The sequence below is a fragment of the Malus domestica genome, chromosome 08, assembly GCF_042453785.1.
Source record: "Malus domestica chromosome 08, GDT2T_hap1".
Lineage (NCBI taxonomy): Eukaryota > Viridiplantae > Streptophyta > Magnoliopsida > Rosales > Rosaceae > Malus > Malus domestica.
Genome location: NC_091668.1, coordinates 20,237,284 through 20,381,462, shown reverse-complemented (window position 1 = coordinate 20,381,462; position 144,179 = coordinate 20,237,284). Strand labels below are relative to the sequence as shown.

At 36.3% G+C, this 144,179-nt stretch overlaps 5 protein-coding genes, 3 long non-coding RNA genes, 3 other non-coding genes and 2 pseudogenes across 63 annotated transcripts; 5 read left to right on the top strand and 8 right to left on the bottom strand.

Moving 5' to 3' along the window:
• Window positions 1-9,542: 9,542 nt before the first annotated feature.
• On the bottom strand, window positions 9,543-11,626 carry LOC103402453 (protein MEI2-like 6). Its single transcript, XM_017337050.3, has 4 exons — window positions 10,930-11,626; window positions 10,440-10,559; window positions 10,177-10,336; window positions 9,543-10,075 (listed from the first exon to the last, which is right to left on the bottom strand). Exons 1-4 carry the CDS (start codon window positions 11,382-11,384, stop codon window positions 9,893-9,895), a joined length of 918 nt encoding a protein of 305 aa, XP_017192539.3. The 5' UTR covers window positions 11,385-11,626; the 3' UTR covers window positions 9,543-9,892.
• A 10,808-nt stretch (window positions 11,627-22,434) lies between these two features.
• LOC139198182 (uncharacterized) lies at window positions 22,435-25,536 on the top strand. Its single transcript, XR_011583441.1, has 4 exons — window positions 22,435-22,637; window positions 22,734-22,846; window positions 23,487-23,553; window positions 25,465-25,536. It is a non-coding gene; the product is annotated as an uncharacterized lncRNA (long non-coding RNA).
• A 13,272-nt stretch (window positions 25,537-38,808) lies between these two features.
• LOC103411680 (protein terminal ear1-like) lies at window positions 38,809-40,565 on the bottom strand. The gene is made up of 4 exons (XM_008350313.4): window positions 40,087-40,565; window positions 39,629-39,748; window positions 39,352-39,511; window positions 38,809-39,226 (listed from the first exon to the last, which is right to left on the bottom strand). The coding sequence occupies exons 1-4, from the start codon at window positions 40,563-40,565 to the stop codon at window positions 39,065-39,067; spliced, it is 921 nt and encodes a 306-aa protein (XP_008348535.3). The 3' UTR covers window positions 38,809-39,064.
• Window positions 40,566-44,861: 4,296 nt separating this feature from the next.
• LOC139197978 (uncharacterized) lies at window positions 44,862-45,453 on the bottom strand. Its single transcript, XR_011583418.1, has 2 exons — window positions 45,173-45,453; window positions 44,862-45,061 (listed from the first exon to the last, which is right to left on the bottom strand). It is a non-coding gene; the product is annotated as an uncharacterized lncRNA (long non-coding RNA).
• Window positions 45,454-48,293: 2,840 nt separating this feature from the next.
• LOC108172425 (heat stress transcription factor B-2a-like) lies at window positions 48,294-52,645 on the bottom strand (annotated as a pseudogene).
• A 1,963-nt stretch (window positions 52,646-54,608) lies between these two features.
• Window positions 54,609-55,954, top strand: LOC139198086 (uncharacterized mitochondrial protein AtMg00810-like). Its single transcript, XM_070826345.1, has 2 exons — window positions 54,609-54,917; window positions 55,379-55,954. Exons 1-2 carry the CDS (start codon window positions 54,609-54,611, stop codon window positions 55,952-55,954), a joined length of 885 nt encoding a protein of 294 aa, XP_070682446.1.
• Window positions 55,955-59,025: 3,071 nt separating this feature from the next.
• LOC108170503 (uncharacterized) lies at window positions 59,026-60,336 on the top strand. 4 transcript variants are annotated; one of them, XM_070827196.1, is made up of 5 exons: window positions 59,026-59,160; window positions 59,243-59,353; window positions 59,432-59,469; window positions 59,560-59,681; window positions 59,790-60,336. In XM_070827196.1, the coding sequence occupies exons 2-5, from the start codon at window positions 59,250-59,252 to the stop codon at window positions 59,856-59,858; spliced, it is 333 nt and encodes a 110-aa protein (XP_070683297.1). In that variant the 5' UTR covers window positions 59,026-59,160; window positions 59,243-59,249; the 3' UTR covers window positions 59,859-60,336. The 4 variants fall into 4 exon arrangements, 1 of the variants encoding a protein (XP_070683297.1); XR_011583962.1 differs by lacking the exon at window positions 59,432-59,469 and having other exon boundaries at window positions 59,627-59,681; XR_011583963.1 differs by lacking the exon at window positions 59,432-59,469.
• Window positions 60,337-61,121: 785 nt separating this feature from the next.
• LOC114826710 (small nucleolar RNA snoR135) lies at window positions 61,122-61,270 on the top strand. Its single transcript, XR_003775766.2, has one exon. It is a non-coding gene; the product is annotated as a small nucleolar RNA snoR135 (small nucleolar RNA).
• Window positions 61,271-63,923: 2,653 nt separating this feature from the next.
• LOC114826709 (small nucleolar RNA snoR134) lies at window positions 63,924-64,069 on the bottom strand. Its single transcript, XR_003775765.2, has one exon. It is a non-coding gene; the product is annotated as a small nucleolar RNA snoR134 (small nucleolar RNA).
• A 2,007-nt stretch (window positions 64,070-66,076) lies between these two features.
• On the top strand, window positions 66,077-73,061 carry LOC139198435 (uncharacterized). Its single transcript, XR_011583960.1, has 3 exons — window positions 66,077-66,215; window positions 66,658-70,868; window positions 70,899-73,061. It is a non-coding gene; the product is annotated as an uncharacterized lncRNA (long non-coding RNA).
• A 3,689-nt stretch (window positions 73,062-76,750) lies between these two features.
• LOC103428513 (uncharacterized) lies at window positions 76,751-97,659 on the bottom strand. 50 transcript variants are annotated; one of them, XR_011583912.1, is made up of 8 exons: window positions 97,128-97,622; window positions 96,882-96,989; window positions 96,026-96,099; window positions 95,426-95,503; window positions 94,507-94,592; window positions 93,516-93,596; window positions 79,090-79,168; window positions 77,327-77,654 (listed from the first exon to the last, which is right to left on the bottom strand). XR_011583912.1 is itself a non-coding variant. In XM_070827195.1 (4 exons), the coding sequence occupies exons 1-4, from the start codon at window positions 92,423-92,425 to the stop codon at window positions 76,826-76,828; spliced, it is 354 nt and encodes a 117-aa protein (XP_070683296.1). In that variant the 5' UTR covers window positions 92,426-92,566; the 3' UTR covers window positions 76,751-76,825. The 50 variants fall into 50 exon arrangements, 1 of the variants encoding a protein (XP_070683296.1); XR_011583919.1 differs by lacking the exon at window positions 77,327-77,654 and adding an exon at window positions 79,359-79,607 and having other exon boundaries at window positions 78,902-79,168; XR_011583921.1 differs by lacking the exon at window positions 77,327-77,654 and adding an exon at window positions 79,359-79,577 and having other exon boundaries at window positions 78,902-79,168.
• Window positions 97,660-108,308: 10,649 nt separating this feature from the next.
• Window positions 108,309-116,501, bottom strand: LOC114826288 (fluoride export protein 1-like; annotated as a pseudogene).
• Window positions 116,502-117,881: 1,380 nt separating this feature from the next.
• LOC114826708 (small nucleolar RNA snoR134) lies at window positions 117,882-118,027 on the bottom strand. Its single transcript, XR_003775764.1, has one exon. It is a non-coding gene; the product is annotated as a small nucleolar RNA snoR134 (small nucleolar RNA).
• Between the last annotated feature and the right edge of the window lie 26,152 nt (window positions 118,028-144,179).

Sequence of the window (144,179 nt, the reverse complement as noted above, 5' to 3'; positions counted from 1 at the left end):
TGCAGTCTATTACAAGTAGTCCAGTTACATATGTGGGTAAAGCTATCAAGTCTGACACTTAGCATCAAAGGTTGGGTCATCCTACTTATGAAATCATGAATTCCATGCTATAAAAGTCGAATATTGTAGCTAGTATAGATAATAAGCATAGTGTTTGTGTTCCTTGTATTTAGGGAAAAATGTCTAGAACCTCATTTCCAATTAGATCAGATATTTGTACCTATCCATTTGAAAAAGTGCATTCAGATATTTGGGGTCCTTCTCCTATGAAGTCCTTAAAAGGATATTGGTACTATGTAACTCTAATTGATGAATATAACATGTTGATGCATAAAACCGGAGGTCTTGGAACAACGTAAATCTGGCCGTGAATCTGCAAGAAATGTAAATAACACAAGATGTGTCGTGGTTCACCCCAAGGTTTGGGCTACGTCCACACTGATATTGTATTTCTCTGAGAGTATTGTGAGGGAAAGAGAGCTCTGAATGAGAGTGAGAGCTTTGAGAGAGCTTAGAGCTTAGGGGCTCTGAGAAGACTTAGGGTTTGTGAGGGTGAGAATGCCCTTTTATAGAATAAGGGCTCCTTCCCTTTTTACATATTTGCCCATCCATTTATTACATAATTACATTTGAGTCCCCCGAGTATTTATACGAGGTTTAAATACGGAAGCCCTAAGTATGGTATAAACAATAGTCCCCCAAGTCTTTAGTCAAGAGAGTCTTTTAGCTGGAGACTTGAAATTCAATCCATGTGTGGGCCGAAGTAACTAGATGTCGTCCAGAGCTGAATACTCGATATAAGGCGGCGCTCAATGTGAAATGAGGCTCAACTAGATGTAGCATATGTTGCGAGGCTGCTCGGCTTGTGGCTTATGTTGCCTTGGTTGGCTCGGCTTGTGGCTTATGTTGCCTTGGTTGGCTCAGCTTATGGCAGTTGAAGGTGAGGGAGTCCCTTTTATAGAATAAGGGTTTGCTCCTCAATACATAAATGATGGGCTAGAGCAGGCGGCGATGCTTTCTAATGATGGTGAGGGAGTCCCTTTTATAAACTAAGGGCTCGCTCCTCAATACATAAGTGATGGGTTATGAGTGATGCTAGCGGCGAGGCAGTTGCTCAGCAGGCGGCGATGCTCTCTAATGAAGGTGAGAGAGTCTCTTTTATAAACTAAGGGCTCGCTCCTCAATACATAAGTGATGGGTGTTCTTTAATGAAAGTGAGGTAGTCCCTTTTATAAACTAAGGGCTTGCTCCTCAATACATAAGTGATGGGTGCTCTCTAATGAAAGTGAGGGAGTCCTTTTTATAGACCAAATGCTCACTCCTCAATACATAAGTGATGGGCTAAGTCCCCCAAGTTTTTTTCATGAGGCCCAGTTGAGGCCCAATATGTGGTTCATAATGTAGTCCCCTAAGTCTTCGGTCAATAGAGTCTGTTGGCTGGAGACTTCAAATTGAATCCATGTATGGACCGAAGTGGCAGTTGTTCAGAGGCGGTATTTGTATACCCTGCACTGAAGCTTTGTAGGTGAAGCTTTGCAAGTAAAGCTTTGAAGCTAAAGCTCTGTAAATGAAGCTTTTGAAGCTAGAACTCTGTAAATGAAGCTTTTGAAGCTAGAGCTTTTGTAAATGAAGCTTTTGAAGCTTGAGCTATATAAATGAAGCTTTTGAAGCTAGAGCTCTGTAAATGAAGCTTTTGAAGTTATAGCTTTTGTAAATGAAGCTTTTGAAGCTAGAGCTCTGTAAATGAAGCTTTTGAAGCTAGAGCTTTGTAAATGAAGCTTTTGAAGCTGATTGACATGAGTGATGCTCATGAATGTTTATGTTGATTGACATGAGTGATGACATGAGTGATACTCGTGAATGGTGACATGAGTGATGCTCATGAATGTTTATGTATGATTGATATGAGTGATGCTCATGAATGTTTATGTATGATTGACATGAGTAGTGCTCATGTATAATTTTGAAGTACTGGGCGTACTTTTGATCACTTAGTTGGTGGTAATAGCAGCAGGCTGCTGAATAAATTTGGAGTACTGGGCGTACTTTTGATCACATGTTTGGTGGTAATAGCGGTAGGCTGTTGAATAAATTTGGAGCACTGGGTGTACTTTTGATCACCTGGTTAATGGTAATAGCGACAGGCTGTTGAATAAATTTGGAGTACTGGACGTACTTTTGATCACCTGGTTGGTGGTAATAGCAGCAGGCTGCCAATAATTGTGGAGTACTGGACGTAATTTTGATCACCTAGTTGGCGATAATAGCGGGCGGGGTGCCGAATTTTTTTTTGTAGTACTGGGCGTACTTTTGGTCACCTGGTTGGTGCTATTTTAGGCTTATGGGCCTTTGCCATCTACACAACATTCCAACCCATTTATTTTGGGCTTGACGTTCTTTTTTTTTTTTTTTTTTTTACACCCTCTGATGGGGTTATATAAATGTCTCCGGAAGATAAGAAAAATAAATTACATCATTCAAAAATAAATCCAATCCTCTGCTTAATGGGTCACGCCCATAATTCCCTTTTCTGCATGTCATCCTCACCACAATTATGTCTTTTTCTTTTTTTATTCTTTTCCTCCTCCCTTTTCTTTTTCTTTAACATGATGGTGTCGTCTATGAAGAGTGGGAACATGCATGATGAAAGTTGGTAGGCATCTTTTGCGCTGTCATCGTGCCAAATTGATTCCCATAACTCCCTTTTCTGCATGCCATCCTCACCACAATTATGTCTTTTTCTTTTTTTATTCTTTTCCTCCTCCTTTTTCTTTTTCTTTAACATCATGGTGTCGTCTGTGAAGAGTGGGAACATGCATGATGAAAGTTAGTGGGCATCTTCTACGCTGTCATCGTGCCAAGTTGATTCCCTTAATCAACTTGGAGCTTAGGCTGCTATGCATTAGTGGGTACCCATGCTTTCTGCTTTTTCTCTTTTTGCTTTTTGCAATTATCTCCGACCCAAAAGTTGATGCACAAAACAGAATCCTAACTCAGCATGAAGCAGGTAAGCTTGAACAGCCGAGTGACCAAAAGGGTCAATCTGCCAGCCAATTCGAGGAACCTGACCAAATTCTTTCCGAATAAATTGATGGCCTAAAATTGTCTGATCAATCAAGTCAATGTAATGCGGGGTGGCCTCGTCTGGTTGCTTTTTTTTTTCAAGGGTTGAGTCGCTGGCCCATGCTCGGAGTCGGAGGTTGGACGAGAGATCTGAACCATATCAACGTATAAAACGCATCAAACAGCTCCGGTGTCTTGTTCCACATAAAGTGCCGACTCACAGCCATACCCAACTCCCTTATCTTCTCGTGCTGCTACCAGTACTCGTGCCCCAACACGCGCTTCAGCTCCCTCACTACCCTTCCACTAGCTCTCACGAACACCGCGATCTTCTGCCACCTCAGCACGTCCGAGAACGGCAGGTCTGGGATCGGACGGTCCGTGATCACCACCGGCATACAATTGAAATGCAGCGCCTTCCCGTGATCACTCTGTGCTGTTTGGGTTGTAGATGAAGATCTTGAAGAATTTGAACATATTTTGGTAATTTGGGTGGATCGTGGCGGGTGAAAGGTAGGGGGAAGTGAAGGGTTTGGGGTGGGCGGCGAAGACGGAGGAAAGAGAGAATTGGAGGAGGAGGAGGTGGAGGAGGCGGAATATGGAGGTGGTGGACATTTTGGAACAGCCTTAAACTATGAAACCTCACTCTTTCTCACTGGTAAAGCGGGAGGTTGAAGACGAAGAAGAGATGTCTTTGCCTTTGTCAGAAGCATGGGATAGCATGTGCAGCTGCACATGCTACGGTTTGTTTGGAAAACAGTAGATGAAAATGGAGGTAGAATTCTGGGTTTTTGTAACTGTTTGTTTGGGTTTTTGCAGATTCACGGCGGAGGTGAAAATTTGAGAAAGAATCGACATCACTTTTCGTATCGATTCCCATAGACGGCGCCAAATGTTGATGCACAAAACTGAAGGTCTTGGAACAATGTAAATCCGGCCGTGAATCTGCAAGAAATGTAAATAACACAAGATGTATTGTGGTTCACCCCAAGGTTTGGGCTACGTCCACACTGATATTGTATTTCTCTGAGAGTATTATGAGGGAGAGAGAGCTCTGAATGAGAGTGAGAGCTTTGAGAGAGCTTAGAGCTTAGGGGATCTGAGGAGACTTAGGGTTTGTGAGGGTGAGGAGGCCTTTTTATAGAATAAGGGCTCCTCCCCTTTTTACACATTTGCCTCTCCATTTATTACATAATTACATTTGAGTCCCCTGAGTATTTATACGAGGTCTAAATACGGAAGCCCTAAGTATGGTATAAACATAACATATATGTGTGAATTTTTCCAATGAGTAATAAATTGGAAGTGTTTACAATTTTTGTACGATTTTACAATTTTGTACTTACTCAGTTTGGGATGCACATCAAGGGCTTGCAAATAGATGGGGGATGAGAGTATGTTAGTAAAAGTTTTACATCTTTTCTAGCTAGCAAAGGCATCACTCAATTCATTTCTTGTCTATACACTCCACAATAGAATGGAGTGACAGAATGGAAACATAGACATATAGTTGAAACTGCAATCACACTTCTCAATGCTGCTGGTTTAACTTCTGAGTTTTGGTACTTTGCATGTGCACACTCTGTCTTCTTGATTAACAAGACGCCATGTAAGACTCTTTCAATGTCTTATCCTTATCAATTGTTGTATAAGTACCTGATGTACAATCATTGAAGATTTTTGGCTCAGCTTTGTTTCCTTGGTTGAGACTATATGCTGCAAACAAATTACAAGCCAAGTCTGGTATGTGTGTGTTTCTGGGGTATTCCATGGGGTATAAAGGAGTTATATGTTTTAATATGCAAACTCAGAAATACATTATATCTCGACATGTAGTATTTAATGAATCTTGTTTTCCTAGTAAGTTAGCTAAGATACATAAAGCAGTTGGGCTACAAAGTCAAGAATCACAAAGTTGTACACCATTTATTATACCAGTTCCTATACATCACAGGGAGACTGCCAAAAGTTAGATTAATGAATCTCAATTAACTCCATCATCATTCTTAAGTCCACAAGCATCTGCCTCAGATAAGTCAAATGTCAATAGTCATCATTCAACAGGTGTCTCAGAAAATTGAGCTGCCTCAGTATCTGAGTCTCAAGATAATAACACAACATCAACAACTGGCTTTACTCTTTCCTCTCCAAAGGAGACCACTCATTTGCTTCATGTCATAGATCCTGCACAATTACATGTAGTTCTACCTTTTACTACTTCTTCTTCATCTATTGCATCATATACTAGTCCTATAAGGTTACATGGGATGCAAACTCGATTACAAACAGGTGCAATCACAGGGAAGAATTATGCTAGTTATCTGGCATTACTACCTGAGTTGTCCTCTTTACAACTAATGGATTTCAGTTCTGATAGTCAATGTCTAGATCAATATCAAGCTGGTTTTTCATTTTTATCTAATATATTTGATCATGAAGAACCAAAGACTTTCAAGGGTGCTACTAGTAAGAAAGAATGGCATAATGCAATGCAGAAGGAATTTGATGCTCTCAAAGCTCAAGGTACTTAGATCTTAGTCCCACCTCTATCAAATAAAACTGTTATTGGAAGTAAGTGGGTCTACAAGATAAAGAATAATCCATATGGGTCTATTTCAAGATTCAAAGCCAGATTGGTTGCACAAGGATTTACTTAAGAACATGGCCTTGACTACTTTGAAACTTTTAGTCTTATTGTTAGGCATACTACAATCAGAATTATACTTGCACTTGCTGCTCAGTTTGGTTGGTCTTTGAGACAATTGGATGTTAACAATGCATTCTTACATGGTGATTTAGAAGAGAAAGTATATATGAAGCAACCCTAAAGGTTTGTGGATGCTCAGAATCCAAGTCATGTTTGCAGATTAGTGAAATCTCTCTATGGTTTAAAACAGGCTCCTAGAGCTTGGAATTCCAAGTTTACTAGCTATCTTCCAGCACTCGGTTTTAAAACATCACATTCAAATACAAGTTTGTTTGTCAAGTCTGATAACGGAGACATTGTTTTGTTGCTGCTATATGTGGATGATTCATCATTACTGGTTCAAATCCAACTAAGGTGCAAGAAATAATCAACAACTTGGCAGAGGTGTTTGATCTCAAAGATATGGGCAGACTTAGTTATTTCTTGGGATTACATATCCAATATAATGATGATGGTTCTTTGTTCATAAACCAATTCAAGTATGCTAAAGAATTGTTGAAGAAAGCAGGCATGGAGTCTTGTAAGTCAACATCTACTCTGTCCAAGCCACACACTCATATTCTTGCTAGTGAAAGGACTTTGTTATCTAATCCAAGTCAACATCGTAGTATTGTCGATGCCCTTCAGTATTTAACCTTCACAAGAACAGATCTTGCCTATTTAGTGAATATGGTTTGTCAATTTATGACACAACCAACTGATGCACACTTACATTTGGTGAAATGAATACTCAAAAATGTTCAAGGGATTGTCAACTATGGTCTACACTATACAAAGGGTTCCAATGTTTAGATCCCTGCATATTCAGACTCAGATTAGGCCGCTGACATTAACACTAGAAGATCCATTTCTGGTTTTGTGGTCTATCTTAGATCCAATCCGATTTCATGACAATCGAATAAGCAATCTACAGTCTCCAAAAGCTCAACTGAAGCTGAGTACAAAGTCGTGGCACAGTGTGCAGCTGATGTCTTTTGGATTTGTTATGTGTTCAAAGATATTCATCAGTTTCTATCTAGACCTCATTCTCTTCATTGTGATAACTTGTATGCACTTGCATTAAGTTCTAATCTTGTGTTTCATTCCAATATCAAACATCTTGACACAGATTACCATTTTGTTCGAGAAAAAGTACAAAAGGTGATATCAGTGTCCATTATATTCCAACAGATGATCAGGTTGCTGATGTTTTCACCAAGAGGTTACACAGTCCAATTTTCTTCAAGCATTCCAGACATCTTAGTTTGGGTTTATCACCAGTTGTGCAGCAAACTAAGCTAGACAGCTCCACACTTAGTTTGAGGGGGGAGTAATAGTCATAATAGTTGGTTATGTAGTTTTGAGTTTGTTAGAAAGGATTGGAATATGAGAATGGTAGTATTGTAATTCTGTAATAGTTAGTTTCTCTACAAAAGCAAATCTTGTAAGGCAATGCCATTATCTTTTCTTCTCTCTAAATAAAGTCAATAAAATAATATTCTCTCTCTAGCTTCTCTCTCTGAAATTATTCAAGCAATTCTTTCATTCTTCCTAGTTAATAGCATTGTCCACAATAAAACTAGTCGTTGCTAATATTTTCTTTTTGGTTCCTTATTCTCGTTCCAATACTTGACGATGGAGAAGAAAAACCAAATTGATTATCTTCGTGCATAAGGATAACCTTTCCAAACAAAAGATATGAAGAATATGAAAATAAAACACAAATTTGACCCAACGGGGGATATAGGAAGTACCTGCAAGTCGAAGGGAATATAACGTTGCTCAACTTCAACAAGGGATAATTCTGAGAAGGTCACATATGTTTTCAAATTAATCTCCTCCTGATTCTAAAACATTCTTCCAACAAATCAAACAGCTCTCAACATTTTCAACTTAGAGATTGTTCATTGACCTATTTGATCGAGAGTTTGGTCTCGATCTCTAGCTTTTGCAATGGGTATGAGAAAGTCTTGCTCATGGAATTAGGGACAATGTGGGTTGAAATGCCTCGTGTGAAAACTGCTATGGCGCAGTGCACGGCAGACCAAATGTACAAGGGCAAATGTGCCCATCACGGCTACAAACTTTCTTTCCTTCCTCTCCATTATTCCGGTAGGATTCTCCCCTCGTATTACCATCATTTTCTATCCCCTCATCTCACTCTATTTTTGTCTTTTCTCTATAAAAAAAATTTCAAAACAAAATATAAACATAACATGATCATAATTGTTTAAAGAGGTATTCATCAATTTCCCCCCTGAAATTGTGACTATTGGCCAATTTCCCCCCTCAACTTTAATTTTGGTCAATTTCCCCCCTCAACTCTCATAATTAGTCAATTCCCCCCCTCAACTTTAATTTAGCCAATTTCCCCCCTCAACTCTCATAATTTGTCAATTTGCACCCTATTGTTAATATTTTAATTTGATCATAATTAAACAAGTGTGTGTAAGAAACTAAATAAGATGTATGTTAATCATTTTCCTATGTCTTTTATTACAAATAGATTAAAATTTAGAATTTTACAATTTATCATAGATAGTATTATTAGTCATAATAAATTAGTATGGAGTAATTTTATTTGATCATTTACTATACAAAATTGATAACGAAAATGATTGATGTGTACATTTTTTGTATGTGAATACAATTTTCTTTATAAAAGTGAAAGCTAAGTTCAAGTAAATTGCGGAGAATCGAGCTTTAGTGCAAAAATGGCTAGTCAATTCATAATTTTCGACTCCTTATTAAGAATAACCCATTTTATTGAAATAGGTCTGATCCATGAGTTTAGGATTATTATTTCTTCTTCTACATGCTTTAAACCCGATTCATAACTTTTTCTTATAATCAACCCATATCACATACTAATTGTATTATGTTTTTGTACATTTTACCCTATATTATGCATGTGAGTTTATGTTAATTTTAGTACTTTGTTGGAAGTTATTAGAAAGATTGAAAGAAAAAAAAGAAGAATAGATGGAAAATTAAAAAAATTTAACAGAAGGGGGCAAATTGACTAATTATGAGAGTTGAGGGGGGAAATTGGCCAAATTAAAGTTGAGGGGGGAAATTGACTAATTATAAGAGTTGAGGGGGGAAATTGGCCAAAATTAAAGTTGAAAGGGGAAATTGGCCAATGTTCACAAGTTTAGGGGGGAATTGATGAATACCTCTTGTTTAAATAAGAGATGAAGGAAGATGAGAGATATTAGGAAAATAAAAAAATCCTACTCTTCCGCCAAAAAAAATTTGCAACTGCATGCATATATGTATAATATAGCTCCGAAATCACTTTGTGGGAGTCCTATTTTAAATCGTACGGCCAACTTTCGTCAAGTATTATTTGTGTTTAATTTTAAATTAAAAATAATCAAAGAATTTATAATCATAAGATACATAATAAAATGTTAAGATGTGAGAATTCCTAATATCTTTTCAATTTGGATTCGAATGGGATCCAAATCCATATAGCTCCTAGTCACCGGAGTAGAGTGTGGTCAGGTTGGTCAGTAAAAGTCTTCATGTCAGTTCTTTTGCAGGTTTTTTATTTTATATTTTATAGTAAATTAGTAATTCTTGCAATAAGCTAAGGTCAAGCTTACCCAAATTTGCATTACTCCGGTTTGGGGCGCCATGTCTGACACTCCCTTTGCGTCCCATTACTAAGGAATGATAGCTCAACTTTATCTGATGGAAAATATGCATGCCATCGAAGGGAAGAAGGCTCAAATTTCAACCTACCCACCTCTCCTTTTTAATTGAATTTCTTAAGTTAATCCTTAAAATATGCTTGAAATTGAAAGGATATTAGATTAATAAAATTTAAGAAACTATTTAACTACATCAGCAGCAGTTGGCACCTATGGCACATAAAACATGAAAACTCAGAAAACCATAATTAAGCAAATCCGAGATTAACATTTCACATGCATGCTAATCAAAACTAGATTAAAAGAAAAAACCTACTAAACAAGACTAGTCATGATCTTAAACCCCTATGTTTCCACTTCACCCTAAGATATTGCAACTAAACCAAGTGCTGATTTTCGACCAAAGTAAAAATCAGAAGTGCTGATTAGACTACTCCAGCTAGGGAGAGAATGAAAACACAGGTCACCCCAGCCTCACGCACTGCCATCAGATCTCTCTCTTAACCTCTCTATAATCCACGAAGGGCAACCCTACACGTGTCCCAACCGGAGTGACTTTGGGCTGCCGCAGAACACCGTCACTCGGAGGTTCCACCACCGCAGGCAAATACTCCTCCGTGTGGCACCAAAACACTTTACTCTCAAAGTTCTTCTTCAGAGCTTCCAGCCCCTACAACATGTCAAAACCAAAAAGTAACCGGTCAAGTTCAAAATATCAATGAAAAAAATTCGAAACCAAATACCCGTCCAGTATAAGAGTAGAACCTTAACCTGAATCTTAGCGGAAGTAATTTCACATGTTTTCTTGTTGCTGCGTACCTTCCATTGTTCATTGTGGAACTTCTTGTAAAATCTGTACGCGCCGGTAAAACTGGTGAAATTAACAAAGGCATAGCCCAGATTGGCAGTCCTCTTGTGGTTCCAAAATTGCCTACACGGATCCAAAGAGAACATTAAATTGGACTCGATAAAATAACCTACATTAGCAATTTTTAGAATCTAATCTAAACAGTTTCTGAAAATTTTAAACTTACTTAAAATCCATTGGAAGATAAACAAAATCGAACTCAGATTTCGTGGAAACACCTTCTCTGCAAGCCCGTAGGTTCTCATCACGGCAGTGATTTCTCAGGACGGTCAGCAAATCACACCTCCTGCACATTTGACTATTAATTTTTCTGTATGAACAGATTTTATAAAAATAAAAAAATTAAAAAAAAAAGTAGATAAACTCGTATCTATGTTTCATGTTCCCTCAGAAAAATTAAAAAAATAAAATAAAATAAAAAAACTTATTTCTCGTTTCTAACACAAAGGGGGAATAGAGACAAAAGGGTTCAAAGAAGGGAAGACAAAACAGTTAATTCCTTTTTACAAGCTCTGTTAAAGTAAAAAATAAAAATAAAAAACAAAAAAACCTGAACCTTTATGTTAAATCCAAACCCTACAGTTATTGCATGTACGTAAAATAACCAAAGAACAGTAATATGCCAACAAAAAACCATGAACTGAGAGAGAGTATACTGAAATTGGTTTGGGATATTTTTTATCATGATCGTTGTAGGACCGGATCTATTTTCCAGATCAGGACTTGAAGGAAACGGAATAACACCACCACAGCCGCGCACAGAACCTTTCTTCATCTGCCGATAAGACGCCGCATACGTCGTCCCAGTCGGCAGATCTTTCTTGGTCACGCATGCGACAACCCTAGGAGCACCCACCACATGGGTCTCATCTCCAAGCTTCTTCAAAGGGTTTCTGGGCCTCTGTGAAGCTAAGCTCCTCTTTCCCTTAACACTCTTTCTCCGCCTCTTGTTTGTAGTTGGGCCAGGTTGTACCGGGTTCATTTGGCAAAAAAAGTACCTGGGTTGGTGAACGATTGAATAAGCGCACACAGGCCGAGCAGGAAAATAGGGTGTGTGAAAACGGTACAAGAAAAATGGCTCAGCCATAGGGTTTAGAGGTTTGGAACCCATTGACAAAAGGACTGAGAAATGTTGACTTGAGTGAGCCGAAAAACCGAGGAAAAACCGAGGAAGAAGGGGAGTTTATAAAATAAATGTGGAGATGAATCAAACAAACGGTCGAGGTATGGATACGGATCCCTGAAATGATGAAAATTGAAATTCGCGTTATACTCATCATGGCTTAAATCCGGTTATGCATTGGCGGCGTAACATGGAGAGAAATATCAGAGAGCCAGAGGGAAGAGAGAGAGTTTCATGATTTAGTGCTCGCAGAGGGTTGCTTTATCTCTGCAATAATCTCAAAGCACCTAGAAGGTAAAACGTTTGGAATCCTTGGGTGGCGTGCAGCTAACTATGGTGCCTATCTTGGCTAAAAGCGCTTGGGTTTTTATAAGGGACTTGGATTGTCTGCCCTCTAATTTTGGTGCTCTCCCCGTGCCCTTCTGTTTTTGTGGTCATGGTTAAGTCACGTCAACATTTTATATTACTATTTCTTTTTTTTTATTATTTTTATAAAAAAAAATAATATAAAATATTGACGTGGCTTAACCGTGACCACACAAAACAGGAGGGCACAGTGAAGGCACCGAAATGGGAGGGCAGACAATCCAAGTCTTTTTATAAGGGGGTCGAATATGAATATAAACCGAATCACACCCTCGTTTATTTTTTGGTAAATGCAAGGACTCATATTTTGGAACTAAACTTTTATATTTGAGTTCTAAAAAGGGAATTGTTATTAATACTTCAAAATTTTTATTTTACACTTTAAAATTTCTATATTATGAAAGAAAAATACACTTGTGAGGAGTGTATAATGAGATTTTTAGAGTGCTAATAACATTTCTCTCTAAAAAAAATAGTGAATTTATGTATCAACTTTCTTCTCCAATGTCTAAGAGTCATTTTGAATTTTAAAATTTAAGACATTGCATTAGAGGAGAAAATAATTTACTTAGAACTAAATCGAAACTCAAATTATATTTTTCTTCGTTGAATAAAACTCTTCATTATTGGCATGAGCTCCATGATCTCATAAAGAAAGCTGTATTTCGGGTCTCAATTTGCCTCAAAAACCAAATATAAGTGTGAATTAGAGATGATGTGTCTTATATTTAAACTCTTGTAAAATTTAAGTCCTTGTGTTAGGAGATGGTCTAAGTTCACTAAAACTCAGCGTTACTTATAAATTAGAACTCAGTTCTAAAAACCCAGTTCCTACAAAATCAGTCCATTAAAATTCAGTTTTAACTATGAATTAAAACTCTTTCCTACATGCTTCTTATAATTTATAGGTCACATCATTTCAAATTTATGGAAAAGATAGAATTGTTAATTTTTTTTAACAAATAATATTATTTACATTAAAAATGTAAGAGAGTGAAAACTACATCCCTTGACTATTTTCTGTTACAAATAATATTTTTAGATTTCATTTGTTGATCACTTCTATCTAACAGAGGGTTTTGCTTATATATGTCAGACTCAATTGTACTGGTAGAGTGGTGAGCAAAGTTGTCAGAATTAAGTCCAACTGCATTTTTTAAATTTTTTTTTACTAAGAGCGGGTGATAGTTATTTTGAGGTGCACATAATAACTTTAGAAGAATTTGTAGATTATCTTTTTGAACATGAATTTCTTTTCTAGAATTTTTATAATTGGCCAACTTCAATTTTAGCTGGCTACCACTTGAATTTTTATGATTAGCCAATTTCATTACGGGCTTTAGTTTTTGCAATTTTTCATCTATCTTGATCACATGCACGGTTTTATCTGTAGTGTGGATAACATATTGTTTCTTGTTGTTGTTCTTCTTTTCCACTAGTTCACTTCATACACTTTTATTTGAATTTTACCTTAATGTGGACAACTATGAATCTGCTACATGGTCTTGCTTTTTTCAGCAAATGATGGGGGTTGTGATGCCATTTCATCATCCTTCCTTGTGACTTAATTCACAATTCACATGACCGTCTCGATTCCCTATTTCAATTCAAGATCCAAATTCAAATAAGAAAAGTAAGTACTCATCTCAACACATTCATTACTATAATCCGTCCCTAATTTTATGATATTATAAATTTTTAAATGTGTGAATTGCCAAAAAAGCCCTAGAGGCAAGATTATTGACTTTCGTTGACCAGTATATAGTGAGATGTACGAAACATTCTTTTAGCGTCTTCTGATAGTAGTTGACGTTACGAACGTGTGGGCGCAAACGGAATCGAATTCGGAGTTACGACGAAGATTTTATGTGATTACGAAGGTGATGGGTAATCTAGTAAATTCACTATTTATGGATAAATTGTCCCTCATTATTTTATTAATTTTTGTTGAGATTTTTGTGATGCCAACAGGGCCCACACCCATTTCTCCCAAGCCACCACTCATTTTCTACCACCTCACCTACTCTCTCTAAGACTCTCATCTCTCAGCTCCCTCTCGTTTCTCTATTTACAAGTGCAGAGAAACCAGTGACTTCACCTTACCACCTTGCCACTCCGGCGAGCCCTCAATCAATGGAACCACCATTACTTTACCAGACCACCCATATATGTAAATCTTTATCTCTCTTCATGCATCTCTCCATCACCTCTCTTCCGTGTCTCACCTCTACAACAACAACGCTGACACTTGACCACCATCTCTCGACGTCGTCCCCGGCGAGCTCCACCAAGACACCACCTGGGTTCCCTCTCTCTTTCTTCTTCTTGTTAATTCCATCTCCTTATCTCTCTTGGCACTCAGTTTGGGAGCCGAGCTCCATTCGAATCTGAAAGGATTTCGGCGATGACATGACAAATTCGACCAAGGTAAGGGTCTGGACCACTCAATCTGGCTTCCCCATCTCATTTTGATGATGATTAAGTCGTTATACGTGTGTTTTGGTGACGTTTTGATGCAGATCAATTTGGGAGAAACTCTCTCTAGTTTTTCGGTGAGAACCCGACGACTTTCAAGCTGTTTTTTTGGTCAACTCCGACCATGGTAAGACCTATTGTTGGTATATTTCGATTCTTTGTTTCTTGGGCTTTAATTTGATATATTATGGTTGAGTTTTGAAGCTAATTGAAGCTGTGAAAGTTTTCCTGCCAAAGTTTCTAGAAATCGGCGACTGGACCCTCGACAAGGACCGGGTCAATCCGACCGAAAAAAAATAAAAAACCCAAACCCGGATCTGACTCGACCAGTTCCTAATTGGATTTTGAATATACTTAGAATATTCTTTAGAATATTCCTTGCGTTGAGTTTTTCATAATTTTCTCAAAAACTCTCCTAGACTAATTTCGAAGTTTTAACATATTTGACCACCGAGACGATTCCTTGACTTTTTGGTTGACCGTTGACTTTTTATAAAACTTGACGGGACCCTTCTTATCGTATTTTGAAGCCTTGATTACAAATCCAAACTTCGTTTTCTCCAATTTCAATCGTTTTAGTTGAGTTTTTACTAATGGGTTCTAATATTATGCTTAGGTGCGATTATTATCGGAAACTCCGGCTTTCCTAGCTTGAACGACTGCAAGCTCATAAGTATCTGTGAGTGGGTCTTTTTTTCTTTTTTATATATTACATATATTTGTTTAGTTTCTATATATACATCTAAATGAATTTTCTATGTGATTGCCATAATTAAATTAACATTGATAAGAAGGGTTGTAATGTTGAGAATTATGAAATTATTTTGAATCAAGCGGAATGGACAAGTATGCGTACTATTATGGGATGCCTTAATTATTTGCGGCCATGAATAGTGTTATGTTGATTAGAATTATAGATTTACCATTGCATGATCATATTTATGTTATTTGTTCATCGTTGCTACATCGGTGTTAGTACTGGCCCGAGGCCAGGGCCAGTCTTTCAGGTGTATGGTCACATCGCATCGTATGCTTACTTTGGATCCATTGTAGGTGCCAGTCCTATCCTAAATTGCTATAGGCAATTAGGACTCGTATGTGATGCGCATAGTGTCACTCTTCGTGTGATTGTAGTACTATAGCGTATATCATTATTATACCCAGTTCTGTTCATGTCAATATCCATGCATGAACTCGTGTGTCAACATACGTCGATGAGCACTTGATATGATATGTTTGTTTATGCGAGATTATGTGATTACCAGACGTTAGATGTTTATTTACGAAATATTGTGACGTATTGAATTCTTGTTGCAGGCTATGGTAAGTATTTTCATACTATACATAGTATGTATAATTTGAAAACTATACTTGTTTTACGGCGATGAGTTATTACGTTTTGAAAATGTTTTACAAAGCTTTATTTTTAGGCCCATTCATCCTTGTTTTTCACCCCTCTAGGTTTTAGTAGCAGAGCTTTCATGTCAACGAGGATTCTTGGCAAATCTTGGTATAGAAGGTTACCTTCGATGGTATAATTCTCAATATACTCTATTGTACTTTACTTATGCTCCGACATCACATGTGAAATGGGTTCATTCCCATTCACCAGCGCACTTTTACATTTAGGCACTTTTAGTTTTAAATTTACTCACATTTCCATATCACTACACTTTATGGCTTCGTTACCTTCCTAGTGTCAGTAGCAGAGCTCGATTCGGAAACCAGGTGGACATTCCGGGTCGGGTGTGTCATTTCAGAAGAACAATTAGCTAATTATAAATGTTTATCAAGGTAATCGGCTAAAACTAAAATTTAAGGGGGAAATTATCAATTAAAAAGGTTTAAGGAGTAAGTGGCTGAAACTAAAATTTAGAATATAAATTAACATCTCTGTATAAGTACGGGAGAAAATTCACAAATACCTCTTAATTCTATAATAAATATAAAAATAAAGCTTAGATGATTGTTAAAGTCAGTCTAGGTTTGACGGAAAAGCACACCCATGTGTTTTTCCTTGTAAAAGTGAGTCAGTGTAAGTAAACATATATATAGTAAAAAAGCACGTAATGAAAAATTATTTTGATGTGTTAATAATAATTTCTAAAATATAGTGTAGGAGTTAGTGTGATTAGGGCATCACCGATGGAGAGATGTAAACATTACATTTACATCTTTGGAAATGTAAATACGAGTGTCACTCCAATGAAGAGATGACAACTTGGAATTGGCTAGATTTATTTTTCTCTATTTGACAACCGGAACCCACCTTCTAAAATTGTAAAAAGAAGATACAAATAATCTTTTTTATTTGCAGCTTCCCTCGAAGATGGATAATTTACAATCTATCTTCCAGCAAAGAAAAATTGTAAAATGTTCATTTCGAGGCATTTTTCATCCAATTGGATATTGCTCTTAGTTTTGTGTGGTTGAATTATTTTAGAATAGAACAAATTCTATGATATTATAAACTTAAATCTCAATTTATTATCCCAAAAAATCTCAATTTATTTTATGTGGTACAAGGATGTTGTAAGATGATTCTATATAAGTTATCCCAAGTCTTGAGATTATGCTTGGCCGACAATAAAACTTGTTATGTATGACTATGATTATCTCTTGAAGAACAGTTCTCATTTGTTTGTTAATATGCATGAATTCATCTCCCATCGCCCCATCGTGTATACTACTTTTAGTACTCTACGTACTGGGGTAAGGGTTGACAGAAGAACTATACTCAGGCAAAGGGTGTATAAGTGTTGTTTTTTTATGACCAAATTTATTACTTTAGGGCATAAATAAGATCGATCTTTATTTAAAAATGCATCAACAACTTTCTCAATGATTGGGAAACAAAGTTGGCCAAGTAATTACTATGGCCTTCGTCGGGTACTTATAAACTGGAACATATTTGGCAAATTTGGTAGGAGAACTGCGACTCTGGATCTATCAAAGTCAAGTTGTTTCACTGTTCCATTTTGCTTTTTTCTTTTTTTTTTTTTTAATCTTAATATTTTTCCTGTTATAGGCAACTTATCAAAAGTGAGTATATTCCCATGACTATCAGAATTATTCCCTATATCAATGTCGTAATTAATTTGTATTTCTTCAATCTGCTGTTTGGTTTCTAAATTAACATGCATTGATGATCAAGTTGGTGAAGGTAAATTTGGTCCATTTAAACCTGCAGTAATCTCTCAAATGATTGATCAGGACTCAGGTGTGAACCGGGGCTAAGGTTACTTCAGTAGTTATGGTCGACCTTCAAGGATAGGGGAAATGTTATTTTTGGCTTTATTAGTTCAAAATTTTGGTTAAGAAAAATATGTTTCTTTTCAAAGTTTCATTCTATAGATCTTCCACCTAAAAAATGATAAATACACACTTTTTTAGCCTCATACACAAGCTTGTATACTATTCTCGTATGATTTATTCAATCTGGTGGTTAAAATAAAAAGAGAATATATGAAAAGTTCAAAATAATGTGTGAAAATCATCTCTATTGCATCTAATAATCCCCAGCCGGTCCCCTTTAAAACAAATCACCAAACATGTGGTTGTTATCAGGAAAATGCTAAAATATACATTATTTCTGATTTATATAGATTGCGTGTTCCCAAGTGTATATTTCCATCAACACTTCAGCTTTTCACTGCAAATCGTTCATGGATAAAACGGTTTACAAATGTAATATCATCAAATAAAAGGGGGGGGTGGGAAATTGGTCCGGGGAAACCTTTTGGTTATTTAATTTATTATTTAAATTATATTCCACGACTTGGCATTTCATCTATCGTAATTGTGCTTACGGACCATATACTTTTTGAAATTCAAGGGTTGTATATAACCGTTATAACCTACATGTAGGAAGGCGTCTACAACTTTAAGACAATAACAACACGCCTCTCTTGATATCATAAGCCAAATTATTGCTTATTCTTTTTACTATTTACTGCTTTGTTTATTGATACTAGTATTTGCCTATACACTTTGTGTGTATGAACACATTTTTTTAGAAAATGAGAAGAAGGGAGGGAGGGAGAGAGAGAGAGAGAGAGAGAGAGAACGAACGTGGGGGGGGGGGGAGTGGGAGGTTTTTGATTTTGGTTTTTTTTTTATATTTATTTATTTTAATATTGAAGGTATTTTAACATCATCTATATGTGAGACCTCAATAAAAAATAATAAAATTTGGACATGTGAAATTACATTATTGCTCATCATTTTTTGTGCGATAGAAAACTAATTTGTCTTTTCACCATCTTTTGATTGACAAAAAGAGTTTTATTAATTAGTAGAAATATATATATTTGATGCTTATTTATTGATATATATATATATATATATTATGCTTATGAGTTTATCTAATTGAATGTTTTTTCATGCGTAGTATGATGAGAATTATATATATTATCCTATAATACCTAAACAAAATATAAATGAATGTAAAATCATCAAACAATCACAATACTGCATGTGATAGTCACATGTAGTGCAAAAATCCTCAACTACAAAAATATATATAATTAAATATAAATATCGATGAACTAGTTTAAGAAAAAATTAAAAAAAACCACAATGTATTGAAATTCAGATTGTAAGGGGAAGGCTAATGTATTAGCTGGGAAGTTTCATAACTATAACCTAGCTAAGATTTGAGTCTGGTTGCAGAAAAGAAAGGGTCCGTAATTGACAGCTTTGAACCCAAAAGCAGAAGGGCACCTTAGAGAGACAGAGAGAGTGATTGAAAGCGATGGAGCTACATATAGCATTTAATGCATGTGTACGAGGGAAAGATGGGCCTTTCGTTTTTTTGCATGGGTTTTGACCAACTCCTAAATTTACAGTTGAAACAAAGCAATTGGCATCTGAGTTTCCACAGTGCGCAGCAAGCAAAACAAGAAGAATTTGCTGCACGCATCAGTTTTTACTACTTTTTAGCGCACAAATTGTTGGAGTTTTGAGCTCCTCTAAGTCCCACATCGGGGAAACTCAAGGAAATTTGAGATCCTTATATTAATTTAGTATGGGTTATAGAATTAGGTAATTGTATTCTGATAGAGCAGACGTTGTAGAACCACATTTGATTCAAATGACATAACTTCTGCGCTAGCCTTTACATTTGATTCATTCAAGTTAGTATCATTATAATTTCTGTATTTATTGTGTAATTTCATTCTGTTTTGTAAGTATTTTTTAGTAATAAAGTTTAAGAATTTAAGTTCTGTATTTCTGTAATTTTGTTTCTAAATTGTTCTCCAACACTGAGCGCTGCTGTAAAGATACAGAAGCTCCAAAATCTCTAAGGCTGCAATGGCTGTTTTGTAAACTTTACTTCAATGTATGCAAAACCAGAAAATAAGAGTTAATCTATATATTCTCTTTGTCTTTCTATAGCATCCCTCTTCTATATATCAAGCGTATTTGAAATTTCATTTGAATTTCATCAATGTTGATCGTTCGTCAACCACCGCAGGACGTCGGAACTACGTGCAAGTCCAAGGGCATATAACGTTGCTCAACTTCCCCAAGGATAATTCCAAGAAGGTCACACATGTTTTCAAATCAATCTCCTTCTGATCTAGCTATTTAGTATTACTGTTTAGTGATATTTCTCTTTACTTGTAAGTGAGAGGTCTTAAGTTCAATTCTCGTTAAAGTCGAATAATTTGAACTACATTATTATTAGCTCATTGTAAAATTTAACCTAAATATCGGTTGTTAGAAAGAAAAAAAAAACACAAAAAAACAAAAATCTCCTCCTGATCCTAAATTTTTTTTAACAATAGATCTAACAAATCAAACATGCCAACTTCCTCAACTTCGAGATCTGGTGATTGAACTATTTGATCGAGCTCGGTCTCGATCTCCAGTTTGGGCTTTTACCCATTCACCCGAAATAAAAGTATCGCATTGAAAAATAATATTATAGTATATTTTGAAAAATAATATTACAATTAGAATATTTCATGAATGTCATTTGCAATATTATTATTTTTCTTAAATCGTAAACATCATGTTGACATTAAAAACTATAAAACCAACGTGATGCACATGCCGAGAAATTAAAAAGCAACTACGTCATTCTGGTGAATGTGGACATGCCAACTTGCAACCAAGCTCAGTCGGCTAGTAAAATTGATGTGATGGTGGTGTTGAATGCGCTGTCAACTTCTGAATATGAGCAATCACGACCAAGGAAGGTCCTTGGGTTTTAAAACCTGAAGACAAGGTTGCTAGTCACTGCAAAGTTCAAGATCTTCTACACCAGATTCGGCTGCCACAATATATTCATGAAAAATATAGGTGCGCCAAATCAATATCAAGATGTAAGGACACAAATACTCAAGAGAGATAAACGTTTTGATGGTAAATGTTGTTTAGTCATTAGAATGCCAAACTCGTAAGTGCACCTAAGAGTAACCTAAGAGTAATCAATCAAGGACACCTCACTCGGCAGGGAAGCTAAATAAAGTGACTTCTTTCAGCAAAAGAATAAAAAATTTCTCACCGATTGAGACTTGGATAAATAATCAGTCAAGCTTGCAATAGTGTTGTTAATCTAAACTGAATATACTTCTCAATCGCCTGATTCTATGGCTCTAGTACTGTTAATCCAAGCTGAAAATGTCGCCAGTTACCAACACAGTAATGTTACTCCAAACTGAAGATATGTTTACGAAGTTAGGAGAGTAAGTGATTTCTCAGAAAATGAGAAGGGCTCGCGTAGAGTGAGTTTTTGTGCAGGGTGTTTGTGTGTTGAGTTAAAGGTTTTCTCTACGTAGCAAATCCCCATGTATTTATAGAGACGAATGCCTTGATACACAAGTCTGCCAAGTGGTAAAATTCTGATAATATTTCGATACCTCAGTATATTCTCTGAATATACTTGGATTATTCTCGGCTGAAACTCCATCATCAATCCTTGCCTATCATACAATTTAATTCAAACTCCATCTAGAAGCCAATCCTGATCTTCAAGCACTTTCAAGATAATTGTCAATAAGCCTTCAGATAATACTATAATTATCAAAATGTACAGTAATAATATCTAAAAAGGTGAGAAAATTATCTTGGCCTTCCTTTAATCTGACGACTCCAAACTTATGGGCCGAGTGCAAAACTTATGGGCCGAGTGCAAAATCGAGTAAAAACATTCCCCCCCCCCTGATTTCCTTGAGTTTCGGTCCACACATCCAATGGTTAAGGAAAGTAATCCTTTGACTGTTGGCTTCCTCAAGTTTCTCAGTCAAGAAGTACAAGACCAAATATAAGATATCGTCGAACTCAACTAGACAACGATATAAACCTTTTCGGCTGAACCTAGGTATGAACCTTCGGCTGAACTAATTAACCAGTCCACATGAAGGCCTACAAACTAAAATGGGTGGCCATTAAAATTGCATTTCTTTTGTGTTTTTTTTTTCTTTTGCAAACAGCGGCTTTTTGCTCCTTTATTTTCTCAAGCATCGGTTTAACAATTGAATGACTAAGAAAATAAAAATTATTTAAAAAACAAAAAAAAAATTGACCATAACGAGGAGGAGGCCAACAATGCTTTATTTTGAGTTGAGATATTTTTATATCATTGTCTTCCGATTGATTTTGATTCAGGCTTAAAAAAGTCTATCTCTGAATCTTTTTAATTCGTCTAAATATTGTCGATTCCCCACCGGCAAATGCTTTGAGTTATTATGCCCCTTGAGCATAATCACTTTGCCAACATTGGCTTTGACTCCAATTCATCTAAATTGCTTCATATCGATTTTATTTCCAATAATAATATTAATTGACATGGTTTTTTAATCTGAGACCGTGTTTTGGCCTTGTTACTCTTCTAACGAATCATCTTCTAAGTCAATTTTTGTATTAGGCTCAGAATGTTACAGCCCGTCCTAAATTAAGGTATATATTTTATCACCAAGCATGTAAAATAACAATAATGCCCTCGTGATTTAGTGACGTGGATGGACATATACAGTTTTAAATTATTCCCTCACTCGCAAAATTAAATGGTGCTCGACATCATGAGCACGTCGACATGAATTAATAATGAGTATGGGTGTAATTCTACTTTCGGGTTGGTTATTTCTTCTTTGGACCCATTTTTAGGGCCTTAACTCAATGGCCCAATTAAGGGCCGTATTACTCCCTCCACCAGTGCCTTTTTCCCCCTCATTCCAGAAAATTCCTTTTCTCCATCACACTCTTCTGCACCTCTCCTCCTCTCGGTGATCTCGTCCCAGACATCACACACATGCACTTACATATTTGCACCTACTACAACTATCAAAATCTCTCCCCTTCTTCCTCAAACCCCATACTCACCCTTTCTCACCCTTTGGAATTGTGTAGTTTTCGTATGGTAACTTCGTCGGAATCTCGAACCTTTTGACCAAGGTAAGTTTGGAATTTCCAACCTCAAGTCCTTCTCATGTTGAACTCCTAGTGATGTTTTTAATCTTAAATAGAAGGTTTGTGGGTGATTTAATACAGATTTCATCTCGGGGAAGAATTTTCCCAGATTTGTGGAAAGTGAACAGTGGTTGTTTGACCATTTTCAAACTAGATTTACAACCAACTTCGGTTCTCCGTTGGGTTTCTTAAGGGTATGATTCTCTTCTCTACATTTCTAACTTCAAAATGGCTTTTGAATCATCAAGTTTGATTTAGTATCGAACTAGAAACTAGCTAGGAAAGTTAGAAATTTTTTTCCAATTTTCTGAAATTCTTGGACCCGTGACCAACACCTTTAGACCACTCTTCCGGCGAACCCTGTCTATTTCACGAGCCCAAATGGGTATAGATCTATTTTCTACATTCCTAACTTTACTTAGGCTTTTGAATCAAGGATTTTGGTTGAGAATCGAGCTCGAAATGAGCTCTAGAAGTCTTGTGTTCCAAACTGCAAAAGTGCAGATTTTCGCAAGGAGGAAGAAGGAAAAAAAAAAAACACTAGAATCTATTGGGCCAGCCCAACCTTTAAACCATTTCAAATTGGACCTAAGCCATTGAATTGGTTTAGGCCTTATGTTCAAAATGGATTAAGTCCATTTAGTTTTAAGTTGGGTTTTACACTTAAACTAGATTAAGTCCAAAAATTATTCTAAAAATATGAGGATGCTCATGGGGTTGAGTAGGCCACGATGATATATTCAAACACCCCAATTGAGCGACGTATAAGAAATTGATCCTAGGTTTTGTATATGTGCTATTGAATTAACGTTAAATTAATTGTTTCACATATAGGTGAGACGTTTTCGGAGGACGAGTGTAGCCAGGCAAGACTTGGGGACTACGACCTAACTGTATACCAGTGAGTGGGCTTTTGGTTTATATATATATAGGGATAGGATCAAGGAACAAATATTTTTACACTTTTTAAGCCTTTTGATTACATGACATCAAATGGTTCTTATTTATTCATTAAATGACATGGATGCTTATGTGGATTTTAACTAATATTAAAGATAAATAAAACTGAACAAAATAAAATAAAATCTAGAAAATTAAAAATATAATTAAAAAAGAAAGATAATTTAACTAAAATTGGTTTTCCCATTCCCATTTCGATCAAGACTTGGATTCAGACTTTGAACCCTAATAAAAAAATCATGGAACTTCTTCTTTTCTGATGAGGAAGCTTGATAGAATCTCTTCTTTCATTTTATCAAAAATAAACCCTAATAATAACAAAACAAGATACTTTTTAAATTATAAAAATAAAAAAAATAAAAAAAAACGTGATACCAAGCATAGGTAATACCCAATGCAAACAAGGATTGAGTTTTTATTTTTATCAAAAATAAAACCTAATAATAACAAAACAACATACTCTTTTCCTTCCTTGGAGCTTTTATCGTATTTATCATCTTGTTTTTGAATTGGTGTGATAAAAACATGCTCGAGTTTATATTTATAGACGGTTTTTTAGACAAGTAATTTTGAAAAATAATCATTCAAATATTCAAGTACCTTCCAAGAAAACAAAACTGAATCCCCATCGTTCAACAACCGAAACACAATTCAAACTGAAATAACATGAACAAGGGTAATATATTCAACTTCATGTAATTGCCATAGGATCATGTATTACCCTTGACGAATAATTGTGCCTTGTATGACGAATATATGAAGTCGAAAGCTTCACTTAAACTGTTCATATTACCCTTGTATGACGAATATCTGATAATAATTGTGCCTTTTTTCATCAAGGGTAATATATTCAACTTCGTATCAATCTAGGGTTTCTTCCCCCTTTTAATTATATTTTTAATTTTTAAGATTTTTTTTTCCAGTTTTAGTTTATCTTTAATATTAGTTAAAATCCACATAAGCATCCATGTCATTTAATGAATAAATAAGAACCATTGGATGTCATATAATCAAAAGGTTTAAAAAGAATGTAAAAGTATTTGTAAAAATATTTGTCCCTTGATCCTATCCCATATATATATATATATATATATATATATATATACACACACTTGGTATTTTTCCCAGAAAACTTAATTAAATGGTTTTATATTTTGAATTGCCATGTCAAATGCTCTCTATGTTTGATTATGCATTAGTATGGTTATATATATTGTTGCTTGACGCTGCAGACACTTAGGTAAGCTTCAGATGAGTATATTGATGGTAGTGAGCTTAATTGTGTTGAGATGTATTTAGAGCTTATTATCTTGCACCTTGGTGTTAGTGCTCCGCCCGAGGATAAGGCCTAGCCTTCACGTGATCGTTCACCTCCCGCATCACATGCTCATCTTGGATCTAAGGCAGATGTCAGCCTGTCGTACAGACCACATTAGGTGGTTCCGACTCGTAGGTGACTTGCGATACTTTGCACAGCCTTCACGTGATCGTAGCACTTGAGCGTATTTATTTACACCTAGCCTGTCGTACAGACCACATTAGGTGGTGCTGACTCGTGTGCAAGATTTGATTGATAAGCTATGGTCCCAGCCGTACAGGTCACTTTAGGTGACTCCGACTGGCATACTATTTCATATTGGTTACATCTGGCCTACTTATTTCTTACTGAGATTTGACATGGTATATTTGTGGAATTGTTATTTCGAATATAGTTTTAAGATATAAATATGCATGCTATTTTCTGGGAAGTATATAGGTTTTACGGCAAGGGGTTATTATCTTTGATAATTGAAATTGTTTTTGAAAATCTTTGTTTTTTCCCACTCACACTTTCTGTTTTGCGCCCCTGCAGGTTTTAATTGCTGAAAGTTCGTATCAATGAGGATTCTTGGCAAATCTCAGGATAGATGGCTCTTCTGAGGGTATAATCATTATCCACTCTATTGTACTTACTTATGCTCTAATGTCACATGTGAAGTGGGTTCATTCCCGCTCACCATCGTACTTTGGTATTTAGGCACTCTTAGGTATAAATTTATTCATATTTTTCCACACCATCACACTTTATGGCTTCATCACCTTCCAGGTGTTTGTCACATCCCGGCCCGGGGTGGACCACTTCCCGGGCCCGCTCCACCACCGTAGCACGATATTGTCTGCTTTGGGCCCCGACCATGCCCTCACGGTTTTGTTTCTGGGAACTCACGAGCAACTTCCCAGTGGGTCACCCATCATGGGAGTGCTCTACCCCCTTTCTCGCTTAACTTCGGAGTTCTTACGGAACCCGAAGCCAGTGAGCTCCCAAAAAGCCTCATGCTAGGTAGGGATGGGAATATACATTTAATGATCACTCCCCTGGGCGATGTGGGATGTTACATGTTGGCCAGCACAGCTCAATTCGGAGTCCTAATGGACGTTCTGGGTCGGGGGTGTATCAGTTTGGTATCAGAGCATAAGTTGGGCAGTATTGCATCCATCACACGCGTGATGAAAGCATTCTATGTTCTTGAGTCTAATTTTCGAAATTGCCACCTCGTCGACTACGAAAAATGTGTTCGTTTTTCCTAAGTTTTTAGCAGTTTTGTCGACTTGTTGACATTTTAGAAGATTACTTTGGTGAACGCTTTTAGACTTAAAGCAAAGAACTTTTATGCCAAGGAAAGGTGGAGATTTGAGATTAGTTGAAGGCCTTAAAGCAGGGTTAAGGTATTGATATCGGGGTAACACTAGAGATCTATAAATCAATTTCATCATTATTCTTGAGCCATCATTATCAACCTTTTCGAGATAGAGAACCAGAACTAATTTTGATTCCTTGGCAGTACCCATTACTATACCATTTATTGGGATTTCTACGAAGTTTACTTCTTCAAGATTCCAAAATTGTCTTGTGTGACGGTAGGGTGCTAAAAGGATAGAACTTGACATAAGAACATGGGGAACAATCATTTTTGGTCCCCGATAGTACTAATCTCCTTAACCATTAGTTATTATTTCGGATCTTTAGGAGAAAGATCGATTTCCGTTTAAACTAGTTTTAAAGTAGAGTATTAGTAAATTTTCCTTTCTTTTGGTGATGTACTCATCATTTCGATGAGTATAGGCACCAGGGTGTGAGTTGTTGGGCCTATGAGTGGTGTAAAATCTTTGAGATAGTGAGTATTTTTTTTCCCTAAAATGATGGAACCATCTCATAAGATCAATTTCTTATCAGTCATCCAAAAACCACTATCTGAGCGGGCTCTAGTCTGTGTTTAGCCTCTAGCGACGCTACTAATTGACGATATTGTCCGATATCCATGAACTGTCAACCGGTATTCAGGCGGTATGATTTCTAATACTAGACACATGCTAGTATCTGGAAGTGATACTCTTGTGCCTTACCGCTGATTTACAGTACTAGGGTAGCGAACAATATTAAAATTATCGTATATGTGTCAATTAGCAGCACTACTAATAGATAGAATAACAGCGACGGTTGAAGCTGAAGAAACTAAACTTCAGAAAGTTAGGAACAAGCTTTGTATTAGGACAGTAAACTCATAGTTGTCTCTACCTTATCACCTATCTAGGTAAATAGAATCTCTTCAATTAGCCACCTTCTGGATCACTTCCATGGATAGATAGGAGAATTGAAGTACGAGTTAATTTCTCACTATTAGAGTGAGTTGAGTAATTAAAAAGCTGTGAGGATCTATTAGCACATGGCGTGGTGAAAGGAAATATTATGGTACATTTTGAGCACGTACATTCAGGCATCATATTCCAAAGCTTTACTTGAGATATTATCATCGATCTAATTTTTCATATTACACTAGTTTTCCTTGCGTCCATTAGAACAACTCCTACCATTTGGAAAAATTTAGTTATTAAAGCTTACCAATTAAGGAATTACCCAATCAAACATTTTATCTAGGATACTTCAAACCTAATTGCGACAGTGAAAGACTGAACCTTAGGTTTGTACCTAGACTTTAATAACTTTATCGGGTGACGATTAGAAACCATTTAAGTCCTACTACGAATGAATGGTCTTATCGGTGACTTTCTTAATTACCTCGACGGTGAGACCAAATTCTCTAAGCTCTGTTAGTCAGCTTATTACTAGATTTTTTTTATTAAAAACTTTGGGTAAATTGATACTCTTCTTGGGAGATGTGATATCAATGGACGAGATTATTTTCTTTTCCTAAAAAGTTTGTAACGAAAGAAAGTTGACATTATCACAAAGGGTTGTGAATTCGAGATATCCTTGATCTTGTTGATTTTATCGACAATTTATTAGTGATTTTCGCCTATAGTATCCTTCCTCACTTTTTGGTCAAGGAAAGTTAGTTTAGTTTCGAAAGTCGGGAATGAATAAAGTTTCTGACAACCGAATTGTTGTCTCATTTCATCATAGCTTTACACTCTTGGATGACGTTGATCTTTTGGAGATTCATGACAATGTATCTTTGAATGTTCAGCTGTGCAGAGGTAGCATGACGGATTATCACTTATATTTCCAATGTGTAGAATTGTTTGGAATGAGCCATCTTATCTTATCTATGACTTAGAGTTAACATTTATCATCTTTGCCTGAAAATCAAATGACATTTCTCTGTGGAGAACGTGTCCAAAATTCTTATCAACCTTAGAATTTCTTAAGTACTTTTACTCTTGGAATGAGCTAAGTTCCTAGCAGCGATAATAGAAGGACTAACTCAACATTTACGAGTGTATTATGGTGTATCAGTTTGGTTGAACAAAAAGGACATATCTATCCTTGAACACTTTCAGCTTATTCTATCCTATTTTAGTTGGAAAATTTGAGTATCGTTATGGTGTTACCTTTAACCTATCAAGAAATAGTTCGAATAATTATAATCCCTTTTGTTATATGAATGGAGTTGGGAAGTATCAGTATACGCTCTCAGTATGAGGTATTTTGTATGTGTAGAAAATGTGAAATTCAATAATCATGATGTTGAACCAATGCTATGCTTATGTGGTGTTCAATTGGTGGTAGCTTTACTTAAGTGGAAAGTCGTATTCTTCCAGCCTCAAAGTTTAAAGTGTTGACAATGATTTCATTCCTGAAAATGGGCGTTGAAATTTCAACAACAAAACACTTAGGAAGACAACTAAGATAGAAGTGGGACGTTGTTAACTTTTCCATGTGACGTGATCAAGAAGTTCTTGTTGTGACATGATCAAATGTGGAGGTAGGAAATGAATAAAATCGAGGCTCCCTTTGATATGTTTGAAGAGAATCATTTTTCTAGATACACCCCGCTTTTGATTAACGTTGAGAGGATATTGAGGATATGGAGTTCAAACTTCCTGGACAACCACAATTTTTTTTTAATTGTGTCCAGAGGATGATGGCATTATGAGGAGGCTACTTCTAGACTTCTATACAAGTTCAGGCAAACAGAAATCCGACAAGATTATCATCTTGGGGTATTTATATTTCATCTTGCTACATGTTTCACTTCCCAAGCCTTTGGAAGTCTTTATGAAGACTATGAGGATTAGATGTTGTTAGTATCACATTTCTACCCCTAGACGAACGATTAGCCTGAAACAAGTTACTCAGACCTTAGTGGACGAATTGCATCTTGTTCGTTCCACCATTAGCTTGGTTGCAACCAAGGAAGAAAATATCGGTGATATCGGAAATATCGGTAGTCCGAAAACACGGAAATATCGATGGAAATATTGGTAAAATATCGATATCGATAAAAATTACATGGAAACCACGGAAATTGTAAAAAAAACTTGGAAATTTTTATTGAAACTTTGTAGGATGTTTATTTAGTCAATTATCTATTAGTTTATCACAAAAAAATGGAAGGAAATGCATTGCATGATGGATTTAACATTATCAAGTTGATTATATAGCGATCTGACAAACATTATGAGTGTAGAAAATATGTAGTAATTAATGAAAGAAGTCTAAACACACCATAATCATTTATATATAATGAATTAGTACAATATTTTACACTTTAGTACCACATAGAGTTCCTATGAGGTTCAAATTTGTCACTATCGTCATCATCTCTATGTGTAGAATGAGTGTATTGTGAAGAGTAGTTATCAAATGATAAATCCCCAAAATAGTTTTGCATGTCACAAATTTGCATGTCCCTTAAATATGGAACCCTTTGTGTTCAAGCTTTGGAATGGATCTGGAATGGCTTTGAAAATGGTAAGGGAAATAAAATAATAAATAACATTAAACATATTAAAATTATCCTAGGGAATAATTATACAACATTACTTAATTACTTAAAAAAAATTAACATGTAATTGTTAACAATACTTAATTACTTACAAAAACTAACATGCAAGTATTAACATTACTTAATTACTTAAAAAAATTAACATGCAATTGTTAACATTACTTAATTACTTACAAAAACTAACATGCAAGTATTAACATTACTTAATTACTTACAAAAACTAACATGCAAGTATTAATTACTTAAAAAAAATTAACATGTAATTGTTAACATTACTTAATTACTTACAAAAACTAACATGCAAGTATTAACATTACTTAATTACTTAAAAAAATTAACATGCAATTGTTAACATTACTTAATTACTTACAAAAACTAACATGCAAGTATTAATTACTTAAAAAATTAACATACGAGTTCACACAAATTTTGTTGTTGTTGTATAAATTATAAGAATATAAATATAAGTTTGTAAACTTACTTTAAATATGGAACCCTTTGTGTTTAAGCTCTGGATCTGGAATAACTTTGAAAGGGGTAAGGGAAATAAAATAATCGAAAAGGCTCCTCTGATACTGATACTCCACCTCTTGAAATTTTTTCACAATGACAACTTTGAAAGAATAACACAATAACTCTGAAACTCCACCTTTTAAAACAATATTGGCACACGGTTTTGAATGAAACCACCGTCCATGGTTTGAAAAGACTACAAATTATAATGGTAAAAGCTGCATGAAATTGTCCAAATAATTGTTCGTGTTGTCGAGAATATGGAGTGAGTCATGTGTCCTCCTGACAGGAGGAACCCACACACACACACACAAATGACCACCATTCATGGTCTGAAAAGAATACAAATTATAATTGTCTCATGTCCAAATAATTGTAAAACTTGTCAGGGATTATTGAGTGAGTTGTATCCTCCTGACAGGAGGAACCCACACACTCAAAAGACACATCGCACGCACACACAACGCACGCACGCAGACAACCTCAGTCTCTCTCTCTCTCGATCCTTCTCGTTCTCTTTTCTCCCTTATCTTCTTCCACACACACACTCACACAGAGAGCTCCTCAGTCTCTCTCTCTCTCGATCATCCTTCTCGATCTCTCTTCTCCCTTCTCTTCTCCCACACACACACTCACACAGAGAGCTCCACAGGTTGACATCGGATCCAAGTCCAACACACGCACACACAGAGATCGGACTCACAGAGATCTCCGATCTCTCTTCTGCCAAACACACACACGCACACAGAGATCTCTCGATCTCTCTTCTCCATTCTCCAATCTCTCTTCTCCCTTCTCCGATCTCTCTTCTCCCAAACACCCACATACAAAGAGAGATCTCCGATCTCTCTTCTCCCAAACACACACACACACACACAGATCTCTCGATCTCTCTTCTCCCTTCGCCGTTGATCGTGGCTCAGGTGAAGTCAGAGGTGTGCCGCTGAGCAAGGATCGTTCGTCTTCGTCTTCGTCAGGTGAGATTTCATGAAACCCTAAACCCTAAACCGACTTCACCCTGCCTTGAATCGTTTATGCATGCGTGAAATCTGATGTATATATGTGAAATTGATGTTAAGATTCGTGTTTTTGCAAGGTTTTTGGGACGAAACCGGCCCGGGAATCGCCCCACCGTCTCCGGCGTTCTTCTCCGACGTCGCCTCGGATTCCGATTCCACCGTCCATGGATATTTCGCCGATATTTCCAAAATATCGCGATATTATCGATATTATCGATAATATCGCGATATTTGGCCGAAAAGCATTCGGATACCACTTTTAATATCGCCATCCCGAAAAACCGATAATATCGGCGATATTTCGCCGATATTATCGGCATTTTCTTCCATGGTTGCAACATACCATTATCTTTATTTTAGTTGCTTGTAACCACGGTTACTATTTTGGTTTAGCTATGGTACCATTGGAGTTGACATACAGAGACTTTATGCACAGTGCATATTTGATAGACGCTTACTTTTGTTAGAGTTATGGGTAACTACGGTTATATTCCTACTTAGGAGTATTTGAATGATTGAGATTGTGATGTAGAAATTTTATGTTATTGGCAATGTATGTGTAATTCCCAATAGGGGGCATGATGGTAATATTGCACCCTCGGGAATTGTTACTTGCTTATCGAGACAACAATGAGTTGTCAGTATTGCAGGCTGCAGACTATAATATCAATAACTTATTTGTTAGGTTTGTTAAGCAAGTAAACAAGTAGGTCATTCTACGTTAGTATTTGTATTTACTTATATAATTAGTTATTTATTGTTTGGGCTCGACCCAAAGATAATACATGCTTATTTTCGAAGTACGTTACGCTACGAGTGCGTTTGTGAAAAATATTTTATGTTCATTTTTTATTTCAGTACAACTATTTTAACTTTACTTCATTACATAAATATTCTGATGTTATGTTTTATACGTCTATTTTTGGACCCTATGTTTTAATAAAATATTATATTTTGGCATGATATTGAAGGAGAAAGAAAGTTGAGCTTGGAGGTATGAAAGAGGAATAATTGCAATCCGATTGCGACGGAATGACATTCTCTTGTATACATCCGCTCTAACTTGATATCTCCTTCACGTATTTATTTTTCTACTGCCTTTTCACTACTTTTGTCTAGTAAATGATTTTAAATTCCGGGGACGTAGGTTGTTATAGCCCGTCCTAAATCAAGGTATATATTTTATCACCGAGCATGTAAAATGACAATAATGCCCTCGTGATTTAGTGACGTGAATGGACATATATAGTTTTAAATTATCCCCTCGCTCGCGAAATTAAATGGTGCTCGACGTTACAAGCACGTCGACATGAATTAATAACGAGTATGAGTGTAATTCTATTATTTCGGGTTGGTTATTTCTTCTTTGAACCCATTTGTAGGGCCTTAACTCAATGGCCCAATTAAGGGCCTTATTACTCCCTCCACCCGTGCCTTTTTCCCCCTCATTCCGGAAAATTCCTTTTCTCCCTCACACTCTTTCGCACCTCTCCTCCTCTTGGTGATCTCATCCCCGACATCACACACACGCACATACATATTTGCACCTACGGCAACTATCAAAATTTCTCCCTTTCTTCCTCACACCCCATACTCACCCTTTCTCACCCTTTGAAATTGTGTAGTTTTCGTATGGTAACTTCGTCAGAATCTCGAACCTTTCGACCAAGGTAAGTTTGGAATTTCCAAGCTCAAATCCTTCTCATGTTGAACTCCTAGTGATGTTTTTAATCTTAAATAGAAGGTTTATAGGTGATTTAATACATATTTCATCTTGGGGAAGAATTTCCCCAGATTTGTGGAAAGTGAACAGTGGTCGTTTGACCGTTTTCAGACCAGATTTCCAACCAACTCCGGTTCTCCATTGGGTTTTTTAAAGGTATGATTCTCTTCTCTACATTTCTAACTTCAAAATGGCTTTTGAATCATCAAGTTTGGTTTAGTATTGAACTAGAAACTAGCTAGGAAAGTTAGGAAAAAAATTCCAGTTTTCTGGAATTCTTGGACCCGTGACCATTTGGCCACTTTTAGACCACTTTTCTGGCAAACCCTGTTTATATCATAACCCTAAATGGGTATAGATCTATTCTCTGAATTCCTAACTTTACTTAGGTTTTTGAATCATGGATTTTTGTTGAGAATTGAGCTCGAAATGAGCTCTAGAAGTCTTGCGTTCCAAACTGAAAAAGTCCAGATTTTCGCAAGGAGGAAGGAGGATAAATATATATATATATATGTATACAGGGAGCTTAAGGGGAGGGATCCCCATTTTTTCAAAAAAAATGGGGACACGCTCCCCACCGTTAGATTGACTTTAATGAAATTGTGTGGTTGAGATTAAAACACAGGCCATAGAATCGCAACCACAGGATTTCATTTAATTCAAATCCAACGGTGGGGAGCGTATCCCCATTTTTTTGAAAAAATGGGGATCCCTCCCCTTAAGCAATTCCTATATGTATATATATATATATATGTTGGGCCAGCCCAACCTTTAAACCATTTCAAATTGGACCTAAGCCATTGAATTGGTTTAGGCCTTATGTTCAAAATGGATTAAGTCCATTTAGTTTTAAGTTGGGTTTTACACTTAAATTAGATTAAGTCCAAAAATTATTTTAAAAATCTGAGGATGCTCGTGGGGGTTGAGTAGGCCACGATGGTATATTCAAACACCCTAATTGAGCGACGTATGAGAAATTAATCCTAGGTTTTGTATATGTGCTATCGAATTAACGTTAAATTAGTTGTTTCACATATAGGTGAGATGTTTCTAGAGGACGAGTGTAGCCATGCAAGACTTGGGGACTACGACCTAGATATATACCAGTGAATGGGCTTTTGGTTTTTAATATATATACACACACACACACTTGGTGTTTTTCCTAGAAAACTTAGTTAAATGGTTTTATATTTTGAAATGCCATGTCAAATGCTCTCTATGTTCGATTATGCATTAGTATGGTTATATATATTGTTGCTTGACGCTGTGGACGCTCAGGTAAGCTTCAGGTGAGTATATTGATGGTAGTGATGGTAGTGAGTATAATTGTGTTGAGATGTATTTAGAGCTTATTATCCTGCACCCCGATGTTAGTGCTCCGCCTGAGGACATGGCCTAGCCTTCACGTGATCGTTCACCTCCCGCATCACACTCTCATCTTGGATCCAAGGCAGGTGCTTGCCTATAGTACAGACCATATTAGGTGGTTCTGACTCGTAGGTGACTTGCGATACTTTGCACAACCTTCACGTGATCGTAGCATTTGAGCGTATTTATTTACACCTAACCTGTTGTACATACCATATTAGGTGGTTTCGACTCGTGTGCAGGATTTGATTGATGAGCTATGGTCTCAATTGTACAGGTCACTTTAGGTGACTCCGGCTAACATACTATTTCATATTGGTTTATTCCACCTGACTTACTTATTTCTTACTGAGATTTGACATGGTATATTTGTGGAATTGTTATTTCGAATATGGTTTTGAGATGTAAACATGCATGCTATTTTCTGGGAAGTATACAGGTTTTACGGCGAGGGGTTATTACCTTTGATAATTAAAATGGTTTTTGAAAAGCTTTGTTTTTACCCACTCACACTTTCCGTTTTGCGCCCCTCCAGGTTTTAATTGCTGAAAGTTCGTATCGACGAGGATTCTTGGCAAATCTCAGGATAGGTGGCTACTTCTGAGGGTATAATCCTTATTCACTCTACTGTACTTACTTATGCTCTAATGTCACGTGTGAAGTGGGTTCATTCCTACTCACCAGCGCACTCTGGTATTTAGGCACTCTTAGGTATAAATTTATTCACATTTTTCCACACCATCACACTTTATGGCTTCGTCACTTTCCAAGTGTCGGCTAGCACATCTCGATTCAGAATCTTAATGGATGTTCTGGGTTGGGGTGTGTCACAGAAACTTGAATATTTTTTTCCAGGCCAACCATATTTTCCCTTTAGGCAAACGAACAAGAGGCCTAACTTTTTCCTCAGCCAAATTGATAATCCATTTATTTGTATTCCAGATGTAAGGAAAAAGTTTTTCATCTAGCCAGGTATTAAATCGAGCCATGTCTTCGTTCACCCACTATTCTTGTAAGGCACTAGGAACTTTCATTTTGAAAATGTGAGCGAAGGATTTTCGCCTCTCTTCATGGGCATCAAGAATTTTTTTCGCTTCCTATGCTCCTTATTTTCCTCGCACTTTTCAATGTGTTTCTCTATTTGCCTAATATTAAATAACCTGGTAACACATCACTTCATCTAGAAGGCTAACGAGATGACTTCTTTTAGCGAGAGAATCAAAGACTCCTTGATGGCAAAGACTTGGATAGATAACCAACCAAACTTGAAGTAGTGTTGTTAATCCAAACTAAAGATACTTTTCGATCACCTGATTCTACAGCTCCAGTGCTGTTAATCCAAAATGAAGATGTTGCCGATTGTTAACAGAGTGCTGTTACTCCAAACTAAAGAGGTGATGGGCGGAGTTAGGTCAGTTAGTGATTTCTCAGAGTGTGAGAAGGGTTCCCGAAAAGCAAGGTTTTATGCAGAACTTTTGGTGTTAAGTTAAAAGTCTCTCTACGTTGCAAATATCCTTGTATTTATAGAGATGAATTCTTTGATACCCAAGTCTGCCGAATGGTAAAATACTAATAATATTCCAATTTCTCAACATATTCTCTAAATATATTCAAAATTATTCTCACACGAAGCTCCATCATCAAGCCTTGCATTTCTCGACTCAAGTTAGAATTATGAACCTAGTCCTATTATACAATTTAATTCAACCTCTATCCAGAAGCCAATCCTGGTCTTCAAGTACTTTCAAGATAATTATCAATAACCCTTCAGACAATACTATGATTATCAAAACCATAATAATATCTAAAAAAGTTATTGAAATCATCTTAACTTTCTTGTAATCTAACAACTCCAAACCTATAGGCCGAGTGCAAAATCGGGTTTAAACACATCATTTGCAGTAGAAATGTCTTGCGAATGGAATTAGAGGCCATATGGGTTGAAATGCCTCAAATATGATAACTGCTATATATGGTACAGTGCATGGCAGGCCAAATTTACAAGGACAATGGTGCTCATCACGGTTATGACATTGGATAAACATTCACAAGACACGTGTAAATTATACATGCATGCCACTGTAACACTTACTCGGAAAGAAAAGGAAATACTTGCTTCCTTCCTCCCCATTGTTCCCAATGCCCAAAAGACAGCATCTACGCATATATATGTATATATATATATGTATATATATATATATATCTATAGCTCCTAGTCGCCGGAGTAAAGTACGCGGTCAATTTCATGTCAGTTTTCTTTTGCAGGGTTTTTATTTTTGGGTAAAATACTGTTTACTACTCTCATGTTTTGTGGTTTTCAACATTTAGTACATCAATTTTTTTTCGTCTTAGATTCATACCTAAAGTGTAAATTTGGGACAGTCTCATACATCCGTTAGTCAAACTGTTAAATCTGCCGTTAATTGTAACGTGGCGCCCATGTGGACTATGATTGGGTGCCATGTGTCATCCACGTTTGTTTTTTTTTTCTTTTCTTCCTTCTTCTGCAACTTTTTTTTTCTTCATCTTTCTCCTTCTTCCTTCCTCCTCCTTCCTTCCCCTTCTTCTCCTTCTTCCTTTTTTTTCCTTCTTCTTCTTCTTCTTCCTCCGAATCTGGAGAAGTTTTTTTTTTTTTTTCTTCTTCTTCTTCCTTCTTCCTCCTTCCTCCTTCTTCTTTCTTCTTCTTCCTCCTTCTTCTTTCTTCTTCTTCCTCCGACTTTCTTCCTCCTTCTTCTCCTTATTCCTTCCTCCTTCCTTCCTCTTCTTCTCCTTATTCCTTCTTCTTCCTTCTTCTTCTTCCTCCGAATCTAGGGAAGATGAAGGTTTTTTTTTTTTTGGAGAAGGGGAAGGAAGAAGGGGAAGAAGGGGAAGGAAGAAGGAGGAAGGAAGAAGGAGAAGAAGAAGGAGGAAGAAAGAGGAAGAATAAGAAGGAAGAAAAAAAAAGTTGCAGTTGGAGGAAGAAGAAGAAGAAGGAAGAAGAAGGAGGAAGAAGAAGAAGAAAAAAAAAACCTTCATCTTCTCCAGATTTGGAGCAAGAAGAAGGAAGAAGGAGAAGAAGGAGAAAGAAGAAGAAGAAGAAGAAGGAAGAAGAAGGAAGAAGAAGGAGAAGAAGGAGGAAGAGAAAAAAAAAAACCTTCATCTTCCCCAGATTCGGAGGAAGAAGAAGGAGAAGGAAAAGGAAGAAAAAGGAAGAAGGAGAAGAAGGGGAAGGAAGAAGGAGGAAGGAAGAAGGAGAAGGAGGAAAAAAAAAAGGAGGAAGGAAGAAGGAGAAGGAAGAAAAAAAAAGTTGCAGAAGAAGAAGGAAGAAGAAGAAAGAAAAAAAAATGTGAATAACACGTAGCGTCCAATCATTGTCTACATGGGCGCCACGTCACAATTAACGGCAAATTTAACAGTTTGACTAACGGATGTATGAGACTGTTCTAAAATTTACACTTTAGGTATGAATCTGAGACGAAAAAAACTTAATGTACTAAATGTTGAAAACCACAAAACATGAGGGTAGTAAACAGTTTTTTATCCTTTATTTTTTGTCATATTGGTATTTCTTGCAACAAGCTCAAGGTCAAGCTTACCCAAATTTGCTTCACTCCAGTTTGGGGCGCCGTGTATGACGCTCTCCCTTGGCTTCACATTATACTAAGGAATGATAGCTCTCTCGTCTTCTGACCTTAATTTTTCTATGGGAAATATGCATGCCATCGAGGGAGAAGGCTCAAATTTCAACCTACCCTTCTCTCCTTTATAATTCAATTAATTTTATAACTTATTCCTTAAAATATGTTTGAAAAGACAAAGGTATTAAATATCGATGATATCGGAAATATCGGTAATCTAAAAACACGAAAATTTCAATGAAAATATCAGGATATTATTGATATCGATAAAAATTGAATAAAAATCACAAAAATTGTAAAAAAAACTTGAAATTTTTTATTGAAACTTTGCAAGATATTTATTTAATCAATTATTTATTAGTTTATCACAAAAAAAATTGAAAGGAAATGCATTGCATGATAAATATAACTGATTTAAGTTGATTATATAGCGAGCTGGCAAATATTGTAAGTATAGAAAATATGTAGTAATTAATGAAAGAAATTTAAACACACCATAATCATTTATATATAATGAATTAGTACAATATTTTACACTTTATACATTGCATGGTAATATACATGAATGACTTAGCAAGATCTAAAATATCGATGATATCGAAAATATCGGTAATCCAAAAACACGGAAATTTCGATGGAAATATAGGAATATTATGGATATTTTAGACTATGGAAAAAACGAGATTAAGAAAATTTAAGAAACTATTTAACTACATGAAACATAAAAACTTAGAAAAAATTATTAAGCAAATCCGAGATTAACATTACACATGCATGCTAATTAAAACTTAGCTTAAGAGAAGAAAATAAACTACTAAACAAGACTAGTCATGATCATAAACTCTATGTTTTCACTTCACCCTAGATATTGCAACAAAATCAGAAGTGCTAATTAGAGTACTCAAGCTAGGGAGAGTGAAAACACAGGTCATCCCATCTACTCTCTCCTCACACACTACCATCACATCTCTCACTTCTCACCCTATCAATAATCTACAAAGGGCAACCCTACACGTGTCCCCACCGAAGTGACTTTGGGCTGCTGCAGAACACCGTCACATGGAGGTTCCACCACCGCAGGCAAATACTCCTCCGAGTGGCACCTAAACACTTTACTCTCAAAGTTCTTCTTCAGTGCTTCGAGCCCCTACAACACGTCAAAACCAAAATGATCAAAGCTCAATAACATCAGTCGATTTCAAACCATCAAATAAAACATTCGAAACTATATATAAATAAAAAACCGGCCCAGTAAAAGAGTAGAACGTCAACCTGAACCTTAGCGCAAGTGATTTCACATGTTTTCTTGTTGCTGCGGACCTTCCATTGTTCATTGTGAAACTTCTTGTAAAATCTCTTTGCAGCAGTAAAACTGGTGAAATTAACAAAGGCATAGCCCAGATTGGCAGTCCTCTTGTGGTTCCAAAATTGCCTACAGGGATAAAAGGACACAGATTAGCAATTTTTTTACAATTTAATTAATTAAAACACAGTTTCTGAACATTTTAAACTTACATAAAATGACAGTTACTGAACATTTTAAACTTACTTAAAATCCATTGGAAGATAAACAAAATCGAACTCAGATTTCGTGGTAACACCTTCGGTGCAAGCCTGTAGGTTCTCATCACGGCAGTGATTTCTCAGGACGGTCAGCAAATCACACCTCCTGCACAGTATATATATTATTAACTTTTCTGTATGACCAGATTTACAAAATAAAAAAATAAAAAAACAGCATATAAACTTATATCTGTGTTTCATGTTCCCTCAGAAAAAAACTTGCGTCTTGCGTCTTGTTTCTAACACAAAAGGATTCAAGGATAGGAAGACAAAACAGTTACTTCCTGCTTACAAGCTATGATAAAGTAAAAAGAACCGAACCTTAACGTTAAATCCGAACACTAAAGTTACTGCTTGTACGGAAAATAACCAAAGAAAAATAAAAACAAAACCAAGAACAGTAATTTGACCAACCAAAAAACCAGGAACATAAAGAGTTTTTACTGAAATTGGTTTGGGATGTTTTTTATCATGATCGTGGTAGGACCGGAGCTAATTTCCAGATCAGGACTTGCAGGAAACGGAATTACACAACCACCGCCACTGCCACCGCCATCATCACAGCCGCGCACAGTATCTTTCTTTATCTTCCGATACGACGCTGTATACCTCTTCCCAGCCGGCAGATCTTTCTTGGGCACCCAGGCGAGAACCCTAGGAGCACCCACTACATGGTTCTCATCTTCAAGCTTCTTCAAAGGGTTTCTGGACCTTGGTGGAGCAAAATTCCTCTTACTCTCAACACTCTTTCTCGGCACCCTTTTTGTAGTTGGGTTGGGTTGGACCAAGTTCAGTTGGCAAAAAAAGGATCTAGGCTGATGAACGATTCGATATGCGCATACAGGCCAAGCAGGAAGATAAGGCGTCTGAAAACGGTTCAAGAAAAAAGGCTGAGCCTTAGGATTTAGAGCTTTCGAACCCATTGAAAAACTGAGAAGAGAGGAACGAGATTTTTTCGGATTTGAGTGAGCTGAAAATGGAGGAAGAGGGGGGTTGTATATAAAGTAGAAGTGAACTGATGAATTCAACGGTGGGGATTGAAGAAGAGATTAGGGTTTTGTTTTCACATATCTGGATATGGGATCTCCGAAATGATGAAAATTGAACCTCAGGTATACTAGTCATGGCTCATGCATTAAATGTTCTCGGCCAATGCAATAATACAAGACAAATCTCATTTGGCATTGGCGGCGTAACATTGAGACAGAGATATCAGACAGCCAGAGGGACGAGAGAGCCCTCTGAGACAGAGATATCAGAGAGCCAGAGGCCCAGAGGGAAGAGAGCCAGAGAGGGAGACAGAGAGACAGAGAGGGACTTTCTTGATTTTGTGCTTGCAGAGGGTTGCTTTTTATGTGCATTAGACTAAAGCACCGAGAAGGTAAAATGTTTGAAAATAATAAGAGTAATTATCATTTTATTATTTTAAATATTATAGTGAAATTTGCGTTTTAGAATGGCAACGGTTCAATTTAAAGACGAAAATATTATATCTATCTTCATAATCATAAAAATTAATCATATCTATAACTGTAAATTAACTATTAGATGTTATTCATAATCATATTCATCGGATAATGAATTTGTCATCGGTTAACGGTTATATTCATCTTCGTTAATATTAAAAATATATTCGTTTAATTGATGTATTACAATATAATAGATACTAATTTCGTCATTATAATATAATGAATATTAGGGGTGCAACTTGGGTTGGGCCAATCCGAACCCATCCATATCCAATCCGACTTTAAACCCGAACAAGCGGATTTTTTTTAGTTATAACTAGCTCGAACCCAACCCAATTTCAACTTGTTCATTGATTGGGTTGAGTTGGGTTTAACATTTGTCTGTCCATCCCCAATCCAACCTAACCCGACTAACCAAACCCAATTTAACCAGATTCTCCTTAAAGGAATATTAACTTTAATGGTAGAATCCTTATAGTAGAATCCCTAAATTTGAAGTTTTTATAGTTTTATGTGATAATTTGATTAGGTACACATTTTTTTACTTATGTTAACCTTTTTTTTAATTAATTCAATGCATGAAAATTAAAGAAATTAAAAGCAAAATCTTCAATCAGGATTGTGGGTCCCGTTTTTTACTAAAAGTGCACATTTTGTTGTTTATGTTAACCATTTTTTAATTAACTAAAAGTTATAATCAAGATTGTGGGCATGTTTTCCACTTAAGGTTGTTCTTATACAATTCCTATATGTGAGGACAAACATTATGTATTCGTTGAGTCTCTATACTTTAGGAACTTACTTTCCGATCCATTGGAGATTCATTTTGTCCCTATATTTGTTTTATACCCATTTTATACGGTGGTTGTCTATATTTAGGGACTACACTGGAGATGCTCTTAGTACTACGGTTTAGTGTCAAAGGAGAATTTAATTCATATTATTGTTAGCCTATTGTGAGGCTTAACACACTCCCTCATCATTTTAGTATAGATAATATTATTTGTTAAGGAAAAAAAAACTAAATTATGTATGGAAACTAAATATATAGAACCATTGGAACTGAGTTCAATTTTGTGTGTAAAATTAAGAGCATCTTCAATATAAGGACTCAGATTTGAAGCCTAAACTCTTATATTCAGTCTAAAAAGGGTAGTGGATTTATGTATTTTGGTTTTCTTTTCCAATGTAAAGACTTAAATTATAAAGTCGTCTACAGTAGACCCAAAAAAATGAGTGTAATACCAATATATTAAACTCATATAGGAATTACACTTCTATAGTTCAGAAAATTTGAGTGATATACCAATATATCAAACTCATGAGTGTGGTACTAATAAATTGAACTAACAATAGTGTAACAATAGTGTTATAGAAATCAACTCAGGATATTTGATTCCTATATGTAATAATCACACTCACTTGCACCGCTGTGGAAGGCCTTAGACTCATTTTGAGTTTTAAGATTTAAGGTTTTGCATTGGAAGAGAAAACAATGGACTCAATACTCAAATCCTAATTTTTTTAATAAATTTTTTTCTTGTTAGCATGGCTCCACTAACAACCCATCTCATATTGAAACTCAAATTTGGATATCACTTTGCCTCGAAACCAAATCTCATGTGCATCTGAGATACTTTACCTTATATTTGAACTCAAATATGAATTTTGAGTCATTGGATATGCTCTCAAGTAACAAGAATGGGTTCACTAAAACTCAGCATTACTTATAAATTAGATCTCAGTTCCTTAGAACATCAGTTCCTACAAAGTCAGTCCATTAAAAACTCAGCTCCTACATGTTTCTTGTAGTTTATAGGTCTCATCATGTCAAATATATGGAAAAGAAAGCAGAATTGTTATTAGAATATAACTACATATCCCTTGATTATTTTCTTTGACAAATAATATTGGAATTACATTTGTTGGTCACCTCTCCAATAGAGGTTTAGAGACTTGCGTTTTATTTATACAAGTGAGACTCAAATGTATTAATTAAGTGGTGTGCAAAGTGGTTAGAATTAAATCTAAACGGTATATCTTTATTTTTCACTAAAAAAGAGTGCATAATAACTATTTTGAAGTTTGCATAATAATTCTGTAATAAATATAAAAACGGGCTAATTCTTTTTACAAACCCTTTCTCATCTCATTGACACCTTTCTAGTTGTAACCGTTATAAACAATTCAAGTAAAATTAGCGGTCACAATTAATAAAGAATGTGCACGAAATAGAACATAGTACGTTGAAATTAGTATCCTATAAAAATGGGGCTTAGATGATATAGTTAAAGTCAATTTCGGTTTGATGGAAAAGCACACCCATGTGTTCATTATAAAAGTGAGCCATTATAAGTAAAATAAAGGCATGTAATTATAAACTATTTGATGGGGTAACAATAATTTCTTAAATATAGTGTAGTAGTCGGGATGATTAGGGCATTTCCAACAAAGAGATGTAAATTTGAGATGTAAAAATTATATTTACATTTTTGGAAATGTAATTTGAGTTTCACTTTAATGAAAGAGAAATTTTTTCAGTATGTTGAGAACATACTCTAATACACCAAGTGTTATAATACAAATAGTTGAATTTTTTTTATTAGGTATTCAACAATTTATATTAGGACACTTAGTGTGCCAGATCGTATTCCTGGCACATTGAAAATTTTCTTCCAATAAAAAGATGAAATTTGCAACTCATTTATTTTTATCTCTATTTGACTAGCAGAACCCACCTTCTAAAAATATATAATAAAAAAAGAGATAGAAATATACATTTTTATTTACAAATTCCATTGAAAATCGATAATTTACAATTCGTCGTAGCTTTTCAGCCAAGATAAAAAAATGTAAAATATTCTTTTAAATAAAATCTCAATTTATTTATGTAGTAAAAGAATATTACAAATGATTATATACCTTTCTTTTTTGGTTAAACGATTTATTTGTTAGATTAGGTGTTAGATTAGTGAGCCAACAGAGATTTAAACTCACACCGTGATGCAAAGGAAACACTTATTTTCATCACTGTGATAGAGAGTCACTTGCATAAATAATTATATATCGGTTATCCCAAATCTTCAGAATATGGTTAACCGACCAAAAAACTTGTCATGTATGAGTCCCTATAGTTATATCTTGAACAGTTCTCAATCGTTTTCTTTAATATGCATGAATTCATCTCACATCGCCCCATCGTGTATACTACTTGTAGTATCCTACTGGGGTAAGGGAGGGGTTGACGGAAAAACTGATCAGGCAAATTAAAGGGTGTACGTATATATTGTGTTTTTTAACAAACGATATTATTTATACTAAGGAGGAGGGGATCTTAGCCTCATAATTTGCTAGTAATTATATAGTTTAAATTTGCATTTGACAATAATCAAACCTAAAATCTCTTACTTATAAGCAAATAGAAATACTACGTAGTACTAAGTGACTGTGTTGTTTGTTATGACCAAGTCTATTACTTTAGGGCATACGATCGATCGTTATTTAAAACTGCATCAACCACTTTCTCAATGATTGGGAAACAAAGTTGGTAAAGTAATTCCTATGGCCTTCGTCGGGTTAAATTGTAAATGAACATATTTGGGAAAATTTGGTAGGAAAATTGCGACTCTGGATTTATTTCGCCCACCTCTTTTAAAAGTCTTGTTTAATTAATTGTTCCATTTTCCTCTTTTAGATCTTAATGTTTTTTTTCCTGTTACAGGCAACTAATCAAAAGGAAAACTAATGATAAGGGCTTGAAAACTTTGAATATTAACCAAAAATCATGTACTAACTTTATTTAATGGTTAGGACAAAATCCAATACTAAACCAGCCCAATTAAAATGACCTAAGCAATGGATTTTCTATTTTGCCCCTGACTGCAAGTTAATGTCCGTTTACCATCCATAACCTCAAATCTCCTTCAATCTTGGCAATTCCGATTCCAACTCTGAACCAGAAAAAGCAAAAGATTCAAAATCCAAATCCAAAATCGTTCAATCCCAACGGGACGAATAAGATAATTTTCAAGAAAGATTGAATAATCCATATTATTTGATACCTTCTTGATGAATTTGTGGGTGGGGTCTTGGAGTCCAAGACAGAGCATCTCCTGTGTTTAAAATCTCTCTCCGCTGTATCGTCGACCACCCGACTTGCAATTAGAAGGCTCTCTTCGTCCCAATTGGCCACCGCGGCCATGGATTTGAATCTGGAGTTGAATATAATAGCATTGCCGATGGTGCCTCTGATTTCGACTTCAACTGGGTTTGATTCTCTTTGCTGGTTTTTATCGAACTCTGTTGTGGCTCTTCTTTCCTCGCCAGTTTTCGTTTTCCGTTTTCAAAAAATACATAACGTATTAAATATCTTTTGTAAATTCGCAGGATGAATAAGTCTAGCAAGCTTGGAGGCGAGACCTACACAAAACATGGCAACATTTGTTCAATGATGTTGCTAGTTAATTGACACGTTTTCATGCATGTGTCGATTTCCTTAGATGATTATGCTGGCATGTTATTAACACAAATACCTTCACAAGCCTAGTCATTTACCCTACATTTATCGACATATTTACTTGGCTGCTAAGTACTTGGCTACTAAGCCTTAGTAGGTTTGTAGTCGACCTCCACATCTATAAATAGCGATCACCACTTCTCAAATTTTCATCTCTCTTCCTACCCGTCAGTCACAATGCAGGCATATGTTGTAGTAGTTGCATACATAATATTAGTATTATATCTATATAGAGATATTAAAAAAGAAAAGAAAAGAGTGCAAGTGTACACGGCGTTAGTTGTGATCAATTTCGTAGAGCTTGGAACTTAGATTGGAACAAAAAGTTAGGCTCTAGCTTCGGCGTTAGTTCTGAAACTAATACTACACTATTTCTTAAACTGATCATTGAACACGAGATTGTCACTTTCTTAAATTGTACACTAGTATTATCACTATTGTTAAAACTGAACACATGTATTATACTATTTCTAAAATTAAACATTGACTATTTCTGAAAAAAATGAACACTAGTACTACACTATTTCTTAAATCGACTAATTCTGAAATTGAATACGGATATTATTTCTGAAACTGAACGCAGTTCCTATTTCTGAAATTGACATGAGTACTACACTATTTCTTAAACCGACTATTTCTGAAACTAAATAGGGTACTATTTCTAAAACTGAACTCGATTACTATTTCTGAAACTGAACACAGTATTACACTATTTTGTAAATTGACTATTTCTGAAACTGAACACAGATTGGTGTGCGCCTTGCACGCTCATAAGCTTGTGGTTCCTAATTTCCTAATGGGTATTGTAACCGGAGCTGGAATCATGGTAATGAGATACACTCAAATGCTTGATAAGCTTCCTCTTCTCTTTCCCATCATGTATATCCTTCCTGGTAGTATCACAGTTCAATTTAAGAAATAGTCAATTTTTAATTTAAGAAATAGTCAAAATTTAGTTTACGAAATAGTCAATATTCAATTTATGAAATAGTGATAGTACCAGTGTTCAATTTAAGAAATAATGATAATACATGTGTTCAATTCTAGAAATAGTGGGCGTTCTGTTTAAAAAATAGTCAGAGTTCAGTTTAAGAAATAGTCGGTTCAGTTTACGAAATAGTCAATGTTTAGTTTACGAAATAGTCAATGTTTAGTTTACGAAATAGTCAGTATTCTGTTTACGAAATAGTGATAGTACAAGTGTTCAGTTTAAGAAATAATGATAATACTCGTGTTCAGTTATAGAAATAGTCAGTGTTCAGTTTAAGAAATAATCAGTGTTTAATTTAAGAAATAGTGATAGTATTAGTGTTCAATTTAAGAAATAGTCGAATCAGTTTATGAAATAGTCGATTCAGTTTACAAAATAGTCGATTCAGTTTACGAAATAGTCAATGTTCAGTTTACGAAATAGTCAATATTCAGTTTAAGAAATAGTGATAGTATCAGTATTCAGTTTAAGAAATAATGATAATACTCGTGTTCAGTTATAGAAATAGTCAGCTTTCAGTTTAAGAAATAATCAGTGTTTAATTTAAGAAATAGTGATAGTACTAGTGTTCACTTTAAGAAATAGTAAGTTCAGTTTAAGAAATAGTCGGTTCAGTTTACGAAATAGTCAATGTTCAGTTTACGAAATAGTTAATATTCAGTTTACGAAATAGTTAGTATTCAGTTTAAGAAATAGTGATAGTACAAGTGTTCAGTTTAAGAAATAATGATAATACTCGTGTTCAGTTATATAAATAGTCAGTGTTCAATTTAAGAAATAATCAGTGTTTAATTTAAGAAATAGTGATAGTACTGGTGTTCAATTTAAGAAATAGTCAATTCAGTTTACAAAATAGTCGATTCAATTTACGAAATAGTCAATGTTCAATTTACGAAATAGTCAGTATTCAGTTTAAGAAATAGTGATAGTACCAGTGTTCAGTTTAAGAAACAATGATAATACTCGTGTTCGGTTATAGAAATAGTCAGCGTTCAGTTTAAGAAATAATCAGTGTTTAATTTAAGAAATAGTGTTAGTACTAGTGTTCACTTTAAGAAATAGTCGGTTCAGTTTAAGAAATAGTCAATGTTTAGTTTACGAAATAATTAATATTCAGTTTACGAAATAGTTAGTATTCAGTTTAAGAAATAGTGATAGTACAAGTGTTCAGTTTAAGAAATAATGATAATAATCGTGTTCAGTTATAGAAATAGTCAATGAAAGGTTGAAAAATCAGGTGACACAAAAATAAAAGGATTTTATATTACCGATAAACACAAGAATTTTGAGCCGTTAAATCTTTCATATTGATTCGTTGCTTTGGATATGGTCTTTCCCAACTTTGATTTCTAGTAGATTTATTATTTCACCTTTTTCTTTTTCTGTCTTTGTGGGAAGTGGGGAACATTTGATCATATTCTATGTGGAATATCATGCAAAATCAAAAGGCAAAAGACAAAACAAAAGTGTTATTTCTAAAATTCATAAAGCAAAAAGAGAAGAAAGTCTAAGAAACTTCTTGAAGGGAATGGGCCCCCCTAGAGGTTGACGACGCACGTGAACCCATTTTTAACACGTGCCTCAATCCTGGTTCTTCCAAGTACAACTCCATCTAATATCTACCATTGCTTCTAACTGATGATCAATTACACACCCTCTGATTAGCCATGTGGCACTATTTCAGCCACGGCGTTTCCTTATGACCAATATCCAACGACTCTGATTTAACCTCGCTAGCGCTCGGTTGCTAAAGCCGCAAGTCGGTCTCATCGTTCTCTACGTTGTCGCCACCGGCCTCTCTCGCGCGCTTGGCCCCAATCACCACCCCGAAAAGCTTCGGACACGCCTCTTCCTCCTCTTCGTTCTCCTTCTTTCTGGAGAAACGTTTCTTGGGCATCAAATCGAGCAGTTTTAGCTCTGGGAAACCGCTCTCCGATTGGGCGCAAGCGTAATTCGATACCATGGTGAAGATGTTGTTGCAGAGGGACTTTACCTCCGCCAGCTCCTTAATGAGCTACATGTTCTCTTTCCTCAGCCTCTCGTTCTCGTCCATAATCTCCGACGATGCTCTGATCGGCGACGAACTCGAAGACATCACCTACTCGTCACCGGAGTTCGACGGGGAGATCATTGGTTTTGCCGTCGGAACCGCCCAAACCGACGCCACCTGCGGCGGCGGAGGGTTAATTTTTCGACGTGGTATTTCGTAGAGAAGTCGCTTCTCGCCTCTCCAAAAGCTATCGTTCAAGAATTCCCATTGGTTCGACACAACTTATTTCTAGGTTCATAGCTTTGTTTCTCCAATTTGGACTCTGCAAATATATATCTTGAATTTTTTCAGTTTTTCGTCTTCAAATGCAGTTTTTGGGTTGAGGAATTCCGGATTTGATGTGTAGATTATTGTTTGAAAACTTGAATCGAAGTTGAAATTGGTTTGAGAACTTGAGGTTTCGAGCAATGGAGGTTTCGGTTTTTTAGTGCGGTTTGAAGGGGTAGGTATGCCGATCATAATGGCGTTGGATGGAGGAGTGATTTTGGGATTGTAACCGTTAGTTTGGCTAACGAGCCTGGGATAGGCTCCGTTAGGGGCAATTTTGGAATATATCAATTGTTATCCGGTTTGGTTTTTTTTTTTTGAGCCCGTGTGTTTTAGTTTTTGTAGGGCCTAAAAGATAAGTTTTGTGTCCTTATCGTTAAAATTTAAGCCTTTTTTATTAAATAATAGTTTAGGGTGGTTTTTCATTAAATAAAAGTTAGCCCAAGCCATTTTCGTTAACGCTCCCTTATTATAACTATTATATTATTGTCAAACTGCATCTTCAATTCTCCCATGCATGAGTTAAAAGACAATCGAGATTATGAGAAGATAAGAGAGGTGGAAACCTAGAGGAATTCAACGTGGTACTATGCCTAAACCGTATGCTAGCCTCTAAATAAAAAACGTTATACTAAATTACTAAATATCTACATATCACATTGCCACTCAAGTAATATCTATATATTGTCATTAAATTAGTATCTACATACCCTAAACCCTATTATCCAAAGAACAATGTAATCATTATCAAAGCGTACAAGATGCGATCATGAGTGTTGGCATAGTTTTTTCACATTTTTTGCACTTGTAAATTAATTATTATGAATTTTCAACTCCACCTAAAAACATTGTTGATGAGAGTTTTGAGTCTTAAAAATCTAAGCGACAATGTACCCATCATCAAAATGTAGATGACACCATCACGAGCGTTTGCATATTTGTTTCACATTTTTCACAATTAAAAATTAATTATTATGAATTTTTTTATTTAATTTGATGTTTCCTACAAAATACAAAAATACAAAAATACACTGAAAAAATTTGAACAAACAATATTATTTCTGCTAAGATGATGGGGGAATGTGCTAAGACTCATTATAGACTGACAATAATGTTGAGATTGCATGTTATTCCTAATGGTATTGTCACACTAATGTCAACCTTTCGTCACATAAATTAGAAGTTAGACCCATAGATAGATTATTGCCCGATTGAGAAATTGGGCTCGGCATGGAGCCTAATGCCTCTTATTTGGCACACCGTCTAGAGCATCGGATATAACTAATAATACAAAACTGGTTATTTGGTGTCCTTACCGGATAAATAGTCACCTACTTAATAATGCGGTCAGCCTTTTTTAATACAGTTGACACCCGCTAGTTAATACACTCCAAAAACTCGGTACTAATTAGTCGGGGTTAGAAACGCACTGAGGTTCTTTCTTCTTTCTCCGTCCCAAAGATCTTTTATCTTCTCTCTCTCTTGCTTCCTCCCTCCTCTCCACGTTTCCTTCCCTAGTCGTCAATATATATTCAGCAATATCTCTCGTCAACACTTTTACAGTTTCAATCCCGGTGTACCGATGACTGTAGGAAAAAATAAAATAGAAAAACTCAGATTTATTCTTCTACGATGTTGCTGCAACAAATTAAAGTCCAAGTTCACTACTCAAATTCATCAAAAGCTTCATTAATATAAACAATTTCATGGGTTTTGCATCTTTGTAAATTGGGGAGCCTAAACCCCAGCTCGCACCCACGCTTTAGATCACCACCGACAAAAAATAACATTATACTAAACAAATTTCATATGAAGGTGAGGATTCTGAACAATTTCAACGAAAATGAGCAGTAAATTGGGAAAACAAAGGTAAATCTCAAAGAAATCCATGACGATAATCTTATGGCACTGATGCAGCCACTGGCCCTCCTCTTTCAATTTTTTTTTATTTTATGTTTTCTTTTAATTTTTTAAATAGTCAGTTTTTTAATCCAATACATCATTAAACGTGCGATTAATTTAATCAGTACTATCTGATGAATATTTATCATATCCGAATGAAATAGCCAGTATAGTCCGAACTGCTAAATGAGATCAGGAGGGTTTAATGTGGGATGGAAGGGTATTGGGTGGCCTATTCCGGAAAGAGATCCTCTTCAAATCTTTTCCACCAAATCTCACATATCAAGTGATCCAAGCTCTTGAAATTTGATCCAACGATTAAAATTATTATAACTTTTAAAAGAGGTTTTTGTTTTTAGCCGTTAGATGAAATTTTAAGGGCTCGAATCACTTGTTCGTGAGCTTTGGTGGAAGAGATTCAGAGATATCTCTTTCTTATCTCCTAGGGGATTTATAAAGAAGGAAAACTAATAAAAATAGTTTGAAAACTTTGAGTTTTAACGATAAGGATAAAGTAAAAGGTAAAATGATTAGTATTAAGATTGATTTTTCAGTATAAAAATATAATTTTTCGTTAAAATAAACAGTATTAAATTTTTTTTTGTTAAAGTTCTCTTTGTAACGGTTAGAGGTGCTCCATCTCTTTCGAATTTTTTGCTTAAAGCATCTCTTTCAAGTTTTCAATCAAATCTAATTAAATATTAAGAAATAAAAGAGAAATCAAATCAATCATCCCTTATCAATATCTCTGGATATGTCTGGGTTCAAGACTGCAGATTTTCATTACAGGAACACTAGAAGTGATTTCTATCACTTTCCAATCATACCCCATCTGATTTCAGAATTTGTGATTTTTTTTATAGTTGGCCTTTTTGCGTACGAAAGTTTATAACATAAATTACGTACAAATGTTGCGCAAACTCCTAAGACCATATTGAACTGAAGAATGATCAGATGATTCGTATTAATCCTATAACTATTCAAGAAATTAATATTTTATTAAAAGAAGAACTAATGAAAAGGGCTTGAAAATTTTGAGTTTTAATGATAAGGACAAAATAAAGGGTAAAGTGAATAGTACCAGGATTGACTTTTTAGTGTAAAAATGTGGTTTTTCGTTAAAGTGAACAGTACCGGGTGCTTTTCGTTAAAGTTCCCTTTATTAAACCATGTCAAGCCATATTTATTACCATCTCCAACAGAGTCATAGGCAAAACTTAGCCTTGTAACAAAAAATCATCTCTAACTGAGGAAGCCAAAGGATCATAGGACCAAACATAATTTATTATTTTAATTTAAATACTACAACAACTTAAATTTAAATACTACAACAACTTAAATTTAAAAACTACAACAACTTAAATTTAAAGTTTATAATCATCATCATCCGCCGTTGTAGGATTATAGTCGGAGGTAAATAACAACTATCGGGCCATAATTTTCCTCTTTTTCCTATTAAAAGAGGCCTTACTCATTGGAGTGTAATCAAAAGTGTTTCTTTGCATATTCCTATCATCTATCTTTTCTTGTATTTGTTTGCCACGTTCTTCATGCCTACGGTTCCTTTCTTCCACGACAATGACATTTTGCTCCGCCATTAATCGCAAAGAGGCCATCATTTCTTGTTGAAAGGCGATATCATCCTTTGCCTTGCCATTTTCCTTCAATTTTCGAACCTTATTTTGTCCCATAACCCTAGGTATGGAACCTTCACCCGTAGACGGATTTTCTACCATTGTTTCTTGAATGGTAGGAGATCCATCTTCATCCCCATCTACAGCTGAGGATGCAGTTCCGAACACCCGCATAGGACCTACTATATGTTGAGGTGGATCTTCAAATAACACCCACCCTTTACAAATTTCCCAACAACTGTGATGCTGAAAGGGTTTCAAGTTGTCCTCCATATACAATTCCTCCGCTTGGCGTACGTAGAAAATATAATAACAAAAATTAAAGAAAATTAATTTATGAAATTAAATGTAATATAATTAAATATTTAAAATAAATTGTGAAAATACTTACTTTGTCGTAGTAATTGGCGCTGCTTTAATGTCTACTTGCAGCCGTTAACAGTGTTTGATGACATTTATTCAAACTTGAATGAAGATGTTTCTTCCATCTTGAAGAACAACTCTCGTGCTTTTGGGTATTTGGTGGAGTGTTGCCTTCGTAGAACACATAGTATTTTTTTGACGTACGAGTCCAAACACCTTCACTTGTTTGAGAACTCTCCCTCACACTATCTTCCAAGACCCATCTATAAGTCCTGCAAAGAACTTCATCTTCTTTTCGGATCCAAGCTCTACCTTTCATTGTAGATGTGGCCATTTGAAAATTATTGAAAAAATTGAAGGAAGATTATTGGAAGAGGTAAGAAAATAGAATGTGAAGAATTGAAATAGAATGAAGTGAGATAGTATGAAATTGTGAAAATTATGAGAGAAATGGTTTAGGAATGGCTTAGGTACTTATAGGGAAAAAATAGGAATTTTTAAATTTTTTTGTTTTAAAAATTTGGTAGAAAAAAATTATCAAATCCAACGGCTAACTAACGTCAGCTAGCTGTTGGTTTCAAAAATTTGGGCTAGTCGATTGGCTTGATTCCTCTTTTTGGCTCGGTGGGGCCCACGTGCCCTTCGCCCTAGCCCTCGGTTGGAGACGGTTTTTGTGTCATTTCGGTTGTAGATGGCCTAAGGTTATGCAAAAATACCAATTAAATAAAAAATCTCGTCAATTTACGACTCGAACTTATGTTCTAATGTGAATGTACCTGTGAACACGGAAAATTCCTGAAACGAAAGAGACAAGAACAACGTGCACAAAATAATATTTGTGTTTGATGATTTTGGGTTACAATCTCTTTTAACTTTGATCCTCTGATTCGATCTCCGTAAGGTGTTGATTTGTGGATGTTTCGTTGATCCAAGAGCCGTCGAGGCTTAATCTTGGATGAACTGTTGGATGTTTCTTCAAGGGGCCGTGGGCTTGATCTTTGAAGGTGGATTTGAGCGGATCTTCAAGGAGCCGTTGGGGCTTGATCTTGAGGATGGGTGTTTCTTCAAGGGCCGTTAAGGTTTGATCTTGAATAACGGTGATGAACGGATCTTCAAGGGCTTTTGGGCTTGATCTTGAAGAACGGTTGGATGTGTGGATTTGTTGATGTTGTTGATCCAAGGGCCGTCGGGGCTTGATCTTGGATGAACGAATGATGAACGATGGTGCTTTCTTCAAGGGCCGTTAAGGTTTGATCTTGAATAACGGTGATGAACAGATCTTCAAGGGCTTTTGGGCTTGATCTTGAAGAACGGTTGGATGTGTGGATTTGTTGATGTTGTTGATCCAAGGGCCGTCGGGGCTTGATCTTGGATGAACGGATGATAAACGATGGTGCTTTCTTCAAGGGCCTTTGGGGCTTGATCTTGAATTGGTAGGTGTATTTTTGTATGGTATGGTAACTGTGAAAAAGGGTATAGACTATTCAACCTGAAAACATAAAAAATCAACATCTCAAGATATGTGGTCTTCAATGAAGACACAAAGTGGAATGAGGAAGATGGTGTAGAAGTTGAGATATCTGTACCAATGACAATTGGTGGAACAAGAAATGGAGTGGAATCACAAACTCAAATCTCTACTCACTCACCAAATCAATCTCAACAATTTTAGTTGCAGCAATCACCTCAGCATGCTTCACCTTAATCTCAGAGTGAAAGTTCCTAAAATACACAAAATTCTATCTCCCAAAGCTCCACTCCTAGCTCTACTCCTATGAAACTGAAGAGCTTGAGTGAGATATATGCAATGTGCAATTTATGCATAGTTGAGCCTGAGAACTTTGAAGAAGCTGAGGGTCATATAGCTTGGAAGAAAGCTATGGAAGATGAAATGGCAATGATTGAGAAAAACTCCACTTGGGAAATAGTCAATAGACGTAGTGACAAGCCTGTGATAGGTGTCAAATGGGTGTATAAGGCTAAACTTAACTTGGATGGCACGGTGCAGAAAAACAAAGCAAGATTGGTGGCAAAGGGCTACTCTCAACAACCAGGAGTTGATTTCAATGAGACCTTTGCTCTAGTAGCTAGACTAGACACCATTAGAACTTTGATTGCTCTTGCTGCACAAAAGGGGTGGAACCTATAACAAGTTAATGTCAAATATGCATTTTTGAATGGTGTACTTGATGAGGAAGTTTATGTTGATCAACCTCAAGGCTTTGAAGTTAAAAATGAAGAAAACAAGGTTTACAGGTTAAGAAAAGCACTATATGGGCTCAAGTAAGCTCCAAGAGCTTGGTACAGTGAGATTGACACTTACTTCTCATAGAGAGGATTCAAGAAAAGTCTTAGTGAAGCTACTGTATATGTGAAATGAGAGAATGGAACTGATATCCTCATACTTGCAATCTATGTTGATGATGTAGTATTCACTGGCAACAATGAAAATATGATGAAATAGTTCAAAGAAGACATGATGCAGAAGTATGAAATGTCAGACTTGGGTTATTATATCATTTTCTTCGAATTGGAGTTGTCTAGGGAATTGAAGGGATATTTATCCACCAAAAGAAATATGCTCAGACCTTATTAGACAAGTTTGGTCTTAAAGGTTGCAAATCAGTAGCTACACTACTGATCTCAAATGAGAAACTCATCAAAGATGATGGAACAGAACTTGCAGACTCCAATCTTTACAGGAAAATCGTTGGAAGTTTCTTCTACCTAACTGCCACTAAACCTAATGTGATATTTGCAGCAAGTTTACTCTCTAGGTTCATGCATAATCCAACTAAAATTCATATAGGAATAGCCAAAAGGGTACTCAGATACATTGCAGAAACCATTGATTATGGTATCAAGTATGACAAAGGTGAGGCTGCCATTCTAGTTGGATTCTATGACAATGATTGGGGTGGTAGTGATGATGATATAAGAAGCACCTTAGGGTATGCTTTCACTCTTGGTTCAGGGATTTTCTCCTGGGCTTCAGTGAAGCAGCAAAGTGTTGCTTTGTCCATTGCAGAAGTTGAATATCAGTTGCAGAAGCCACTTGATGTGAAAATTAACTTAACACACAAATTAAACCCTCTTTTGACAATTGTAGTATATGTATAAGTAGGGATCATTCTGGACCGAGGATTAGGAGGGCTTGCTAATAACCTCTAAACTGACTCAAAAACATAAAAACAAAGTTAAAAACGTTTGAATAGACTCAAGGGACTCAAAATAGGTTCAAAAGACTTAAAACAACTTTAAAACACTCAAAACTACCTAAAAACACTTGTTGGGCAGTTTCTGACTCTAAACACAACTTTGAACGAAAATTGGGTTTTGGCTTCACCTAAAACAATAAAAAACACAAACAAAACAGAGTTGAAACACTTTGAAACAAGAAACTAAAAGGGGGATTTTGATTTGGATGAAGTTGAAACAAACAAACAAGTATGAAAAAATAGACAGATTGTAAAACGAATTTGAGAAATAAGATGATGGATGGGATAGCTAGAGGCTTTTTCTCCACACATGACATGTATGCAAACAACTCGATTTCTAATTACTACTTCATTGAATTATGAATGACAATGCCCCAAATTAACTGTGACATCACTAGTTAACCCTCAGATTTTCCTTGTTTTATTGGATTGGATGACATCATTCGACAAACCAAAACATTCTTCAAAAGTTCCCTACATGACATCATAATAGAGATACAATTAAAGATCATTACGTTTAATGAAAATCATAAGCATTGACAAAGCACTTGCAACTATAACATCATGTCACTCATGCTAGAATTAAATTTAACGCGATCGTTTATAAGCGACCTTCACTACTTATGAATATAAGTTTGTAACGATTATATGAAACTTTCTTATATTCTAGAATCGGATTTATGCATGCCAATTAAGTGTCGACCCTTAATCAACAAATAAAAATAAGTTATCAATCAAATAGTTAAGCCAATTGCATTCACGATTCAAGAGTTCATAACTGGAATTTATCAAATCATATTACACACATAATCATGGCTTTGAAATCACCCCTAGCTAAGAGGGGTTTAGCCACTCATGTTCATAACAAAACGAAAGAAAATGAATTTAAACATTGGAAACAAAAGAAAAAAAACACCTAAACGCTCCAACGATCCAAGTTGGACAGCAAGCACGGCCAAGCACGGCCAAGCACTTTCCTTCCTTTCCTTTGCTACGGCACAAGGTGTTGATGAGTGTTTGAAGGTTTGTTTGTATGGAGGAATGGATGTGAAGATGAATGGATGTGTTTGGATGAAGGTTGTATTGAAATGGGGATGAATGATCAAGCAAAAACTAAAATCTATGGCTGCCACACACACTTCCTTTTATAGAGGAAGTGCACGGTAAGGAGGGGAGATTGGTGGTGTGTGCAATGATTCAAGGGTGAAAATGAAGTGATGATGCAAAGCATGGGGGTAAAATGGAGTGGTGTTGCAGGTATGAATGCAAGTAGAGAACATGAATGATTGTGCACATGGTAGAGAAAGGAAATGGAGGTGGAATGGTGCAGAAATGAGTCAAAGGTGCAGCAAGAGTCATGATGCACGGCATGGGAGTCCAAAGGTGGTGGATGGTGCATCAATGAGTGCATGTAGTGGAGGTAAAAGTAGTATGAAATCTGATGGGTGAAGGAGACAAGAAGTGTGCAGCAATTGAGTGCAATGATTCAATGTATTGGTGCATGAAATCAGAAATAATGAAGGAGACAAGGGTGGTGCACGACAATGAGGGGTAATGAGTGTAATAGTGCATGAAATGAGTGCAAGAAATCTGGTGCATGAAGGGGACAAGGGTGATTATGCATGGCATGGGTGGAAACGTGAGTAAGTGGTGAATCAATTAGTGCAAGGAGTGGAGGTTAAAGTGATGAAATGATGCATGAAATCTGAAATGATGGAGGGAACAATGAATGGTGTAGCAATTGAGTGCAAGGAGTGGACAAGAATATTGTGCACATGGTAGACAAAGGAAAGGTAAAAGGTTGCTGCAACAATGGATGGAGTGCACGGCAAAGGAGCTGTCCATGTGCCTTCAAACTTGATTTTCTGCACTCTTTGCCTTGTGTTCCAGCTCACTTCCACATGTACTAGCTGTTAGACAACTTTCACACACATGTTTTTCATCATTTCATCTTGCAAACACCAACTTTTGGCCACTTTACACCTCTTCACACATGCACGTGCTGCTAGACACTTTCACACACATGCTATGCATCATTTCAACTTGCAATTATGTTTGTAGTTGATGGAAATGTGAATACAACTTGTAAAACAATCCAACAAATGACATCTTTCACTTCTTTTCCTTTCAAATTGTTCCTTAAGTGTATGTATCTGCACACTTCCACACTTCAACTTCATTATTCAGATTTTTGCATATGTTGAAACCCTTTTTAAAACACCAAAAACGTCCATCCAACTTGCTCCATATGCATGCAATCCATTTCAGCCCAAAATTGCTCCAAAATGCACTTTCTTGCCAACTTTGTTATTAGGACCTACAAACACACGAAAATAGCTTAAAATACATAATTGACTAAGAAATAACAACATAAATGCACAAGAACAAGCTAACTAAGTCGCATAAATATGCTCCTATCACCACTTCACAAGCTATTTGGCTTAGGTTTGTTCTAAAAGACTTTGGAGAGATGCAAGTAGATGCCACACCTCTAATGTGTGACAATACATTTGCCATAGCCATGACAAGGAATCCTGTCTTCCATCAGAAGAGCACATCAAAAGGAAATACCATTTCATAAGGGAAGCTTTGCAAGAGAATGTGATTGAACTGCTCTACTGCAAATCAGAAGAGCAAATTGCAAATATCTTTACCAAGGCATTGCCTAAGGAAAGATTAGTGTATCTTAGGGAGTTACTTGGAGTGCAAGCAGGAAACAGTTTGAAGGGGAGTGTTGGAAGTCAAACAGTCTCCATCGACACAAACAAGAAGCTAACAGCTATATTTGTGTAAATAGGCTAACGGCTAGTTTTCTCAAGCTAAATTCCAAGAGACAAATGAAGGGCTGAGATTGAAACTATGCTGTAAGGCCTAGATTAGAGTAGTACAATGTTAGGTTGTGTTCCTTGTCTTATTCGTAAATTGAGATAAGAATGTTGACTGTAAAACCCTACTATTCTGATGATATATATATGAAATGAATGTTGCTGCAATGATAAGCAGCCGTCACTCTTATTCTCATTCCCTCTTGCTCTGAATACCTCATAGAAATACTCACTGAAATTCCTTACAAAACACTCAGAATACAAAACCTTAACATTATTTGTGGTTTGAAGATTTTGTCTTGTCATTGGTAGTTTAATTTTTGTATGCATTAACTTTTTTTGTTGATAACGTTTCTCCTTTGTAGGGCCAAAATGATGCAAAATAAAAGAAAGAAGGTGAAGGTGAGGATGAAGATGAAAATGAAGAGAAGGAGGAACCAGAGGACGACGACTTTAGTGATGATGATTATTACAAGGTTCGTAAAGGAAATAGTGGGTTTTATATATTTATTAGATTTATTTATTTATTTACAAGTAATCACTTGTTTTGTTAGAAGTTCTATTCACGAATATTCAAGTTCGGAACTAGAAGGTATGTTGGTGCAGAATGAACGAGGGCTATTTTAATTTAGTTTCCCTCATAATTTTGTTTCCGTTCTTATTATTTACTTGATTCTAGTAGGATTAGGTGATGGATCTCGCCATGTGTGGGAAAACAAAATGTTTCTGATGAAACTATGGTCTTGCAGCACTCTGATTTTGATGATGATGAGGATGAATACAATATGGAAGATGACGCTGACGGTAGGAACCATTCATCTTATCAACTGCAATTTTTATCGTACTATAGCATGGAATAATTGAGCTTGTGAATTTACTAATAAGCTTACCGTTTTGGTTTTAATGATGCAGACGAACCTCTTTTATAGTGAGAAGGTGTTGCATACGACGTGTTCATCTCATTTCTCTTGGATCAAATGAGGGTACGGCTGTGCAATCAATTACAAATTTTTTCGTACAAAGCTCTTCTTCTGGTATTTACCAGATTGTTCTTGCATTGACGCCGTCTAACGTGGCAGATGATTACAGATAGAAAATAGGATTTGATGTTGGAATTGGGGGTAAATTAGATTAGATATTACAAAATGACATTTAGATTGTAATTTTCTTTGAGTTTCTATTCTAGTAGTTTTTTTTCTAGTTTACTAAAGTTTGCTATGAACTTTAGCAAACTTTGATTTGTAAAGAGTGGGCTAGGCTACTCTAGCACTATAGTCTAGGGGTATGTTTGCACATTTGTTCTAGACGAGTGAACGACGAGTACAAATTATTGTGTGGCTCAGCTCAATACCATACTCTCAATATCAAAGTGGGTTGATGTAATAACGTTGCCTTTCACTTGAAATGTTTATTTTACCATTGAATGTGTAAGGCTTAATAAGCAAAAATATTTATCGTATTTAGGGCAATCTTGAATCCACATTGCACCAATGAGTTCAACTAAGATGTATTGATCTTTCGGGCGTTGCTTAATTGCTTACATGAATCAAACAAATTGACATTTTATAAAGAAAATATTATTTGTTGCAATATATAGACAGCTAAACCGCCTGTAAATCAAATGAATTTTACTAAGTATAACCTTCAGATTATAATAAAGAGAACAATAGGTTTATGTTATATGATGTCATAATTTCATGTCACTAGAAATGACTTGGGATACATAGATTGTAAGAACTAATTTGTCACTTAATACTACGGTCTAGTATTATTCCTCTTTACTTGTAAGTGAGATTAGATTCGATTCTTGCTAAAGGCGAATTCAAACCACATTATTACTAACCCATCGTGAGATTAAGCCTACCCACATTTCTTAATATAAATAATAATATCGTTTGTTTGAAGAAAAAAAAATTGTGAGAACTAATTTGGGTCAAGTGGGCTGGAATATTATTTTCAGCAAATCATCTGGGCCGGACTTAGGCTCGCTGAAAATGAAAGGCCCGCGTGATGGATTTGAAGGGCAATTTTGGGAAATGAAAGCAACAAAACCCTAGTGTGATATGCTTCGTATTCCTCCTCCTATAAATAGACAGCGCACGCTGCCTTGCTCTCATCATCCTCCGCGCCGTGTAACCAATTTCTGCAACTTTTCTTGTCTATTTGTTTTTGTATATTTATGAAGGTTGGTTTATGTGTTAGTTTTGAAGTGATGATTTATGTAGATTAGTGAAAGGAAAAATGAAAGCAGGGATTGTGTGTATCGGCGTAGTGCTAGAATCAATGCACTCTGATCCGAAAGAGTTCCCTGCAATATCGAATCAAATAGGGGAAGGTGGGCAGTTGTTGTTCATCAACCTGTTGAACCTTCAACAATCATCTTCCCCATATTCCGACCTTTCCAAATGGTTTGTTAAATACAATCAAGAAAAACGCATAAAATTATTTCAATGGTTTTCAACTTTTTATTTTGGATTTGATTAGAAATTTTCTCGTAATTCACCTAATTTGATCGAAACTTCTTTCATTTCTTCGTGCATGCTTACAATTACTGGTCTTTGTTTTCTTCTGGGCTTATTTCCGCGCTCAACCAAATAATAGTTGACAGTACTTGAACCTACTCGAAAAGAAAAGAAAAACAAAAATCAGGCTCTCTTCAAATTACACAAGGCCTTCCAAATTAGAATTGGGGAATCTGATACCCATATATAAAAGTGAGGCATTCTAAGCCTGAGACCTATAATCAAGGTTCTAAAATATACTAAACGTGTAGGTGTAGGCGGCCAAGGAAAATTTATGTAATTTTATTGTATATTTTGTAAATAAGTGCATTTTTACATTTGAAAAAAAAATACTTTTAAAGAATGATAAAATACAAAAATAGAAGCAGAAAAATACACAAAGAACATCCATCCAACAAGTTCAATATTTAAAAGATAGTAAGCATATAATCATAATGAGGAGTATTCTTGGATGATAGACTAAATTCTTTTTGTTCATGATCTTGTATTGGATTTGACATAGACTAAATTATTTAACCTTATAGTATTTAGTTTATTTCTTTTTTTTGTATGTATCCCCTCAAAAGTGCTCCAATTCATTTCACAATTGGATGAACTTGTAATCAATCCATCATTTACAAAATAGGTACATTATTTTTATAAGTATACCACTATGAAACTAAAAACAGAAAAACGCACACAATTAATAAAAATAAATAAAAATTAAAAAAGCACACAATTAATTAAAAAAAACAAACAAACAAACCGCCTAGGACTGCCTAGGTGCTGCCTAGCCCACCTAGGACCGCCTAAGTGCTGCCTAGCCCTCCTAGGACCGCCTAGCTCTAGATTGATTTTTCGAAACGATTTACCCTAAATCGTGACGGGCCTTCACCGCCTAGCGCCTAGGAGGCCGCCTAGGCTAATTTTTGGAACACTGCCTATGATTGATACCTATAACACACACTCAAATTTTCTAGCTCACTCTAGGAGTGATTTCTATATGAATTCAATACATTGGTATTGCTGTGAAAGGCCTAAGAGCATCTCCAATAAGAGTCTCACCACTAACTTTGAGGACTTATTTAGGGGTTTTTTAAGGAATATTCGAATCCCTAAAAGAATATTGTTCGCAATGGGAAATCCTTATAGTATAATACCTAAATACAAGGACTAATAATTAAAAAAATTATTGTTCTTTTTGTTGGAGTACTATGACCATTGATTAAAATTTAAAAAAAAAATTATCTTTGCCATTGATTTTTCAAGAGTTATTAAAAAAAAAGTACATGAGGCCACTTAGTACTACAGTTTAGTGGTATTCCTCTTCACTTGCAAATGAAAAGTCTTAAGTTCTATTCTCTCTAAAAATAAATTTGAACCATATTATTACTAGGCCATTATGAAGCTTAGCATACCTCCATTCCCCTTAGTGTAGATAAATACCGAGTTTGTTCAAAAAAAAAAATACGGGATAAATTAAATGGGAAGATGTCCCACGTGGGTGGGTTCAAAAAATAAAGACCAAAACACAAGGAGCAATAGCATTCCAACTCAAATTAATATGGGGTCCACTTTTTGAGTCCCTATATGTAGTCTTTATATTTGAGAATTTTTTTGAGGTATCTGACAAGTCCCTATATACTGAGATACCTTGAGGATTTCAATTCCGGTCCATTGGAAGCCTTTTGTCCCAATATTTAGAGACTATACAGTTGTAGAGACTCCATCAGGGGCTCCATTATAGATGCTCTAAATAACTTATCACTTACAAGTAAAAAGAATTTTACTAAATCCTAGTATTAAGTGATGCTTTTCATAAATTGGTAAAATATTCATTTCAAAATCTAGGCGGTTAAAAAAGTAATACCAAAATCGCTTGCTATACTATATTATAAGGAAGCATTAATGAAAATGGCTTGAATGAAGTTTATTTTAACCAAAAATCATGTTATAACTTTATTTAATGAAAATGATTTAAATATTAATGAAAAACCCTTAAATTTTAATAAAATGGACAAATGTGCTTAAATTTTAATGAAAATGACACAATTTTAATAATAATAATAATAAATTTTAAAAAATGACTTTCATCACAAACACTGTTTATGAAACTGAACACTATTTATGAAATTGAATACTATTTATGAAACTGAAACACTGTTTATGAAACTGAAACATGATTTATGAAACTGAAACACCATTTATGAAACTAAACGCTATTTATGAAATTAAATAGTACTACACTATTTATTGGTCCAGTTTCATAAGTAGTGCATAGTTCTTGGTCATATTTCATAAATAGTGCTTAGTTATATTGAGTCCAGTCTCATAAATAGTCTCTTTCTTTGTCCGGTTTCATAAATAGTGTTTAGTTATTAAGTAAAACAAACGAACTCTTAAGACAACGGAGAGAAAAAATAGTGGAAAAGGAGGGGGCGTGGGAAACAACATTACAAAAATAAAACTGGAAAATGTATTAAATTTGAAGTCTTTCTTTTATTCTAAGAAGAAGAAGAAATAAAAGATTTAGGGTTTTTGTGGGAGATGTAGCGGTCCATTTGACACAGAAAAGCCGTGGAGTAAAGCGAGGCTAAACTGCAACACTTGACGCCGACGTTTTTGCACGAGCATCGGGGCTTTCTTCTTCAGTGAAAATACTCTAAGAGATGCCCGATGTGCATCATGCATGATTAAAAATTGGAAATTGCAGATAAAACCCTGAACGAAGGGGAATTGGGAAAATTCTGGGGAAGGTTGGATGGAGGCTGGAGAGTATAAGAAAGAAAGAAAGAAAGAAAAAAAAAACTCGTAAGACAACAGAAAAAAAGAGTTTGGGGTGGGGAGGGAGTATGCGTGCTAGCACATGTGGTTTTGTTTTTATGTTTATTTTTTAATGTTTTTTTATCTTTATCATTAAATAAAGTTAGTAAATGGTTTTTGATCAAAATGCAAATATTTAAAGCATTTTTCATTAGTTTTCTTTAATAATAATAATAATATTTTTAGCAAGGAAATTTTTTGTAATTCATGATAAGATCTAGTTATCTCAATTGTAAAGACAAGAATATGGCTATTGTATTCTTCCCCAAGCATTTGAAAATCCAAATTTTGTCAAACGAATGCGACAACATCTATGAACTCAATATGTATTGGGATTCAAATAAAAATGCACTTTGGTATACAGTGAGAAACAAAGTCAGGTGCGTTACCCCAAGAATGCCAAAAACAGCTAAATGAACCATGCATGAACCATTATCCAAGAAGTTTGGTAATCTTATTTTATTTTCCTGCATATACAAGCACAATAACTTTATGTTACTAGCATGATCCAACCAAAAGGGGCGAAAAACTCAAACATGTTTGACTTTGTTCCTTTCCTGATCAATGAAAAAGCAACCAAATCTCCTGTACATGGTCAAGGATCTCTAACAAAGATTACATACAATAAGAAAAATATCAACCGAAAAGCTCATTTGCTTTTTGTCCTCGTGTATGATCGCATCAGGGGAAAGAGGAGATATGATTTCCTCTGGCAAGGGAGAGACAAGGGAAATTGCTCTGGATGTAACAAGGTAGCGACCCCAAAACCCATCGGATTGGAGTTGAATGCCCTCTGAAGGAAAAAAGTGGATGCTGCCACTCTCACTGTGCCCGTTGCTGTGAAGAGCCCGATCCCCAATATCACCTGCCTCTGACATGTTAGAATATGAGTATGAAATTGACATTGTGTCCAGTTGTAGAGTATGAATTGATATGGAAAAGTCTAAGTTTACAGGCTATAAGTAATCCTAATTCTTGTAAGATTGAGAGTACTTATGACGGTTTGAGTATTGGTGGCTTGAATGTGGATTGAGATTGTGTTTATACATATGGAATAGATAATTGAGTCCTACACTGATTCTAGTAGGAGAACAGTAAGGATTATAGTGAGTATATAAACACTGGCCACTGCTCTTACAATACACGGCCCATATTGATCTTAGACCTATTATCAGAGAGCGTACTGGTTATTGTTAAAGAGGAGAAGGTTAATTGTTAAGAGGCCAATATGGCTTCATCATCTTCATCGGCAGTTGCAGGTATGTTTCTTGTGATTCTGTCTTCATTAACTGTAATTGATGTTCTTGTTCTCGTGACTTAATGGCATGTCTATGATCTTTGGTTCATGGCGATTATATATTGCTTACATGTGGTATCAGAGCCAGGGGTGATTATAGCTGTTAAGACCGATTGTTTTGATCAAGAACTTAAGAGATTGGGTGTGCATTAAGAACTATCGAAACCCAAAACCAGAAAACATCACTTTTACACCTTGCTGACTATAAAATAAAATAAAATACAAAACGACGTCGTTTATTGTGCTAACACTAAAAGTGCTATATGACCGTTAGTATTAGGGATGGTTTGGGAGTTAGGTGCTTATAAAAAAAACACCCATGAAAAAAAGCTGTGAGAGTTTTAGGTGTTTGGTAAACTGAAAAAAAAAAAGCTTATTTTGAAAGTTGCTGTGAGAATAAGCTGAAATCAAAGAAAAAAGCTGAAGCTGCTATTTACAGCTTTGGAAAACTGTGCTCCTTTAATGAAAAGACCAACTATCAGACTGTTTTTTTTTTTTCAAAAGCACTTTTACAAAAATGTTTACGCTTCTTCTCACAGCACAGCCGCTTATTTTCCCAACAGTTTTTTTTCAAAGAACGGCAATACCAAACTAGCCGTTAGCCCCTTTTTGGGTCTTTTCCATGGTTCCTCACGCATCATTGCGATTCTTGCGATTGAACACAACAATCAATCACCTTCGGCTAACACGCCAAAACTTGTTGTCGATGCTGCAAAGGTATGTATGTTGATTTGAATTGATCTGTTGTTTGTTGAGATTTTCCTTACAGTTTAAAATAATTCTAGGGTTAGATAGCAAGATTAAAGGATTGTGGAATTTAGGAACACGATTATAAATTGTTGAAACTTGCTTAATGTTTTCGTACTTTATGATTACTTCCGCTGCTATTGATATATGGTATCAGGAAAATCTATGCGATTGTATAAATTGAGCTGCTGCAGAAAGTCGCATACATGTGCTGCAAAATTCATTGGCATTCCTTTTGAATATGGACTTATCTGCAAAAAGCACAATGGGTTGTTTATTCTATATATGTCTTCCTTTTAGTAAGGCTATATATATGATTAAATTGGTTCATTGTGTATGATTCAGAGTGAAGTAAATAGAAATTAGGAATCATTTAAGATTCATAGTGCTGATTTCATTGATGATGATGCAGCTTCACTCAAATCAATTAACTTGGCTTCAGCGCCAATACTCACTGATGGAAGCAACTACAAAAAATGGAGAAGAGAGATTGAGTTGCTTCTGACACTCAATGAGTACGACATTGCACTTGATACACTGCAACCTGCACCTCTTACTGATAAGAGCACTAAAGCAAAAAAGTTGATTTTGAAAGGTGGACAAGGGCAAATAAGGTTGCACTTTTAATATTGGAAAGTGCAATGATAGAGACTGTGCGAGGAGGTATAAAGATATGTAACCTTGCATCTGATTATCTCGAGGCAATTGAAGGCAAGTTCAAAGTATCACAGAAGGGAGAGATTGCTCAATACATGACTCTTCTCACCACTTATAAATTTGAAGGGGGAGGATCAATTAGGGATCACATCATGAAGATGACTGATGCAGCCAAGAAACTCAATTCACTAGACATGAAAATTTGTGAGAAGCAGCTTGTTTTATGATCCTGCAAGCCTTGCCATTGAAGTTCATTCCACTGAAAGTCTCTTACAACACACAAGACAAGACTTGGACAGTGGATGAGCTTATAGCTCAATGTGTGCAAGAAGAAGATTGACAAAAGCAGGAGAAAAAACAAAGAAGCAGAATTGATTAACCTTGTGCAATCTACCAAGGGGAAGAACTTCAATTCTGGTAAAATCTCTAAATTCAAGTATGATGATAAATCTGTTGTGTCTGCTAAGAATTTCAATTCCCCTAAACCTAACAATTTTAAAGTGAAGACTAAAAACATAGAGAAAGTCAGATGTCATCACTGCAAAACCAAGGGTCATTGTAGAAAGGTTGTGAAAATTTTAAAGAATGGTTAAGGGCTAAAGGGAAGGCTGATGTGTATGTCTGTGAAAAGTCAAATCTCATTGAGATTCCTATTAATTCATGGTGATTAGACACAGGTACATCAATGCACATCACAAATTCATTACATGGTTTTGAGAAACAAAAGGAAACTAATTGTTTCAACGTTTATGTTGGAGAAGGGACAAGGGTAGATGTAGAAGCTGTTGGGATGGTTAGACTAAAGTTAAACACAGGCTTCATAATGCAATTGGATAGTGTCTTATATGTCCCCACCATGAGAAGAAGCCTAATATCTGCATCAAAATTGGTTAAACAGAAGTATGTGTTCATTGGTGATGACAAATGTATTAAGTTTTTCTTCAAAGGGTCTTTAATTGGTAAAGCATTCATGTTTGATCACCTATGGAGATTACAATGCACATTAGAACTGAGTCACCCACAAGTTTTACATGTCACAACTAAGAGGATGCACGGTTTTGGTCACTCTTTCATGCTTTGGCGTAAAAGATTGGGGTACGTTTCAAAAGACCAGTGTCCCAAGAGTGAGCATGAGGCAAATTTAATGAAGTCAAAACCTTACGCTTCATTAGTTGGTAGTCTCATGTATGCTAACATTTGCACCAGACCAGATTTGGCGTTTATTGTTGGTGTGTTAGAAAGGTTTCAATCAAATCCGGGAGAGGCTCACTGGGTTGCTGCAAAGAAAGTTCTAAGATATTTGTTGAGAACAAAGGGACATATGCCAGTGTATGGCAGAGAAAATTCATTGGAGTTAGTGGGATTCACAGACTCGGGGGTGATAGTGATGAAAGAAAGTCCACCAGTGGCTATGTATTTATGTTGAATGGAGTTGCTGTTTCATGGAAAAGTGTCAAGCAAACCATTGTATCAACTTCTACAATGGAAGCCGAGTTTGTTGCTTGTTTTGAAGGGATGAAGCAAGCAGTTTGGCATAGGAATTTTGTCAGTGAGATGAGGATTGTAGATTCTGTGAAGGGACCTGTGAAGATGTTCTATTACAATAACACTACTGTGTTCTTTTCTAAGAATAATAAAAGGACTTCATCCTCGAGATTGATGGATGTTAAATTTCTTAAGGTTAGAGAAGTTGTCAAGAAAGGAGAAATTGAAATTTTGTATTTGGCAACCAGTTTGATGAATGCAGATCCACTTACAAAAGCACTGCCAAATAATGTGTTCAAGGGACATGTTATGAAGATGGGAGTTTTAGAGTCTTTTGACAAGTGGGAGTGAACAAGTAATCAAAGCTTTGAGGACTGCATTTAGTGCTTCCTTGATTGTTCTTGGATGCTGAAGCTGTGGACCTTGAGGTACAAGTTAGTTAGCTAGTATGACATGCTGGTATAATTTGTTTAGGTAGTGTTCCAGCTTATTTCTTTTTCTTCTTGTTATTTTGGTTTTCAATAAGGGTTCAATCTTTCCATTATGGGTGATTGATTATGCCAGAAGACAAAATTTATGAACAATAGTTTGATTTGCTAGAAAATCGACTGTAGTTTTGTTGAGGCTTTTCTGGAACTATTGGTTTTGCATTGATTAGCTGAGGTTATTCAGTTTTGTTGAGATCAGTGGGAGTCATATGATATGACTTTATATTATGCACATGTTTACAATATGCAAATTGAAGTATTTTTGTGATTCTTGAATTAATTCTGTGAATGTACAGATGAAGTTCTAGTTTCCTGTGCTTTGAAATGTATAGGTAAATTTGAATGTGAAGATAGGCGTCTTTGTTAAATTAGACTTGGTGATCACTTCCATAATTCAAAAAACTAGTTGTTACATTTCATGCTCAAGTGGGAGAATGTTAGAATATGAGTATGAAATTGACATTGTGTCCAGTTGTAGTGTATGAATTGAGATGGAAAAGTCTAAGTTAACAGGCTATAAGTAATCCTAATTCTTGTAGGATTGAGAGTACTTATGACGGTTTGAGTATTGGTGACTTGAACGTGGATTGAGATTGTGTTTATACATATGGAATAGATAATCGAGTCCTATACTGATTCTATTAGGAGAACAGTAAGGATTATAGTGAGTATATAAACACTAGCCACTGCTCTTACAATACACGGCTCATATTGATCTTAGACCTATTCTCAGAGAGCGTACTGGTTATTGTTAAAGAGGAGAAGGTTAATTGTTAAGAGGCCAATATGGCTTCATCATCTTCATCAGCAGCTGCAGGTATGTTTCTTGTGATTCTGTCTTCATTAACTATAATTGATGTTCTTGTTCTCGTGACTTAATGGCATGTCTATGATCTTTGGTTCATGGCGATTATATATTGCATACATGACACACATTCACTTTCATTGCCATCATCTATTTGAGAAGGTTGAACACGTGAAAAACTTAAAGACTTCCTTAAACGAAGTAGTGGCACTGCTTGTTCTATTATTTGATATACTTCGTCTGGGTTCAGTGTCATTCGTCCCCCGGCACCCTTACTCCATAACCACAGCCTTGATTCCTCTTGAAGCGACTTCATAAATAACAATAACAAAATCCAAATGTTGATTCAGAACGCTAAAAACGAGAGGAACAAATGCAGTGGAGAATATAATGCAATTACTGATGCTACAAACGCTGAAATGCTATTTGTACTCTGAAAGTGAATCCTAACCAATCCGGGTGTCAAAAAATATCAAAACATTTGTATACGAACAAATTATGACAATTCTTTGAGCTCTAATAAGAAAAAGTCAAATCTTAAAAAAAAAAATACACATGAAATTTGATGACAGTACGTTACCTAAACATATTTATTATTTTACATATTAAGATTATAGAATCAATGAATGATGTCATTGATTATTCTAAACAATTGGGAGAATGTACACTTTGTTTTTCTACTTGTCATCAAGTAAGATGACACAAAAAGGGCCAAGTTTTTCTTCAACAGAAGAGTATAGTTACACTGCAGAACGATCATTTGCTCAACTTTATCGGTAGCACCACACAGTTTAACAACACCAACAAAAAACCAATGCAAGGGAGTACCAAGTACCGGCTAATGAAGTCGTAGAGTAGATCTCAGTACCAAGCAAATCACAAAAATGCCCATTCAAACCGACCTAAATCCAGCACACCCAATAATTGTTTCGATCCAATAATTAGTGTTGAAACCAAATTCCATTCATTTCTATCATTTTAACATAATATCTGTTCAAACTTGTAGCATCAAACATCTGAATTGCAGTTCATATACAGAAGACAAATCCTCACACCACATACCTACAACTAGGACACCAATCTCACAATATTTCAACCCAATCAAACACTGTCGGGGGTTTCAACTATCCCACATAACATTGCTCGATGGGTTTAGAATACTGACACGGTCTCCTGGCTATAGCTAAGGTCCAAAAGGGTCTCCTGGCTATAGCTAAGGTCCAAAAGGCTAAATCTTTTTGCTTTATGACTACTGGGTAACAATTTGAACAAGTTGGGACCCATAAAAAGTTGGTTCTCATTTCTCTAAAGACAAAAAGATATGTGTCCTCCCCCAAGACCATCTCTTAGACTAAAAGCTAAATATTTTAACCCGAAAAATTTAGCTTTTAGCTCAAAAACAGTTTTTCTGCTCCAATCGTTCTAGCCTAAAATTTTAGTCCGGGATTATTAAAGAATGAACTTAGGCTATTTTTTTTGTTAAATAAATATGTAGACTATCGTAAATTAATTTTATGAACATTTTAATCTAAAAAAATTTAAATTCCGATAAATATTGAAAAATGTAAATTCCGATTTCTGATCTAAATTTCGAATGGAATCTGGCCTTGGTTTAGCATTTAGCATTTAGTCTAAATTTTCCCCTTGGGTTGGAGTGAGTTTGGGGGGAAATTTTGGAGAGTAATTAAGCTTTTAATCCACCGTTGGAGTTGGTCTAAGAATCCAAAATAGAAAATACCAAAAAAAGCAAAAGACTTAATTTCTATTGGCTATGAACTATTAAATTATACACAAATTACTCAAAAAGTGAAACTTTTTAGAACCCAGAATTATAAAACAATCCTAGATTCTAATAACACAAGTTTAAAGTGCATGAGAGACATTAAAGTAAAATTCATGCGATCTTAAAGTAGAAACGTGAAGAAAATGTCAAAAATCAGAGAACTTGGAAGATTCAAATATAGAAAAAAGGGGAGCTTTGAAATGATCGCCTTTCTGAAAAGAAAAAAAAAAGAAGAAAAAACATAGTAAATGAGGCACAGTGATCATTTTCTTCGGCAATTATATTTATTCCAACAGCTTGAGTAAACATAAATTATGATCAGATAAACACTCCTCTAGAGCGTCATTCAGTGAAGGCAAAATTAGACACCTTGATCACTTCTTTCTGTTTAAACTAATCATGGTATAGTCAATTAGGATTTTAATAGATTTTAAAAGAATCATTTCAAATATAGGGGTAGTCAATTAAAGAATTTTAAAATACTTTAGAATCTTGGTGTAGTCAACTCGGATTTCAAGATTTTTATAGAGTCCATGCAAATCTATAGGTATTAAAAAATTCATAGATTTTGAAGGATTTCTTTCAATAAGAGATTTTGTAGGATTTGAGAAGAGATGATAAGCATAACAAAATCCTATGACAATAGTCGGTTTGCGGTATGGTTAGTTCGGCGGGAGGATCGCCCTTCCAATTCCAAGTTTTTAACTGGAAGCTTCAACCTTGTTGACTATGACAACAGTCGCGACTATAAAAAGACTCGTGACTATGGCAAGGTAGTATGCTCTGCTCTCTTGTGACCCCTACACTAATCAAAAGACTAAAATCCCCTTAGGTCACCAAACTACGACGAGAGTTTCGCCTTTGAAGTGCTAGTCGCATAGGGCGATTGGGCCAGGCAGAGTCAAAAAGGCTTTGATGACTCAAGATTCATAACCCTGTAATAAAAAAACACAGATTATCTCGTTCCTCCATAAATGTCCTTGTTTTATTACTTTACAAAGCTAACAAGATATAGTACTATGATAGATGACCTTCTGGGAAGTGCTCGTGTTGCATCCCTTCATCCTTTTTATTTTTCATAATTCTTTATGTTTTTTTTTTAACAGCATTGTGACGTGCTTCGTTTTCAACCAGGCCCCGTGCTTGGGAGTTGAAAGAGAAAAATGGAAAAGGACTATTTTTCTTTTGGATTTCATTTACTCGTTTTAGCTCTGTGCATGCTATGGCAATCCGACGTATGATGATTAATTGAATAATAATATCTAAAGGTTCTCGTGTGAAGAAAGACTGGGGTGATTTGTACGTGGGGCATGGTCAAAGAAATGGTTATATATAATTATGATCATAAATTAATGGATGTTATTATATCAACTCACATGCAGCGGTCCCATCAGAAGTCTAAAGTTAAGTTTGGGCAATAGTAATACTAGGATGGGTAACTTTTTGGGAAGTCCTTATGTTGTATCCCCTCACCTTCTTTTTATTTTTCATAATTCTTTTAGCGTATTTTTAGTGGCTTCCTTGTGACGCGCGTCATTTTTAACCGAGCTCTGTGCGTGGGAGTTGAAAGAGGAAAATGAAAAGGACTATTTATTTTATTTTTAGATTTCTTTTAATCTTTTTAGCTCGGTGTGGATGCCAGTGCGATCTGACGACGGATGATCAATTGAATAATAATATTTAAAGGTTTTCGTGTGAACAAACACTGGGGTGATTTGCACGTGCATAAGGTTATGGGGTCATGAAGCACGGTTAAGGAAATGGTTATATATAATTACGATTCATAAATTAATGGAAGCTATCATACCAACTCATATAGACCAATCCTACCAGAAGTCTTAAGTTAAGCGAGTTTGGACGAGAGTAGTACGAGAATTGGTGACCTTCTGAGAAGTCCTCGTGTTGTATCCCCTCTTCTCCATTTTATTTTTCATAATTTTTTTTGCGTATATTTAGCGACTTACTTGTGACGCGGGTCGTTTTCGACTAAACTCCATGCTTGGGAGTTGAAAGAGAAAAATGAAAAGGACTATTTATTTTATTTTTGGATTTCATTTAATCGATTTAGCTTGGTGTGGGTGCCATTGCAATCTAACGACGGACGATTAATTGAATAATAATATCTAAAGGTTCTCATGTGAAGAAAGACGGGGGCGATTTGCACGTGCATAAGGTTATGGGGTCGTGGGGCATGGTCAAATAAATGGTTATATATAATTACGAGTCATAAATTAATTGATGCTACCAAACCAATTCACATGTATCAGTCTCATCAGAAGTCTGAAGTTAAGCGTGTTTAGACAAGAGTAGTATTAGGATGGGTAACCATCTGAGGAGTCATAGTGGTGCCACCGTCTTTTTATTTTTCATAATTCTTTTTACATATTTTTAGCGACTTAGTTGTGACGCGCGTAATTTTTAACCGAGCTCCGTGCTTGTTGAAAGAGAAAGAAGAAAAGGACTATTTTTTTTTTTTTTTTTTTTGTGGGATTCCATTTAATCAATTGCGAGAGCCCGTATTTTAATATTTTCAGCTAGTGAGACTCACTATTACGTTTGTATCAATATTTTGCCCCAGTTTTAACTATCAGTCTATCCCACTATTTCTTTAACCCGTTATTTTAAAGCCCATTTGTTATGTTAATATTTTGAAGTTGACGTTGTAGGTGGCATGATTTTACTACGTGCATGTAATCTTATTTAGGTGGCAATCGGTTCAACAACTTCTGCCCAATCAGGATACCATTATCTAATCCTACATATATGTATGTATGTAGCCTTACATTCTGTTTGGTTACGAAGAAAGTTTTTCTATAGGATTGGATCAGGATTTAATTTTTGTCATCAGACTACGAGGCAATATAATAAATGATTGAGATTCACATATAATTATTTACTATAATATTCGTATTGCTTATATGTATGTATGATTCATGGTAACTAAAATAGATACACCTACAAAAATGAAGTTGTCCCTCGTAACCAGTCATCCATAATATCAAATAAATCATTTTCATCTTTTGTAAATTTACCAAGGGCTATAGTCATAGTGATCCTCCTATTCAATTACTTCAACCATTTTCGAACACCTCAAAGCATTTTCTAAACGTTCGAGGCTTCTATCATTTCTGTATGATTTTGGATTGAGTTTATAATTTCTTTTCTTATCTTTGCAACCAAACATAGTTTATTGGTAGGATTAAATAGTGACCGCTGGTATGCCCCGTGTTTATGTTGTATTGCACTGAAAAAGTTTGGAAATTTATGCTTCTGCAAGAAAAGGGTTTTTATTATAAATGGATCCTGAAATTGACTTTCACCATCAAGATAATCCTTGCAATTGAAAATCAATCAATGTAGTCCCTGAAAATAAGTGTTGCAAATCAATGTGGTCCTTCCGTCATAATTCAGTTCAAAATTTCATTAAGTGCTGATGTGGCATATAAATGGGCCCCACAAAATTTACAGATTTTTATCACAAATGATTCCTGAAATTGATCCAGACCATCAAGATGGTCGTTGAAATTGAAAATCGACCAAGGTAGTTTTTGAAAATAAGTGTCTCAAATCAATATGATCATTCTGCCACAATTTTGTAAAAAAAAAAAATTGTTATGTGTTGATGTGGGTTTAATAATTAATTTAAAAGTTGTCTAAATACCTTTTTGCACAATGGAATTTTTTTTTCTTATAGTAGGGCTTACTTCGAAGAAATATCTCTTTCATGAATTATCAAGGGCACAGGGCTTAACCAAGGTCTAAAGAAGGGGTTGAAAATAGTTTCCAACCAACAATAGACGCACCTCGGTCATAACCTCATTATCTCAAGGCATACCTCGATGTTCTTTGCTTCACCAGACCATCAGGGAAGCGCCAAACAAGCTCTCCAAGATTAAGTTATGAGGATGTTGGTTGCCTAAATGTTAACGATGATGTCCCAGAAGTCGTTGCCAATCGGCTAAGCCGTCATCAAAGCTAATCTCGATCCAGGTTCAGTTCAGTGAAGCGTGTCGAAGTGTGTAAAGATGGGTATATTGAGATTTTTTTATTTAGAGAATAGACATTGAAGGAGGTAGAGGAATGTGAATTCAAAGGTGATTGCAGAACTAGGTTTTGGGATGGCAACTTTTTTATTAACTATTAAATTATTAAACCTATTTGTAATTTTTTTTTAAATTTAATTAGACTTATGTGACCCATTTATGTGTCATATCAGCCCATAACAAAAAATTTAACAAAATTGTGACAAAATGACTACATTTGGGAACATTTTGATGTCGCATGCCAGTTTCAATGACTATTTTGATGTCGTGGGTTAATTTCAAAGACCATTTGTGGGAAAAAAAGACTTATGCGGCCCATTTATATACCACATCAGCACTTAACAGAATTTTTAACAGAATTGTGACGGAATGATCACATTGATTTGCAACACTTATTTTTAAGGACTACATTGATTGATTTTCAATTTCAAGGACCATCTTGATGATGAGAGTCAATTTCAGGATCATTTGTGATAAAAATCCGCAAGAAAAGATAAGAAATTTTCCAATTGTCAGGCATTTGTGTTGCTTTTCTTTTGAACTCTAAAACTCATGTTAATTGCATTTCTAGTGGAGCTGTTAGATATGAGTTGGAAAATGCTATTCGGTTTTTATCCTTGTAATATGTATATGTCAAAGTGATCTGATGCTCAGATTTTATCCCTTATAATATGATCATTCATATTAACGTAGGTTAATCCATGGATAATAGGTGTAAGATCCCACATCGACCAACAGAAAAAGGGTGATGTGCCTTATAAGCACGAGGCCTTTTGGGAACTCACTGACTTTGGATTCCATCGGAACTCCAAAGTTAAGTGAGTTCGGACAAGAGCAATCGTAGGATGAGTGATCCACTGGGAAGTTATCGCGTGAGTTTCTAGAAATAAAACCATGAGGGTGTGGTTGGGGCCCAAAGCGAACAATATCGTGCTACCGTATAGCCAATACTAGGACGTGACAGAATGGTATCAGAGCCACTCTGCCATTCGGTGCGGCTGCATCGATGAGGATGCCGGGTTCCCCTTAAGTGGGGTGGATTGTAAGATCCCATATCGACAAATAGAGAGGGAGTGATGTGCCTTATATGTACAGGCTCCCCTCCCTATAGCATGAGACTTTTTGGGAACTCATTGGTTTCGGATTCTATCGGAACTCCGAAGTTAAGCGAGTTCGGACGAGAGCAATCTTAGGATGGATGACCCACTGGGAAGTTCTCGATTGAGTTCCTAGAAACAAAACCGTGAGGGCATGGCCGAGGCCCAAAGCAGACAATATCGTGCTACGGCGGAGCCGGAACTGGGATGTGACAATAGGCATCAAAGCTGAAACCAGCTAGATTCAATGAAATGAAACATCATGCTTGGCATAGCTAGCTATATTTCTACTGCAGAAATTCTTTAGAATGACATATTACCTATTAGAAAACCGAGCAGAGCGAACACCCAATGGCCTTCAGCACTGAGTTCAAGCATTTTCTGCTTCCAACAGCTGAAAGTTGTAAGGCTTCCTATGTAACCGGCTGACAATCCAATGGCAAATAATCGGACGTATAGGATATATCTCCTTCGAAAACAACACCCAACCACCCCATCAAGAAAGAACCAACCTACAAGAATGCATTAGAAACAAAGTTTCCACTGAAACATCATCCAACATTTTCTATATTACTACCCAAGAAATATGACTTCAGAAATGAAAAGATGAAGAGAAAAACCTATGAAAACATAGGTACTACGGAACTTGATCATGTGTAGTACAAGTCCCTCCTAACATTCATGATTAACAACTTTACAGAAACATGTTTATCGATAAATCACTGCCAAATAAAGGGGACTAGTACATTTGTGCAACTTTACAGAAACATGTTTATCGATAAATCACTGCCAAATAAAGGGGACTAGTACATTTGTGCATGTGAGAGAGAGAGAGAGAGAGAGAGAGAGAGAGACCATATTAGGAGGAAGATCAAGGTAGACAATGGTTTGGTTGCTTGTTCATCAACAACTCCAGGACCAAAAAACTTTTGCGGCAGATATCTCGTTAAGACCATATTAAAAGGAAGATCAAGGTAGACAATGGTTTGGTTGCTTGTTCATTAACAACTCCAGGACCAAACAACTTTTGCGGCAAATATCTCGTTAAGATCTGTACAATGGTGTGTGTCAAATACTCTACTTGACAAGTAGGTTTCCTAATATGAAAGAAATATATAACATGATGTATTTTTCACAGTATCAGTTAGCTTAATAAAATTTTCACAAAATGAGCAAAGAATTTTCGTTATTAAACAAATACGTGTTAAAATTTAAACAAATCCAAACTTGTACAGGTACAAGAAGTGATTAGAAAAAGGATGTAAGAAAAAAATATGGTTTGTAAGCTGTACTATATAATTTTATATAATCAAATTGAGAGAATTTGGATGAGTAACTAAATATATGGTGGGTTATATTAAAAAATTAATAAAAATTACATGTAAAATTTTATTTGACTTTTTATATTAATACCCCACAAAATGTTGAATGCACCCCATATTAAATGATTTATTTACCCTACTATGCAAGGACAATTTTGACATTATTAGGTTTTAAAAAAAATATTCTAAATACACCTCAAATCACTTTTAACGTATTATTTATCTTCTTCAACTATGAAAATCCCTTCGACCCTTCATTGTTGAACAAAGCCCTAACCAATGAAACTACAAACATGTTGATTGAGAAAAATTATTTTTGATGAATGAAACACAAAATCGATGTTTCGAAATCTTCATATGAGGTAAGACTTCATATTCTTTATTGTTTTAGTGATTTTGACGTCATTAATAATTATTTAATCTTGCTTTTGTTGCGTTATTCAAGCTTCTATGGTCGTATTCATCTTTTAGGGATCACAGGGATTATATGAAAAATTAAACACCTAAAATTACCACCAAATATTAAAAACAGACGACATGGGTTTTAATTGTGCAATTGAATACAACCCACATGTTTTAAATCTCAGGCGACATCTTTTGTCAAAATTCCAGTCGGCATTTTTTGTCCAAATTAAAAGTTTTATAAGATTTGAGAATTGTGGGGTGTATAGAAAATATGGAGTGCATGTAGAAAATGTAAGGTGTATATTAAGAATGTGAAGGTATTCTGGGAAAGTATGTGGGGTGTATTAAGATAATTTTTCATTGAAAAAGCAAATATGAGGTGTATTAAGTATGTGGGGTTTATTCAACAATTTGTGAAATGTTAATATAATAAGCCTTTTATTTTTCACTGAAAACTACCTGGGCTATAGCCCAGGATAACCCTTAATGTGGCTTCGCCATTGGTTACAATGACATTCAGTTTTGTCAAGAAGACAAACAGAATCCCAACCTGCAAGAGCATGATCAAAGATTTTCGAAAGGAAGTATTTTTGTTGTTCTCGAGTGTTTCACAATATAATATGGCTAGTGTTTTCTTCCACAAGCATCCGAAGATCCAAATCTTGTCAAACGAAGGCAACAGCTACAAACTCCATATATATTGCGATTCAAATAAAATGCACTTTGGTATACACTAAGAAGCAAAGTCAAGTGTGTTACCCTGGAGACTGCCAAACACAACTAAATGAACCATGCATGAACTGTACTCCAAGAATTTTGGCAACCTTATCGTATTGTCCTGCATGTACAAACACAATAACTTAATGTTACTAGCATGATCCAACCAAGATGGGGGAAAACTCAAACATGTTTGACTTTGTTACTTTCGTGATCAATGAAAAAGCAAACCAAATCTCCTATACATGGTCAAGGATCTCTATCTCTAATGAAGATTATATACAATAAGAGGTATCAACCTAAAAGCTCACTTTCTTTTTGTCCTCATGTATGATCGCATCACTGGAAAGAGGAGATATGATTTCCTCAAGCAAGGGAGAAACAGGCGAAATTGTTTTGGATGCAACAAGGTCACGACCCCAGAACCCATAGGATTGGAGCTGAATGCCCTCTCAAGGAAACAAGTGGATGCTGCCACTCTCACTGTGCCTGTTTCTGTGAGGAGCCCCGATCCCGAATATCTCCTGCCTCTTACACACATTCACTTTCATTGCCATCATCTAATTTCCTTTACTTTTTCAGTAACTCCACACGGTTTAACAATACCAACAAAAAGCCAATGCAAGGGCCTACCAACTAGATTAAATCTCAGTACCAAACAAATCACAAAATGCTCTTTAAACCAACCTAAATCCAGCACACCTAATAATTTTTTCGATCCAATAATCAGTATTGAAACCAATTTCCATTCACTTTTATCAATTTAACATAATTTCTGTTCAAACTTACAGTATCAAACTTCGTGAATTTCAGTTCATATATAGAAGACAAATCATCACGCAACATATCTACAACTAGGATGCTAGTCTCACTGTATTCCAACCCAATCAATCATTGTTGTGTGTTTCAACTATCCCACATAACATGGCCCTATGCGACTAGCGCTTCAAAAGGAAAAACTCTCATCGTAGTGTGGTGTCCTAAGGGGCCTTTAGTCTTTTGATTAGACTAGGGGTCACGAGAGAGCAGAGTGTACCGCCTTGCTATTATCGCGAGTCTTTTTATAGTCGCGACTATTTTCATAGTCAACAAGGTTGAAACTTCCAGGAAAAAAAATTGGAATTGGGAAGGAGAACTGGCCATACCCCAAACAGATGCAGGTGAACAAGTAGAGTATATTAGGGTGCTTGAGAGAAACATGTCGAAGGAGTGCGGCGAAATGGCCCCGTAACTTCTGGAGGAGGGGTGGTCTCCTATGTTTTGATTAGGCAAGCGGCACATACCTGGGGGTAGTGACTGCTTATTAAAAACAGAGGACTCTGTGGTACCACGATGTATAGTCTGACACCTGCCCGGTGCTGGAAGGTCAGAAGCAGAAGTGTTAGAAGCTTTGAATGGAAGCCCCGGTAAATGTCAACAGTATCTCTAACTGCCCCGCTGTCTCTGACATGGACCCGGTGAAATTGAATTCTCCGTGAAGATGCGGAGTACCTACGGGTAGACTGTAAGACCCTGTCCACCTTTGTCATCAACAAAATGAAATCAAAAGGCAATGATCCTTGGAGATATTTGGGCGGATCCAAAGTTCTCTATTTGAATTCCAAAGTCGGTTCAACAATGTCCACTCCTAGGACGATCTGACCAGTCACTTGCATTTAGTGCACAAAGAAGTGACTTTATTGTGGCTACTAACCGAGCCACGGAAAGAACTTCATCACCTTCCCATTCTAACATTGAAGAAACTGTTGGATTCAACTCAAGTTTCTGATCGTTAGTGCAACAATCGTGTCGTCCAAAAGATCCGTCTATATATTAGGTTTGTGTTCATTAATGGTTAAGATATCATTGTTGTTTTTTTTCTTTTTGAAATGATGTTAATTGTGACCTTTCTCATTCCTACGGAAGGCATGTTGTTGACATATTGTACCAGATGGAGGCCATAAACGTGGCTATTTGAGCAGTGCTGACATAGCTCTCGTATAAGGACGAGCTGAGGTCCTGGTTAGTCCTAAGATAAGACAATTTCCTGAATATAAGCAACAATTCAAGGAGTTGATAATTGAGGTACTGGGGCCTGACACAAGTGACAAACCTGAGTTGGCGTCCTTCTACAAGTGGATTGATGAACGGTGAGTGACCTTCTAAATGCACTTTCTACAAGTGGGTTGGTAGTAAGGCAAAGGATCTAGAAAACTCAGGGTTTAAACTTTGGTATTCGGGCACAAATAGAACGAGAGACGGTGTTGGCATCATCGTGGACAAGACCTTGGTACAAGATGTTGTAGATGTCAAGAGGGTAGGAGATAGAATCATGGCAATCAAGATTGTAATAGGACAAGAACTTATCAATGTGATTAGTGCGTACGCACCTCAAGTAGGGTTGGATACGAGTTCGAAGGAGAAATTTTGGGAAGATCTTGGAGACTTGGTGCAAGGAATTGCTCAGACGGAGAAGTTATTTATAGGAGGAGATTTAAATGGACACGTGGGCAGGGAGACAGGCAACTATGGAGGTTTTCATGGTGGCCATGGTTTTGGGGAGAGAAACGAGGATGGGGAAGCTATCTTGGATTTTGCAATGGCATATGATCTCTTCTTAGCCAACACCTTCTTTAAGAAGAGAGAAGAACATGTGATCACCTACAAGAGTGGGTCGTCAAAAACACAAATAGATTTTCTTCTAATGAGGAAAGGGGATCGTATAACTTGTAAGGATTGCAAAGTTATACCAGGAGAGAGCGTGGCTAATCAACATCGCTTGTTGGTGATGGATGTACATATCAAAAGAGTAAGACAAAAGAACAAGACTTGGAAGTGCCCAAGGACTAGATGGTGGAATCTAAAAGAAGAAAAACAAGCAATTTTCAAAGAGAAGGTAATCACCCAATGTGTGTGGGATAGAGAGGGGGAAGCTAGCCAAATGTGGGATTCCATGGCTAGTTGTATCCGAAAAGTAGCAAAAGAGGTATTAGGAGAGTCCAAGGGCTTTGCCCCACACCAAAAGGAATCTTGGTGGTGGAATGAGGAGGTACAAACGAAGGTGAAGGCTAAGAAGGAATGTTGTAAAGCCTTATACAAGGAGAGGACCGATGAAAATGGTGAAAGGTATAGAAAAGCGAAGCAAGAGGCGAAGAAAGCTGTCAGAGAAGCTAAGTTAGCGGCTTACGACGATATGTATAAACGACTAGATACCAAAGAAGGAGAGTTGGATATCTATAAACTATCTAGAGCAAGGGAAAAGAAGACAAGGGACCTAAACCAAGTGAGGTGCATCAAGGATGAGGATGGAAAGGTTCTTGCTACAGAGAACGCGGTTAAAGACAGATGGAGAGGTTATTTTCATAATCTTTTCAATGAAGGACATGAAATGAGTGCTTCTTTAGGGGAGTTGAGTAACTCAGAAGAGTGTAGAAACTACTCTTTTTATCGTCGAATCCGGAAGGAAGAAGTGGTTGTAGCTTTGAAGAAGATGAAGCATAAAAAAGCAATAGGCCCAGACGATATACCAATCGAAGTGTGGAAACTTTTGGGAGAGACAGGTATAACATGGCTCACTGACCTTTTCAATAGGATTTTGAAAACGAAGAAGATGCCAAATGAGTGGCGAACGAGCACTTTGGTGCCTATCTACAAGAATAAGGGCGACGTACAAAATTGCATGAACTATAGGGGTATTAAGCTAATGAGTCATACAATGAAGCTCTGGGAGAGAGTCATTGAGCATAGATTGAGGCAAGAGACACGGGCTTCGGACAACCAATTCGGGTTCATGCCAGGGCGCTCAACCATGGAGGCAATCTATCTCTTACGAAGATTGATGGAAAGATATAGAGATGGGAAAAAGGATTTACACATGGTCTTTATAGATTTGGAAAAAGCGTATGATAGGGTCCCAAGAGACATTCTTTGGAGGATTTTAGAGAAGAAAGGAGTACGAGTAGCATATATCCAAGCTATAAAGGATATGTACGAAGGAGCAAAGACTGCCGTAAGAACTCATGAAGGACAAACCGAAAGCTTTCCCATAACTGTAGGATTACATCAAGGCTCATCCTTAAGTCCTTACCTTTTTGCGTTGGTAATGGATGAGTTAACAGGACATATTCAAGATGATATTCCTTGGTGTATGCTTTTCGCAGACGATATAGTGTTGATAGATGAAACTCAGGAAGGGGTAAATGCAAAGCTTAACCTTTGGAGAGAAGTGTTGGAATCTAAAGGTCTTCGCCTAAGCCGATCAAAGACAGAATATATGGAGTGCAAGTTCAGTGCAAATGGAGGCCAAAACGAGTTAGGGGTGAGGATTGGAGATCAAGAAATACCAAAGAGCGACCGTTTTCGTTACCTAGGATCTATCTTGCAAAAGAACGGAGAATTAGATGGAGATCTAAACCATAGAATACAAGCTGGATGGATGAAGTGGAAGAGTGCATCCGGCGTGTTGTGTGACCGCCGTATGCCACTGAAGCTCAAGGGAAAATTTTATAGGACGGCAATAAGGCCGGCGATGCTGTATGGCACAGAATGTTGGGCGGTGAAACATCAACACGTACACAAAATGGGTGTAGCGGAGATGAGGATGCTTCGTTGGATGTGTGGGCACACGAGAAAGGATAAGATTAGGAATGAGGATATCCGGGGTAAAGTAGGAGTAGCCGAAATTGAAGGAAAGATGAGAGAAAATCGGTTACGGTGGTTTGGACATGTGCAAAGAAGGCCTACTGACGCTCCGATTAGAAGATGCGACTATGGGACAGAGGTTCAGGGCCGAAGGGGTAGAGGAAGACCTAGGAAAACTTTGGAAGAGACTCTAAGAAAAGACTTAGAGTACTTGGATCTAACGAAGGACATGACACAGGATCGAGCACAATGGCGTTCTAAGATTCATATAGCCGATCCCACTCAGTGACTTGGATTTTCCAAGTCTCCAACCGAGAAGTTTTCCTCACTCGGAAAATTAAGGGAACACTACCCCAACCTACATGCTCCACTCAGAAAGCTTCAACATACAAGCTTCAACAAAAGAAAATTCAAAGAACTTAGCGAAGAAGGCTTTGGTGTATTTAACACAATACGTTGAAATGAAGGAAAGCTTATTTATTGATATCCCCGATAAGCTACAAATATGTACATATACATGAGTCAAAATAAACACACAAGAGGGAGCCTTCACAAAGGTTGCTTAGGAGAAGTCTCAGCAGTTGGTAGAGCCCCAGAAAGAGAAGGCACCGGAGGGGGATCATTTGGAGCCTCAGTACTGGACAGAACCCTAGAAGGAGGAGGCATCAGAGGTTGATCATTTGGAGCTTCATTACGCGGTACAGCCCCAGAAGACGAAGGCAATAAATGCCTTTGGAACAAACTCACAAATCTCTGATGATCAAGTAAAACCTGACCATCAGTTTCCTTCATCTGGTCAAGCTTCCTCTTCATGTTTGTAGCATAGTCATGTGCGAGCCGGTGCAACTGTTTATTCTCATGCTTGAGCCCTCTAATCTCCTGTTTGAGACTCATCACTTCAGCCGCCAATGATTCAACTTGGCGGGTTCGAGCAAATAGGCGTTGGGCCATATTACACACAGAACCTGCACACTGAACACTGAGAGCCAACGAATCCTTAACAGCTAACTCATCAGACCGTTTGGAAAGTAGTCTGTTATCTTTGGGAGTGAGAAGGTTCCTGGCCACCACCGCAGCGGTCATATCATTCTTCATCACGGAATCCCCAACGGTAAGAGGACCAGTAGGGGAGACAAAGGATGGGCGCCATATGTTGTCTGGAGAAGGCGGGGCTGCCTCTTCAACAAGGTTCAAGTCAAAACGACGGTCGGAGGGGCCAGACATTTTCAAAGGTGTTGAAGAGAGAAGAGGTCGGACAAATCAAGATCTTAGAAGTGCAAGAATGAAGCTTCTACTGGTGGAGATTCAAGTGTGCTTTAGAACTTAATGCCAGCCCCTATAAAAATCTGCACTCGACGGAGCTTCAGAAATCGAAGAGGCGCCTGCTCAGAAATCGAAGAGGCGTTTGCTTTCTCAAAAGCTGAGCTGCTTAGAGATCACGAGGGTTGATCTCAGAAATCGAAGAGCCTTTTGCTTTCTCAAAAGTTGGGCTGCTCAGAGACCACGAAGGCCGATCTCAAAAATCGAAGAGGCGCTCGCTTTCTCAAAAGCTGGGCTCCCCAGAGACCACGAGGGCCGATCTCAGAAATCGAAGAGGCACCTACTTTTCCAGCCTTGTCAGCACCTGTCACACGCACACTCAGCTTTGCGGAAATTATGGGCATTCTGTCGAAGACTTCTGGGGAAGTAGAAAACACATGAATCTTACTGTTCAATCACCCACTTCCCACACCCAACAATAGCTCATGGGTACCACAGATAACTTTGCCAAAGTTCTCTGCCAAAGTTGAGCACGTGAAGCTTGCAGCTCCCACTACATCGCTCTGACCAAGAAGGGTAAAAGAATAGCAAAGAAACAGCACTAACAAAGTTTAGACCCATAAATTTTGAAGGTCTAGCTACCATATTATTACCCACAAGGGTAAAGGAACAGTACCACTGCTGGATAATTGGAAAGTCCCTGTGTGTCAACCTCTGTGCTTCGTGGCAAGGTAGACTAGCAAACATGCCCAATCTTTACTCACATTCGAGAAAACACTCCCAATAAGATTGCTTGCTCCAAAATCGAAGAGGCACCGTCCTCCGAATCTCAAGAGCCAGACTCCCAACATGACTACTTTATTAAAAATCGAAGAGAGGGTAAAGGAACAGTACCATTGCTGGATAATTGGAAAGTCCCTGTGTGTCAACCTCTGTGCTTCGTGGCAAGGTAGACTAGCAAACATGCCCAACCTTTACTCACATTCGAGAAAACACTCCCAACAAGATTGCTTGCTCCAAAATCGAAGAGGCACCGCCTTCCGAATCTCGAGAGCCAGACTCCCAACATGATTACTTTCTCAAAAATCGAAGAGACATTGCTCCCCGAATCTTCGAGAGCCAGACCCCCAGCATGATTGCTTTCTCAAAAATCGATGAGGCATCGTTCTCCGAATCAATCGAAGAGGCGCTCGCTTTCTCAAAAGCTGGGCTGCTCAGAGACCACGAGGGCCGATCTCAGAAATCGAAGAGGCACCTACTTTTCTAGCCTTGTCAGCACCTGTCACACGCACACTCAGCTTTGCAGAAATTATAGGCATTCTGTCGAAGATTTCTGGTGAAGTAGAAAGCACATGAATCTTACTGTTCAATTACCCACTTCCCACACGCAACAATAGCTCATGGGTACCACAGATAACTTTGCCAAAGTTCTCTGCCAAAGTTGAGCACGTGAAGCTTGCAGCTCCCACTACATCGCTCTGACCAAGACAGGTAAAAGAATAGCAAAGAAACAGCACTAACAAAGTTTAGACACATAAATTTTGAAGGTCTAGCTACCATATTATTACCCACAAGGGTAAAGGAACAGTACCACTGCTGGATAATTGGAAAGTCCCTGTGTGTCAACCTCTGTGCTTCGTGGCAAGGTAGACTAGCAAACATGCCCAATCTTTACTCACATTCGAGAAAACACTCCCAACAAGATTGCTTGCTCCAAAATCGAAGAGGCACCGTCCTCCGAATCTCGAGAGCCAGACTCCCAACATGACTACTTTCTCAAAATCGAAGAGAGGGTAAAGGAACAGTACCATTGCTGGATAATTGGAAAGTCCCTGTGTGTCAACCTTTGTGCTTCGTGGCAAGGTAGACTAGCAAACATGCCCAACCTTTACTCAAATTCGAGACAACACTCCCAACAAGATTGCTTGCTCCAAAATCGAAGAGGCACCGCCCTCCGAATCTCGAGAGCCAGACTCCCAACATGATTACTTCCTCAAAAATCGAAGAGACACTGCTCTCCGAATCTCGAGAGCCAGACCCCCAGCATGATTGCTTTCTCAAAAATCGAAGAGGCATCGTTCTCCGAATCTCGAGAGCCAGATACCACAGACCACTTTTTCAAAGTGCTCTGACAGAGTTAAAACATGTGAAACTGACAGCTCCCACTACCGTGCTATGACCAAGCAGGGTAAAGGAATAGCATTACTACTTGTTGTTAGGGAGACGCCTATATATGTCGACCTCCATCCCCAACGGACAGGCAGACCTGCAAAAATGCTCAACCCTTCATCATATCTGAGAGGGCACTCCCAACGAAGCCTTTCAAAATATTCAGCTTTCTTTCCCCCCGATAATACCTCTGCAAACAAGCTATACTAGAGCAAGAATATCTCATATCATCAGGGTTAAAAGCAAGAGTATCCCATATCATGCTTTTTCCCTGTCTTTTCCTTTGGCCTTGTTTTTACCTGCAAGACAAGGAGAAAGAGAGCAATCAGTCAGCACTTGGAATCAAGCTTCCAGCCAAGAACTGACTGCCTGGAACCCCTTACCTGATTACTTACCTGGCATTGCTCTCGAGTACTCATCTTCAACATCTTATGTTTCCAGGGAAGATTCCGCATCTGCTTGAGGAACAGATAGGGCAAGTGCGAAGGATACAAGGAAGCATGTGGAGACAAGCGTAACAGCACACGTGCCGATACATCCATTACTCTGTCAAAAGCAAAAGTATCCCATATCAGCAGGGTGGAACGTACTCTAGATTTGATGGACTTGTTTTGACCCTCAAATTCTTCAGTCGGCCTTATACTCTGGAGGAAACCAGAAAACCCTCCAGCTCAGTTCAAGAATAAGCCTGTGGAAAGTTACTTCTTCAAAAGCAAAAGTATCTCATATCATCTCTTCTCATTTTTCTTCTCTTTATCCTTCATGCTGTTGCAAGATGGGGAGAAGGTGAACAATCAGTCGGAGCTCTGATTGCTTACCTTGTCTGTCACCTCTTTCAGCAGACCCCCTAGCTCGGCGACTTGGGGGACTCCTACTACATGGTTTGTATCGCGCTTGACCAAGCCTGAAACTACAAGTAAGCTTCAAGTGAAATTGATACATTACCTTGTGCATCTCCACCAGTTAAAGATACCACCCCTAGATGGAGGAAAAGTACTTCCAGAGAAGATGCCACATCTACCTATGAGACAGATAAGGCAAGTCAAGACGACACCACACTCCGATACTTAGAAGTTTCGTGATTACGAGATCATTCTCCCACAATATTTCCTAATGTCATTTGTACTAAATCATTCACTTGTACTCACTAAAGGAGAGCTTGAACCTATGTACTTGTGTAAACCCGTCACAATTAATGAGAACTCTTCTATTCCGTGGACGTAGCCAATCTGGGTGAACCACGTACATCTTGTGTTTGCTTTCCTATCTCTATCCATTTATATACTTATTCACACTAATGACCGAAGCAATCTAGCGAAGATCACAAAAAGCGACCGTTTTCGCTACCTAGGATCTATCTTGCAAGAGAACGGAGAATTAGATGGAAATCTCAACCATAGAATACGAGCTGGATGGATGAAGTGTAAGAGCGCATCCGGCGTGTTGTGTGACCGTCGTAGGCCACTTAAGCTCAAGGGAAAATTTTATAGGACGGCAATAAGGCCAGCGATGTTGTATGGCACAGAATGTTGGGCGGTGAAGCATCAACACGTACACAAAATGGGTGTAGCGGAGATGAGGATGCTTCGTGCGATGTGTGGGCACACGAGAAAGGATAAGATTGGGAATGAGGATATCCGAGGTAAAGTAGGAGTAGCCGAAATTGTAGGAAAGATGAGAGAAAATCGGCTCCGGTGATTTGGACATGTGCAAAGAAGGCCGACTGACGCTCCGGTTCGAAGATGTGACTACGGGACAGAGGTTCAGGGCCGAAGGGGTAGAGGAAGACCTAGGAAAACTTTGGAAGAGACTAAGAAAAGACTTAGAGTACTTGGATCTAACGGATGACATGACACAAAACCGAGCGCAATGGCGTTCTAGGATTCATATAGCCGACCCCACTTAGTGGGAAAAGGCTTTGTTGTTGTTGTTGTTGTTGTTTTGAATCAAGTAACAATGTTCCTTCTTTTTCCTTTGTGAAGTAAAATATCATTTGAATTCCTCTGGATGCACCCCCTTATCTGGTCTCCAAAGGAGTGATTGTATTTGATGGCGAAGGGTCCATTATACATGGACAAAAGTTTTCATCGTAAGCATCATGAGGATTGGGGGATAAGTATAGGGAACTTTATACAGATGTGGTATTAATTGAGGATGTAGTAAAAGGGGTTACGGGATTTGAGGACGTCTAATACTACAAAGGAGACACTTGGTTTAAGGACAAGAGTGAGGATCCGAACGAGCGGTATGAGAAAAACGATCATGGGGTTTTGAAGTTTGCCAGAAATGCTGTGATACACATAAACGAACGCCTAGCGGAAACGGGTGAAAAAGAATGGTATGCAGGTTACTTTTAACATAAAGATGCTTAGATTGTTAATTTGTTTGATATAATTGATTTTACAACCCTTGTTCTATCAAAACTTTTTGCAGGAGGAGAAGTAGAACGAATGCTCTCTTCGATGTTCCCGAAGCATGTCACCAATTTATACAACTTTCTTGCTCATTATCAGATTGGGGTGAAATTCTTATTTGAAAGGAGGTAAGACCTATTAACTGCATAAAAACTAAGAAAACCCACATCTTTTAGTCCCAAGTTCCAGCATTTGAATAAGCCACCTTTTTGTCTCCTCTCCTGAACCTTACATTTTAATCTGTTTGGAAAGTTTCTTGACTATCATTAGATGGGGTGAAATTCATGTATGTGTTTTTTGTTTGTTTTTTTTTTTCAGAGCCTAAAAAGCATACAGACCTAATGTTGCAGGTGTCCCAAGATTAAAGAACTCCGAGACTCTTATGGATAGAAGATTCTGATTTTTTCATTAGTATTACGTTGGACACTTTGCGTTTCCTATATGTTATTTTGGCATTTCTTAAGAAACTTTGGCTTTCCCATATAGGAAACGCAAAGTGTCCAACATAATACTAATGACAAACATCGGAATCTTCTATCCATAAGAGTCTCAGAGTTCTTTAATCTTGGGACACCTGCAACATTGGATCTTTATGCTTTTGAGGCTTTGAAAAAAAGAAAACAAACAAAAAACACATACATTAATTTCACCCCCATCTCATGATAGTTAAGAAACTTTCCAAACAGATTAAAATGTAAAGTGAGAGAGAGAGACAGAAGGGTGGCTTATCCAAAGGTTGGAACTTGGGACTAAAACATGTGGGTTTTCTTTCTTAGTTTTTATGCAGTTAATAAGTCTTACCTCATTTCAAATAAGACTTTCACCCCAATATGATAATGAGCAAGAAAGTTGTATAAATTGGTGACATGCTTTGGGAACATCGAAGAGGGCATTCGTTCCACTACTTCTTCCCCATGCAAAAAGTTTTGATAGAACCAAGGGTTGTAAAACCAATTATATCAAACAAATTAACAATCTAAGCATCTTTAATTAACCTGCATACCATTCTTTTTTCACCCGCTTCCGCTAGGCATTTGTTTACGTGTATGACAGCATTTATGGCAAACTTCAAAACCCCAAGATCGTTTTTCTCGTACCGCTCGTTCGGATCCTCACTCGTCCTTAAACCAAGTGTCTCCTTCATAGTAGAAGACGTCCTCAAATCCTGTAACCCCTTTTACTACATCCTCGATTAATACCACATCTGTATAAAGTTCCTATACATATCCCCCAGCCCTCATCATGCTTACGATGAAAACTTTTGTCCAGATATAATGGACCCTCCGCCATCATATACAATCGCTCCTTTGGAGACTGGATAAGGGGGTGCATGCAGAGTATTCAAATGATATTTTACTCCACAAAGGAAAAAGAAGGAACATTGTTACTTGATTCAAAACAATTAAAATAATAAAAGAACAGAAAGTGCATTTAGAAGGTCACTCACCGTTCATCAATCCACTTGTAGAAAGACGCTAACTCAGGTTTGTCACTTGTGTCAGCCCCCAGTACCTCAATTATCAACTCCTTGAATTGTTGCTTTGCTTATATTCAGGGAATGGTCCTATCTTAGGACTAACCAGGACCGCAACTCGTCCTTGTACGAGAGCTATGTCAGCGCTACTCAAATAGCCACGTTTATGGTCTCCAACCTCTATCTGGTACAATATGTCAACAACATGCCTTTCGTAGGAAAGATAAAGGTCACAATTAACATCATTTCAGAAAAAACAAATAAACAACGATGATATCTTAACCATTAATGAATACGAACCTAATATATAGACGGATCTTTTGGACGACATGATTGTTGCACCAACGATCAAAAACTTGAGTTGAATCCAACAGTTTCTTCAATGTTAGAATGGGAAGGTGATAAAGGTCTTTCCGTGGCTTGGTTAGTAGCCACAATAAAGTCACTTCTTTGTGTACTAAATGCAAGTGACTGGTCAGATCGTCCTAGGAGTGGACATTGTTGAACCGACTTTGAAATTCGAATCGAGAACTTTGGATCCGCCCAAATATCTCCAAGGATCATTGACTTTTGTTTTGATTTTGATTTCATTTTGTTGATCACAAAGAGCCTTCAAATCATAGATTCAAGACAAATTCGGAGATCACTTTTTAATCACTCCAAAAAGTACAAAAAAAAAAAAAGGTAAAAGAAACCAATTTAAGAGAAGCAATGGGCTGCTTTCACTTGCTACTTGACATATTCTCTAATATTTCACCCATGGTAAACAATAGAGTACACAACTAAAACAATGAGTACCACGATACAAACTAACAACTAAGAAACCATAAAAGCAAGGACCAGAGGAAACAAACAAACAACGGACACTATGATAGAAAAGGTATGAAATTGTTCCGCGTAAGGGATAAACAGAAGGGAAACAACACAACAACAAGAAGAGAAATACCAAGAATGCCCAGAAATTACCTTTCTGTTTAGACAAATTCAAAAACCCAGATTGCACCATCAAAACCCAGAAACAAAAAACCCAGTAATTAAAAGAAAAACTTAATCATATCTTCAACATAGCAGTACAGTTACACTACAGAATCTTGTTTAACCACAATAATCAACACAGTGCTTTACATGAGCATAAGAACAGACCAAAATTGAGAACCAACGAACACGAGAACAGATAGAATAGAAAAAAGAACAAATCAAAACAATGCTTTACATGAGCATACGAAACAAAACTCAAAAAGATATTCAATGCTAAAAATGCATATAACCCAATAAACTTTTCCTAAAATACGTACACACAGAGATATACGTACACACACATGTATACTATCTGATTACTTAGAACTTACTATTCCACAAAGTAGTAGATATCTCCATCAAAGTCCAAATTATCCAATCAGGCAGTGATTACCTTAGCATTTGCAGGATAATCCCTCTCCATGATCAGGACTTAGATTACCCAGCAGCCAAAACAGCAACAATAGGCTGTGTGCCACCACCTCCCATCTATCCTACACATTCGATCAAGGTTGTCACTGCGAAGCTATAGTAAAGGTGGACGGGGTCTTACAGTCTACCCATAGGTACTCCGCATCTTCACAGAGAATTCAATTTCACTGGGTCCAAGTCAGAGACAGCGGGGCAGTTAGAGTTACTGTCGACGTTTACCGGGGCTTCCATTCAAAGCTTTTAACACTTCTACTTCCGACCTTCTAGCACCGGGCAGGTGTCAAACTATACATCATGTTACCGCATAGCAGAGTCCTGTGCTTTTAATAAGCAGTCACTACCCTCCAGTATGTGCCGCTTTCCTAATCAAAACATAGGAGAGCACCCCTACTCTACAAGTTAGGAGGCCATTTCACCACACTTGTTCGACATGTTTCTCTCAAGCACCCTAGTGTACTCTACTTGTTCACCGGCGTCTGTTTGGGGTACGGCCAGTTCGCCCTCCCAATTCCAATTTTTTTCCTGGAAGTTCAACCTTCTTGACTATGACACTAGTCGCGACTATATAAAGACTCACGACAATAGCGGGGATGTACGCTCTGCTCTCTCGTGACCCCTAGTCTAATCAAAAGACTAAAGGCCCCTTAGGACGCCAAACTACGATGAGAGTTTTGCCTTTTGAAACGCTGGTCACATAAGGCGACCGGGCCAGGCCAAGTCAAAAACACTTTGATGACATAAGGTTCATAACCCAGTAATCAAAATACACAGATTATCCCATTCCTCCTGAAATGTCATTGTTTTATTACTTTACAAAGCTAATTTCTTCCAAAAGATTCAAAGCAAGTGGTTTCGACTTTAAAATCCCACAACATGATGTACACATTGAACAACCAGTTTCTCCAATTATACTCAATACCATTAATACAAACACGCCATGGTTCATCTTGCTGGGAACTAAACAGAATTTATACCAAAATCAGAAACAACACAGTTATACACATTAGGTGATCTAATCGTTAAAGACCATGTAAATACCTAGACATCAACAAATAAAAAGTACATTAAAATTGAGGACTTACTTCAGCTCAAGGTTCACAGGATGCATTTAAGAGTAATAAAAGTGTTGATGGATTGAGTTCCTTGTAATGATTATATCATCTCTGCACAAAGGAGTATGAGATGCATGTTAAAATTATCAGCCTAACTTAGATTTACAGTATCCAATATCTGTGTATATACATAAATAAATAGTTAAATACACACACACACACAAAATAAAAGAATAAGGGAAGACAGAAAACTGAGAACTGTTTGCATACTAAGATGCATGTGAAATATAATTGATGAAAGAGATGCTCTTCTTTCTTTTCTTTTTACAAAGTGACTAATCTGATTAGAAAACTAATTTAAATCTTGAATTGATCTCATCAAACTTTGTATCCATTTTGGCCTCAATTCACATATGATTGAGGGCATGCAAACATCGCTGTCTTAAATTTAAAAAACCATAATCAATGCAGTTCTTACTCAGAAATGTGGAAAGTTCCAAATAACATTATACTTGAGAAACTTGTGTCGAAATTTCAGAGTTAATATAACAAAGTCGGCCTTGAAATAGCATAATTCAAAGCAAGTGTCCAAATTTCAGAGTTAATGTAACAATCTACGCCACTCAAACACTGAAGCTAAAAAGAACGGGAAAACATTCACCAAGTGGACTAAGTTTTACACACAAACCAAATACAAATTTGCATTTACACCATCACAACATGGTGTCACTCTGTAATTCTCATGCAAGTAATACGACACGCAGACATGACATTCTACATACTCATGCTATGTACTTATATGAAGAACTAACACCGCTGAGTAAAAACAAATTCTTAATAAAAGAATTAGCCAATTCTAATTAACAAAAAGCTTGATAGTTCACATTCATGGATAAACTGTTAATAAAAAAGCCAGCCATGCAACTGTTAACAAAAAAGCATTCCATCTCGACATAAGATTTTATATGTACATACAAAAGATAGTTCGCATATAGCAAACGCATATCCAGTCTGTACCTACCTGAAGAAACTGAAACCAAAGTAAAGCAAATTATATACATCAAAATGTAAAGCAACAAAAGTTGTTCCGCCAATGACCCCAAAATTCTGAACATAAAAAAAGGTATATTCATTAGCAATTCAGAGCCTTCGAAAATAGAAAAATACTGGAACAACAGTAAAGGAATTGGCAAATAATTGAATGTAACATAGGAGATATTAACTTTGTCCATATCCTCAATGGACAGAAGAGCGAAAACAGTTTTGAAAATTAAAGGATATTTGTAGATATCAGTAAATCAATACAAAAATATTACACTCACAGAAACAAGAAGAAAAATACCAAGGTTCTCTCAAGCGCCCTAGTATACTCTACTTGTTCACCTGTGTCGGCTTGGAGTACGGTCAGTTTGCTGGGAGGATCGCCCTCCCAATTCCAAGTTTTTTCCTGGAAGTTTCAACCTTGTTGACTAGGACAACAGTCGCAACTATAGCAGCGCAGTACACTCTGCTCTCTCGCAACCCCGACTCTAATCAAAAGACTAAAGGCCCCTTAGGTCAACAAACTACGACAAAAGTTTTGCCCTTTGAAGCGCTAGTCGCATAGGGCAACCGGGCTAGGCCAAGTCAGAAAGGATGGGAAAATATTCCTCCTGAAATGTCCTTGTTTTATTACTTTACAAAGCTAATTTCTTCCAAAAGATTCAAAGCAAGTGGTTTCTACTTTAAAATCCCACAACATGATGAACACATTAAACAAGCAGTTTCCTCCAATTATACTCAATACCATTAATACAAACACACCATGGTTCGTCTTGCTGGGAACTAAAAGGAATTATATCAACATCAGAAACAACACAATTATACACATTAGGCAATCTAATGGTTAACAACCATCTAGACATCAATAAATAAAAAGTACATGAAAATTGAGGACTTACTTCAGCTCAGGGTTCACAGGATGCTTTTAAAAGTAATAAAAGTGTTGGATTGAGTTCCTTGTAATGATTATCTCTTCTCTGCACAAAGGAGTATGAGATGCATGTTAACATTATCAGCCTAACTTAGATTCACAGTATCCGAGATCTGTGTATATACATAGACAAATACACACACACACGCAAAAAATAAAAGAATAAAGGAAGACAGAAAACTGAGAACTGTATGTATTCTAAGATGCACGTCAAATATAATTCCTGAAAGAGATGCTCTTTTTTCTTTTCTTTTTACAAAGTGACTAATGTTAGAAAACTAATTTAAATCTTTGAATTGATGTCATCAAACTTTGCATCAGTTTTAGTCTCAATTCACATGATTGCGGGCATGCAAACATTGTGGCCTTAAATTTAAAAAACCTTAAGCAATGCAGTGTGTAATCAGAAATATGGAAAGTTCCAAAGAACATTATATTTTAGAAACTTGTGTTCAAATTTCAGAGTTAATATAACAAAGTTGGCCTTGAAATACAATAATTTAAACCAGAAAAAAATATGTAACTAAAAAAAATTAAACATTGAAAAAATGGAGAAATATGCACGAACCTTGGAAACAAGAAAGCGGGCTTTATCTGGAAAACTTTTTGTTGAATTCCTCAACAATCTATGCTACTCAAACACTGAAGTTGAAAAGAATGGGAAAACAATCACCAACTGGACTAAGTTTTACACACAAACAAAATACAAAGTTGCATTTACACCATCGCAACATGCTCCCACTCCGTAATTCTTATGCAAATCCTACGACACATAGACATGACATTCTACATGCTTATGCTATGTACTTATACGAAGACGAACTAAAATGGCCAGTAAAAACAAATTCTTAAAAAAAATTAGCCAATTCTAATTTACAAAAAGCTTGATTGTTCACATTCATGGATAAACTGTTAATAAAAACCCAGCCACGCAGCTATTAATAAAAAAGCTTAAGTTGTTGAGTATATAACCATCCATTTGGCATCACTGGAAGTTGAAATTGTCAGAAAATACAATAGATGAAGGCCACCTCTAGACAAAATCAAAAACCAATACCAAACCCATAAATATAATGGAAGAATTCACAAACTGAATAGGGGGAGACTGGCCTCCTAACTTATCAGAATTCACAGAATGGTCCACAACTGGATCACACATCAGAAGCTATAGGGGACCACAAAATTTTATTTGGAAACAATAGTACAAAAAAATTGGTAACTTGCTGAAAATTCCCTAAACTAAAACCTAGATCATTTTTCTTTGATCAGCGAAACTAAAGAAGCCAAAAATTTAATGAATAATTCTCCAAAACCAGGACCTTAAACGTAAAACTCTACAAATTCATGATAAATTTAGTAAAACCCAATTATATTAAATCACAAAATTGAAGCAAATTTTGCCATGCAGTAGGTCTAGAAGGTACCTTAGATTATGAAGAATGGTTTGAGACCAACTGGACGTCGCTGGAATTGGCGGATTGACGTCGGAACCCAAACCAAGCTCGTAGGTTCCAGGGAGATGATGCCGTCTCCTGTTAAAAGAAAAAAAGAAAAAAAGAAAAGGGAAAAGAACGATTAAAGCAAAACGTTGAGAGAGAGATGAGAAGGGACCTTCGAAATTGAGGAAACGCCGAGGGATAAGAAGAAAAAAGGGAGTAAAATCAACTAACCAAAGAGATGAGAAACAGAAATACTTCCTCAAAAAGGAGGAATCCCCGCTTATAGAACAACAGGCATCCCCTCCAAATTATCAGCGAAGAAAAGTTTACTGTACTGCAATGGTGAGAGAACGAAACGATTTGACTGTCTGAAAACCTCTCGCTGGTTACACTTTCATGAGGAATCCTTTGCTCCGAGCTTACCCGTGCATTTATCAGATTTGAGATAGTGGCCTGGCTCTTGAGATAACTTGCAAAAAATAAGACAACAAAAAAAAGACTTGTTCCATGATTTGCCCTGTTGAAATCTTCAATATGCGCATTGTAGTCTGGGGTGACTTTCTCAGATTGGATTGCTTGTCCGCTCCCAGTGAATCTTAAGCAAAGTTCTTTGTGTGAGACCTAAATTTTTAAAGTACTTATAAAGTGTTGTTATGAATTTCGAAGTGTATTTGATTTTTACAATTTATGATTCATTTTAAATGAGTTATAATTTTACATGAGAGCAATGATTATTTTGAGGTGATAGGTTGAAAGTAGGTGAGACCACGAGTTCGTAGCATTTTTCGAACTGGAAATTTAATTGATGAACTGTTTTTGCTTACATGCTCAGTGAATTGAATTCAACGTTTGAAGGTAAATTTTGAGGATTATTACTTAAATTTGAATAATTCGTTCAAATTGGGGTTTATGGCTAATTAGAGTCAAATTTTCAATTTCAAGCTTGTTCTTGCATGATTTGAGGGCTTTGAAGCCTATTTGATGATTGGAGAACGATTTCTGAAATATTAAAGTAAAGATTTACATATGATTAGATTGCTAGGATTTTGTACAAGTTTCATATCAATGAGATTTAGAGAATATGATGTTTGATTCGAAATACATCGAATTTGGGCTTTAAACGACGTTTGTATGGAGGAAATGAGTTGTACTATTGCCGAATTGTGTTTTGGCATGAAAATATATGTTAAAAGTCTGGGAAAACAGACCTGAAACCTGCTGGTTTCATACCAAGGACCAAATTGCGAAAAATAATTTTAGTTTTGGGGCAATTTTGTGAATTACTAAAAGTGCAGGGGCCAAAGTGAAATTATCAAAAGTTTAGGGACCTATTTGAAATGTTAAAAAGTTTTAAGACATAATTATTATTTTGGTTGACTGAAGGTCCCTATTGGACATAGTTGTGGGGAATAAAATTTAGGTACTATTAGCAATAATTGTGAAATCTCATTCTTGTATTTCACTGTTATAATTTACGTATTTGTATTATTGAGATTTTATATTATTTTTCAAGAATTTATATTAATTTATTTGAATTTAGATTTTAATTAAACTATTTACGAAGTTTGAAGTTTGGAAATTAGTTATTTAAAATCCGATATTTTTAAACACTCAAAAGGAAAAGAAAAAAAAATGAAGATGGTGACTAAAATATTCTTTTTTGAGTGTTTACAATCATAACTTCACCACCAACAAAGACGATATTTTTAAACTCATCTAGACAACCCTACACTATTCCTTCCTTTTCGAGTCGCACCAAAATATTTATTAGTTGGCTGAAAGTACAAAGATGTGCACATTCATTAATACAGTTAAAACATCTCTATTGGAGATGAATTTTTTTCAAATCCTCTCCAAAAAAAATTCAAATCTTCCTAAAATAAGAATTTGCCTAGGAGCTCCTAAATCTAGAGAGTTAAAGCCCATATGACATTCATATAGAGAGAAAGAGAAGAATAGAAGAGTTTGGTTCTAATTATTTATAATGAAATAATAGAAAAGTCAAGTTCTGACTATTTATAATGACTTCAACCCACATAACATTCATGACCTATGCATAATTACTATGTCATTGATATATGACTAAGGAGTAAAAATTTTGTTGATTTTTTGGCTAAATTACCTTTTTAGCTATAAACACAATAAATAAATAAAAAGATTTAACCCTAGAATTTTCGAAAAAGTACATAATATTTTATTTTAAGTTTCATGTTCTATTGCACTCTGAAGGAATAGCTATATAAGCATACTTCGGAGAAAGAGAGGTTTGAATTCCCTCTACACGCATCAGATGGTTATTTAACTATAACATATTCAACAAAATCACAATAAATAGCCTATTGGTAATTCCAGTTGCAAAGTAAATTATAAATAAATAAATAAATTTACTTTATCTCACTCAAGTGAAGCATTTTCTAACGTTGAACTTATATGTTCTCTTATATTTTTTTATGCTGTTAATGAATGTTATGATCAATTGGACAAATAAATAAAAATAGACAACAAGTCACTTAAATTTTTTTTTAATATTAAATTTTAGATATTTTTATTAAAATACTAATTGGCAGCTTAAACTGTACTGACTATTTCAATTGGATAGTATAATATGTCATCGGACATTACTGACTAAATTAGTTGGGTGTTTACCAGATCAAAATATTGATTACTAAATACAATGTTTGAGATTGTGCCATATTAGTGATCATCAAACTGTAATGTTTCTTTATATAAAAATAAAATTAGTAATTGACAATAAGGGTTATGAATGATACAGTAATTTACATAACGTTAAGTTGTTCAAGAAACTTACCCAAAACGGCTCTTTGATAGAATGATTTAACATGACTCGTTGATGACCATATTGGTTTGTCCTGTAACATTTTTCCGAAGCTTAAACGTTCAAGCTTGGTTGTCAATAGGCGAGGTTTAGGTTGTGCCTCTTGCTCGGACTCTACTGGTTGCTGTTGCTGTTGTAGCCGTGATAGTGCCCCTGAATAGCCACCATGATAAGCACCACCATACGATGATGAAGCGCTGTCTTGGCTACCACCATAGTAAGAATGGGGAAGCTCATATGCACTTGACTGTATAGGTAGTTGCGGATAGCCACCAGCATGTGATGAAAAATCACCAGAATGGGGAACCCAATAAGACTGATGTTGCACAGGATCGCCACTATATGGTGAAGAAGCGCAGTCTTGACTACCACCATAGTAAGAATGGAGAAGATATGGGGAACCCCATGAAACAAATGTTGTGAAAGACTGTAGTCTAAAATTTATAGGCTTGTATTTACTGTGAGTTTCACCGCTCACACATAATTACTGTGAGTTTACCATTTGACTTGTATTTTATATTTCTTTTGTGTCATGTTCTGTTCATTCAAAGTTTCAAAACCTCCATCCGATTAGCATGAAGGTAGTACATGTACTGTTCATGTATACAATAATGGTACTAAATTACAAAGAAAGATATTTTGGTACCATGTTCAGAAAGAAAAGAAGAAAAAAAAATAGGGAATCTTCCATCACAGAATTAATTAAGGGAACTTTAACGAAAAGCACCCGGTACTGTTCACTTTAACGAAAAACCACATTTTTACACTAAAAAGTCAATCCTGGTACTATTCACTTTACCCTTTATTTTGTCTTTATCATTAAAACTCAAAGTTTTCAAGCCCTTTTCATTAGTTTTCCTATTAATTAAAGGGTGTAAAATGAACCGATTTGATCTAAAATTTACATGATCTAATTGATTTCAGATCTTAAATTTAGAAGATCAATAGTGAAACGGCCTAGAGTGTTATATTATCATATCACCAATTTGAACAATGGATCATGTTTCATACTTGTTCTTATGTATTGTTTTTATTTATCACATTATTTTATAGGGAGTGCATTTCCACCGAAGATGGATTCCCTTCTCGATTCCAGAGGTCTGCTGGACCAATTCCTTCTTAAATGCTGGGTTTGGAAGCTATGACTGGAAGATTGAATGATTTTGGCTTTGAGGATTACCTGACCCCCCGGGAATCTGAAACCTTCTGGCCTGTGGACACATCATGCAATGGAAGTTCGCCTTGGGCTTTCAAAGGGTCCAGTCTCCCCAAGCTTTATGTGATCCTCGTTGACTTCCTTCCCTAAAGAAGAGGATTAGTAACCTTGTCAATGTTATTCTTAAAATGTGATTATCTATCGCGCTGTGAGTTGAAAGGTCCAGGCATTGATATTGTGGTATTGGCTTTCTTCCAACCAATGACAGTTCCTCTATTTGGCACTTCAAAAAAAAAATGCAAGTAACAAGAACCCAATTAATGTAAAAGTCAATTAAGTACAGCAAAGAGAGATGGGATTTGGGCTTTTCATTTGTTCATCGAAACGTTAATAAATTATTAAACTCTGCACTGGCAGGTGCCATTCATGGCTGATACGTGTATATGAGACTGAAATTTCAAATGTCCAAATCACTTGATTCGGTGACCTTGATGCTTCTCTTGTTCCACATCCCTCTCCCTCAATGTTCTTTTCAATAACAATATAATATAAACAAAATAAGAAAAATAAAAAAAACTAAATTCTTTTAACTAAGCTTCTTTAGATGTACTTCTTGAATTTGAAGTTGAAGTTGAATTTTGGAAGCAATAACTAATATTTATCTTCTATTTAAGTATTGTTGGTTGTCAATGATTGGTACTCCGAGCCCCGAGTCAATCTTCTTCTTTCCTTACCATGCATGCGTAATTATATATGTGCCAATCAATTATTAACAAATTCTCGATCTCTAGTTGTTAATACTATCGAGACCAAATTTTTACCAAATTTTGTAAATAAAATGATGTTGATAATTGAATTATTACTTAAACTTTAATTATTGTGTTTATAATTTGATTTGCAAATTTGGTTTTCTTTAGCATTATCCTCTATTAATTAGAAGGGCACACATGCATGCATGAACTCCAATTTATAAAAATAGTCAGTATTCAGTTTCATAAATAGTCAGTCAATTTAATAATAGTGTAGTACATGTGTCAGTTTAATAAATAGTGTAGTACCCGTGTCAGTTTCATAAATAGTGAGATTAATGCAAAAGTAGTAGGAGGGTGAAGCAAACACATGTGAAGTGGTCCCAAAGAGTGTAATTTGGACGGGTCCTCCTCAATCATTCTATGCAGGGCACAATCTTCTCATCAGAACCCTATAATCCTCTGTGCTTGTCCAAACACAGCAACTTCGATAACTACAGGACCCGGCTTCTCTACCCTCCCACTTCCCATACACTCTCACCCCTCCTATTTTGTGCGGTCACGATTAAGCCACGTCAACATTTTATTTTGATTTTTTTATAGAGATAATAAGACAAAAAACAATAGTAATATAAAATGTTGACGTGACTTAACTGTAACCGCACAAATAGAAGGGGATGAGAGTGTATGGAAAGTGGGAGGGCAAAGAAGCCAAGTCCATAACTACAACATATATATAATTAATACCCAAAATTTAACAAAATATAATAAACCCTCCCACTTGCCAACCCCGGCCAAACTTCACCCTCCCTCCAACCATTATCGTAGTGTCTTGTGCTAATAATGCTACAAAGTATATAAATTTTTTTTTCACATACAGTTGTGTCTTTAGCACAAAACGTCAAGGTGTCAAGGTGGGGATATTGTATAAAATATCCAACCCAACAAGGCCAACTAAGATCATAAAGTCACCCAATTGCAAGAGCGATTGGTTTGAACTGCCCTTGGCCCCAAAAAAATGTGCTCCAGCTAGAAAAAAAAGTGTATATGAAATGAAAAATGATTGCAAAAATCATTTCTCTTCCAGACAAGAACAACTTAGCTAGCATAGATACACAATTATCATAACATCTTATATCAATAATACTATAATGAATGTAAAAAACTTTTTACCTACAATATATAATTAACACAAAACGTAACGTTGTGGTTTCAAATACTTCTCCCAACCAACAAGCTAAGCCACTATCCCAAACCCTACCCTTTCCCCAAGGCGCTGTCCTTCCGTACAACCCTTCCTCCATCGTCCAATTAATCTCCCAGTGGACCCCCACCTGCCACGTAGACGGATGACCAGCTGCAGTTGATCCCACAACGGAAGTCCTTAACATTAAAATAGGACTCTCTCTTGAACAATACTTGGCTACTCAAAGATGAGTAGGAACTCATACTTAAAACTCTTAGTATTTAATCACATAGTTTTATACTTATAATCAAAACCGTTTATACTATGAATCACATTGTAAATATCAACTCAAGAACACTAAACCAAGAACACTGCCCACACTTCCTAACCCCCACATCGCCATATCTAATAACGAAGTGTCTGATTATCAAAACTAGAGTGCCATTGGGCACACATGGTCCTAAATTACACACAAATTACCCACATCAAATTGGGTGCTCTTAGTAATAGCTCAAATTCTTTCAACAAACCCATTGTTCCTGGGAGTCCGAAAACTCTAGGCAACCAACACTAGCTCGGAAGTATAAGCAAAATGCATATTGGGCAAGAATGTAAAAAGGAACCTTGATAGGCCTCGTTTATATCTTGAAACCTAGAGGTGGCACTGTCCTGGTCCTTGTGCTTATCCGGATGCCATTTCTGCACCCACAAATCACAAAGAAGCAAAATTTTAAGCATTTCAGTAAGCAACAAACGAACCCAAAATTTAAAATATTAAAAAAAAAACTAAAAAATGTGTAACCAGTTATGTGTTTCTTCTAGAAAGCACTTTAAATGCTTTTTCAAGATTTACTACCATTTTTACTAAGAATTGTTTCTAAAAATATTTTCACAAAAAACGTGTTCAGTTATTTTAAAAGCACATCCAAACAAACTCTAACATATTTTCAAGTAAACCCTAAAATCCATAAATAAGTTATTCAATGAGAATCATATGTATAATTTGATTTCTCCTCCACCATTCACACGTAGATTTAGAAAAGGTAGCACAACAAGTGGTCTTTTACTGCAGTGATGGAAATGTGTTGTGCCTTTGCATGATAACGTGAGTTCAAATTCTGTCGGTGACTAATATAACATTTAACTTACTAACACTATCTCTTGACTCAAAAAAAAAATAAAAAAAAGATAACCAAAATGAAAATTAAAATCAAACAACAGTCAAATTTGCATCCATATATTAATTCCTATAATGTTTTCTTGCTACAACATTTATTGTTATAAATGCCATATTGCTCATTAATTTGCCATATTTACTCTTATCATATTTTGACGTTTTATATTCTCTCACTCTAACAATTATTTATACTATTATATGTCATGGTGAACTTTTTTAGAGTAGGTACGATATTCATTGATGAAAAGGAAAACGTCCAAATCAGGATGAGCATAGCATGCATAATTGGGTCTCATAAAATCTTTGCCAGAGATTTCAACCTGATCGAATGAAAAAAGCTTCCCACACTAACAAACTTATAGTTAACTATTATCAACGAAAAGCACAAAATAGTAGAAAACTAATAAATCGCCACAAAGCACAATCGTGCATTTGCATTAGCACATCAATAAGAATTGCAGGTGGATGCTCTTCCTCCAACTCTCATCATAAAATCATATTCGGACTTCAGTCCGTTAATCAACAATTTTCATCTTATGATGATAGGATAGGAGGGCATGCAAGCCTATATGGTACGAATTTAAAGTTCATATTCAAGCAGCTCATTGCGGCATACCTAAATAGGTATATGAATATGTTAGATTCGGTAGATTCAAACAACTTCAAGTATTTATTTTCGACATTCATGAGAAATTATTTTGTCAACTTTCTTGGATTGAGGTTTAGGGTTCGTTGACATGTATGACAATATACTTTTTTAGGGTATTGATTTTAATATACTATTTTGTTTATACATACATTAAGATTTTGCAGCTAAACAGAAATGATAACAATAATTGACGTACGTTTAGTCAAGTTAAGTATAACACGGTGACGAGCGTAAGGGCCATACTAGAAGTCAAAGAATTATTGTGGGCCTCCTCACCCTATTCTAGGCTTTCTCACCATCTTCTCCTTCAAAACCCCACTTAACTATTGACAAAATATAAATTAACTACAATCGTGTTCTATCATTTTTGTAATCATGCTCGAATCTTTCTGCTTGTTATTTAGATAAGTTTCATATAGATATCCCTTATATTGTAAAAATCATGTAATTTGTAGTGTTAATATAGGCTCGTTTGTAAGTTGTTTTAGAATGGTTGAAAGTGTTTTTGGTAAAATATTTTTTAAATCAATTCTTTGTAAAAATGCAAGTAAATTTTGTAAAAACACTTGAAGTGCTTCCTGCAAAAAAAACACATTAATTGGTGTTTTTTTTGTATGAAGCACTTTAAATGCTTTTGGAACAAAAAAAAAAAAAAGGGTTTGGGCACACTTCAATTTGAAAAATAAATAATGTTCACTTTGTACTGCCACTTAGAGATTGGAATTGGGATTGGAATCGGAAATCAGAATGGACCAACCCATTTGTTTAATGAGTGTGGGGGTGCAGTTAATTTGGATTTCATAGGATTTTAATAGATTTTTTTTAAGTAACAGATTTCAAAGGATTTTAAAATATTCTCAATTCTATATGAATTTTGTCAGATTTATATGGATTTCTAATATAGATTTCTATGGATTTCTTTCATGGATTCTCAAGATTTATATGGACTTTTTTTAAAGATTTCTTAGGATTTTAACCTTAATCATACTCTGGGAGACATCTAATCTAAATAGGATTGCTATCTGGTAGTTCATTCTCATAATCTCCATAATAGACCAAGAAATACTAAGTGGATGGTCTAATGCTTACAAAGTGTAACAATGTCACGCATTAATCTAGAATCAAAGAACAATGAAACACAAATTCATTTCAGAAAAGAACGAAAAACACTGATATAGAAACTTGAGAAAAAGTGGAGAGTGTTCCACGAACACTATGATCAAGTAAAGTTCGGATTTCCTCAATTGGGGGAAGCCAAGCAGCCTTTTCCGTTAACAACAACCAAAATTCAACAGAGCTAAATCCTACATTCCCACATTCAATTTCCTACACTTATAGTATAATAGCAATAGTACATTATCCAAATTCAACAGAGCTAAATCATACGTTCTCACATAATATCATTAATTAAATTAAACACATCATTCATTAAACATAATCCAACATAATTCAGTTAACAAAAAGTATGAATAAGCCAATTAAACATAATCCAAAATATAACGAACAAAAAAAACTAAATGTATCATGAGTCATATCACCCTTTCAAATTATAACGTATCCAATTTGACCGCTCTTCTGGTGACATCTTTAGAAATGCATCCTTTTTTGTTTTAGTATCGAGCAAAGCCACCGCTTGATAGCGAGCAAGTTCATCCAAATTTGGCGTTTCCTTGATGGCATCCCATATAGAATTTTGTCTCTCTCTATCCTTATCCCTTTTATACAGACTATGGACTCCTCGGAAGTCAGTGGCAATTGAACCGAGAGTAAGTGAAATATTTTCCATAATTCTAGCTTGATTAGTGGTCTCAGATGATCTAGTATTCCCTTGGTATTGGGTTCTGTTTCATTTCCTACGGTTGGTGATTTCTGGGGGAATCTCTGAGCTAGTGGTTTGAGTGGGTAAGAATGGGGATGATTGATCGAATGATGAAGTTTGGTGTGATGCTTGGTTTTGATTTAGTACAAAGCCCCATTTTCCTCATCATAAAACAAGTTCTCTATTCCAACTTGTTCATCTTCCTCTGTTCCACCTTGTCTATTTTCCACTACAAAAGTTTTTGCATCAGTTTCTTCACCCAATCCCAATGAGTGTTTTCTAGTAGTAGTTGCATCCCCAAGTACGATTTGTAAATCTTCAAAGTCATCACAAGATTTTTTATGAATGCTTCTTTGGTCTGGGTGGGCCTACAAAATAAACAAGAAAATCACAATTGTTCAATAAACTATAAGTGTACATTCAAGTTACATATAATATTTTAAATAAAAGCCAAGAAGCTCACCCTAAAGTATTCTTCCCAAACTTCGTCATCAGCAACAAATCTCTTTGTGTTTGCATCCCACCCAAAGCCAGAGTTGCTTCCCATAAGTTGACTATACTTCCTATATTATTTCTTAAAATATCTCATTCGACTTGTGTAATGCTTATAAGTTTTATTACACTTTAGTCTTTCATTAAGTGTTGGAAGTATTCTTGTCGTCACAATATCTTTGGTTAGCAAACCATTAGCATCACAGCATCCACGCAATGTAGCTTCAATGAGCAATTGTAACAACACCTTGCTCTCTTCCAAAGTCCAAGCGCTATAATCACTCTTGGCCTTCACTTTTCCAATTTCTTGTTGTTCATCTCCCATTTCTAATTACTAGTATGATGGAAACATAAGCAGTAACAAAAAATCAATTCAGGACATACTTAACAAAAACCATCCGAATCATATAATATGCAATGCGTTAATAAAGCAACAAAGTACCTTAATTAACCATACAAATACAGTAAGCTCTAGTCTAATCATAATAACCAAATTCAATACAACAAACAAAACTGGGGGAAAATATTTAATCTAAACTCTTAACAAATGAATAGAATAATGCGAATGACCTATGAATGATCATTTGCAGAAACCAAAAATCAACGCACCACATCAACAACAGTCAGAAAGAATCTCCAAAAGTTGATATATATACAAAAAGAGAAACAGTTTCCCCAAGCAAGAGAAACAAGAAATTATAAAAAGGGACAAATAAAAGGTAAAAACACCTGTGATTTTTAAGGGTTTGTCAACAAAAATGAAAAGCTTAGTTTAGCTAGAAAAACCACACATGCAAGAGTCACAAGAAACAAGTCAATGAAAATCATAATGATATATATATATATATATATATATATATATAGACACACACACACACACACATATATATATATATATACACATAGAACCCGAAAATTCTGAAATCGAAAAGAAAAACCCACATGTAGAGTGGTGGAAACCAGTCAATGAAAATCAAATATATACAATGATGTACATGTATATAACATATGCAAAACACACACATCTAACCCGAAAACTTCTCAAATAAAAAAGAAAAACCAAAATCAAGAGTGGTTGAAATGAGTTAACTTGAACAACAGTAAGAATACAGAAAGAAACAAACATGCAAGTGGAAAAATGAAACATTTACTGTATATTTTACCTAAGCGCACAAGAAACCGCTTCTGAAATACAGCTGTGAGGACTCTTCAAGCCTGTAAGTCAAACACAATTGTTATGCAATGATCGGCCTCAGAAATACAAAAAATGCCCAAAAAATAGTCCAAAACGAACAAAAGCTCGTAACTACAAAATATTGAAGGCCAAAAAAATTAGAATAAAAGAAAATCAAAGCAAAACTTGAACTGCGAAATCAGCTGGGTCCAAAACTCTAATAAGTGCATTGTTCAAAACACACAAAAACAAGAGAAAAAGTTGCACATTAGCATCACGCCATCCATGCAATGTAGCTTCAACAAACAATTGTAACAACACTTTGCTCTCTTCCAAAGTCCAAGCGCAATAATCACTCTTGGGCTTCACTTTTCCAATTTCTTGTTGTAGTATGATGGAAGCATAGCAGTAACAAAAAACTAATTCAAGACATACTTAACAAAAACCATCCGAATCATATAATATGCAATGCGTGAATAAAGCAACAAAGTACCTTAATTAACCAAACAAATACAATAAGCTCTAGTCTAATCATAATAACCAAATTCATGAAAAAAAGCTAATCATAATAACCAAATTCAATATAACAAACAAAACTAGGGGAAAATATTCAATCTAAACTCTTAACAAATGAATAGAATAATGCGAATGACCTATGGATGATCATTTGCAGAAACCAAAAATCAACGCACCACATCAACAACAGTCAGAAAGAATCTCCAAAAATTGATATATACAAAAAAAGAAATAGTTTCCTTAAGCAAGAAAAACAAGAAATTATAAAAAGGGACAAATTAAAGGTAAAAACACCTGTGATTTTTAAGGGTTTGTAAACAAAAATGAAAAGCTCAATTTAGCTAAAAAAAACCACACATGCAAGCGTCACAAGAAACAAGTCAATGAAAATCATAATGATACACACACACACACACACAATATATCTCAGGATCCCCAAACCAAACGAGGTGCATATTGTAGCCAAGGCATATGTGATATATATACACACACACACACAATATATCAGGATCCCCAAACCAAACGAGGTGTATATTGTAACAATGCATGGCATATGCGTACGCTCTCCAAGTGTATTAGCTTTCTCTCATTGCATTGAACTCAGCAATGAAGGTAGAAACAGTACTCAGGCAACTCAGAAATCCAAATTGCATGCCTGTTGCAACAATGTCGCAAACTTAGTGTTCACCTGCGCAAACAGAAAAACTTCTACACATTAGATTTTGTTAGATTTTCTATAAAACAACCATGAGCATGGATCAAGACAATGCAGGACAAAGGTAACACACAAAGTATTGCAATAGAAACAAGTACACTTCAAAATGCTTTTAAAACCTCGACGAGATAATAAAAATCCAAACTAACATGCTTGGTTGTTTATAATGTGACAAATATATGTGAACTGTAAGCTTCCCGAACACGAGACCATAACACACGAAAGTAATGGTTGTAAAGATGTATTAGTTGTTTCAGATGATGACAAGTGTACATAGATTAAGGTGCCTATGTTGGTTAAGTTTGTTATTGACAGTTAGCTTACTTAGTGACTAAGGAAAACCTTGTCTATATATATCTATGTACAGATGTAAAATGATGAAGATGAATATACAAAACACAATTCTCTCTCTTTCTCTCTATCTAAAACTGTTATTCTCTCTCAAATGCCTTTCTCTCTATCAATAACTTGTATGGAAAACAAGCCTATCTCTGCAATCTGATATGGTATCTTTACTGATACTGGAGATCTTCCGATCATGCGCTGCTTCTTGCTTCCACCTTCTTGATCTGTATTGTTTGGTGTGATCTTCTGCTCTCATCTCTTTCTTCATTGAATTGCGACTTCTCTTCTCTGCTCAGTTCTTCTATAACGTTTTTACGAGATTATGCTCACCAACTATTTGATCAATTGCATGACTAAAAGTTGTTGAATTGATATCTGCTTTCTTCCTCCAAATTCGTCTCTGAGTTGAATTTCTTGAGTAATTTTGCTCAATTTTCTCTCTGAAACCCTAATTATGTGATTCTTTCACTAGTTCTTGAATCTTTGCATATTTTTTTCTACAACCATGGTGACTACCGCACAATTACAAATTGTACAATCTCCTATTACAAATCTCATTCTGAATGTCTCTAATTTTGTCACTGTGAAGATTGATGATACAAATTGTCTTGTGTGGAACTATCAAATTCATTTGCTTCTTGAAATTCATGGCATTTTCAACTTTGTTGATGGATCTCGAACATGTCCTACAAGATTTAGAGATGATTATGATGTTGAAGGTGTTAAAACTGAGGAATTTCATATTTGGAAAATGCATGATCATGCTCTTATGCAGTTACTTGTTGTTACATTGTCTCTAACAACCATGTCCTGCATCATTGGTTGTCTCAATTCTCATGATATGTGGACTAATTTGAAGGATAGATTCTCTACGGTTACCAAAGCCATCATTTTTCAATTGAAAAATGAGTTGCGAAATATAAAGAAACGTTCTGATTCAATCTCTCAGTATCTTTAAAGGATCAAAGATGTTAGGGATCATCTCTCAGCAGCAGGAGTAATTTTTGAAGATGATGACATTGTTATCTTGGCACTTAAAGGTTTGCCTACTGAGTACAATACCTTTCAAACATTTATAAAGGGAAGAGATAATGTGATCTCACTAAAGGATTTTAGATCCCAACTCTTGGCAGAAGAAGCTACCGTTGAAAATATCTTTGTGAATGACACCTTTGTGTCAGCCATGATGGCAAATGACAAGAAAGACAAGGGAAAGGCTTTGATGCTTAGAGAAGAATCCACTCAATCTCAATCACAAAATCATAATACTAGTGGATCAAACAACACTGGCAATTATAATGGTGGCTCTTCTAACTACAATGGTGGATACAGTTCTTCTTATAAAGGTCGAGGAAGAGGCATAAATAACAACAGTTCCAATAACAGAAGCAATCCTAGTTTCTCAAATTCAAGTGCAAGGATTCTTGGTCCTGGAAAGCCTCATGTGTCCACATGCCCTGATCATGGTTATGATATTCCTACTTGCCAGATTTGTAACAAACGAGGGCAAATTGTAGCTGACTGCTTTCAGAGACATTTATTTTCCTATACTCAATCTTCCAAGCCGCAGTGCCAAATTTGCTGAAAATTTGGACACACTGCCTTGCAATGTTATCACATAGTTGACTTTTCATATCAAGGAAGGGCTCCATCTACCAATCTTTCTGCTATGTATACTACCTTTCAACCATCTGTACCACATGAGCAATTTTGGGTGGTAGATACAGGAGCAACTTCCCACATAACTTCTGATTTGGCAAATCTCAATCTATCAAACCCACTCTCTAACATAAATACAGTAACTACAACAGTGGTTCAAGTTTGCACATCTCTCATATTGGTTCCAGTACATTAAGGACACCTCAATATGCTTTTGAACTGAAGAAAATTCTGCATGTTCCCCATATATCTCAGCATTTATTATCCATTTATAGACTATGTAAGGATAACAAATGCAGATTTATATGTGATGAATTTTATTATTGGATCCAGGACAAGGTCACAGGGAGAATCTTTCTCCAGGGACTATGTAGGGATGGCTTGTACCCCATTCCCTTATATATTCCACAACACCTCATAAATCAAGCACAACAATCATTTGCATTACTTGCAACACATTCATGTTTTCTTGGCAAGCAAGTCAAAATAATGTTGTGGCACCACAGGCTAGGACATCCCTCCAACATTATGACATCTGCAATGTTGAAACAATCCAATATACATATGCTTGTTTCTCATGTGTCTTCTGTTTGTAAATCATGTTTAAAGGGCAAGTTTACAAGACTCCCTTTTGTTTTTCCTGCAAATAAAACTGTAAAACCCTTGGAGGTTATACATAGTGATGTTTGGGGCCTTCATCTACTGTTTCAGTTGAAGGTTACAAATACTATGTTACCTTTGTGGATGAATATACTAGGTTCACCTGGATTTTTTCATTAATCAATAAAAGTGAAGTGTTCAGTCTTTTTGTTCACTTTTATCAATTTTTGAATACTCACTTTTATCAAAGTGATGGAGGAGGTGAATATTCCAGTCACAAGTTCAAACAATTTTTACTTGACAAGGGTATGGTTCATAAAAAATTATGCCCTTATACCCCCGAGCAAAATGGTCTTGCAAAAAGAAAGTATAAACATATTCTTGAAACAGCTGTTACACTTTTACAAAATGCTTCAATGCCCTCTAAGTATTGGTTTCATGCATGTGCTGCTTCTATGTATCTCATAAATCAAATGCCCTATCAAACCTTGCACATGTCATCACCATATCAATGCTTGTATGGTACCTCTCCTCAGATTTCTCATCTTAAAATCTTTGGTTGTGCATGCTATCCATTTTTAAAACCATACAATACTACTAAGTTGCAACCTAAAACAACTCAGTATGTATTTATATGATATGCGGGCCAATATAAAGGGTACTTGTGTCTAAATCTTCATACTAGCAAGATCATTGTCTCCATACATGTTCTATTTGATGAATTTGATTTTCCTTTTTCAAATCTTCAGCATTCATCCACTGCACCTCATAACATTTCATCTCAGCAAAGGGTATCTGTCACTGCTCCACATGCATTACCTCCATTAGTTACTTCACACAACACAGTTATTCCTCCTCAACCACTTTCTTGACATGTTTTATCCTCTACGGCCTCAGAGTCTTCAAATTCAAGAACCCCTAATGCCACATAGTTGTTTCATTTTCTTCCGTCTAGTGCCTCAGAGTCTTTGGATTCCTCTACTCCTATTCTACCTTATGAGCCAGAACCTCAAGTATCTACATAGTCTCCAATCCTTGTTGATCCAGATTTTCAACTAGAAAATATTCCTATTGTCCTTCCAATAACTTCAGTTAGTTTGCATCCCATGCAAGCTAGGTCCAAAAGTGGGATTTCCAAGAAGAAAGTGTTCTCAACAACTGTTCAATCACCTACAAATGCAATTAAACCTACTTCCTACAAGTCTGCTAGTAGATTTCCTGAGTGGCAAGTAGCTATGCAAGAAGAGATAGACGTTCTTCATGATCTGAAGACTTGGAGCTTAGTTCCTTTACCCTCTGGGAAAAATTTGGTTGGTTGCAAGTGGGTATATAGGATCAAAAGACACCCTGATGGGTCTATAGCTAGACACAAAACTAGATTGGTTGCCAAAGGGTATAGTTAAGAGGAAGGCATTAATTACTGTGAGACTTTCAGTCTTGTAGTTAAACCCACTACTATGAGGTTAATTTTGGCTTTGGCAGCACAATTTAATTGGTCTTTAAGGTAGTTAGATGTTAAGAATGCATTTCTGCATGGTGACTTAAATGAAGAAGTGTATATGGCACAACCTCCAAGTTTTCATAGCTTTATTCATCCTTCTCAATATGTTTGCAAGCTTAATAAGTCACTATATTGTTTGAAGCAAGCTCCCCGAGCGTGGAATGTAAAGCTTACAAGTTATTTGCCTGGTTTGGGCTTTAAGTCCTCATTTGCAGATCCTTCCTTGTTTGTCAACTACTGGTATTGTTGCATTGTTACTTTATGTGGATGATATCATCCTTGCAGGCAGTTGTTCTCAAATGATAATTGATACAATTGTGGAGTTAACCAAGGAATTTGATATGAAGGATTTAGGGCAGTTGCAGTATTTTTTGGGTTTACAAATCACTTATCAGTCTACTGGCCTGTTTGTCTCTTAGTCCAAATATATTAACGATTTGTTAGATAAAGTTGACTTGTAAGATTCAAAGCCTTGTCCTACACCTTGCCTGCTATATCACAGACTCCTCAAGGATGATAGCACTCCATATCATAATCTAGAGCAATATCAGACCATTGTTGGTGCCTTGTAGTATTTAACCTTTACAAGGCCAGACATAGCATTCTCAGTGAACCAATGCCGTCAGTTTATGCACAATCCTATGAATTCTCATGTTGTTGCAGTTAAGAGGATTCTTCAGTATCTCAGTGGCACAATAGACTATGGTCTTAGCTTCAAACCTGGAAAATTGCATCTGCAAGCATACAGTGATGCAAATTGGGCAGGTAATCCTAATGATTGCAGATCAACTTCTGGTCATATTGTGTACTTTGGTTCTAGTCCAATTTCTTGGGCCTCTAAGAAGCAACACACAGTGTCAAGATCTTCAATTGAGGCAGAATATATAGCCCTGGCTATTGCAGCTGTAGAATCGGCATGGATTAGGCAATTATTGTGTGATCTTCATGTTTCTCTATTCACTGCACCTGTGATCTACTGTGATAATATTTCAGCAATTGCTTTGTCTTCCAATCCTGTTTTTCATTCTCGAGTGAAGCACATTGAGATAGATTATCACTTTGTCAGGGAAAGGGTGATCCGAGGAGATTTGAATGTTTCTCATGTGTTTTCCAAAGAACAGTTTGCAGATATTCTCACTAAGGGTTTTGTTGCACCTTTGTTTCAATTTGATGCTTGGTTCATCCAAGCATGAGATTGTGGGGGGGATGTAAAGATGTATTAGTTATTTCAGATGATGACAAGTGTACATAGATTAAGGTGCCTATGTTGGTTAAGTTTGTTATTGACAGTTAGCTCACTTAGTGACCAAGGAAAACCTTGTCTATATATATATATATATATATATATATGTACTGATGTAAAATGATGATGATGAATATACAAAACACAATTCTCTCTCTCTAAAATTGTTATTCTCTCTCAAATGTCTCTCTCTCTATCAAGAACTTGTATGGAAAACAAGCCTCTCTCTGCAATCTGATAATGGTGAGGATCAAGTCATCATGTGGATATGGACAGAGATCATATCACAAGAACTTACCGCTTTCTTCACAGTAGACAGGGCAACCATGATACAAGCTGCAGAAACATTGGCACTTAGAGTACCAAATAGAACCCATTTAAACAACCCCGCCATCCCTAATCCACGTCCATTAAGCCAGGCTAAGAACCACTGGATCCACACACCAAGAGGTCCAACTATGCAACCCAACCACAGTTACACCTCGCTGCTGTCGCTATTAAATTCCTCTCTCAACAATATTCCACTCACACCCCATAGAGCACCTAGCATAAGCAAGAATACTGCTAAAGCTACCAGGTGACGCTTATAGCTATCAACCCTCGAGCTCCTTCTAGAGCTAGTGACACCACATATTAAGCTCCTATCAAGAAGATGCCTAAAACCCCTTGCTGTCTCTACCCTAAAAATGATTGAGTAGGCCGCAAGAAACAAACCGATATAATCCGTCACATAAAAGAGAAGGATTAGTCCAGCAATTTGAGCTACATTTGGTTTGTGATTAATTCATGGATAATAAGCATCAAAGCTTAAACCATCTAGGTTCAAATGAAAATCAAACACCATGCTTGCCATAGCCAGCCACATGTCTACTGCAGCAATTCTTTAGAATATGACATCTTACCCATTAGAAAACCGAGCAGAGCAAACACCCAATGGTGTTCAACACTGAGTTCAAGCATTTTCTGGTTCCAACCGTTGAAAGTTGTAAGGCTTCCTAAGTAATTCGAATGGCCAAATTGTCGGACGTATAGGATATATCTCTTTTGAAAACAACACCCAACCACCCCATCAAGAAAGAACCAACCTACAAAAATGCATTAGGAACTAAGTCTGCATTGGAACATCATCCACCATTTTCCATATTACTACCAAGAAATATGACTAGAAATGTAAAGATGTAGAGAAAATACTATGAAAACAGAGGTTACTATGAAAACAAAGGTACTAAGGAACTTGATTAAACTTTAGTAATCATGATACCATGTGTAGTTACAAGTCCCTCCTGACACTCTTGATTAACAACTTTACAGAAACTTGTTTATTAATAACACACTGCCAAATAATGGTGACTAATACATTTGTGCATGTGTGTGAAGGAGTGATTGTTTGAGAGAGAGAGAGAGAGAGAGAGAGAGAGAGAGAGAGAGAGAGAGAGAGAGAGAGAGAGAGAGGGACCATATTAGAGGGAAGATCAAGATAGAGAATCGTTTGGTTGCTTGTTACACCAGCAACTCCAGGGCTAAACAACTTTTGCAGCAGATATCTCGTTAAGATCTGCACAATGCTGCGCGTCAAATAATCTACTTGACAAGTACGTTTCCTTATATGAAAGAAATATCTAACAAGATGTGTTACAATGACATTCAGTTTTACCAAAAAGACAAACAGAAATCCAAACCTGCCAGATCATGACCAAAGATATTCGTGAACAAATATTTTGTTGTTCTCAAGTGTTTCACACTATAAAGAGAGAAAGGATACAATTTGATCACTATAAGCATCTTCATCTAGACAGATTTCCACAAAATAATAACAATAATAATAATAATTAGGGAGCTTTAATGAAAAGGACTTGGACTAAATTTATTTTAACAAAAAATCATGCTATAACTTTATTTAATGAAAATGATTTAAATATTAATGAAAAACCCTTCAATTTTAATAAAAATGACAAAAGAGCTTAAATTTTAGGGAAAACTTGATATAAGTCCAATTTTTTTAGCCAATAGAATTTATTAAAATAAGTCCAATTCCTTAAATTTAATTATTTTATTATCAATAATTACCTATTCAATGATAAGATTTATTATAAAAATCAAATTTCTTCCTAATTATATCTTTTGATTATTTCTTTTTATTTATTTATTTTTTGTTATTTCTTGTTCTTCCTCCTGCTTCAAACCCCATTTATAGATTTTATTTTAATTTTTATAATCAACCTATATCACATGTTAATTATTTTTATGTATCTATATGAAAGATTCTTTTTTATAATCAGCGTGTCATAGATTAATGTGTCTTACTTGTAGGTATATTATGTTTTTTTCCTACCTTTTAATTATGTTTCATATCTCGCTTACAAGTATAATATACATTCATATATTTGTTAATTGAGTTAAGGTAGAATGTTTTGTAGATAATTTATGTTAGTATATTAGTTTTTTTTTGTTATAAGATATTGATTAGATTTTTTGGAGTTGAAAAATGCATAATATTAGAAGATTTTAATTGATTTTTTAATATTTAAAAAAAATATAAAATGAGTATAAAAGAAATAAAAACATGTAATTAGATAACTGGACTCACTCCTAAAAACCATCAATATTTTTGGACCTAGACCTAAAAGCCCCTAAATTTTAATGAAAATGACACAATTTTAATAATAATAAAAATTAAAAAATAAATGACTAGACGCTCATGCCTTCATCATAAACACTGTTTATGAAACTGAACACTATTTATGAAATTGAATACTATTTATGAAATTGAAACACTATTTATGAAACTGAAACTTTATTTGTGAAACTGAACACTATTTATGAAATTGAACGGTACTACACTATGTATTAGTCTAGTTTCATAAATAGTGTCAAGTTCTTGGTCATGTTTCATAAATAGTGTCTAGATATATTGGGTCCAGTTTCATAAATAGTGTATAGTAATTGGTACAGTTTCAAAAATAGTATCTCTTTCTTGGTCCTGTTTCATAAATTGTGTCTATTTATTAAGTAAAACAAACAAACTCTTAAGACAAAGGGGAGAAAAAAGAGTGGAAAATGAAGGGGGGGAACAACATTACAAAAATAAAACTGAAAAATGTATTAAATTTGAAGTCTTTCTTTTATTCTAAGAAGAGGAAGAAAGAAAAGATTTTGGGTTTTTGTGGGAGATGTAGCGGTCGATTTGACACAGAAAAGCCGTGGAGTAAAGCGAGGCTAAATTGCAACACTTGACGCCGAAGCTTTAGCACGAGCATTGGGGCTTTCATATTCAGTGAAAATACTCTCAGAGAAGCCCGAGGTGCATCGTGTGTGATTAAAAACTGAAAATTGCAGAAATTAAAGATCAGGGCTTTGACTGCATGAAGGGGAATTGGGGAAATTGAGAAGGTTGGATGGAGGCTGGAGAGTATAAGAAGAAGAAGGAAAGAAAGAAGAAGGAAAAAAAAAAAACACTCTTAAGACAACGGGAAAATAAAAAAAAAGTGGGAGGGGAGAGGAGGGGAGAGGAGGGGAGGGGTGGGGTGGGGTTACGTGATCTAGCACATGTGGCTTTGGTTTTTCTATTTTTATTATTAAATAAAGTTAGTAAATGATTTTTTATTAAAATGCAAATATTTGAAATCATTTTTATTAGTTTTCTTTTTATAATTCTAAAAATTAAACTGGAATCGTGGTAAAATATTGATTGTGGTACCAAATCAGTATTGTATGAAACAAAACGGAAAAATTGCACAAATGGATCAGAATTTTAACCAAGCAAACAAAACACTAGCAGTGCTTTAGTCTTGCGACCGAGATTCCAGTTCAATTTTTTCCTCCTCGAGTATGTCGTTTGTCCTAAAGAGAGAGGGTAGTATTTGATAGGCTGTAGCAGAAGTGTGGGCAGGCTCACAGTCTGAGGGCTAGACAATGGCAGGCCAAGGGCCTTTTTCTGAATTCTTCTCAAGTGGGAGTGCGAATGTTGGGTTGCCCAGACGATGGTCCATGGAGTCCTGCTCTGCTCCTATACATTTGTTTTATAAAAAAAATTAAAATATACCACCTTCAGATTTGGTATTCTCTGGCATGCTGGCAGGCCTTAATGGCCCTCCCCGGATGAGGATCATTTCTGAAATCTCGAGGATCTTAGAGATTAATTCATCTTATTCGTTCATCGTATATGATGCGATTAATTTTTGTTGAGTATTATTTGTGTTCAATTTAAATAAAATTTTTTACATAATTTCTTGCCGTAAAATAACTAACGGATGGATAAAACTAAGGGAGTTTTAACGAAAAGCCCGCGGTACTGTTCACTTTAACGAAAAACCACATTTTTACACTAAAAACTCAAACCTAGTACTATTCACTTTACCCTTTATTTTGTCCTTATCGTTAAAACTCAAAGTTTTCAAGCTCTTTTCATTAGTTTTCCTTAAAACTAATCCCTAGGATCCTCATAAAAAGAATCGGGATAGGATCATGTTCCCTTCCCCTCGCTTTCTCTCTGATTTCCTTCTCTACTCAAAGATTTAGGGTTGAGGTGTGGTGCTTAGCTACTATAATATATGGCTAATATGAAGTGGTCCACGTTCTAACTTATATTTGGTTAGCATGGATTGGTGCTACGTGTATGTGAACCAAACTATTCATATATATATATATATATATATATATATATATATATACTTATATTTGGTTAGCATGGATTGCTGCTACGTGTATGTGTACCAAACTATTCATACATATATATATATATATGTATGTATGTATGTATGTATGTATGTATGTATATCCATTTGTTCGAGCAGGAAATCTCACGAGGAGGGGTCCCTGACTCGAGCACACAGCTCACTGAGGAGTTGGCACTTTGGTTGATTGTCGGGCTCCAGATTGTCGAGATGCTACAAGAGGAGACTAAAGTTAATTCTAAAAGGTGCATTTGTGGGGCCTTAGGTGTAAGCCTTGAGACTCGCATTCAAAACTAACTAAGTGCTAAGGCGAGCCATTGCCATCTCTGTATAGCAGATGTAGAACAAGTGTATTTAAGCCGATTACATGTGCCCCAAGTTATTCTGACTTCTTGTTATCAAATGATTGTTATAGACGGATTAAGTCTACATTAAGTTCTTTTCTATGCCTTGAGATCAATAACTTTTAGTTCTTTATCTTGTATGCTTAAAGGGTGGAGATCCAGATCTGATCAAGTCATCAGTTTTAATCAGTTTTAATCTTCTTATGACAATAAAACCACTAAGTGAACCAGATCTGAGAACTGATGGAACTTTGGATCATCAAAAGACTAGAATGACTAGAATATGTAATGGGGAATACATTATAACAACAGATATATTAATTGAAAGGAAAAACAAAGAGAGGTAGGCAAGATTTCACCTTGTCGGGCAAGGTTAAACGTCTTGCAGTCTCTTCTTTGTTGTAATTCTAAAGGGTTAGGTACTGAAAAAGGGATGAAAGGTAAATTGATTTACACAAGAGAAACGATACTACAACATTTGGAGAAGGTAGTAGAGTTTTTACATAGACAAATGATGTCTTTCTAAAGGAAGTCTAAGGCTAAAAGGGTGCAGAATCTGGACAAAGCACAACTTTCTGAATATTTGCTTGACTGAGAGGCAAATTGTATATTTGATTAGTTGAGTGTCCTTGTCTCTAAGCCTTCTTCCCCTATTTATAGGCGAATTAGCCCGACTGTGCTGTTTTTGCTCTTGCTCGAAAGCAACTGAAGGGTAGTGAGTCATCAACATTTTTACATGTTATGCCCTTTAGAAAATACTTTTGGGCCGGGAGTAGGTTGATTTCCATCGGTTGTCATTTCTCTTGTAAGCACCTAACCTTTGCATTAAATGGGGAGCTGTCATATTGTCTCGAGATGGATATTTGGGCTTGACTCTGGGCCTCAGGCAAAATCTCCTATATTGAGCTCTTTTGGGCTTTCATTCCTTTAAACCTAAAGTTAAATATTAACCCAAACATCATCTTCTGGACCATATTTTGATTTCTCATTAATCTCAATCATCTTAATGTGACGGGGACATCATGATCTTCAAAGACATTATTAATACCCGAAACAAGATAACTAATACAAAATTTTGATAGACAAATTTGGTAAACTCTGCAAGCACAAACTAGTGTGTTGTGTTTGAGACTCCAACCTCCCTAACACATGTGGTTTTTGCCTTTGACGGATGAGAGATATGATTTTTGCCTTTGACCGGTGAGTTATGTGGTCTTGTCTTTTAACTATGATTGTATTGGTCTCACTCATTGCGAGGAATGTATGTAATTTTGCTATTCAGCGATGACCATTGTGGGTAACAATTCGAATTTGTTGCATCTATCGTGTTTTGTGTTAAACTTGGATTGTTGTTATTTGTATTTGTGCAAGTGGTAGCCGTTTAGGAGTTTACTCTTTTTGTTTATTTGTGCAAATTCACTCCAGATAAATTTATTGGTCAATGAAGCTATGTACCCAATTGGCACCTATGTATTTGTTTGTGCTGATCAATGCAATACCACTCTATCGTTTCTTGTATAAAAAAAAAAAAGTATTTTTGTGAGTGCAAATGGTAAAGCACATCAACAACAAAATTCAACTCCAGAGAAGAGGTAGTTACAGTAAATGTCGATAAGACTTTAAATCCAAAAAATGCCCTACTCCAAGGGAATTTCTACGATCAAGAATATTTTGACTATATATATGTGTGTGTGTGTGTAGCCGTTGAAACTTCTAGAACATATTCCATGTAGCATCATTTTCCCAAAAATCTTCAAAGGGCAACAATACACACAAGGAGGTGATGAGACAATTTTATAAATCTAGCAACAAAACCATATGGTGCTGCCTCCTCTAAATCAATGTTACATGCCTTTCATGTCCCAAAAAAAACCACTTTTAGAAGGTGCATATATATATATATATTGAGCAGTTGATTTTTATACACATAGACTACCTAATCAGGATTATTAGACCAACCATTAAAGGTGGCAAATCAACTCATTGAGTTATTAACATGTATCCATTAAGATCTATTTACTTTCATATTACCAGAATACATAAGTGAGATTGACAGTGGTGATGATGGTGTAAGATGAAATCAAACTAAATAGATCTTAATAGGTACCCATTAACAATCCAATTGATTGATTTGCCACATCTACCGACCACCAATAATCCCATAGAAAAATGGATGGATGGATGGATGGATGGATCCATTGAATATTATTGTTAGCATGCCATATCATCAGATCAACACAACTCACCAAAATTAGAATTATTGGATTTTGAAGCCGTCTTTTTCAAAATAAAATGGGCGGTGGGTCGGTGTTGTGGGGTTCCTTTTGTATTCGGTTTGAGAAACCTCTCATACCATATGACAAATTCTTGTGGTGTTTTGATTGAAAGGAAGACTTTGATTGCCATATCCAGGCTGGCTGGCAAATGGCAATGTGTGCGAGCACTTCTCTTGGTTCAAGCAAGTGCGTGCGTGATGAAATTTAAAGGCAAGTTTTGCTGGCCGATGACAGACTGATGGGGAAACAACTTATCTAACTTTTGGATTTCATACATTTTGGTGCAACGCGATTGCGTGAACATGTAGAGAATGTTCTAGATTAGCTAGGGTTTGGCATCCATGCAAATCGTAAATCATCATCATCAGAATTGCTAGGGTTTTAGTAAATGTTCTTACCACTAAACTTGTAGGTACAGATGAATTATTATTTTATGAGAGGAATAATATAGGGTAATTTTTGTACAGGACAATGAAGGGATAAATTAATGACTTATGTGATGCGGCTTTATATGGGAAAATTTTTGTTTATTCAGCCAGAAGCGCAACTCTAAGAAAAATGGCATTGGTTCACAAAGTGTAAATAATTATTATTTGATGGCTTAATAAGTTAAAAATTATCTTGATAATGGTTTGAAATTTAGTGAAATTACCATTTCTAGCTAGGTTTATACTTGAACGTCCAAAAAGGAAAATACTTAAGTACTTAAGTAATTGATCAACTGTCATTTAGTAATAATATCTAGTGGTATTATTCTCCACTTGTAAGTAAGAAGTTTTAGATTCAATTCTCGTGAATGACGAGTTCAATACCAATTATCATAGCTGACCCATTGTGTAATTTAGAGCAATTGATCTCCCACCGCCTTAATATAAATTATCTTTGTGTTAAAATAATAACATATCAATTAGCTAGAATGAAATTAAAGTGAATAAGTTGTTGAACCAAAGAGCCACATAGTACTACGGTCTAGCAATATTCCTCTTCACTTGTAAGTGAGTGGTCTTAGGTCCGATTCTCACCAAAGGCAAATTTGAACCATATTATTGCCAGCCCATTGTGAGGCTTAGCCTATTCCCCTCACCCCTTAGTGTAGATAATATTGTTTGTTCAAAAAAAAAAAAAAATTGTTACCAAAGAAAGAAGTTTAAGAGCCAAACCAACCAACCTTTGTACAATAACTAGCAACTTTGTGTGGAAACTATATGTAAACAAAGATCTCACTCTCACAAAGTCTTTCTGGAAATAGAAGTTAATTAGTACCTCATCACTCTTTAAACTGTTCTTAAGATAAGAAATTACTTTAATAAAGGTGGGATTTAGAACTGCTTCCTAACGTTAGGTAAAATGTAGCAAGCTACACAACTCAACCTTAATTACATCCTTTATTTTCCCAAGTAGGAAATTAGTACCACTCTCAATCATAATTTTTGCACCAAAGTTGGTGCCTCTAACTTTCTTTAGTAAAGCAAATAAAAGACTACACAAGACTTTACCGTGACAGGAAATTAGTGGCCACATGAAAATTACTAATATAAATCAAGCCTTCATTTAGGATACTTTGTATGAGCTTATAAAGAGTTAGACTAGTATTATGTATACTATCAGTTTATTTTATGATAGAATCTCGAATTTCTTCATGATAACAAAGTACGTTACCCACGTGTTGAGACAGATCGTTCATGTGTTTCATATCACCTAATATGTAATGTCTCTGCATTAATAATGTCACATGTGAAAGAAAGTGTATAGAGTGCAAATTTCACATTAGAACATTAAAAAACCTTATATGTGCTCATAAGTTGAGATATTATCCCATGCATATTGCCAATAATTTTACATAGACCTTCAATTAACTTCCTTCACCTTCAAGTATATTTCTAACCCAATAAACTCATGGTCCATATCTACATATTATATATGGTTGCAGGTGGAAAATGCAATTAGAATCCCCTGCATTTTTTCAATACTTTTTAGATTAAACATTCGTGCTTTTCTAAGATTTGATTAAGAGGCTTTGACCAATTGCCACATCACATTTTTCTATTCTTTAAATTACATATAATTAGTTTAAAGGCACCTTCACTTCACCTTGTAACTAATTGCCTACAATCTAGGAAATTTAATTTTTCCCTTTTAAACTCCTACAATTTAATGACTCTTTCTATTAAAAAACAATTAATTAAAGTAATTTAAACTCCTACATTTTAATGACTCTTTCTATAAAAAAAATAAAAAAATTATTAAACTATTGAAGTAGTTCCTCATTATTAGTAAAAAACAAAGTACTAAAACTTAAGGTTTGAAAGCAAACGTACCACAAATTTAAATGTACCAAAAATTCAAATATACCAAAAATTAAATGTACCCAAAAATTTAAATGTACCAAGAAATCAATTGTACCAAAAATTCAAGTGTACCAAGAAGCCAAATGTTCCAAAAATTCAAATGTACCAAGAAGTCAAATGTTCCAAAAATTCAAAAATATCGTAAACCAAATCATCTTATAAGTAACCAAACGTACCGATACAATCAAACATACCAATATAACCAAATGTGTAACGCCTCACCCCGAAATATTTATTGTGACGACCCATCCCTAATTTTATGTTTTTACAAATTTTAAAAGCGTTATTTTACGGAAATGCCCTAGAGGTGAGGGTATTGACTTTCACTGACCAACGTTTAGTGAGACATACGACTTATTCTTTTAGCGTATTTGCGTAGTATCCGGTGATACAAACACATAGACGTAAGAGGAAGTGAATTTGGAGCTATGGTTAAAGTTTTACGGAGCTACAAATCTGAAAACTACGTTTCTAAGGATTTCCATTTATTATATATACTTTCATAAGTATTATTATGAGTTTGAGGTTATTTTGTGAAAGAAAGAAAAAAAAAATATATATATATATATATATATATATTTAGACACTACCGAATGGCAGAAAGAGAAAGGAGGGAGAGTTTCAGGAGGAAAAAAGAGGGGAGATGGTAGCGAATTGGGAGACGAGAGAGGAAGAAGGACGGCCAATCGGGGGGAAGAACAAGGAGAGAAAGGAGAGGGGTGAGGAGCACCCAAATCGGACTTGTGCACCACACACCCAACCCGATTTCAAACCGGTGAAATTCTAGCCAACTTCCACCATTTTTCAGGAAATTTTCACCCATCCATCACTTGCAAACTACTTCCACAACCTCCCTTCTTCCAATTCCACCCAAAAACAAAAGGAATTTGATTGTAGTTTGGTGAAGAAACACCTGTGGGTGCCGTGTTTTCCTCCAATTGCCACTACCAAAACACTCCCCTAGAACCCAGGCACAAACCCCAAGCAGTGGTGGAGGCTTCAAAGCAAGTTTGGAGGATGAATTGAATCACAACCAATTTTAGGGTTCCGGCGGTTCGTGGGTAATTTCAGGTGTTTCCAGGCCAAATTAGACTTGGCCACATGTATAAAGTTTACTCTTCTCATTGAGACCTACAATTCTGTAAAATTTGGTAATTTTTAGAAATAGTTGAATTTTTCGGCGAGTCGGGGCGGTCGATTGCCACACGCGGCGGCGCATGGTCAGGGGATCGTCGGTGCTACTTTTAGGATAAATTATATCTCTTGAATTCAATTTTGATAATCGTATAACGTAGGGTGATCGTTTGAACCTAAATTCATTACGATATGTTACTTGGTAAAAATGTGAATCGAGACCGTTGGATCGTCACCAAACTTTATTATGTTATAGTACATAATATTTGAGGATCATAGGAATTTACTGATTGGGAATCCAACCCACGGATGTTCCCAAATTGGATTTGTAAGTAAGTAAAATAAAACGTTGACCGCCACTAGAATTTGCAATTAGTGGAGATCTAACCGTTAGATCGTAATGAAACTTTAGGATGTTGTTCTAGAAGCATAATGTGGATCTTTGGAAGTAACGGATCTGAAATCCGTGATGCGGATCTTCCAAATCGAATTGTAGGGGTGTGTTTTATGTAAATTATGTATTTTATCAATAAGAATTCTGAGATGTGATTTGATAATTGTTTTAGGCGCCGACCGTTCATGATGCCTCGGTGTGTTTGCTATGGAGTGGTAGTGCGGACTCCAAGTGAGTGGGCTTTTGGTTTTTAATATATATGTTTATATGCTTTACGTTTTCCCAGAAAAATTGATTTAAATGATTTTGTAATTTAAATGCCATGTCAAATGCTTTATATCTTAGAATAAGCTTCTATTAGTTGTGTATGATATTGTTTGACGTTGTGGACGCTCTGGTAAGTTCCAAGTGAGTATATGTATTGATGATTATGAGTTGTATTATGATGGTTATACATAGATGCATTTAGAGCTCATAAACATGCACCCCGGTGTTAGTGCTCCCGTCCGTGGCCAGGGCACATTCCTTCACGTGATGTTCACTTCCTGCACCACACGCTCACCTTGGATCCAAGTTTGGTGCATAATCATGTCGTATAGACCACTATAGGTGGTTCCGACTCGTAGGTGACCCGCGATTATTCGTACAGTCTTCACGTGATCGTAGCACTTGAGCGTAATTATTTACACACAGTCCTGTCGTACATACCACTCTAGGTGGTTCCGACTCGTGTGCAGGCATACTTGATGAGCTAGAGGTTCAGTCATACATGCCACAATAGGTAGATCGAGCTGACATATTACTTTTATTGATTTACTTCACCTGGTTTACTCGTTCTTGATGCTGAGATATTTGACATGGCATATATGTGGATTTTGCTATTTCGAACGTGGTTTCGATATATGTATGTACTCTATTTTCTGGGAAACTATACGGGTTTTACAGCGAAGGGTTACTACTTTTCATAAGTGAAATGGTTTTTGAAAAGCTTTGTTTTTGCCCACTCACGTTTTCTGTTTTTCGCCCCTCCAAGTTCTAGTAGCAAAGTTTCTGTATCGACAAGGATTCGTGGCATATCCCCGTACGGGTGGCTTCCTAAGATGGTACAAGCCTTATCTTACATTACTGTACTTTACTTATGCTCTGTACGTGTGAAATGGGTTCATTCCTGCTCACCAGCGCACTCTGGTATTTAGGCACTCTTAGGTTTAAATGTATTCACATTTTTCCACATCATCACACTTAATGGCTTCGTCACCTTCCAGATGTCGGCCAACACAGGTTGATTTGGAGTCTTAGTGGACATTCCAGGTCGGGATGTGTCAGTTTGGTATCAGAGCATAAGTTGGCAGCATTGCATCCATCACATGTGTGATGAAAGCATTCTATGTTCTTGAGCCTAATTTTTGAAACTTGCCACCTCATCGACTACGAAAAATGTATTAGTTTTTCTTAAGTTTTGGGCAGTTTTGCCGACTTGTTGATATTTTAGAAGGTCACTTTGGTGAACGCTTTTAGACTAAAAGCAAAGAACTTTCCTGCCAAGGAAAGACGTAGACTTGAGACTGATTGATGGCCCTAAAGCAGGGTTAATGTATCGATATCGGTGTATCCAGGGATTTATAAATCAATTCCATCATTATTCTTTAGCCATCATTATCAACCTTTTTGAGATAGGAAACTAGAACTAATTTTGATTCCTTGGCAGTATCTATTAGTATACCATTTATTGGGATTTCTACAAAGTTTACTGCGTCAAGATTCCAAAAATTGTCTTAAGTGACAATAGGGTGCTAAAAGGATAACACTTGACGTAAGAACATCAGGGGGAACAATCATTTTTGGTCCCCGATAGTACTAATCTTCTTAAACACTCGTTATCATTTCGGATCTTCACGAGGAAGATCGACTTCCATTTAAACTCGTTTTAAAGTAGATTATTAGTAAATTTCCCTTTCTAGCTTGGGAATCCTAACCAATACCAGTACCCAAATTTCTATTGGTGCTGTACTCGTCATTTCGATGAGTATAGGCACCAGAGTGCGAGTTGTTATACCTATGAGTGGTGCAAATCTTTGAGGTAGCGAGTATTTCCCTAGAATTATGGAACCCTTCATAGGACCAATTCCTTAACAGTTGTCTAAAAACCATTACCTGAGCGGGCTCTAGTTTGTAATCAACCTATAGTGGCGCTACTAATTGACGATATTGTCCGATATCCATGAACTGGCAATCAGTATTCAGGCGGTATGATTTCTGATACCAGAGACTTGCTAGTATTTGGAAGTGATACCCTTGTGCCAGAACGCCGATGTACAGTTTCAGGGTAGCGAACAATATCAAAATCATCGTATATGCGTCAATTAGCGGCACGACTAATGGATTTGATTAACAGTGATTGCTGAAGCTGAAAAAACTAAATTTTGGAAAGTTAAGAGCAAGCTTTGTAGTAGGACAATAAACTCATAGTTGTTTCTACCTTATCACCTATCTAGGTAAACATAATCTTTTCGACTAGCCACCTTCTGGATCACTTCCACGGGTAGATAGGAGAATCGAAGTACGAGTAAATTTCTCACTGTTAGAGTGAGCTGAGTATTTAGAAAGCTTTGAGGACCTATTAGCATGTGGTGTGGTGAAAGGAAATATTATGGTACGTTTTGAAGATGTACATTCGGGCATCATAATCCAAAGCCTTACCTGAGATATTATCATCGATCTACTTTTTCATATTACACTAGTTTTCCTTGCGTCCATTTGAGTAACTCCTATATCAGTTTTCCTTTTGACTTTTAGATCGAGTCTTACTTCGTTAAGAGAACTTAGTTATTAAAGCTTACCGATTAGGGAAGTACCCAATCAAACATTTTATCTAGGGAACTTCAAACTTATTCGCGAAGGCGAAAGACTGAACCCTAGGTTTGTACCTAGATTTTAGCAACTTGATCAGTTAAAACCCTACTTCGAACTGATGGTCTAGTCAACCAACTTTGTAATCCGAGTTTGCCTTCATGGTTTGACGAATTCGTAGTGGTCTTATCGATGATTTTCTTATCTACCTCGATAGTGAGACCAAATTCTCTAAGCTCTGTTAGTCAGCTTGTTACTCGATTTTTTTTTCAACTAAAAGCTTTGATTAAATTGATACTCTTCTTGGGAGACGTGATCTCAATGGACGAGATTATTTTCTTTTCTCAAAAAGCTTGTAATGGAAGAAAGTTGATATTCTTACAAAGTGTTGTGAATTCAAGATATTCTTAGTCTTGTCAATTTTATTGACAATTTGTCAGTGAATTCTCGGCTACAATATCCTTCTTCACTTTTCGGCCGAGGAAAGCTAGCTTGTTTTGAAAAGTTGGAAATGAATAAAATTTTAGACAACCGAACTGTTGTCTCATTTCACCATCGCCTTACACTCTTTGATGACGTTGATCTTTTGAAGATTCATAACGACGTATCCTTGGATGTTTTGGCTGTGTAGAGGCAGCATGACGGAGTATCACTTATATTTCCAATGTGTAGAACTATTTGGAATGAGCCATCTTATGTATGACTGGGGGTCAACATTTACCATCTTTGCTTGAAATCAAATAACATTTCTCTGTGGAGAACGTGTCCAAAATTCTTATCAACCTTAGAATATCTTAAGTACATTTACTCTTAGAATGATCTAAGTTTTGGACAGCGGCAGTAAAAGGACTAAATCAACAATTACGAATACATTATCATATATCAGTCCGGTTGTACAAAAATGACATATCTACCCTTGAACATTTTCAGCTTGTCCTATTCTATTTCAATTGGAAAATTTGAGTATCGATATGACGTTACCTTTAATCCATCAAGAAAGAGTTCGAATGGTTATAATCACTTTTGTTATATGAATGGAGTTGGGAAGTATCTTTATACAACTCTTTGTACGAAGTATTTTGTACGTGTAGAGAATGTGAAAATCAATAATCATGATGCTGAACCAATGCTATGCTTATGTGGTGTTTTAATTAGTGGTAGCTTTACTTAAGTGGAAAGCCGTATTCTTTTAGCCTCAAAGCTTAAAGTGTTGACGATGATTTCTTTCCTTAAAATGGGCATTGGAATTTCAACAACAAGACACTTGTGAAGACAACTAAGATAGAAGTAGGATGTTGTTAACTTCTCCGCATGACGTGATCTAAAAGTCCTCGTTTGTGATATGATAAAATGTGGAGATGGGAAAGGAATTAAAATTGAGGCTCCATTTGAGGTGTTTGAAGAGAATTCTCAGTCTAGGCGCACCTCGCCTTTGGTTAGAGTAGGAAGGATGTTTGAAGAAATAAAATCAAAACTCTCTAGACAACCACAGCTTCTTTTTTGTTTGCTTTCGGAGGAGAATGGTATTATGAGAAAGCTGCTTCTAGACTTCTATGCTAGTTCAAGCAAATAAAAACCAAACCAGATTATCATATGAATATATTTATATTTCATCATGCTACATATTTCACTTCTAAGCCTTTGAAAGTCTTTATGAAGGTTATGAGTATTAGATGTTGTTTAGTATCACATTTCTACCCCTAAAATAACGATTAGTCTTAAACGAGCTACTCAGACCTTAGTAGATGTGTTGCATTTTGTTCGTTCCACGAGTAGTATGGTTGTAACATACCATTATCTCTATTGTAGTTACTGGTAACTACAATTAACTATGGTACTATTGGAGTCGGCATACAGAGACTTATGCATAATGCATATTTGATAGATGCTTATCTTGTTAGAGTTATGTGTAACTGTGGTTACATTCCTGGTTACGAGCATGTCATCATTTGAGAAATACTATAAATATTTATGAGTAATATGCGATTTTTAGAAGAGTATTGTGAGCAGGTATTTGAATGATCGAGATTGTGATATGGAATTTAATGGCATTGACGATGTTGCCTGAGAAGGTAGTGTGTGAGCACGATCGAGGCGTGTATGTGTACTTCCCAATGAGGGGCAAGATGGTAATATTGCACCCTCAGGAATTCCTTACTTGCTTGTCGAGACGACAGTGAGTTATTGGTATTACGGGCTACAAACTGTAGTATCAATAACTTATTGTTGAGTTCATTAAGCAAGTGGGTAACTAGGTCTGTATACGAAAGCATAGATGAAATTTTTCTATGTTCGGTCTCTGATTTCAATGCAATTACTTTAACTTTACGTTATTGTTTTTATATACATAATTTGCTATTATGTTTTTACATATTTATTTTTGACTTGGGGTTTTCGTAAAGAATTTTATATTGAAGTATTATACTGAAGGAGAAAGAAAATAGGAGCTTGGGGGCATGAAAGAGGAATAATTGCAATCTGATCTAGATGGAATAGCATTCTCTTTTATGCAACCGCTCTAGTTTGATTTCTTTTGTATGTGTACATTTTCTTACGATCTTTCGGAGCATTTTATGTATAACAAGTGATTTCAAATTTCGAGGACGAAATGTTTTTTCAAGTGGGTAGATTGTGACGACCCGTCCTTAATTGTATGTCTTTACAAAATTTAAAAGCGTTATTTTACGAAAATACCCTAGAGGTGAGGGTATTGACTTTCGTTAACCAACGTTTAGTGAGACATACGACTTATTCTTTCGGCGTATTTGCGTAGTATCCGGTGTTACGAACACATAGACGTAAGAAGAAGTGAATTTGGAGCTATGGTTGAAGTTTTACGGAGCTACAAATCTGAAAACTACGTTTCTAAGGATTTCCATTTATTATGTATACTTTCATAAGTATTATTATGAGTTTGAGGTTATTTTGTGAAAGAAAGAAAATATATATATATTTAGAAATTGCCGAATGGCAGCAAGAGAAAGGAGGGGAGATGGTAGCGAATTGGGAGACGAGAGAGGAAGAAGGACGGCCAATCGGGGGGAAGAACAAGGAGAGAAAGGAAATGGGTGAAGAGCACCCAAATCGGACCCGTGCATCACACACCCAACCCGGTTTCGAACCGGTGAAATTCCGGCCAACTTCCACCATTGTTCAGGAGATTTTCACCCATCCATCACTTGCAAACTACTTCCACAACCTCCCCTCTTCCAATTCCACCCAAAAACAAAAGGAATTTGATTGTAGTTTGGTGAAGAAACACCTGTGGGTGCCGCGGGAAACCTTGCTCGAAAGCCACAAATTGTGAAATTTTTTCCTCCAATTACCACTACCAAAACACTCTCTTAGAACCCAGGAACAAAGCCCAAGCAGCAGTGGAGGCGTCAGAGCAAGTTTGGAGGTCGAATCAAATCACACCCAATTCTAGGGTTCCGGTGGTTCGTGGGTAATTTCAGGTGTTTCTCGGCCAAATTAGACTTAGCCACAAGTATAAAGTTTACTCTTCTCATTGAGACCTACAATTATGTAAAATTTGGTAATTTTTAGAAATAGTTGAATTTTCCGACGAGTCGAGGTGGCTGACTGCCACTTGCGACGGCGCGTGGCGAGGGGACCATCGATGCTACTTTTAGGCTAAATTAGAGGTCTTGAATTCAATTTTGATATTCGTATACTGTAGGTTGATCGTTTGAACCTAAATTCATTACGATACGTTACTTGATAAAAGTGTGAATCGACGATCTGATCGTTGGATCGTCACCAAACTTTAATATGTTATAGTACATAATATTTGAGGATCATAAGAATTTATGGATCGGGAATCCAATGCACGGATCTTCCCAAATTGGATTTGTAAGTTAGTAAAATAAAACGTTGACCGTCATTTGAATTTGCAATTGGCAGAGATCCAACCGTTGGATCGTAATGAAACTTTTAGATGTTGTTCTAGAAGCATAATGTGTATCTTTGGAAGTAACGGATAGGAAATTTGTGATGTGGATCTTCCGGATCGAATTGTAGGGGTGTGTTTTATGTAAATTATGTATTCTATCGATAAGAATTCTGACATGTGATTTGATAATTGTTTTAGGCGCCGATCGTTCATGACGCCTCGGTGTGTGTGTTAGGGAGTGGTAGTGTGGACTCAAAGTGAGTGGGATTTTGGTTTTTAATATATATGTATATATGCTTTGCGTTTTCCCAGAAAAATTGATTTAAATGATTTTGTAATTTAAATGCCATGTCAAATGCTTTATATCTTAGAATAAGCCTCTATTAGTTGTGTATGATATTGTTTGACGTTGCGGACGCTCTGGTAAGTTCTAGGTGAGTATATGTATTGATGATTGTGAGTTGCATTATGGTGGTTATACATAGATGCATTTAGAGCTCATAAACCTGCATCCCGGTGTTAGGGCTCCCGCCCGTGGCCAGGGCATAGTCCTTCACGTGATGTTCACCTCCCGCACCGCACGCTCACCTTAGATCCAAGTTTGGTACACAGTCCTGTTATATAGACCACTATAAGTGGTTCTGACTCGTAGGTGACCTGCGATTATTCGCACAGTCTTCACGTGATCGTAGCACTTGAGCGTAATTATTTACATCCAGTCATGTCGTACAAATCACTATAAGTGGTTCCTACTCGTGTGCAGGCATGCTTGATGAGCTAGAGGTTCAGCCGTACAGGCCACAATAGGTGGATCCAGCTGACATATTACTTTCATTGATTTATTTCACCTGGTTTACTCGTTCTTGATGCTAAGATATTTGACATTGCATATATGTGGATTTTGCTATTTTGAATGTGGTTTCGATATATGTATGTACTCTATTTTTTGGGAAACTATACGGGTTTTACAGCGAGGGTTACTACCTTTGATAAGTGAAATGGTTTTTGAAAATCTTTGTTTTTGCCCACTCACGTTTTTTGTTTTTCGTCCCTCCAGGTTCTAATAGCAAAGTTTCCGTATCGACGAGGATTCATGGTGTTTGTACCATACTTAGAGCCTCCGTATTTAGATCTCATATAAATACTCAGGTGACTCAAATGTAATTATGTAATAAAGGAAGGGGCACATATGTAATAAGTGAGGAGCTCTTATTCTATAAAATGAATCCTCACTCTCCTCATTGAGGGAGGCCAATTCTTAGGCCTGACTCCCACCCTCAGAAGCCTCACTCTCCTATTTAGAGGCTCTCTATCCCTCACAAAGAAATACAATATCAGTGTGGACGTAGCTAAAAAATTGGGGTGAACCTCAATTGGAAAGAGTGCTACATCACATCCGTCGAAACCCTAAGCTTATGGAAACACACAACCTCCGCCCCTGCTCCTCCTGTAAGCCCCAGCCACGATGTCGTCCAGTACTTGCAACTTTAACAATCACCGCCGTTGGCCTTTGATTGCAGACCCAACGGCGTCGTTTCTACTCCTAACTCTGCTTCCGGGACTGCTTGTCCAGAGAAGAAACTGGTGTCGAAGAGGAAGAGGAAGCGATTGCCGGTTTCGCTCGTGCTGCTCTAAACTCTGTTTCGTACGGATCTTGCTGACGTCACAAACTTAAGTCCTGCGCGATTAGATACATTCTAAACCAAACCGCCGCCAGTTACATCCTGTTTGCTGCCTATTCCAACATCTCCATCGATGGCGGCGTCAACAGCTACGCCGTAAACTTCCCGGAGACCATCTCGCTGCTTTCTTGGCTTTGCTGTAAACCTGCAATACAACAGAAAATGAGAAAGGGCCGAAAGTGAAAAGAAAAAAATCAAAAGTAAGTCTGTGCAGGTGAAGATGTCTGTAGGTGGAAAAGAAAAAGAGATTGAGTGAGAGAGGTGCGGTGGAAAAGAGGAAAGCAAAAGTGGAATAAAGGAAAAAGAGGAAAGAGGAAAACACTTGGATAAGTATACTAACCTTTTACAGCTGGAGTACACCAGCTGCTGTTCATATCTCGTGATGTATACTGACCTTTCATCATGCATATTCCCATTTTGAAAAACCCATCCGAAGAACATGCAAAAGTATCAAAGTATGAGAGACCATGCTTGCTGACCAAAAGTATCAAAGTATCAAAGTTTTCCTCCAACAGCTGGACCACTGAGGTTGATATGAAGGGAGAAATCTTGTTGTCACCAAGTCCCAGCAGTTCCTTTTTGAATGATGTAATTTATTTTTCTTATCTTTCGGAGACATCTGTATAACCTTATCGGAGGGTAAAAAAAATAATAAAAAAAAGGCAAGCCTAAAATAATGGGCTGGAATATTATGTGGAGGGCAAAGGCCCATATGCCCAAAAGAGCCAGACCCTCTATTATCACCAACCAGGTGATCAAAAATACGTCCAGTACTACAAAACATTATTCGGCAGCATGCCGCTATTATCACTAACCAGGTGATCAAAAGTACATCCAGTATTCCAAAATTATTCGGCAACATGCCGCTATTATCACCAACCAGGTGATCAAAAGTACGCACAGTACTCCAAAATTATTCGGCAGCCTGCCGCTATTATCACCCACTAGGTGATCAAAAGAACGTCCAGTACTCCAAAATTATACATGAGCATCACTCATGTCAATCATACATAAACATTCATGAGCATCACTCATGACAATCATACATAAACATTCATGACCATCATTCATGTCAACATTCATGAGCATCACTCATGTCAACATTCATGAGCATTACTCATGTCAACATCCATGAGCATCACTCATGTCAATCAACATAAACATTCATAAGCATCACTCATGTCAATCTAGCTTCAAAAGCTTCATTTACAGAGCCCCAGCTTCAAAAGCTTCATTTACAAAAGCTTCAACTTCAAAGCTTCACTTGCAAAGCTTCATCTACAAAGCTTCAGTGCAGGGTATACAAATACCGCCCCAGAACAACTCCCACTTCGGCCCATATATGGATTCAATTTGAAGTCTCCAGCCAACATACTCTATTGACTGAAGACTTGGGGACGACACTATGTACCATATATTGGGCTTCCATAACTGAGCCTCATGAAAAATACTTGGGGGACTTAGCCCATTATTTATGTATTGAGGAGCGAGCCCTTATTCTATAAAAGGGACTCTCTCACTTTCATTAGAGAGCACCCATTATTCATGTACTGAGGAGCAAACCCTTATTTTATAAAAGGGACTTCCTCACCATCATTAGAGAGCATCACTGCCTGCTGAGCAACCGCCTCGCCGCGAGCATCACTCCTAACCCATCACTTATATATTGAGAAGCGAGTCTTTATTCTATAAAATGGACTCCCTCACCATCATTAGAGAGCATCGCCGCCTACTGAGTAATCGCCTCACCGAGAGCACCAACTCTAGCCCATCATTTTTTGTATTGAGGAGCGAGCCCTTATTCTATAAAAGGGACTCCCTCATCTTCAAACGCCACAAGTTGAGCCAACCAAGGCAACATAAGCCACAAGCCGAGCAGCCTCGCAACATGTGCTACTTCTAGTTGAGCATCATTTCACTTTGAGCACCGCCTCATATCAAGTATCAGTTCAAGACGACATCTAGTTACTTCGGCCCACACATGGACTGAATTTCAAGTCTCCAGCCAAAATACTCTCTTGACTGAAGACTTGGGGGACTACTGTTTGTACCATACTTAGGGCCTCCATATTTAGATCTCGTATAAATACTCGGGGGACTCAAATGTAATTATGTAATAAAGGAATGGGCAAATATGTAATAAGTGAGGAGCCCTTATTCTATAAAATGACTCATCACTATCCTCATTGAGGGAGGCCAATTTTTAGGCCTGACTCCCACCCTCTGAAGCCTCACTCTCCTATTCAGAGGCTATCTCTCCCTCACAAAAAAAATACAATAGCAGTGTGGACGTAGGCCAAACATTGGGGTGAACCACGATACATCTTGTGTTATTTACTTTCTTACAGATTCACGGTCGGATTTACGTTGTTCCAAGACCCCTCCGGTTTTGCGCATCAACACATGGCATATCCCCCTACGGGTGGCTTCTTAAGATGGTATATCTTACCTTATTGTACTTTACTTATGCTCCATAATCACGTGTGAAGTGGGTTCATTCCCGCTCACCAGCACACTCTAGTATTTAGGCACTCTTAGGTTTAAATTTATTCACATTTTTCCATATCATCACACTTTATGGCTTCGTCACCTTCTAAGTGTTGGCTAGCACAGCTCGATGCAGAGTTCTAATGGACATTCCGGGTTTGGGTGTGTCATTTATTTTCAGGAAATAATTCCGAAATAGGCCCAATTCAATACTCTTGTTTGTTTTACTACCATTAAACACTATTCTTTATTTAAATTTCCTAATTACTCACAAAATCTACAACCAAAATTTACTTACCAAAAACATAAGACTTAATTTCATCTTATTCATCGAATTTCTTTTCTTAAATCAACTTCCCAATAAAATATAATTCTCGATTATTTAAGGCTGCATCTAACCCCTGTTAGACTGCCTACGTACCGTTGAGCATGATCAAGCCTTTCGTAGTTCACCATTCATCATTTTATCCATTTCCGAAAATACTCTAATAACAGCAATAATCAACATTAGATTTCACAATTGAACCACACCAAATCGGTACCAATTATGGATTTAAAATATCAAAATCTACATAAAAAGACAGCGTCGGCCCACTGGCCACGTGCTGTCGCAGGTGGCTGTTTCCGATGACCAAAAACCTAATTTTCCGACGAACTCCAAAAATTACCAAATTTTACAGGCAAGTAGATTTCAATGAGAGGAACAAATTTCATACCTAGACCAAAGTCCAATTCAGCCTGGAAACACCCCAAATCTCCATCAATCCACCGAAAAACCCTTTAATTTGGTGTTCTTGATTCGACTCTAAAACAGCTATGCCGCCCCCAACCTTGTTTAGGCTTTGTTCCTGGGCTCAAGAGGATACTATAGGTGGTGGTGATCGAAGGAAATTGTTTCAGAAATGGTGGATTTGAAGCCACAGTGTCGTCGCCCATTCCGATGTGGGTATCACCAAATCAAAACCAAATATCTTAAATTTTTTGGTGTAATAGGTAGAGGGAACGATGGGGAATGTTTTTCCCATGATTAGTTGACGTGGTTCACCGAAAAAACTGACGAAAAACAATCGGAGGAGGTGAAAATGACCGGCTCGGGTTGGAAAATGGAAACGAGCCGAAGAGGGGTCCGGGTTCCCCTCCTTCTCTCTTCCCTCCTTTCCCTCCTTTCTTCTCCTTCACATTGGTCCTCCCTTCTCTCCCCCTTTCCCAATTAGCAGCCCCCTCAATTACCATTTTTGCCCCTAACTTCGTTCATTGATAACTCATTCGTTATAACCTCGTTTCACAAACAATTTGCACCTACGCATTCGTGAGATCGAGCTCTATCCAACTATGCCAAGAAATATGATCAAATATATGAGGATAAAATACATCTTCGTATAATTACGTTAAACCAACTAGGAGCATTTTCATCTTTTTCACTTATCAATAAATTTTATGACATGAATTATAATAATTTCCAATAACAAAATTATAAAATTTCTCAATTAAATTTTCATAACAATAAATCGATTTATTTTCGATTTTCTCCACATATTCATATACTTAAATTTTTTTCAGGGTATTACAAAATGTACCTAACAACAACTTTTTTTACATTCTATTTTAATTTACTAAAATAAATATTTTAATAAAAATTTAAAAAAAAATCTGAAATCATCATAATAAGAGATGCATAAAAATAGGAGGAAAAAAAGGGAATGCAGTAAAGAAATAACATGAATATCCTTCTAATAAAATAACATGAAATGCAATTAAACACCAAAATTGTAGAGAAAATGTTTAATCAAATTTTAAAAAAGAATAGATGTTTAGTCTATGACATTTAAAAATGAGGGGTCTATATCAAAACGCCCCATGCAAATATGTCAAATGCCGGAAAAAAATAATATGAAGGCCCGTAAGGGTGCAAACGTTTTTAAGCAGTTAGATTTGATCTGGATGACTCACAACAAATGAGACGAACCGAGCTCATTGGTGGAACCGGGTCATAAATGGCCCCGTTAACTAATGGACAAATGAAGGGGATGAGTTACAAAATTTGAATTAAACCAAGGTAAAAGAAAATTAGTTCATTTAGTGTGTCGTCTCAGCCAAAAAATTTTGTCAAAAAATTTTAAAATTCTCACGTGACTTCTTCCATACAGCGTTTCCGTCGTCTAGAATTCTCCCAATCGACGGCGGCGAGGTATCGTGGATGACATACTTGCTTCCACACAAAATCAGCAACAAAATTTGTTTGAAATTTTGGGTTAAGGAAACTAAAACCAGCAAGGGCAGGAACTCTACACAAAGGCTCCTACGTGAAAGCTTCCGCCAAATTGACGGTGAGGTCTGCATACTTAGGGCTGAGGAACCAACGGTAATGACACTAAATTTGGGGTTGTGGGTTTCACTTAAGCAATGACAAAAACTATAGTAAGTAAAGCTATTCTTTGTGTTCAATTTGTTAAATTAACTTAGTGATCATGGTTAATAAATGCATGCTTGTTAATGAAATTTGTGAAATTTTTTAAAGTTAATGAAAATTTGGGGGAATTTAGAGTTGATGTAGGGTTATGAATACTTGTTGACAGGTTGTGTTTAAGGTTTATATTGGGTTGAGTTGGTGTTATGTTGTTTATTTGGGTTGAGTAGGGTTGATGAAAGCTTGTTGAAGTTTATGAATGGACTAAATTTGACTAAATTCATGAAGCTTTGTTTAGGGTTAATGTAGGTTGATGAAGACATGTTAACACGTTCTGTTTAGGGTTTCTATATATATATTGTTGAGTTGGTTGAGTTGTTGGGTTCATTTGTGTAGACGAATTTTTTTTGAAATTTATGAATGCTTATACTGTTTTGTGTATAGGTCATGACCAATGGTGTGAAACTACCTAGAGAGGCCAGGTGAATAATCTATCACAAGCTACTTAGGTTCTATGGGTAATGCGGGAAAAGTTCAATGACGACTAGAAGTTAGCATTTAGGGAATAATGACAAGTTGTCTTTGAGTGGTCAGTCATGATAGGGGCCAAGAGTAATGTTGTTGTGAATCTGGATTACTTCCATCTTGTTCAGGACTTGGACAAATTCAACAATTATCCGTGGGGTGCAATCTCATTGAGCAACTTCAAGACAACCTGTCATTTGCTGATTTTAAGAGAGGGAGATGAAGCATGGATGGGGATGAATATAAGGAGGAAGAAAGGAGGGGAAACAAGGGGTACAAAGATCTGGATGAGGCTGTAAAATATTTGCGTATGCTTTTTCAGGTAATATGTGAGGAGCCAAATATCATGAAGGTGATACGTGGATTTTTGGACAAGAAAGACGAGATTACCCTCAAGGCATACCGGAATTCTCATGTGCATGCAACAGACAATAACGGCTCAATTAAGGGATAGTCAAAGGTGATCTTTATGGAATTTATTCAATTTCCCCTCATGACTCCCTCATTGATTTTATTCAATAAGGAGACCTCCAAAACTTCCTATTTAATTTGGGAATAATTACCATGATAATTGCAAGATATTATTTCACATAATACCTTGCAATAATTCACCCAATTCCACCATATATGGCCGACCATTCTCCACCCAAATGGCTGGTCACCCTCCTATAAATACCCCACTTATCCCACTAAAATGCTGAGCCATTTACTACCCACAAACTCCTAAAAATACATTCTTTTCAAAATACTAACTTTGACATTGAAGATTCTTCAGCCAAAGCCTCTCATCCATCATGGGCATATGAGGCTTTTGGCCTTAATCGAATGTGTTATTATTTTGCAGGTACAAGAGACGGCGAAAATTTGCATCCATAAAGTGATGCTTTCATTGAGAGTTTGATTCACACGCTCGAAGAAGACTCTTGCATTCAAAGTTTCTCATTTCTCGTGCATTCGTAAATTTTTTGTACGTTCTTATTCCTAGAATTTTTTAATTCTTTGAATAAAGTTAAAAGAGAAATACAATGACGGAAAATTCGGAAACCATGACGAACGGAATTTCCTACGTTCAAGGTTTTGGACCAAATGATGGAGATTGCGATGTAGCCTCACCACGACGATCCACAAGATTCAACGCGATAGCAAGAGGATCGGCAGTAACCCCACGAGGCACCACCATGGCAGCAACCACCGTAGCAGCCCATGGCGAGCCCTCTACCCATAGTGAGCAGGCTACAATGCGGCAGCGAACCTTGGCCCATGCCACAAATTCAACCTTCTTTGCACCAATTTCATCTTGTACATCTACATCCTCAGTTTTTTTCTATATTTTTGTCCACTTCTTTGTTATCTCCTATCGAAATCTAAATCAATAACTTGCTACTTCAAAGTTACACAAACATAACCCAAGTTATCACTACCCAACACCAATTTCACCAATATATATAAGCCAATCATAAAATGATACATTACGGACATTTCACATATTAAGCTAATCTAGTTCAATTTAAGGACAAAGATTATTGTTTAAAGCCGTCTCATTAAATGTTACAAGCTTAAACGATAAGTCTAATGAATATGTACTTAAAAGAATGTGATAAAGAAATTAGACTCATAAAACCTTTCTCTTCAATACACGTATCCTAGACGGTTCTTTAGGACCCAATTCTACCGATAGACTCGGCTGATCACAATGGTTGGATCTTCGGCAGCACAAATCATCCGCATATTTCGTCAGCAGGAGACAAACGCACATGAGATTCCACCCTAGCCTATATGTATGTGGGATTATGACTCTGACTTCGACATGGATGATGTCCCATTTGAACAGCAACAAAGCAAAAAGCATGCATCAACCACAAAAAGAATTGGACCAAAAAAACAAAACAGCCACAAATACTTAAACATCTTCATAACCTCTTTCAAATTGTCTGCTGCCATTTGTCGTCAACATCACAAATTCTACTGATTAGTGTCTTTTCGGGAAATTCAATACAATTCGTATTATTCAGACATTTAGATATTTTTTTTAATAAAAGAGAAGATAAATACGTTAAATTTATTTAAATTATAGAGAGACGGATGCGAACTCAAGTGTAGACGGTGGAACACACTGTCTTAGTTAACTTGGCTAAACTCATGTACGTACAAAAACAAATTACGGCATTTATTGAATGGAATCACTCGTATTATTGTCATTTGTCAAATAATGAAAAGGCTAGTGCTTAGGTAGGAAGAATTAATGAACAATTAAACCACAGTTAGGCAAATTATAGACATTATATGTACTGATGTCTGTGGAGATTTTTGATCCAGAATATGATATATAAATATTAGTACTATATAGTGTCAAAGGGACAAAGAAAATAAAACAAGATGAAAAATAAGAAAAAAGAAAGAACAAAGAATGTGGAAATAGAAAGTGTCCCCCAGTAGAGGAACCTAATGTTGGGAATGAAACGGACCTCTCCTAGACCACATTTAATATCATTTCAAACTTGTACCAAACTCCACCACTATACTTTAATTAGTTAATTAATTAATTAATTAGAAGACTTGAGAGGCCCCATACACATTACACACTCACATACCACGTAAGTAATCACGTTTGAATCTTATGATATCATATCTAAGTAGCTTTTTACAATAATGATAAAAATGAATTGAGCTCTTACATAACGACGTGAGTTTAAATCTTGTCGATAACTAATTTTATAAAATATTGTTTGACAAAAAAAATAATAATCTAGTGTTAGGTTTGTTGTTTGTATGATAAGCTTCTCATTTCTCTCAGCTTGTTTTCTAATTATTAATTGTTATCAGGTTGTGCTAATCACGTTTTTGCTTTTGTAGCTGCGTTTTTATATAATTAATCTAATTATTTATTGTCATCGCAAAAACGAAAGGTGCAAAGCACGTCGTGAATTGAATGTTGGTGTGTGACAACATTATTATTTCACTTTGAGCTAGCCGTATGTCTCTCTTTTGGTACTTTAAAACTCTCAAACTCATTAAACCATGCATGCATCCATAATGCTTGCGAAATAGCAAGCAACATTGCAGTTATATTTAAATGTAACTAACAAAAAAAATTATAAGTACTGTTCTTTTATAAGCAGTGATAGAAGGATTTCATTTAAACAAATACAAGAGGTGCCGTATGGGTACATATTCTTTAGCTATTAATTTCTTGATCTGGATAGAAATTCGCACAACAAATAAGATAAAACCTCTACATGGCCACAAGAACTACGCGAACTAGAGCAAACGATACAAGTCTGTCACAAAGACAATAAATGAGGCAAATTAGAATTAAATGCTCGCATGGAACCATTGCTAAAACAACAAGGCCACAACAACTTGCCGAAGCAACACAACACAAAACAAACCCTAATACATACTCCAACTGATCACATAAACTACATGTATATAAATTCCTATATATGTTTGTACGTTTAATTTCACGAATGATATATAATCTAGAACATCTGAGTTAACAATGAACTTGGTATTCAGTCTTTTATATATTAACCATCTTTGTAAGTATGGATAAATACCAAATGTTTTGAAAGTGATTCCAAATAGTCTCATATTCTTAAAACATTTTAACTAATGCCTACTTTACATTTTGAAAATTGGATATCTTTTAATGTCACTAGTGTTAAGTAATGACATGCACGTATATTGAAGTGGGCCTTCGCTTACATGTCACATATATATACATATATACGGAATTTTGAATTCCCAAATCGACCATTTTTAGCCAAAATTTGTATAGCTTTGGAGGTAACATGTCTCTCGACTATATATGGGGTCGATTTAGGGTTCATAGCTCTAGAGGTAGTGAAAACTAGTTTGAATATTTGTCCACATTATTCATTCCATGCTAGTGAAGTCATCCACTTAACGTTGCTGACTTCAAACGTGCCCAATTTCAAAACGTTAAGTTGTAATTTGGAATATCTTAAAAAATTAGAATTAATTTAGAATTACCTCTAAAAATTGAGTACTTGTATAACCGTACTAAGCTATAAAAACCCTAGTATTATACCAAAACCATATCCAAAATAAGGCCGCCAAACTAGAATATATAGAAAGTAGGAAGTAGGAGGAAAATCATTAACTGTGTCCAACTAAAGCCACCCTACATGGATTATAAAACGCAGGGAACCCCAACCGTAGCTAAGACAGCATAATGAAAGAGGTCAACTTGCTTTTCGATCTCTTTGGATAATAATGCCACAAATCTTCGTTGGGTGGATGAAACAATAATTACTTTACAGCACAAAAAGTATTGAGTTATGGAGATCGACTAGGGGTGGGAGGGAGGGAGGGAGGGAGATGGAGTTTGTCTCCCCCCGAACAGTCCTCACCCTCATGTTTGCATAATGACTGTCGCCTTTCCTCGACATATGGCCGCACTCATCCACCAATTTCCAAATTAAGAATTTGAG

What these genes read in the sequence shown, in the direction of transcription:
- LOC103411680 (XM_008350313.4), bottom strand. Translation starts at nt 40,565, where the DNA reads ATGGGTTCGAAAGCTCTAAATCCTAAGGCTCAGCCTTTTTTCTTGAAC. An exon ending in AACATCCCAAACCAATTTCA is followed by an intron (nt 39,749 to 40,086) that starts GTAAAAACTCTT and finishes TATACTGTGCAG; the next exon opens with GAGGTGTGATTTGCTGACCG. An exon ending in TATCTTCCAATGGATTTTAA is followed by an intron (nt 39,512 to 39,628) that starts GTAAGTTTAAAA and finishes TTATCCCTGTAG; the next exon opens with GCAATTTTGGAACCACAAGA.
- LOC139198086 (XM_070826345.1), top strand. Translation starts at nt 54,609, where the DNA reads ATGAAACTGAAGAGCTTGAGTGAGATATATGCAATGTGCAATTTATGC. An exon ending in TCAATGAGACCTTTGCTCTA is followed by an intron (nt 54,918 to 55,378) that starts GTAGCTAGACTA and finishes GGAGTTGTCTAG; the next exon opens with GGAATTGAAGGGATATTTAT.
- LOC103402453 (XM_017337050.3), bottom strand. Translation starts at nt 11,384, where the DNA reads ATGGGTTCCAAACCTCTAAACCCTATGGCTGAGCCATTTTTCTTGTAC. An exon ending in AATATCCCAAACCAATTTCA is followed by an intron (nt 10,560 to 10,929) that starts GTATACTCTCTC and finishes TCAAATGTGCAG; the next exon opens with GAGGTGTGATTTGCTGACCG. An exon ending in TTACTTCCGCTAAGATTCAG is followed by an intron (nt 10,076 to 10,176) that starts GTTAAGGTTCTA and finishes GACATGTTGTAG; the next exon opens with GGGCTGGAAGCTCTGAAGAA.
- LOC103428513 (XM_070827195.1), bottom strand. Translation starts at nt 92,425, where the DNA reads ATGGAGAGGGATTATCCTGCAAATGCTAAG. An exon ending in ATTATCCTGCAAATGCTAAG is followed by an intron (nt 79,169 to 92,395) that starts GTAATCACTGCC and finishes TTGTACATGCAG; the next exon opens with GACAATACGATAAGGTTGCC. An exon ending in TGTGTTTGGCAGTCTCCAGG is followed by an intron (nt 77,116 to 79,089) that starts GTAACACACTTG and finishes GCATTCTTGTAG; the next exon opens with GTTGGTTCTTTCTTGATGGG.
- LOC108170503 (XM_070827196.1), top strand. Translation starts at nt 59,250, where the DNA reads ATGATGCAAAATAAAAGAAAGAAGGTGAAGGTGAGGATGAAGATGAAA. An exon ending in GTGATGATGATTATTACAAG is followed by an intron (nt 59,354 to 59,431) that starts GTTCGTAAAGGA and finishes TTGTTTTGTTAG; the next exon opens with AAGTTCTATTCACGAATATT. An exon ending in TTCAAGTTCGGAACTAGAAG is followed by an intron (nt 59,470 to 59,559) that starts GTATGTTGGTGC and finishes TGATTCTAGTAG; the next exon opens with GATTAGGTGATGGATCTCGC.